Source organism: Heterocephalus glaber, unplaced genomic scaffold, assembly GCF_053883595.1.
Source record: "Heterocephalus glaber isolate CG9 unplaced genomic scaffold, H.glaber_assembly_v1.0 deba00001781, whole genome shotgun sequence".
Classification (NCBI taxonomy): Eukaryota; Metazoa; Chordata; class Mammalia; order Rodentia; family Bathyergidae; genus Heterocephalus; species Heterocephalus glaber.
Window position 1 is genome coordinate 306,137 of NW_028258467.1, and position 137,145 is coordinate 443,281.

At 48.1% G+C, this 137,145-nt stretch overlaps 9 protein-coding genes, 1 non-coding gene and 2 pseudogenes across 31 annotated transcripts in view; 6 read left to right on the plus strand and 6 right to left on the minus strand.

Annotated features, from left to right (window-relative positions):
* Positions 1–6,281: 6,281 nt before the first annotated feature.
* Aifm3 (AIF family member 3) lies at positions 6,282–21,056 on the plus strand. Of its 4 annotated transcripts, none has more exons than XM_087202857.1 (21): positions 6,282–6,415; positions 8,271–8,401; positions 9,278–9,318; positions 13,426–13,639; positions 13,884–13,993; positions 14,222–14,331; positions 14,428–14,472; positions 14,664–14,760; positions 14,844–14,956; positions 15,274–15,360; positions 15,777–15,868; positions 15,954–16,084; positions 16,198–16,313; positions 16,417–16,488; positions 16,578–16,641; positions 17,176–17,252; positions 17,353–17,470; positions 18,695–18,793; positions 19,070–19,145; positions 19,733–19,837; positions 20,687–21,056. In XM_087202857.1, the coding sequence occupies exons 3-21, from the start codon at positions 9,288–9,290 to the stop codon at positions 20,724–20,726; spliced, it is 1,797 nt and encodes a 598-aa protein (XP_087058983.1). In that variant the 5' UTR covers positions 6,282–6,415; positions 8,271–8,401; positions 9,278–9,287; the 3' UTR covers positions 20,727–21,056. The 4 variants fall into 4 exon arrangements, with proteins under 4 accessions (XP_087058983.1, XP_087058982.1, XP_087058981.1 ...); XM_087202856.1 differs by lacking the exon at positions 6,282–6,415 and adding an exon at positions 9,154–9,186; XM_087202855.1 differs by lacking the exon at positions 6,282–6,415 and having other exon boundaries at positions 9,154–9,318; positions 14,428–14,502.
* A 970-nt stretch (positions 21,057–22,026) lies between these two features.
* Positions 22,027–39,554, plus strand: Lztr1 (leucine zipper like post translational regulator 1). 4 transcript variants are annotated; one of them, XM_004874896.3, is made up of 21 exons: positions 22,027–22,304; positions 22,732–22,794; positions 25,776–25,832; positions 28,935–29,014; positions 29,430–29,538; positions 30,340–30,423; positions 31,135–31,192; positions 32,258–32,397; positions 33,356–33,557; positions 33,981–34,136; positions 34,510–34,620; positions 35,202–35,294; positions 35,425–35,520; positions 35,595–35,760; positions 35,996–36,165; positions 36,338–36,494; positions 37,249–37,375; positions 37,466–37,615; positions 38,266–38,371; positions 38,452–38,532; positions 38,754–39,554. In XM_004874896.3, exons 1-21 carry the CDS (start codon positions 22,105–22,107, stop codon positions 38,868–38,870), a joined length of 2,523 nt encoding a protein of 840 aa, XP_004874953.1. In that variant the 5' UTR covers positions 22,027–22,104; the 3' UTR covers positions 38,871–39,554. The 4 variants fall into 4 exon arrangements, with proteins under 4 accessions (XP_004874953.1, XP_087058978.1, XP_087058977.1 ...); XM_087202852.1 differs by having other exon boundaries at positions 37,466–37,511; XM_087202851.1 differs by lacking the exon at positions 35,202–35,294 and having other exon boundaries at positions 22,028–22,304.
* A 1,694-nt stretch (positions 39,555–41,248) lies between these two features.
* Positions 41,249–43,684, minus strand: Thap7 (THAP domain containing 7). 2 transcript variants are annotated; one of them, XM_004874894.4, is made up of 5 exons: positions 43,608–43,684; positions 43,356–43,435; positions 42,781–42,936; positions 42,129–42,269; positions 41,249–41,920 (listed from the first exon to the last, which is right to left on the minus strand). In XM_004874894.4, exons 2-5 carry the CDS (start codon positions 43,433–43,435, stop codon positions 41,368–41,370), a joined length of 930 nt encoding a protein of 309 aa, XP_004874951.1. In that variant the 5' UTR covers positions 43,608–43,684; the 3' UTR covers positions 41,249–41,367. The 2 variants fall into 2 exon arrangements, with proteins under 2 accessions (XP_004874951.1, XP_012924771.1); XM_013069317.3 differs by lacking the exon at positions 42,781–42,936.
* Positions 43,685–43,816: 132 nt separating this feature from the next.
* Positions 43,817–84,416, plus strand: P2rx6 (purinergic receptor P2X 6). 12 transcript variants are annotated; one of them, XM_021252250.2, is made up of 14 exons: positions 43,817–43,987; positions 72,627–72,793; positions 76,385–76,535; positions 78,416–78,487; positions 80,034–80,109; positions 80,229–80,322; positions 80,396–80,476; positions 80,556–80,697; positions 80,777–80,886; positions 82,400–82,456; positions 82,540–82,633; positions 82,731–82,796; positions 82,954–83,031; positions 83,119–83,521. In XM_021252250.2, exons 1-14 carry the CDS (start codon positions 43,859–43,861, stop codon positions 83,200–83,202), a joined length of 1,401 nt encoding a protein of 466 aa, XP_021107909.1. In that variant the 5' UTR covers positions 43,817–43,858; the 3' UTR covers positions 83,203–83,521. The 12 variants fall into 12 exon arrangements, 11 of the variants coding, with proteins under 11 accessions (XP_021107909.1, XP_021107911.1, XP_021107910.1 ...); XM_021252252.2 differs by having other exon boundaries at positions 80,622–80,697; XM_021252251.2 differs by lacking the exon at positions 82,731–82,796.
* LOC147820912 (tubulin alpha-3 chain-like) lies at positions 45,792–55,732 on the minus strand. Its single transcript, XM_021252245.2, has 5 exons — positions 55,715–55,732; positions 51,061–51,283; positions 49,471–49,619; positions 48,369–49,049; positions 45,792–46,202 (listed from the first exon to the last, which is right to left on the minus strand). Exons 1-5 carry the CDS (start codon positions 55,715–55,717, stop codon positions 45,903–45,905), a joined length of 1,356 nt encoding a protein of 451 aa, XP_021107904.2. The 5' UTR covers positions 55,718–55,732; the 3' UTR covers positions 45,792–45,902.
* On the minus strand, positions 56,427–75,372 carry Lrrc74b (leucine rich repeat containing 74B). Its single transcript, XM_087202861.1, is given in 10 exon segments — positions 56,427–60,828; positions 60,830–60,915; positions 63,018–63,113; positions 64,878–64,956; positions 66,766–66,881; positions 67,736–67,845; positions 71,947–72,153; positions 73,073–73,205; positions 73,598–73,740; positions 74,535–75,372. Coding segments are annotated over 10 exon segments (1,185 nt in total). The 5' UTR covers positions 74,683–75,372; the 3' UTR covers positions 56,427–60,761.
* Positions 84,417–85,397: 981 nt separating the features above from the next.
* On the minus strand, positions 85,398–89,542 carry Slc7a4 (solute carrier family 7 member 4). 3 transcript variants are annotated; one of them, XM_004874886.4, is made up of 5 exons: positions 89,050–89,542; positions 87,606–88,634; positions 86,394–87,034; positions 86,023–86,131; positions 85,398–85,921 (listed from the first exon to the last, which is right to left on the minus strand). In XM_004874886.4, the coding sequence occupies exons 1-5, from the start codon at positions 89,507–89,509 to the stop codon at positions 85,737–85,739; spliced, it is 2,424 nt and encodes an 807-aa protein (XP_004874943.2). In that variant the 5' UTR covers positions 89,510–89,542; the 3' UTR covers positions 85,398–85,736. The 3 variants fall into 3 exon arrangements, with proteins under 3 accessions (XP_004874943.2, XP_004874944.1, XP_021107908.1); XM_004874887.4 differs by having other exon boundaries at positions 89,241–89,332; XM_021252249.2 differs by having other exon boundaries at positions 87,606–88,717; positions 89,241–89,318.
* A 3,789-nt stretch (positions 89,543–93,331) lies between these two features.
* LOC147820913 (ribonuclease H1 pseudogene) lies at positions 93,332–94,552 on the plus strand (annotated as a pseudogene).
* Positions 94,553–108,692: 14,140 nt separating this feature from the next.
* LOC101700583 (replication factor C subunit 4 pseudogene) lies at positions 108,693–110,093 on the plus strand (annotated as a pseudogene).
* Positions 110,094–116,754: 6,661 nt separating this feature from the next.
* LOC101710474 (tubulin alpha-3 chain) lies at positions 116,755–127,206 on the plus strand. Its single transcript, XM_087202867.1, has 5 exons — positions 116,755–116,932; positions 121,716–121,938; positions 123,385–123,533; positions 123,955–124,635; positions 126,803–127,206. Exons 1-5 carry the CDS (start codon positions 116,930–116,932, stop codon positions 127,097–127,099), a joined length of 1,353 nt encoding a protein of 450 aa, XP_087058993.1. The 5' UTR covers positions 116,755–116,929; the 3' UTR covers positions 127,100–127,206.
* On the minus strand, positions 119,720–119,826 carry LOC147820914 (U6 spliceosomal RNA). Its single transcript, XR_015448010.1, has one exon. It is a non-coding gene; the product is annotated as a U6 spliceosomal RNA (small nuclear RNA).
* Positions 127,207–127,408: 202 nt separating the features above from the next.
* The window catches only part of Mzt2b (mitotic spindle organizing protein 2B), an 11,420-nt gene continuing 1,683 nt past the window's right edge, over positions 127,409–137,145 (minus strand). Inside the window, exon 3 of one of the 2 annotated variants that reach the window (XM_087202868.1) lies at positions 127,409–129,066. In XM_087202868.1, the coding sequence (XP_087058994.1) occupies positions 128,909–129,066 (158 nt within the window). In that variant the 3' untranslated portion in view covers positions 127,409–128,908. The remainder of the gene's footprint in view (positions 129,067–137,145) is intronic. The other variant, XM_087202869.1, reaches the window with a different exon arrangement.

The following is a 137,145-nucleotide window of genomic DNA, read 5'->3' on the forward strand; positions in this document are numbered from 1 at the left end:
TGCCCGCCACCAAGCACCGCCAATGCTGGAGTTTTGGTTTTTGTTTTTAAATATTATCACGCTTTATTCCTAGTATAATCTTTGTTTTTCCGGTACCGGGGATTGAACTCAGGACCTTTCAAGGCAGCCACGGTGCCACTGAGCTAAATCCCCAGCCCTGTTTGTTTTTTTCTTCTCTGTGACGGGAATTGAACTCAGGACCTTGCACTTGGCAGGCGCGGCGCCACTGAGCTACATCCCCAGCCCTTGAAATTTGTAACAGTTTGTAGCGAAGTTTGAGAGCCACGGCAGTTGAACCCATGCGCTCCGTGCAGCTCCGGCTCGTGCAAGCCCTCGACCAAGAGGCCGGGGTCTGCCTATGCCGCGCGATATCTGAGCAAGGCTGGAGTCCGCGGGGCTCAGACGGTCCAGTGAGAGGAGTAGGCCCGCGGCTGGACCTGGGTCCTGCGCGGGGTTCACACTTCCTGTGGGGGCACTGTTTACCCCTCCCTTTTACCTCGGGAGGAGAGCTGCGGGGCCTCTCGCAGCCGAAGCTGGGGGCCACCGCGTCAAGGCCCTAGTCCCGAGAGCCCTGCTCACAAGCTCCGCGGCCTCACCCCTGGGCCTGAGCCACCCCTGCGCTGCCTCGGTCTCCTACAACTACCTGGGCGCCCTTTGCTCGCGCTCCAGCCTGCTGCTACAGTCGGTCCCCGCCCGGGAAGGTGACATCGCCCGGGAAAGGGGTGCTGCGAAGGGAAGACCGAGGCCCAGGTTGGGTGTGGAGACGGGAGCGATCCGGATCCGCCCGGGGAGGAGGTGGAGGCGCACCCCGCTGTCCTGGTAGCACTGTCCGCGCCGCCGGAGACTCGAGAAAGGGCTCAGCCACATTTCCCGCCCTTCCTCACGGCCCATGGCTCCCAGAGTCCGCGGGGAGGGGGTCGCTTCTGTTCCTGCTGGGCTCCGGGGCCCACAGGCCACAGGGCCGAGGGCGGGGCGGAGCAGGGGAGGGAGGAGGGACCGTGGCGCTGCCCTCCTAGGGCGCTTCCTAAGGCCACCGCGTTCGTCTAGGCTCCAAGTGACCTACGCCCTTCCTCCCGGGAGAGGGCGCTGGAGCTGGAGCTCTGTGCGCCAAGAAGAGCTGGGTCCAAATGGGCTGCGGGGGAGAGGCGTGGAGGGGCTGGCTAGAGTGCAAGCCCAAGGACGACCCCGGCCTCGAAGCCAGGGAGCGCCCTGGAACCTGCTGTTCAGCCTCAGAGGTCCAAAAAGGGAGGACCGGTCCGGGGAAGTCCTTTGGGTGAGTGCTGGGAGCTGCCCAGGGACCAAGTCCCAGAAGGAAGGTGTGGATGTTCGCCTTCTTCCAGGGTGGGCACCAAGAGGAGCAGGGCCCTGGACAGAGCTGCGAAGAGAGGGACACAGACCCTGGTGCCAGCCCTCCCTGGATGGCAGTTCACGGCCCACTTGAGCTCAAAGACCCCCCCCAAGGAATTTGAGGAATTTCACTGAGGTATCAGAGATGGAGGGAAAATATCCAAAGGATGTAATATTGAAAAGATGGAAGCCAGGGCAGTCATATGGGCCTGAAGTTCCAACTACTGGAAAACTGAGGCAGGAGAAGGGCTTGAGCCCAGGAATTTGGGACCAGCCTGAGCAACATAGCCAGACTCATAGGCACGCGCGCGGGCGCGCGGGCGCGCGCACACACACACACACGCACACACACGCACACACACGCACACACACACAAAAGATGAAAGGCCTCTTTCTACCCTCTTGGTTACACTCCCCAGAGTTACCTTTCCTAGTTTATTGTATCTTTCCAGAGTTTTTCTGTTATTCATTACATACAAGTGGATACATCTGTATACATAGTAACCCCCCTTCCTCCCTCTCCCCATGGCCTTCCCACTGAGCTACATCCCCAACCCAATTTTCTAAGTTGAACAGACTGGGTTCAAATTTTGATCCTCCTCCCTCAGCCTCCCAGAGTGCTGAGATTATAGGTATGCATCCAATTTTTTCTCTATATACAGGTAGCATAGACCTTGCTTTATTCTCCCAATCAATTTTAGAGATTGTTATGTACCTCATATCATCTGTGTTTCTTTTCAGTGCTATATAGTATTCCATGGGGTGAATGTACTGTTACTCATTTAATGATCCAGTATGGATGAATATTTAGTTCCTTCCCACTCAGGCACATTAAAATGAGTTCTCCAGAATGTAGTTTCTGAATCAGCGCTCTGGGCAGTTATAATTTTGAGAACTGTTGTCAAATTGCCCTGTGTAGGTATTGACTCAATTTATACTTTTTTTTTTTTTTTTTGGTACCAGAGATCGAACTCGGGTCCTTGCACTTGCACAGCAGGCATCAAAACCACTGAGCTAAATCCCCGGCCCCTCAATTTATACTTTTGAGAGCCGTGTATAAGAAAATATTTAAGCCAGGCACAGTGGGGCATGCTATAACCTCAGCACTCTGGAGACTGAAGCAGATGGATAGAAAATTCAAGCCCAGCCTGGGTGATTTAGTGACTTAGCCAAACCCTGTCTCAAAAAAATAATACAGTAGGGCCGGGGATTTAGCCCAGTGGTTTCATCGCCTGCCTCACAAGCGCAAGGACCCGAGTTCAATCCCCAGTACAAAAAAAAAAAAAATACAGTAGTGTTTAAAAAAAAAGAAAAGAAAAATCTGTATAATGCTATTACAAACCCTCTGTATACACCTTTTCATGCGAGAACAAGAATATTTTACCATTTGGCTGAGGCAGCTTATACTAGCCTATCTAGCACTGACAGCATAGAGATTGTTTATGTTTGGGTTTTTGTTTTTGTGACAGGCTCTCACTAAAGTCCGGGTATTCACATGAACCACCACCCCAGCTCCCAGTCTTTTTTGTTGTTGTATTTAAAGGTGATACTAGAGTTTGAACCAGGGTCTAGACAAACTCTGTCCCACTGATCTACATCCCCAACTCTTTTGTTTTTCATTTGTTTATTTATTTTATTTTCTTGGTACCAGGGGTTGAACACTAAGCTATGTCCTTACCCTGTTTGTTTGTTTGTTTGTTTGCTCGTTTGTCTTTGAGAACTTGTTTGGAGGAAGTGGTCCTCCTCTATTGGGAGTGGTTGTCCTGTTTGATCCAGTGCACAGCTTCACAAGGGGTGCACATGGAGCAGTGAGAGAGGAAGGGGCCACCTACCTAGCCAGCCAGATCAGCCCAATCAACCCCGCCCATCAATAGGATGATAGATGTCACAGCCAGATCGCCCTCACATCCTTTTTTTTTTTTTTTTTTTTTTTTGGTACCAGGGGTCAAACTCGGGACGTTGTGCTTGTAAGGCAGGCGGCAGAACCACTGAGCTAAATCCCGGCGCTCTTTTTCTTTTTCCTTTTTAATGAATTCTTACTAAATTGTCCATGTGAGTAGCTAGGATTATGTGCAGCTGTGGGTACCATTCAACACAGCTCAGATGGTGGTTATGCTGTATCAACTCCTCAACATTTCTTGGGGATCTGCTGGACAGATTTCTGCCTACCTAGAAATCTACTTCAGCCTCCAGTTTTGCATTGAACCAGAACCCCAAAGCCCAAAAGAGGACCCTGCTGACCCTAGGGGGTGCCAGTGTCAACCCCAATATTCTGTATTAAAATCTACCTTTTTTTTTTTGAGACAGGGTTTCCTGTGCAGTCCAGGCTGGTCTCAAACCTCAGATCCTCCTGCCTCAGCCTTCTGAGTACTGGAATTACAGGTGTGCATCATCTAGCCTGATGCCAGCTCTCTCAGCTTGCTTGCTTTTCTTTTTCTTTTCTTTCTTTCTTTTTTTTTAGTACCAGAAATTGAACCCAGGCCTTCACACTGAGCTATATACACAACACTATTTATTTGTTTGTTTCATATTATTTTTGTTGTTGTTATTGCTTGCTTGCTTGCTTGCTTGAGACAGGGTCTTGCTTTGTAGTTTGGGGTGGCCTTAAACTGTGTAGCCCAGGCTGGTCTCAAACTCACAGAGATCCTCCTGCCTCAGCCTCCCAACTGCTGGGATTATAGGCATGAGGCACCACACCCAGCCACAACACTTTTTTATTTTTTATTTTGAGACAAGGTCTTGCTAATTTGGATTCTCCCTGCCTCTGCTTCCTAGAGTGCTAGGATAACAGTTACGTGCCACCTTCCCCAGAGCTAGTTTTTTTTGTTGTTTGGTTGGTTTTGTTTTGTCTTGTTTTTTAAACCTAAAAAGGACCATCCTCCATGCTCTAGTTTGGAGATCCTGCACAGAGGAAAATGACAGAAGGCAGTGGACGTAGGGAGCACAGGGGAAAGCTTGCTGTAAAATAGTGTTGTGCGCAGGCTGGGGATCCCTAGGGATCAGCTCCTCTCCCAGGCTGTAGGCTGATCCTCTTCACACTCACTATTTCTCCAGCCTCAGCAAATCTCACCCTTCCTTTGGGGTCTCCACTGGGTCTGGGGAGGGGCATTCAACCACAGTATGAAAACTCACTGCATTTAACACTGTTAAGGCTGCCAGATCCTATCATAGTTGCAGAATTATCCCCAGGGCAAGATCAGGACCTCAGGCCATCCAGGAGACAGAGCCCTTCTGAGTCCTCCTGGGTTCCCTTGACCACATATGTCATCCTGAAGCATGAGGCCCCTTTATGGGGCAATTTTCCTAGCCTGCCTTTGGGTTTAGCTTTTGTTTTATGATGATCTCTATTTTTGGTACTGGGGATCGAACTCGGGACCTTGCACTTTCGAGGCAGGCAGTGCGTTTTATGATGATCTTGCTGCTTTTGCGCTGTAGGGCAACAGGAAGCTCGAGCCCAATCCCCAGGACCAATGGTACTTTGATGGTCCCACATCAAGGAGTCTCCCCAGGATGGTGACCTGCTCATAGCCCCCACACTGACCTGTCTCTCCAGTTTCATCTCTAGTACCCCAAACTCAACAGCTCCCACTGCACTTCCTGAGTATCCCCAATGTCCTTTGCCTGCCTCTGCCTTGTCAGAGTGTCCTGTTAGCCGTCCTGGAGGGTGGGCACTGCAGTCACCTCCATGTGTCCTGGGGAAGCTGGGACAGAGGGATTCACTGACTGCCAGGTTCACAGAGCAGAACTTTCACTCCAGATTGGAGACCCTGTGGCCTTCACTGAACCTGACAGGTCTCTCCCTCATATTCCCACATCTCCACCTCATACCCCAGCACAGCCAAGCCAGCTGTGGATTCAAGCCAGGATTCAAGTCCCACTGTGCCTGGCCTCTCAGAACCTCAGTTTACTCATCTGTAAAATGGATACCCAAAAAGCTATTGCAAAGAATAAAAGAATAAATGTGTGTGAAGGCAGGGCCACGGTTATTTATGGGTGTTTCTGCACTGAGTGGGGCTGTGGAGGCGGGTGCGGTAGCAGCATGTGGTGAAGCAAAAGCTGGCTTGTTGGAGGCGGAGGGCATCAGGCTTTGGCAGTCACCCGCTCAGCGATGAGGCCTCGCCAATGTGGCGGCAACAGTCAAGCGCAGCAACAACAGGCAGTCATAGAGGACTGACCTGAGTTGCATGTACCTTCCATGCTAGGTCCCACCCCGGCTGCCCTGGATGTGACCCACACAGACCGTGGTGGAGCCTCCCTCCCATCTGTAGAGAACTGGGAGGTGCAGGAGGGCAGTGCTTGCTCCCTCCCACCACCAACAGAGTTGGCGGGCCGTGGCTGCGCTTGGTGATAGATGTAACATCATTCCCTTGGTTGTGAGTAATTCTTTCATTTCCCTCATAGTTACTGCACAGAGATAGATCAGAGGAGATGGGCCTAGTCTGGACAATGAAACAGCCTACAGGGTAAGGAGAGGTTAGTCAGGGAGGGCTTCCTGGACGAAGGAGCACGACATTATGATTTGCAGAGATCCAAGGAGTTCTCCTGGGATAATGACGGGTGAGAAAAAGAAAATAGAATTTTTAAAAGACCTTGGCATGTGTGGGGAGAGAGTTGGGGGGTGGAGCTAGGTGAACAGGGACAGTGAACTCAAGCAGGACTGTGAGGGGTCCAAGGGCGGGCGCGATTTAGATTTTCTTTCTTGGAGAGGTTTCACGCAGAGATTCAACTTCCCCTGCGCAGCCCGGGAATAGTTTGGAGACACAGACCCACCCGCACGTGGCCCAGCTTGGAGTCCCTCGGGGGTCTCAGGGATCCTTGAGGACCCAGACCCGGCCCGGGAGTCCATATCCAGAAGGGCAGTCTCCTCAGGTGCAGCGACTCTGATCTCGACGCCGAGGTCCCCAGTCTGACCCCTAACCCCCCCCCCCCGCCCCCGACCTGCCCGGCCGGCTGGCAGGTTCTGGGCGCCCGGGCTCTCAGGCCGGCCGCAGTGTAGCCCCAGGGCCGGCCCCGCCCCCAGCGCCCGCGGCCCGAGCGGTTTCAGAGCCCAGGCCCGCGCGGAGCCCAGGTGAGCGCCCACCCCGGGGACCCCGGCCCTGGGACCCTGGCTCCTACTCTGCCGCTCGCTCGGGCCACGTCGCTCCAGCGCCCGGGGTCAGCGCGCGCGCTCTTGGATCTCAGACCCCTGGCCCGTGAGTGGGGGGCTAGTGGTCGTCAGCCCCGGCCAAAGAGACAGGCGAGGGGGAGGGGCTGAGGCACCCCTCCTTGCAGACCCCCTCCCGCTGACCCTTCCTCCGGGCTTCCTGCGGAGCCCTCCTGCTGCCAGTCCAGGTCTGCCGGGGGCACCAGGACTAGCCGGTTCCCTGACCGAGGAAGCCACACGTGCAAAAGGCAGGAAGAGTGGACAGAGGCTGGTGCCAGAGCTCCGCGGGAGGGTTGGCAGCGCAGCCCCCCAAACTTGCATTCCGGGGCGAGAAGCTCAGACGCCATCCTCAGGATCCCTGGAAGCCACTGAGTGCCCGGGGGGCGGGGGAGGGGGGGGAAACCCTCCGGGACAAAAAATGGGACCAGGGAGGGGAGAACTGGTTGGGGAGAGGTAGAGGTTCCTGGGGCTCTAGGAGTCCTGGAAGAAAAGTGGTCGCATCTCTGTGAAGTGGGGATAATTCAGTACCTGCCTCTCAGATTGTTGGGGTCCCTGGGAGAGGACACTGGTCCCTGGCTAGTAGTTAGCATTGAGCACTGCTGAACTTTTCAGCACTGGGGCCACTTGAGAGCAAGAGACCCCACTCTGCAAAAAACCTGGGGCTCCCTCCTGCAGTGCCCGGGAAAGACCTTTGCCTTTGAGTTGGAGTGACGAGCCCCAAATTGGCCTGGCACACAAGGGGTAGAAAGAGTGGTCCTCCCAAATCTCCTTCCTCTCCTGGGCAGCTGGGAAGTGAAGGAAGTGGGGGTTAGGGTCTATATGAGGGAGCAGTTTCTGGGGTCTATGGCCCAGCAGGGGAGCCCTGAGGCCAGGCAGGAAGAGGGAGGGTAGGACTGAGCAACAGCTGAAGCCAGGACCCGGTGAGGAGCTCCCTAGTGACTGGGGAGGGGACAGGCGGCCCCTGAGTTTTATAGACATGCTTTGGTAACAAATGGGGGAAGAGCAAAGGCACAACCAAATGGCTTTGGGTGCCTGCTGAGCTGTAACATGTGCCTCTTGGCCAGGTAAGATCAGGGGCCAGGCTGTGGGTGGGCCTTCCCAACCCTTGTCCTTCCTCCTCATCCCCCTGGCTCTTCAGCACCTGTCTCCTGCCATTCCTGGGACCTGGGCTGAACCAAATGGGCCTCAGGCCACCTCGAATTAGACTTTAGGAAGAAATTCCAAGGGAAACAGGCAGATGACAGTGGGGTGGACTGTGGAGAGATCAGTTGTAAACAAAGTAGCTACACTTTTGTCCAAGGCCTTCCAAAGTCCACCTGTAAGCTGCATGTCCCAGAAGGCCCACCCTGTGTCCTTGAAACACCTTGGCTGCAGTATCTTTTCACTGACCAGGTGTCCCATCCCCCAGCAGGTGCCTTGTAGGGCCTTAGGGTGATAGGGTGCCTCCTGGGGCCCTGCCCATCTTAGAACTGAAGAGGAAAGTGGGAAATCACTTGGATACCCCTGTCTGCTGCTTGACCTTGATGAGACCTTGGCCCCTCGGTTGTTCTGTCTGCACCTCAGCATGACCTCAGCACCACCAGGCCAGGGTGGGAGGCTGGGGCGTGGCTGCTGGGCACAGGCTGTGGCAAGGCCGTGTGCCTGGCTTCTCTCCCCGACAACCCCATCGGCGCCAGGCTTGCCGCCTGCTCTTGTTCACCGAGGAGCTGGGTTTCCCTGGGGACCAGTGGACTGGCCTGGCCCCACACACCCCACCCCCAACCCCTCGTTGTTGCCACAGCTTGCACTAGGAGGAGGAGCGGAGGCTGAGCCGCCTCCTGGACCCCTGCCTCTCAGCCCTGCCTCCAAGGCCAGGCAGCCTCTGTCCACAGCTGGACTGTGAGCAAGGAGCAGTGGCTGTCCTCGGAGGAGGTGGGTGTCCAGGGGCCATCCGCCAGGGTGGAGGCTGAGACCAGGGAGAACCCCATGTCCCAGCCATTGTAGGAAAGAAACCCAAGGGCCAGGCAAGCTCTGGCTTGCCCATACTGACCTGGGTTTTAACCCAAGCACAGTGGCCTCCTGAGAAAATGGAGAGAATGGGGCCAGGGATTTAGCTCAGTGGTTCCGATGCACAAGTGAAAGGTCCCAAGTCCAAACCTGATACCAAAAGAAAGAAAGAGAGAGAGAGAGAGAGACAGAGAGAGGGAGGGAGGGAGGAAGGAAGGAAGGAAGGAAGGAAGGAAGGAAGGAAGGAAGGAAGAAAGAAAGAAAGAAAGAAAGAAAGAAAGAAAGAAAGAAAAAAGAAAGAAAGAAAGAAAGAAAGAAAGAGAGGAGGGACTCAGAGCTCTCTCCCAGGCTTTCGGGTTGGGAGAGGGGAAGTGGAGGGCTAGGGACTTGAGGGAGTAGCAGAGCTCAGGGAGGACTAGGATAAGGCAGCTGTGGGAGTGGATAGGGGTGGTCAACACTGGGATCCCCTTATCCCATGCAAAGCTAAGAAGGAGCCTGGGGCGCTGAGCCAGGAGGGCCACAAGGATGATGTGCTTTCCAGGGTCCCCTGCATGCAACAGTTACAGCTCCACTGTAGGTCTCTCCCAGAAACCCCCATAGCCTATCTCTGCCTCTCAGCGTTCCTACCCGAAAACTCCATCAAAGCCTTGTCCTGATGCTCCCAGTTTCCCCTGCAGGTCCTAGAGGCAGCTCCAGCTGGGATGGCCACTGTAAGGGTCGCAGGGGATCCAGCCCCGTGGGAGGCACCCTAGGCCTCCAACAGCCCAACCATCTGTGTTCTGTTTGCCTGCCTGTCCTCAGGACACTCGCCATGGGGGGCTGCTTCTCCAAGCCCAAGCCAGGTACCTCCTCCTCTCTTACTGCCTCTGCCCTCCCTCTCTGCCTCCCTCCTCCATTACCTTCCTCCCCACCCCCTCTGCACTCTGCCAGCCTCTGAAGTAGGTCAGGCTAGACAGGAGCCCGGAATGTTAATGCGCTGCTGGCCAGAGGAGGGTAGGAGGACCTGGAGAAGTCCTCCCAGTTCCCCTCCAGTGGGTGACCCTCTTTATTTGAAGCTTTGGGTGCTGGTAGTGGAAATAACAGCTGGCTCCTTCTTGGGAAGAGGAGAGGATTTCTCCTGTTGCAGGGTTGTGGGGAGGAGCTGTGTCCCCTAGGGGTAGAAGGGAGCTCTTGAGATACCTCCAGCTATTGTGTGACCTCGGTGAGCTTCAGTTTCCCTCCCTGCAGATTGATCCTGCCCACCCTGTCAAAGTTGCTGGGAGAGTGCACTGGGGAGGTCCCTGCCTTCTTTACCTCTTCTGATATGCTTCGAGATCTTAAACTGCCACCTTGGCCTCTCTGAGCATGCTTCCAGTTTTGCACAGGAAATCTGTACTCTGCCTAGCCCAAGTGGCCCCAGCCCCTAGGAACGTTCCAAGATGCTGGGAGAATTCAGCTTTGGTCTCCAGCAGAGAACCATATCTATGGGGCTCTCCCTCTGGCCCCTTTTCCTCTTCCTCCTCATAGCACCTAGGAAGGGAAGGTGTATAGCCATGTTACAGATGGAGAAATTGAGGCCCAGAGAGGCTTCCAGAACCTAGCCTGTGCTCCACTCACCCCTACCCAGGCCACCTTGGCCTGGCCAGCTTGCCCCGGCTCCCCTTACCTGATACCCATGGGCTCCATTACCTTGGAACTTGTGAACCTTTTCTCCTTTTCCTGGGCCTGAGACTTGAGGAAGGGAGGAGAGCTGTGATGCAGGGGATCCACCTGCACTTGCCCATAGAAACTGTGCTCCCTCCCTCCATGGCTTCGCCATGGGTACCCAGGTCTGAGCTAGATCCCACCACCCTTCCTGCTTCAAAGTATGGATTGGGCAAAGGAAGTCTATTGTCTTGGCCCTAGCCTTCCCCTCTCAGAGTGGACAGGAGGGTGCTAGCTGGCCCCATACTGGGTGCCTATGGGACTGCTGAGCTGTCAGGAGGACCTGGGCAGAAATGCCACATGCTGGTTCTTTTAAAGGACCCAAAAGACTGATCTGCCTTGAAACACCCAGCCCCAGGACTTCTGCTGTGCGGTTAGCCATTCCTATCACGAAAAAGGCAGTGCTAAGAACTTTAGGCCTGAATCCAGCTCTGCTCCTTCCTGGCTGTATGGCCTAAGGCAGGTGATCACACCTCTCTAATCCTCATGTTTGCATGTATAAAATGGTGTGATTACCAGTAATACCAGCACTCTGGGAGGCTGAGGCAGGAAAATTGCAAGCCTGGTCAACTTAGTGACTTAGTTAGACCCTTTCTCAGAATATAAAATTTAAAAAGACTGAATAAAAAAGAGATGTAGCTCAGTGCAAAGGCCCTGGGTTCAATCCCCAGTACCAGTAGCAGGGTGTGTGTGTGGGTGTGTGTGGGGGGGTGTGTGTGTGCTACTTAATGACTTTCCCTCTTTGCTGCCAGGAGGCTCACAGCTAATTGATAAAACACTATTACCAGGTTGGGAGTGTGGCTTAGCAGTAGAGCATGTGCTTAGTGTGTGAAAGGCCCTGGGTTCAATCCCCAGCACCCAAAACTAACAAATGACCCAAAAAACACTACTACCCAATTCCATCTACTGAGCTTCTACTCTGGGTTATATATTGTCTCCTTTAACATTCATTATCACCAGTTAGACACAATTCCTTTTTGCGGGGGTCTGGGGAGCAAGTGCTGGGAATGAACCCAAGGTCTTGGGCATTCTCTGCACATCCCCTAGCACTGAGCTGCACTCCCAGCCTGCTCTCTCCATTTTGTTTTTGGGTTTGTTTGGGTTTTTTTGGTACGGGGGATTGAACTCTGGTCCTTGCACTTTTGAGGCAGGAAGAAGAACCACTAAGCTAAGTGCCCGGCCCTCTCTCCATTTTTTTGATTAAAGCATCTTGAGGCCCATAGGGGCTAAGGTAGGGTCTCATGGGCAGCTGGGAATCAAGGACTTGGGGTTGATATAGTTTGTGGATAAGCAAAAACCCTCCCTTTCATCCACCTTTCTGCTCCTGCTCCTGACTTAATGGTTTTCTGTTAGATTGCATCAGTCAGTGTGCCTTGGAACCTTTTGGAAGGAGGTGGTGGATGAAAACAGCCCGGCTTGGCCATCATCTGGTACCCCGCCAAGCTGTTCTGTGGGCCCCTACAGTGCTCATTGCTGATCTCAGCTGAGTCCAAAGTATTTTCCTTTTTAATTCTTCCAAAACCATTATAACACTATTAGCCTCAGCTAGAGGCTGGGACACACAGATGGGGAGGGGTCTGGCCAGGGTTGGGGAGTAGCTCTGCATGAGAGGAGGGACATGTAGGGGCCCTGCAGCCAGGAGAGGACACAGCAGGGCAGTGTATGGGTGAATGGATAGCAGTTAACAGAAGCTCAAGGTCCTGAAGGATGGCAGCTCAGGCCAAGCAGACGGCACAGACAGAGGCCAGGAGGTGTGACTCAGCAGCCATGCAGGTTCTTGGGTTCTTTGTTCCTAGAGTATCCAGTCTGAGGTGGAGGGGCTGAGAGGTAAAGTCAGTGAAGGCCTGGAGGCTCCTGTGCCTTGAGAATCAAGAGGCACCCCCTGCCACCGCAGGGGCCCATGCTGTGCCAGGGACTTAGCTGCCCCCTCTTCAGTTTCCTCTCTGCTGCAGCAGCCAGGGAAGCTGGATTATCACTGCTTAAAATTGTTTATTGTTCCCTTCTAATTAGAAAAATACCCCAGGCACATCATAGGGAATTTGGAAAATGTGGAAAAGTATAAAGAAGAAAATGACAACCCAAGCAGAGTGGTGCAAGCCTGTAATTCCAGCACTCTGGGAGGCTGAGGCAGGAGGATTGCAAGGTCAAGCCTAGTTAAGTGAGACCTTGTCTTTAAAAAGTGTGTATGGGGAGGAGGGTGCTGGAGATGTAGCTCAGTGAGAAGGCTCTAGCTTAATCTCTAGTACTTTGGGTGGGGGGAGGGAAGGGAAGATAAAATGACAATTCCCACTACAGGCTGTGGGGGGCCTTGCACCCTTTTTGCTGTCCACATGGTCCCTCAGAATGGGTTTCATTCATAGGACCCCAGACACCTGCACATAAAGACACCAAAAAACCAAGGTTCATTAAATAATGAATGAATCTCAAAAGTGGTGGGAATAGTTATTTTTCTTTTGGGAGTGAGGTACTTTGAGACAGGGTCTCATTATGTATCCCAGGCTGGCCTCAAGCTCACAGCGATTTCCTACCTCAGCCTCCTGAGTGCTAGGATCATGTGTGCTACCATGCCCTTCAAGAACAGCTATTTTGGGGCTGGGGATTTAGCTCAGTGGTTCGGCTGTCTGCCTCGCAATCACAACGTCCCGAGTTCGATCCCTGGTACCAAAAACAAAACAAAGCAAGAATAGCTATTTTGCCGCCTGCCCGCAAGCACAAGGACCCGAGTTTGATCTCCGGTACCAAAAAAAAAAAAAAAGAAGAATAGCTATTTTAAGAAGTGACATTATGTTGTGTCCTTTTTTTTTTTTTTCCTTTTTTTGGTGCTGAGGGCCTTGCACATGCTATACAAGTGTTCTACCTTTGAGCTACATAACAGCCCTGTGTACATGTTTTTCATGTTTTGTTGTTGTTGTTGTTGTTGTTTGTTTTTGTTTTTGATACCAGAGATTGAACCCAGAGCCTTTGTACTAAGCTACATCTCTAGCACTTTTTCTTTTTTCTTTTGAGACAGGGTCTGGCTAAGTTGCCCAGGCTGGACTTGAACTTTGCAGTCATTCTGTCTCAGCCTCCCTTAGCGCTGGGATTACAAGCATGTGCCATTGTGCAGCTTCTTCTGCCTCTTTGTAGAGGGTGTAGAGGGCTTTCTGGGGAGGGGGCAGGGCAGGGCTGAGCACCCTAGTGCTCAGAGGGAATGGTCTCTGCCCCCAGCTTGTGGGATGGGAGGAGATGGGCCAAGCTGGGGGCTCATGCCATGGTCCTGCCCACAGTGGAGCTCAAGATTGAGGTGGTGCTGCCGGAGAAGGAGCGCGGCAAGGATGAGCTGTCTGCCAGTGGGAAGGGCAGCCCCCGGGCCTACCAGGGCAATGGCACAGCCCGCCACTTCCACACCGAGGAGTGCCTGCCAGCCCCTCACTCCTACCCTGGCCCTCAGGACTGCGTGGAGGCTGCTGTCTGCCATGTCAAGGACCTAGAGAATGGCCAGTGGGTTCTGGGCTGGGAAGGAGGATCAGAGGGTGGGGGGTAGGAGGGGCGGCACAGCAGAGGCTGTAGAGGAAGAGGTGAACCAGGGAGGGGGTCTGGAAGGGGCTAGGCATGGCCAAGGGGTCATGCCCTTTGTGGTTTCTATGGGTTTGGGCCTACTCTTCAGAAGGCTGGACTCTGGGAAGAGGTATCTTAGGCTGATGTGGCTTGTCCAGCTTGACCTCTGGGTGCTGCCCCTCTCCAGGATGCGGGAAGTGGAGCTGGGCTGGGGGAAGGTGTTGCTGCTGAAGGACAATGGGGAATTTCACGCCCTGGGCCACAAGTGCCCACACTACGGAGCACCTCTGGTGAAAGGTAAGATATCAGAGTACACATGGGGCTGGGGGCAGGACTTCCCTGGAGAGAGCTTGGCCACGGCACCATCCATCCCCCAGGTCAACTTGACTCATCCCTTGGTCCCAGAGTCCTCATGTATTAGTGGGATCTCCTGGGCTGTGGAGAGGACCAGGAAGTGCTGGGACACACAGGTCCTTGGGGAGGAGCCCCTGCTGGAGGCTTTAGCCTAGCACCACCCTCTTCCAGGCGTGCTGTCCCGAGGCCGGGTACGCTGCCCCTGGCATGGTGCCTGCTTCAACATCAGTACTGGGGACCTGGAGGACTTCCCAGGCCTGGACAGTCTGCACAAGTTCCAGGTGGGGCTGAGAGTATTGTGTAGCTTGAGCCTAGGAGTATAGAGTCAGGGGCTAGAGTAGCCCAGATTCTGGTCTTGAGCAACACTGCCCTTGCAGGTGAAGATTGAGAAGGAGAAGGTGTATGTCCGCGCCAGCAAGCAGGTGAAGGAGTTGTTCAGGGCTCAGGCACAGGTGGGGAGGGCATGTTGGTGTGGTGGAAGGGAGCCTGGCATATGTGGCGGGGGAGCAGAGTAAGGGGCTGCACGGTGGGGATAAGGCTGGCCGAAGCTTCAGGACCCAGCCTGCTGGGATCATCCCAGCTGCCGGCTGCCTTCCACCCTCCTTCCACTCAGGCCCTGCAGCTGCAGCGAAGGACCAAGGTGATGGCCAAGTGTATCTCTCCAAGTGCTGGGCACAGTGGCAGTACGAATGTGCTCATTGTGGGTGCAGGTTGGTGCTAGGGTCCTGAGGGTTAGTGTGGGGGTTAGAGGGTAGGAGAGAAGTGGTTCCTGGCCCACAACCCCTCCCTTCAGGTGCTGCCGGCCTGGTGTGTGCAGAGACACTGCGGCAGGAAGGCTTCTCAGACCGGATCGTCTTGTGTACGTTGGACCGACATCTCCCCTATGACCGGCCGAAGCTTAGCAAGGTGGGGGATGAGGCAAGGGGGGGAACTGGGAGGGTACAGTCAGTCCAGGGAAAAGCCTGGATCCTGATCCCTCTGGGTCCCTGTCGGGCCACTTGGAACCTTGATTATCATCTCTTAGAGGGGAGGTCTGGCCAACTCCCTTTTCTGCTTGTATCAGGCCCATTTGTGGTACCCTTTAAAGATCCAGGTTTGTTGAGTTCTATCCTCCAGCCCCCATTGACCCAGGGCTGGGCTAACCCTCCCTGGGCTCTGTGTCCTCTTCTGTAAAATGGAACTGTGGCTGCATGGCCCTATCTCAAATTGGCTGTGTCCTGCAGTCTCTGGATGCACAGTCTGAGCAGCTGGCCCTGAGGCCCAAGGAGTTCTTCCGGGCCTATGGCATCGAGGTGCTCACTGAGGCTCAGGTATGAGCTTATGGGTGGGAAACAGGCCAGGGAAAATGTTAATGGGCCCCTTGAAGGGCAAAGCCATGTGGGCCCTTGGGATTGTGTGTGGGGGTTGCTCTGCCCTTTCCACCCCACTGCCCATCCCTGGGAGGCAGCACTGGGCCTTCCTTCTGACAAGGTTGTGGATATATTCAGAGCCCCATGGTGTAGGGAGATAGGCAATCTCATCAGGGCTGGGACAGGAGAGCCAGGTGGCATCTGGGTGCATAGATAGGGCTTTGAAGAGCAGGTGATGTCTGAAGTTTAAAGAAGGAAGCTCCCATGGGAACTGCTCAGAAATCTGGCTGGGCTCTGGGCATAGTGTAGGATCTGGAAATGGGTGGCAAGGCCCAGATGCATGCCTAGGCCCACACTTTGCCCTGTGGGGATTGCAGGTGGTCACAGTGGATGTGAGAAACAAGAAGGTCGTGTTCAAGGATGGCTTCAAGCTGGAGTACAGCAAGCTATTGCTGGCCCCTGGGAGCAGGTAGGAAGGTGTCTCCTGCCCTCCCTGGACATTGGGTGGGGTGCCATTAGGATGAGAGGGCCTCACTGATGCTACCCTGTCTCAGTCCTAAAACCCTGAGTTGCAAAGGAAAAGAAGTGGAGAATGTGTTCACCATCCGCACTCCCGAGGATGCCAACCGTGTGGTGAGGCTGGCCAGGGGCCGAAACGCAGTCATTGTGGGAGCCGGCTTCCTGGGTGAGCAAGGAGGGCAGTGGGGTTGGTGATCAAGCTGTTGTGGCCAGTCCCAGGGTGTGCCAGGCCTGGTAGTTGCAGAGTATCAGCCTTGACACACTTGCCCACCACCCCAGGGATGGAGGTGGCTGCTTATCTGACTGAGAAAGCCCATTCGGTGTCTGTGGTAGAGCTGGAAGAGACACCCTTCAGGAGATTCCTGGGGGAGCGTGTGGGTCGTGCCCTCATGAAGGTGAGCCTGCCCCAGCCCCCAGCACTCCTCAGATCCTGGGGTGTCCAGCCTAGCTCCTAGCTGGTCCCTTATCCACTGCCCATCCACCAATCTGCCTGGACAGATGTTTGAGAACAACCAAGTGAAGTTCTACATGCAGACAGAGGTGTCAGAGCTGCGGGCCCAGGAGGGAAAGGTGGGCCCCTCTCCCTCCCTGCTGCTTTCTGTCCTCTCTGCTTATGCCCAGGAGTTGGGTCCTTCTGATCACCCTCCCATTCTCTACAGCTGAAGGAAGTTGTGCTGAAGAGCAGCAAGGTTGTGCGGGCTGATGTCTGCGTGGTAGGCATTGGTGAGTGGGTGGGTAAATGAGAAGAGGCATCTGCACATGCTCAGAAGTGACCTTGCTTTAATCTTTTCCCCTCCCAGAGTCTCAGTTTCCACATACATAAAATGGGGACTCCAGCAATATCCACTTTACAGGGTCATTGGGAAATGTGTACCCAGTTTAGCCCACTACTGCCCTGCCATGTGTGGCCTGCAGGATACAGACAAGCCTCTAACTGGTGCCTACGCCAGTTAAGTGGCAGTTTGAGGTTCTAGGACAAAGCCAGGAGGTGGCTGCACAGGGGTTGGAGAGACATGGGACACTGACCCCCACCTGGGGGCTTCATGGAGCCCTTCTTGTAGGAGGCAATACCTGAGACTTGAGGAGAGGCATGGGACTTGAGGGAGGTCCAGACAGAGAGAAAAGGAGGTGTGAAGGCCCCAGCATGGGAAGCCGGGAGACAGTGTAGAGCAGGTACAGAAGGTGAAGAGTATAGGGCATGGAGAGCACTGAGGCAGAAGGCCCAGGATGTGGATGTGGTGGCTTCTGTCCTGTTAGGTGCGGTGCCCGCCACAGGTTTCCTGAGGCAGAGCGGCATTGGTCTGGATTCTCGAGGCTTCATTCCTGTCAACAAGGTGCGGCTGGGTGGGGCAGGCAAGGTGCTGGGCTGGAGGTGGCTCATGGTCCATGTCAGCTCCCTGTTCCACCCATGGAGACTTGGCCTTCTCCCCACAGATGATGCAGACCAATGTCCCAGGCGTGTTTGCAGCTGGTGATGCTGTCACCTTTCCCCTTGCCTGGAGGAACAACCGGAAAGTGAACATCCCACACTGGCAGATGGCTCATGCCCAGGGTACGCCAGCTCTAAGGCAGGTTCAGAGAGGAGGATATCCTAGGGTCTCAGGCTTCCCCAGCCATGTCTCAATTGCTGGTCTGGGATCCTGGATGCTATGTTAGGCATTCAAGGCCCTGTAGTGGCCAGTCTGGTCAGCCTCATTCAGGTGATCAAGCCAGTGCACATGGTGAGGCCTTTGGCTCATCTCTGGAGATGGAGACCTTTCTCTAGTACCCACTGAATACCCCCCTTAGCCAGGCACAATCCCCCAATCCCAGTTGTTTTTCCATTAGTCTCACCTTTTCTTTTATCCACAAGACAGATTCCTCAGAATTCCTAATTAACCTGTGCAGTCACCCTGAAGAAGGATTTAGTAGGCCAGCTTCCTATGCAGTGCTTCTGTTTCCCTTGAGCCACTTGACTGTCTCTGTGAACTCACTTGCCTCATACAGTCCCCTGGAGGCAACTATTTAGCCTGGGCTCAGGTAGACCATTGTGCTTTCTGTGGAACAGCTTTCCCTCCCTGTATTTGGTGGCCACCAAGCTTCCCAAGCCTCACCCACTGTACCTGGTATGGACTCCTAACCAGCTGGTGACAGTAAGTTAGCCGCCTCAGCACCTCATAGAAAGGACCACCAGACTCCCAGCTCGGGACACCACCACCCCCACCACCACGCACACACGTACACACTACCACATTTCCTTTCCTCTGCCTTGGCCATTATCTGAAGATCTGAAATCCCACTCCTGGTGCCATTTTCAGTCCAAGTCCATTTCTGTCCTAGTGTAAAGTTGCAGCTAGCTGGCAAAGAACCAAAGTTACTTCTCAGTGAGGTACAAGGAGGATTCAGGATTTAACTGTATATCCAATTATGGGGTCTAGCGGGGCCTTACAGGCACTGAGAAGCCACCAGTTCTCATGGGGCGCTGCATGTGGTTGTCATTTCTGCTTCCCTGGCCCTTGTGCTGCATTCTCCTCTCTCTTCAGATCTGATGTCTCAGATTAGTTCTCTGTATGCACAGCTAAAATGGTGAGGCAGAGAACTGCCCAACCCCAACAATCATTCAGATTTTCAGAGGAGCAATCCCATAGATGAGCTGTGGGCTGAGCAACAATGCACCTCTGGATCTCCAGAGAGTCCAGGAATAGCTACACCTGGCAGAGGTCCCTAGAACAATGAGGTAGGCAGTGTGGGGGTGGTGAGGGCCAGGGTTGGGGCTCTCACTGTCTGGGTCCCACAGGGCGCGTGGTGGCCCAGAACATGCTGGCGCAGGAGGCGGAGATCAGCACAGTGCCCTACCTGTGGACTGCCATGTTTGGAAAGAGCCTGCGCTATGCAGGTAACTCACAGCCTCTCAGGGGACTGGGCCTGGAGTACTTGGGTGGGGCTTAGTGGCTGGGGGCCTGTCCTGAAGGACCTTAGGGGCAGGGCTATGATTGCACTAGGAAGAAGCAGTTAAGAACTCATTTGGGGTCCAGATAGGGATGATCTAAAAGAAATATGGAAGCAGGGAGAGTGTCCAGAGAGAAGTTAGGAGGGCGTAGCATGGGGAGCCTGTGAAGTTTCCAGCCCTTCTGCATCTCATCTGGGCACCACCCCCCTGCCTTGCCCACAGGCTACGGAGAAGGCTTCGACGACGTCATCATCCAGGGGGATCTGGAGGAGCTGAAGTTTGTGGCTTTTTACACCAAGTGAGAATGGCAGGGTGTGGGGGAGGGGGAGGGCGAATAGGACCTTGGTGATTAAGGCAGACTCAATGCAGAAAAGCTCTGGTCCTGAGGAGAGGGCTTTGCCAAAAGGTGGGCCAAGTGCAAAGGCAGCTGGCAGGAGGGAAGGTGAGGAGGTGGCAGTAATAACTGCCATGCACGGGGTTGGTGGAGACAGTGTATCTTCTGAATAGCTTTTTTTTTTTTTTTTTTTTTGGTACCGGGGCTCGAACTTGGGTCCTTGCGCTTGCGCAGCGGGCAGCGAGACCACTGAGCTAAATCCCCAGCCCCTGAATAGCTTTTTGAAGTGGGTGTTGATGCCCTGCTTTTACAATGACAAAAGTCACATCAGTAGAGATGGGTGATGCCAAGACAGGCCCAGCCAGAATTCTGCTGAGAGCTAGAGCTACCAAGCTGAAGCCTGTGCTGGGACAGAGGGCTGAGTGCTCAGGGCATTTCTGTTGCTCTGGGCAAAATCTTTCCCTGAGCCTGAGGTGGGCAGGAGTGTGTCAGGGTCTTCAAGAAAGGATGCCAATGGGCAGTCTTTAGGCTCAGCTACCCTATCTCTACAGAGGCGACGAGGTGATTGCCGTGGCTAGCATGAACTGTGATCCCATCGTATCCAAGGTGGCTGAGGTGCTGGCCTCTGGCCGTGCCATCCGGAAGCGGGAGGTGGAGTGAGTGTGGGTGTGGGAGGCTTTGGGTGGCGGAGGAAGTCCCCTGAAGGATTGGCTGAAGCTGACATGCCAGCCAGCCACTCCACAGTCCTCCAAGGCCCACTCTTCTCCTCACTCTTGATTCCCATCAATCTAAAGTTTCCAGGGCTGCAGGGCAGTGTGGAGCATGGATTGTAGTCTGGGAGAACTTGTGATATGTGCTCATAGGGGACAGAAGGGAAAGGGCTGTGTGTCCCAAGGTAGGGCCAGTGCTGGGGGGAGAAGTCAAGGCCCACTGCTTGGATGATCACTAGGCCTGGATACCTCATGGAAGTCGTGCTAATCCTGGCAGAAACAAATGGGGAGACACACCTACTGATGCCCCTGGGTATACTTGCTCAGAGATGTTGGGGTAGTTGAGAGATCCCCCGAGGCTCGAATTGTTTACAGAGAGCTCTGAGGGATTGGGGAAACCCCAAAAGCCACTGGGGGACTGGAGCCACGGGGCAGGGGTAGGCCTTTAGTTGGAAATAATGAAGGACCAAGAATAAATATTATGAATGACATTCTCTTTCCCTGGCCTTCTCTGCTTTTCTCTCTTGCCTTCACAAAGGCTGTTTATGCTACACAGCAAGTATGTGTGTTTTCTGTCCTTCCTGTTCTGTTCTGAGCCTTTCACACCTCAGCCCAGAGCCTCTACCCAATGATCTACCCCTCTCCCCCGCCAGCCCAAGTATATTTTCCGGCTGGGCACCAGGATCTGACACAGAGCAAACACCCTGCTTGTTTTTAAAAATCAAATGTTTATGGTGCCCAGAGTGGGGAACCTGCTCTCTTCTGTCCTAATTGCTCCTCCTCTCATTCCTGCAGGACTGGCGACATGTCTTGGCTCACTGGGAAAGGATCCTGAGCTCATATGGAGTGAACTTGGGCATGCACACTGGGACACCAGGGACAGAGGCCAACCCCTGGGGGCAGGTGCCAATATCCAACTTCCCAGGATTCCCCAAGGCAGAACTGGAGCTCTCCCAGTGCTTGCCTTTGGCTGCCTGGCTCTCTGGAAAGGCCTCTGCTACCTCCACAAGATATTCACCCCACAAGGCCTCAGCTGCCACTGACAGCTGACACTGGCGGTGTGACAGGCCCTGCCTCTTTTTCCTCTATTGGGATTGGTCCCCTGGAGGACACTGCAACATGTTAGACATTATTTTAAAATTAAAATGCACACATTTGAAAATCACTGTGACTCCCAGTATAATTGGGAACAACATGAGGGAAAAAATAGATCACAGGGAAAAGAGGTACAAACAATTAAGTTTTGCCTGTGAGTGCACAGAGGAGGTAGAAATTGATTCCTTCTTCCCCACAAGGTTGAAGAAGGGCCAGGGATTTAGCTCGGAGGTTTCGCTGCTTGCTGTGCAAGCACAAGGACCCGAGTTCAATCCCCGGTAACAAAAAAAAAAAGAAAAGAAGGCTTCTCCAGTGTTTTTGTATCTTGATTTTGAAGGAAAAGTACTAAAGTACTCCAGGTAAAAGGGACTACACACGCAAAGGGCTTGAGACAGGAAATGCTTCTTCAAAGGTCAGATATAACTAATGCTTGACAATCTTCCAGCATCTACTTAGGGCTGTAGGTGCTGTGTTCTGAAACAGACCCATGCCTTTTCTAGCAGCTTAAGCTTTCTGAATCCTCATTTGGCAGGTGAAGAAGCAAAGGCTCTGCTATTAATTAGGAATGAGAACAAAAGTTCCATGCTAAGCTGCCTCCCAGCCAATAAGAACACCCAGGAGAGAGGGGAGACCTGGGAAGGCCAGGGATGTGGGAACAAAGAGGGGATAGTTGAGTCGCCTGCCATCCCTCCACCTGGGATCCTGGGAGAGGCAGATGTTGCAGATGGGACCCACGCGCAACTACAGGGGGAGCCGGGGACTCCATGGCAGTGGCCGTTGAGGGTCGGCTGGCGGCGTGAGCCTGGCAGAAGCCAAGGAAGCGCAGTCCCAGATGGTTTGGGGTCCAGACGGCTTTACTGCCCGCGGAAGCCGTGCCCCTCTACTACCCGGAATGTTATACGATTACAGCAAAGATGGCCACTAGGCCCAGAGTTGGACGGCGGTGTCGCCAGGGGCGCTAGTCTTGTCCGGATGTGCTGGCTGCTGAACCTGGGGCGCTGGCCGGAAGTGCTTCGACATCGGCGCAGGGCTTGCCGGGAAATGTGGTCCCTCGGGGCGGCCGCGGGCGGTGGCCGCGAGTCCTGCAGACCGGGCGGCCAATCGGGCGTGGGCCCGGGATGGCCGGGCCAGGTGGCTCCGGGGCCCCGATCGGGGCCGGGGCCCTGGCAGGTGGGGCGCGCTCCAAGGTAGCTCCCAGCGTGGACTTTGACCATAGCTGCTCAGACAGTGTCGAGTACCTGACGCTCAACTTCGGGCCCTTTGAAACAGTGCATCGCTGGCGACGCCTCCCGCCCTGCGACGAGTTCGTGGGTGCCCGGTACGGCGGGGTTCAGGGGATCCTGAGGGGACGTGAAGTGTGGGGGAGTGATCTGAGAAGGTCCCAAGGTGGGAGGTCTAGGGGCGAGGCCCGGGCATAGTGGCCTAGTGTGGGAACTGCTAATAGGCTGGTGGTGTCCAGGGCAAAGGAGGAAATTCTTTGGAGTCCCAGAGCCGGGTGACCCTGGGCAGGATGCTAGAGCTGTTGCGTTTCGGAGCCTTCAGCTGGGGTCCCATGAACTGCGGCGGGATAGTCTCAGGCATACCCACCTACAGGAGGTGTGGTGGAATTTAAGAGTCTGCGTAGATCTTGTCAACTGACAAATGTTATCGAACTTCCGTGGCAGCCCCCATGTGTAGTCCCATTCCTTGGGTGCCATCTAGTTGGAGCCTGGCTTCACCACCTTCTACCCCTTCTTTCTTTCTAGGCGAAGCAAGCACACAGTGGTGGCCTATAAAGATGCCATCTATGTATTTGGAGGCGATAACGGGTGAGTGTATCAAGGTGTTTGGACTAGGTAGGGAGAAGTATTGTCTGAACTGGGACTGTGAAACTCTTTATCTTTCCAGATGTTAGCTAAGCACTCTAAGCCTCAGTTACCCCATTTGTGAGGCCTCCTACACTTACCTCCCAGGTCTTGGGAAAGATTAAATGAGATCCTGTCCTCAAGGTACTCAGTGCAGCATTCATTGGGTCGCATATACTCAGCATATGGAAATATCCCTCTTATTTTGAGTGAGTGGGTACAACCTTGAAAGAAGCATATCCACTTTTACTGCCTGCCCTACTAGGCACTTTTCTTTCCCTACACCACCCTCTGGGCCTTGTCCACATGCTTCCTTTGCAGCTCAAAGGTATGGAGGACACAGTTTTATTTATTATGTGCACTTCTCACTTTTTGTGAGGGTTTTCTTTCATTGCTACAAACTCCTAGCAAATAACCTTCCTGGAGATGACTGTTTTCTGTGGATAGGCAAGAACTATCACCAGTTAAGTTGTGGTTGATTTCCCTGTGCTGAAGGTAGAGTGATTGCACATGACCGAAACTGCCTACAAATCCCAGCCCCACCTCTCACCCCAAAGCCCTAGAACCTGCTTTAAAGCCCATGAAAAGTACTGTCACATCAGTCCTGCAGGGCTCTCTAGGGGAGCCAACTTAGGGGTGGTGGGGTATTTAGAACAATACCAGGACCTGCAGACTAGGCAAAAGGGCCTCCTTGGCCATCATCCCCTGGCATCCAGCATGTCTCCTTCATTAGTCTCCTGCTGCCCAGAAGCAGTGAGAGGGATCCATTTACAAATGCAAGTCAGACCACTTTCTTTCTCAGCTCATAACCCTGTGATACATCCCCCCCCTTTCTGAATAAAAGCCCGAGTCCTCATAATAGTCCATGAGGCCTATATACTTGTTCTCTCTTTGTTTTTCTGTTCCTCCCACCCTCTCACTGTGCTGGGCCACACTGGCTGCCTTGCTGCATTTGGCTTGTTCCAAGTGCCCTCTTGCTCAGCTGTCTGTATTGATTGTTTTCTTCTCCCCATACTTCCTACCTCTCTTACACTGCATTGTAAGGCCTTCCCCCGCCCACCCTCCTTACTTCTTAACACCTGCACTTGTTTCTGAAGCTTATAGATGCTGGTTATGATCTGTCTCCTCTGCCAAGGCAAGGCGTACGTTCCTTTTGCTCCTGCATCCAACACCCAGACAACTCAATAAATGTTGAGGGGTAAGGAAGAAGTGTCTACCCATAGATGTTTACTGGCGCCTTCACGAGAATCTCCCAAACCAGAAAAGCCACTGGTGTCTGCATGGGACAGTGGGTGATAGATAGGGGACCTCTGTCCTCAGATGCATTTTGTAACAGGTAGTTTGTATGACAGAAATGGTTTTGCTACAGTGTATCAAAAGATTCATGTATTGGGGCAGCCTCCATTCTACAGATTAGAATGAGAGCTCTCTGGACAAGAGCAACAGTGGGAAGCTGGGTGTGCTAGTAGTGCATGCCTGTAATCCCTCCCAGCACTTGGGAGGCTGAGGCAGGAGGACTGCCCCAAGTTCAAAGCCACTGTGGACTACACAGCAAGACCCTGTCACAAAACAAAACAATACAAAACAGAAAAAAATGAAACAGTGGGGTTTGGAAGGTGGGAAGGAAACAGAGCCATAAAAAAAAGCTGATTGGTTAACCTTAGGCAACTTTAGGTTACTTTATTCAAAGGGTTAAAACAGAGGGGATTTCCTTTTAACACAGACTCGGGTAGACTGGACTCTCCTATTTGTAGGAAAAACTGATCTATTTGGGGATTTGCTTCCTTAGACTTTCAGTGTATGAGACATTTGTCTTGAATGACTTCACTTTGATTTGGTCTGAGCTTTTGGGGCCTGGAGCAGAAGTTCACTCCAAACAGTGGCCTCCCATACTTTTGTTTAACAAATAAAACACAGTATACAAATTTTTCTCAGTCTAGTTGTAATTTTGTAAAGACTAAATAGAAAGATGGCTTCCTGGAACAGGTGAGTTGGGAGTAATGAATGAGGAAGGGGAAAGATTAATCCTAACAGCAGCTTTGCAGACTATATGATCTCAGACACAACCTTTTATTTTCTAGGCCATTTCCTCCTCTGTAAAATGGAGTAGGCAGGGAGCACCTTGCTGATGTATACTGAGAAAGATAGGCCAGGGGCACCAGGCACAGACATGGTCTGACACATGTGCTGGGCTCCAGGTGTTTGTTCTCTTCCTTCACATGAGCAAGGGATAGATGGTAACATGCCACTCCTGAAAGGTAGTACAGTGGCAAGTGGACTTGTTTCCCATTTTATTCTGTCTTTAATGCAGTTTGTACATTGCTTTTGCAATCAATAGAGATAGCAGGAAGATCAGTGAGAAGCAGCAGGCCCTTCCCTGACATGTGGGCTGGTACCTCATTATGATGGAGCAGCCTCAGAGAAGGAGGTTGAGATGCAGAAGTGGGAATTTTAGAGGCTAGGGTGACATGTGAGTGTTAACTCTGGCCTTTGAACCATTTCACGTCTTCATGTCAGCTTTTAAATGGGCTCCTGGTGGCTGTGATTATGCTTGGGTCCTGACCCCAGTAAGGTTGACTTTGGTTGTTGGAATCATTTTTTTTTTGGTACTGGGGATCAAACTCAGGACCTTGTGCTTGCAAGGCAGGTGGCAGAACCACTGAGCTACATCCCCACCCCTCAGTTGACTTTGCTTGTATGGCAGCCCCAGTGCCCATATCCCATATCAAGGGAGCTTCCTTGGTGGTCACCACTCTTGTCCCTTTGGTCATTGGCAAGTTGCCTGGCTCTAGCCAGGTGCCAGGTGTCAGGGAGCCAGCCCAAAATGGTTCTTTCTGCTGTTTCCTCCCTGGGGTGCATGCAGTGCCCATCTCCAGAGTTCTGGAATGGCAACACATTGCAGAGCACACCTGGTCATTGCCACCCTCTCTCTGGCTGCCTTTCAGGAAGACGATGCTCAATGACCTCCTGCGGTTCGATGTGAAGGATTGCTCCTGGTGCAGGTGGGCAGCCCCTGTGTTCTACGACCCTGTCCTTTCTCCTGGGACACCGAGGCTCTGTGCTGGGCCTAGGTGGCCCACAGAGTCATGAAGAAGCATCAAGGAGGAGATAACTGGAGCCCTGGGTCTGGTCGCTTTCCTCCATCTCCTAGGTTTCTGTTGCAGCCACATCTATGGTTGATTATTCCGAATCCTGCTAATTAAGGAGATCTGTTTGGTTCAGTTGTAGGTCCCAAAATTCTGCCCCAGAGAGCCCTTCAATCACCAGTCCTTCTCCTGGGCCAGAGGCTGCCTATGGGATCTGACATAGGGCAAGGGTGGGCATTAGTAATGAGTTCTCCCAGAATTCACTCTGCTGGTGCTGGCTGCTGCCCAGGGCCTGGTAGCAGTGCCTCTTTTCCTCATGGGATCCATCCAGGAGAACCCCCACAGGCAGTGGGTCCCATGTAAACTCCATGACCTCACACAGCAGATCACAGCTGAGGGACTGATGGAGATCCTGGGATCAGGAGATTCTGGGCTTCCTGAGCTCCACCATCTGCTCACATAGGAACACAGACCCACTAAGACCACTGTGGTCTGTGGCCCATCCCCTTGGTCCCCTGAAGGGGTGGGGTCTTATCATTCCTCTTCGACACAGGAGGGTGTCAGGGCTCAGGAGATCATGTTACTGCCCAGGACCCTCAGTCAGGAAGGGCAGTTCCACATGATGTCATCCATCATCTTTCCAGGAGCCCTGGTGGCCCTGGGATGGCTGTGGAAGTTGGTGTCATTTCCTCACACACTTGGTTTTATAATGCAGCTAATTGTTCCCTATGTTAATTTTTTATTTTTTAATTTTTTTGTGGTGCCTTGTGTCTGTTAGGCAAGTACTGTATATCTAAGGTATATCTGAAGTCCTTGGTTAATTTTATGCTCTGTTTTGGTTTTTGGTACCAGGGATCGAACTCTGGACCTTGCACTTGCGAGACAGGCGGCGAAACCACTGAGCTAAATCCCTGGCCCCTCCTTGGTTAATTTTAGAAGTCACTTTAAAGACTACAGTTCTTGATCAAAACTTGCTAAAGTAGTGTGGTGTGGTGACACATGCATGTAATCCCACCACTCAAGGAGGCTGAGGCAGAAGGATTACAAATTCCAGCCCGGCCTCGGGAGATTACTGAGATTGTCTCAAAATAAAAATACATAGGGAGGGCCGGGGATTTAGCTCAATGGTTTCGCTGCCTGCTGCACAAGCACAAGGACCCGAGTTCGTTCCCCAGTACCAAAAAAAACCCAAACAAGGGCCAGGGATTTAGCTCAGTGGTTTTGTTGCCTGCTGCACAAGCCCAAGGACCCGAGTTTGATCTCCGGTACCAAAAAAACCCCCCAAAACCCCAAACAAACAAAAATATGTAGGGAGAGGGCTTGAGGGGGAGATGGGATGAAATAAACTAAAATTTATTTTAAAAAATAACAAAAGGAGTGGGAATATAGCTCAGTGCAAAGGCAGTGGGTTCAACCCCAGTACTTACCTCACCCAGGGAAAAAAAAGCTAAAATAGCCAGTTGTAAGGCAACTATCTGTAATCTCAGCTACTGGGAAGGCTGAGGCAGGAGGAGCACAAGTTCAAGACCAGCCTGGACCACTCAGTGAGACCTTGTCTTGAAATGAAATGTTTTATTTATTTATTTATTTATTTATTTATTTATTTATTGCAGTACTAGGGATCGAACTCAGGACCTTATGCTTTTGAGGCAGGCATGGTGCCACTGAGCTAATGCCTGGCCCTTCCAAATGAAATGTTTTGAAAGAGCTGAGGGATGTAGCTTAGTGGTAGAGTGCTTTCATAGCATATACCAGGCCCTGGGTTCAATCTCCAGTACTGAAAAAAACCCCTTTTACTCAAGCATTAAACTTGGACTGGGTGTAGAGGTGCATATCTATAATTCCAGCAATTCAAAGTCTGAGACAGAATGAGTTTGAGGCCAGCCTGGGCTACATCGAGAAAGCCTGTCTCAAGAAACCAAAACAAACACACAACAACAAAAAGCCCTAGAGATGAGCAGCTCTGTGGTAAGAGGTGTAAATGGGTTTTTAATTTAGTAAGTAAAATGTAGACACCCCATGCTACAGAATACTGCCCAGATGCTGAGAATTATCCTACACAGAGATGATCTTAGAGTGGTTTGAGGACCTCCTAGTGAAATTATTTGGTTGAAAAAGCAAATTACAAAATATCCACCACATGATTCCCTTCCTTCCTTCCTTCCTTCCTTCCTTCCTTCCTTCCTTCCTTCTTTCTCTCTCTCTCTTTCTTTCTTTCTCTTTCTTTCTTTTTTCTTTCTTTCTTTCTTTCCTCCTCCTCCTCCTTTTTTTTTTTTGAGACAGAGTCCTGCTGTGTAGCCCAGGCTGGTCTTGAACTCATTATGTAGTCCAGGCCAGCCTCAAATGGCAATCCTCCTGCCTCAGCCTTCTGAGTGCTAGGATTACAGGTTTGCCTCACCACACCTCACTATTTCAATTCCATTATAAAACATTTCCCAGCAGCATAGATATGCCTAAGAGGTGTGGAGGGAGGACCTCCAGGTGTTCACAGTGGTTTTGTTGGCAGCGAAATAAAAATTTTTAGTGCTTCTTGTTTTGTTTTCTCCTTATTGGTAATGTTTTTAAAGTTTCTATAAGGAGAGAGGTCACCTCTGAAATAATAAAAAGAAGCTGGATACCATGGCGTGCACCTGAAATCCCTGAAGTCAGCAGGCCGAGGAGGGAGAATCACTTGAACTCACTAGTTCAAGGCCAGGCTGGGCAGCATAGCAAGACCCTGTCTCAAAAAATAATAATATGAGCATGGTGCAGTGGCATATACCTATAATCGCAGACACTAGGGAAGCTGGGAGGAGGATCGCAAGTTCAACCCCATCCTGGGAAACTTAGCAAGACCCTATCTCAGAATAAGATAAAAAGGTCTGGGGACATAGCTCAGTGGTAGAACACTTGGCTAGCAAAGGTTTAGTCCTCCAAAAAGGGGAGGAGGGAGACGTGAGGATGGCAGGGGCTATTGTGTGGGGATGTGGACTTTCTAGCTGACCTCTGCTGACATGAACTACCCTATGCCTACCCCAGGGCCTTTACCACTGGCACCCCACCAGCCCCCCGCTACCACCACTCAGCTGTTGTCTACGGGAGCAGCATGTTTGTCTTTGGTAAGCAGCCTCCTGCCATCTGCCCCCTCTTGGGACCATGGATGCCCTGACTTCCCACAGCCTCCTCCCATCATGGGTCTTCTCATATCTTGTGCCTGTCAGGAGCTCTGTCCTGCCCCTCACCTCTGTCCATTGGACAGGCCTGAGTTCCTGGATTGAGTGAGGGACCCCTTTCCCTAACTTCCCTAAGCTCTCAGGGTTGGTTTGTCTGCTTGTGACAGCTGGGGCGGAATCTGTCCTGCTCACTGTGTCCCTGGAGCCCTGCACAGAGACCACAAGGAGTTGGTGCCTCAGAGGTTTACAGATGGAGCCTTGGTTTGTATGTTTAAATGGGGCGAGATTGTGCCTCAGCTCCCAGGCTGTGAAGGCTTCAGCAATGCCGTGGGTGTGACACTTTTACTCTCTCTTTACTCAGGGGGCTACACTGGAGACATTTATTCCAATTCTAACTTGAAGAATAAAAATGACCTGTTTGAATACAAGTTTGCAACTGGCCAGTGGACAGAGTGGAAAATTGAAGGACGGTGAGAGACTTTGCTGAGACCTGTGGGGCCAAGAGGGGTCTGAGTGGCAGCTGGCCTGAGGCTGGGAGAGGCCTGAAGCAGTCAGCAAGTGGGGAGCCAGGAGTGGGTACTGACTCCCAGTTGCTCCCAGCCTGCTCCCAGCTCTAGATTCCCGTTTTTCAGAAGAGACCTGGACATGCTGCTTTGTGAGCACCTTCTTGGATATTTTGGTGGCAGCTGGGAAAGGATGCTGTGCTTGTGTGGACATCAGAATTTCTTTTTTGATGGGGTAGGGGTTGAACCCAGAGCCTTGGACATGTTAGGCAAACACTACCACGGAACTTTATTGCCAGCCTTACATTTGAATTTCCTTGTTTTGTTTTGTTTTTCCTTTTGGATTTTTGAGGACAAAGAATTGAGCCCAGTGGTTTTACACTGAGCCACATCTCCAGCCATTTTATGTATGTATGTATTTATTTGTTTGTTTATTTTATTTTCAGACAGGATCTTTCTAAGTCACTAAGTTGCTCAAGCTACACTCTAACTTGCTATCTTCCTGCCTCAGCCTCCCAGAGTGCTGGGGTTATAGCATGTACCACCATGCCTACATCTGAATTTTTTATCCAGCTACATTCCAGAGCTCACAAACTGCCTCTGGTGCCACTGCTTGTTCCTGGTGCACCAGCAGTGGCTCTTAGAGCCCCAGTGTGAGGTAGATGTGGCCCAAGTACCCCAGTTGTGGAATCTATCCCACCATGTGAGGCTCTGAGCTCCCACCTGACCTGGGTAACCTCTCTCCTCGTTTCTTCCTTTGTACTCTAGCTTACCAGTTGCCAGGTCAGCCCATGGGGCCACAGTATACAGTGACAAGCTATGGATCTTTGCTGGGTATGATGGCAATGCAAGGTAGGTGGTGACCCAGCCTATGCACCTCACCTCTGAATGTACTTGAGTACAGAGCAAGCTTTCCTGGCATTTGAGGGCTCAGGCTGCAAAAGTCTGGCCTGGTGGATTTTGATGCACTGCTGAATTTGGGCATATGGAGGTGAGTGGATCTCTCTCTGAGTGGATCCCCCAGCCACTCCTATAGCCCCTTGAATTACTGAGATGGAAATACTTGGAACCACAGGGAAGAGGGATGCTGAAGGGCCCAGAGAGTGGGAAGGGGGCAGCATCCAGGCTCAGACCTAGCCCTGGCTTTCTTCCTGTGTCACAGGTATTTTTTCCTTATTTTAGAAAATTAATCTCTCTGTATTTTCTGATTACAAAAGTAGCATGTGGTTAGTTCAATTTTAGCATCACAGAAACTCCTAGTAACATAGTAGTAATAGTTTCTATAATATCCATGGTCCCTCCCATCCTGGGGGACAGCTCAGTAAGGAGCTCGCCCTGCCCCTTTGCCTCAGATATTGTGCATGAGGCTACTGGTTCCTGTCTGGGCTGGCTAGGGACTGGCATAGCTGGCATTGGTGCACTGAGACCTCATGGCTGCACAATAGTTGCCTAACTCACATGGCAGATAGTTCTTCCCTGGAGACATCTGCCCTAGCCAGGTCCAGTCCAGGCCCACCCTCACAGCCAGACCCAAAGCATCCTGACCCCTCTGTCCTAATGTAGGTTGAATGACATGTGGACGATTGGCCTCCAGGACCGGGAGCTCACATGCTGGGAAGAGGTGAGGGTCACAGGAAACTGGGGTGCTGGGGGAGGGGCGCCAACAGGCAGGGGAGGGTGGTGGCAGAGTCTTCTGTCTTTCCTTCACCAAAGCTTAGCCTCACTCTCCTCTCCGCCCAGCCCACAACCAGTTCTAGCAGTGTTTGCACAGTGACTAAAGATTCCAAGCCCTGGGGCTGCAGGTGCATGCAAGTCAACGGTGGAGCACTTGCCCAAGTGCAAAGCCCTGGGTTCCACCCTAGCACTGCGTGCCCTGTGTACATCTGCATGTGCACACAAATATACACACACAAACCGGTCCCTGGATGGCCAGAGTGCTGCATGGGACTAATATGCTTTTGGTCAAATCTACCCTTATTTAAACATATCAAGGGCCACCTGCTGTCCAATGTCCTACTTCTGGAATTTGCTACTCTTGTAGAAATGTATGATTAGGCCCTGATTATTGATTGATTGATTGATTGTGACAGGGTCTTACTACATAGTTAGGCTGGCCTTAAATGAACTATGTAGCACAGGCTGGCCTCAAACATGGGAGTTCTCATGCCTCAGCCTCCCAAGTGCTGAGATTACAGGCATGCACCACTATACCTGGCAGTCCCTGATAATTTAACCCTCATGATTTTGACCCCAGCTAGTCAAAAGTGAACCCACATAAGTGGGTGAGATAGGGCTATAAACTGTTTGCCAAAAAAATTATTCTATGAACCCTCATTCACAAAAGAGATTTCAAGAATAAAAATTCCTTCTCTGAGTGTATAGAAATGTGAGTCCATCTGGGCATGGTAGTACATGCCCGTAATCCCAGCACTCTGGGAGACTGAGACAAGAGGAACACAAGTTGGAGCCCAACGAGGGAAACATAGCAACTTAGTGAGACCCTGTCTCAAAAAATAAAAAGGTTCAGCATGTATCTCATTGTGAAGCCCCTGGATTCAATCCCCAGAAAGCGCATGCGCACACACACACACGCGCGCGCGCGCACACACACACACACACACACACACACACACACACAGAGGTCCTGTAAGAGCCCTGGACTGAGCTGCTTCCACCACCACCCCAGGTGGCCCAGAGTGGTGAGATCCCACCGTCTTGCTGCAACTTCCCTGTGGCTGTGTGCCGGGACAAGATGTTTGTGTTCTCAGGGCAGAGTGGAGCCAAGATAACCAACAATCTCTTCCAGTTTGAGTTCAAGGACAAGACGTGAGTGCCCTGGCCAGGGAGGGGCACAGTGAATGCCCATGTTTGTGTCTGGCAGCCATGGCAGCCCATCTTTCTAAGCTCTTACACAAAGCAAGAACATCCATCCTTGAGCAGGGTATGGCTGCAGCTCAGCAAAGATGGCCCTGGTCAGGGTCCCCAGTTGGCCTTCTTTCTGAGGGTGCAGGACAGTCTTGATGAGTGCCACCCATAGCAAATATGGCCGGTACAGATCTCATGATAGCAGAAGATGAGAGGTACACAAGCCCTCTCCAGTCTTGGCTGCTGGCTGCATTTAACCCCTGTACTTGGGCTGGCCTCTGATCCTGGGAGTGAACGCAGAAGAGGGAAAAGGGCTATGGAGGGGGCTCATGCATCCCTACAGGTCAGGGATCCATGTGGAGAAGGACCAATCAACCTGGGCAGAGGGAGCCTTCTTGGGTGATAAACAGATGGTATAGCAAGGATCTGTTTTGGTTCTGCAACTAACTTGATAAGAGAGGAGATTTGCTGGAAGGTGCTGGGAAGCCCTTGGAGGGTGGAAGGTGGAAGGTGCTGTAGGAGCAGCATCAGAGTTTGGGGCCCAGGCAGTTTCCAGGTGGGATCTCAGCTGCCTGGGTGGCATAAATACAGCAACCTGCAGTCCCCTGTGTATGTCTGCACAACTCCATTTCCCCAGAGAAAGTGGATTGCCCAGAGGCCAGATCTACCCTTCCCACCCTGTCAGTGCTGTCTGGGTGAATAGTAGGGCTGGGGCTGGACCCCCTGGTGGACTGCATGGAGCCAGGCATGGCTAGTGGCACAGCTAAACTTGTCAAGGGACATGGGCACATATATGCCAGCACTTCCTTTGGACCCTCGTCTGGTTACCAGAGGGTCACAAGGGGACTTCACAGGGAGACCTGTTGTGTGGAGACCACTGCCCTCACCCTAGCTCTAGTTCACTATCATGTGTCCCCAGGTGGACACGCATCCCCACTGAGCATTTGCTCCGGGGCTCCCCGCCACCCCCCCAGCGGCGCTATGGGCACACCATGGTGGCCTTTGACCGCCACCTCTATGTGTTCGGGGGTGCAGCTGACAACACATTGCCCAATGAGCTGCATTGCTATGATGTGGACTTCCAGACCTGGGAGGTTGTCCAGCCAAGCTCTGACAGTGAGGTGAGTGTTGCCAGGTCATGGGGTGGAAATCCCAGGGGACTCTTAATTCACCAGCTGCATGCCAATGGCTCCCACCTGCTCTCACAGCTTCAGGGCCTTCCAGGGCTCCAAACAGCCAAGAGGAGCAAGGCCAGGATGCGTAGGCTCCCAGCCCTGGATTCCCAGGCCCCCAACCCTCTAGACCTTTCTTCCTATAGCCTGCAGGTTTTCAGTGATCCTCACCCATCCTATCTACTGTGCCCATTGTCCTGCAAATCTCCTGGGAAGCCCTCTGAGGTCTCTGGCCAGGCTCCCCCCAACAGGTCTAGTTCTGTAGGTCTTCCCTCCTCCTCAACACACAGCACTCTCTGGCAGGGACAATGGCCTCTCAGCCTGCCCAACCCTTGCTTACTGGTCATACTCCTGCACATCTCTCCCCACCAGATCAGTGGGGCTGAAGTGCCTGAGCGAGCTTCCACTTCTGAGGAGGCACCCAGTCTGACCTCTGAGGAGCGGGCTGGCTTCAAGAAGTCCCGAGATGTATTTGGCCTGGACTTTGGTACCACCTCAGCCAAGCAGCCCACCCAGCCGGCCTCAGAGGTAAGGGCCAGGGGCCCTCATTAAGGCTTCATTACCCTGTGAAGCATCCCACAGCCACCCCTTGCAGGAAGGCCCATGATCAACCCCTTTCACAGATGGGGATAACGAGGCCCCAAAAAGTGCTTGCTCATGGTCATCTAGCAAAGGAGACACAGGCCCCAGAGCTCACACCCTGCTGCACTCACTCATGTGGGCCTGGCTCCAACTGTGTCTGGCTGCACCCAAAAAACCCTCTCCCCTCAGGGACTGGGTTCTGTGGTCCCTCCATGGCCATCTGGAGTCATGTCCTTATCCACAGCCTGGCCATGGGCAGCTTTACTGTGGGAGACCTTGCCCCACCCCATCTGCCCTGCCTACTTGTCACCTTCCCCAGCTGCCCAGCGGGAGGCTCTTCCACGCGGCTGCTGTCATCTCTGATGCCATGTACATCTTCGGGGGTACCGTGGACAACAACATCCGAAGTGGGGAGATGTACAGGTTCCAGGTGTGCAGCTCATTGGCCCCAGTGATAAGGAACTGAGGCCCACTCTGTGGTGGTAGGCTTGTCCAAGGGTGCTTGTTGGTGAGCCTGTTGGGATGGAAACTTCCTGGGAAGTTTGGTGGGAGATAAGGTTGAGGGCAGGCTGAGCTGACACTTAGGAGTTGGGGACCCTCAGTGCAGAGTAGGGAGGCATGGGGTCTCACAGCAGAGTTGGTGGAGTGAGCCAGGTCAGATGTAACAGTGGCTTCCCTTGGCAGCTCCTTTCCAGGCCTGGAGGAGCAAGTGGTCAGTCAGGGGCCCATGGGGACAGTGAGTCAGGGTCAATTCCTTGGAAGACACGGGGATGTCCTGGTAGAACCAGTAGGAGTACCTGGGTCCAGGTATAGAATGGAGACATCACAGCTCCACCAAAGCATGAAAGTCCAACTGAAGGCAAGAGTAGCAGTGAGAGTCCCCAGCTAGTGTGAGCTGGTGGGTGGGTACAGCCATCAAGGCCCAGAGCAGGCCGTGCCTGTGGGCTGGAAGGTGGCTGCTGCTTCTCAGCCAGGACTGGCCTGCATGTGACACTAGAGTTTCCCTCACAGTTCTCCTGTTACCCCAAGTGCACACTACATGAGGACTATGGGCGGCTGTGGGAGAGCCGCCAGTTCTGTGATGTAGAGTTTGTACTGGGTGAGGTGAGTGGCCTTCCTCATGCCCATCCCCACTTGCTGTGCCTGCCCTCAAAGGTTATGCCCTGGCTACCTGGCCTCTGTCCCTTTGGGCAAGGGGCTAGTGCCCTTTACCCACATATTGTTCTTTGTGCAGAAGGAGGAGTGTGTTCAGGGCCACGTGGCCATTGTCACTGCACGGAGCCGCTGGCTCCGCAGGAAGATCGTGCAGGCACGGGAGCGGCTGGCCCAGGTAAGGTCCCCAGACTGGGCAGCTGTGTCCATTGTCCTTTGGGGTGCCTTTGAGCTCTCTTCTTCTCCCCACAGAAGCTGGAGGAAGACGCAGCCCCAGCTCCCAGGGAAGCCTCTGGTGGAGCTGTGAGTGGGACAAGGCCACCCCTGCTGCACGTGTCCATTCGAGAGGCTGAGGCCAGGCCCTTTGAGGTGCTCATGCAGTTCCTCTACACCGACAAGATTAAGTACCCTCGGAAAGGTGTGCCTGGGGTGTGGGTACATAGGAACAGGGCCGGGGTGAGCAGCAGGGCCAAGAGGTGGATGTGGCTAGGCCTGCCTTACAGACAGGGATTCTGAGGCTCAGAGGCCCTTGATCACCTGTGATCACAGCCACCATATGGTCCAGACCCATACCCATCTATAGAGGAAGTCCTGGGCCCCGCTCCAGGCCCTTCCCTCCTGGGTCCCTGAGGCTCAGGGCCTCTTGGGTGCAGGCCACGTGGAGGATGTGCTGCTCATCATGGATGTGTACAAGCTGGCGCTGAGCTTCCAGATGTGCCGCTTGGAGCAGCTGTGTCGGCAGTATATCGAGGCCTCTGTGGACCTGCAGAATGTGCTAGTTGTGTGCGAGAGTGCCGCCAGGCTGCAGCTAGGCCAGCTCAAGGTGCGGGCCAGGGTTGGCACTGCAGCTGGGAGCACCTGACAGCTTGGGCCCTCTTGGGTGGGGTGGGGCATGCTCAGGCTGGGTGCCCACTCTGCTCCCCTGGCAAGCCCCTCCTTGCTCATCCCTGGTTGTGGCCTGATCCTGCTTGCCTGCCCGGGCCTGTCTGTCCCAGGAACACTGCCTGAACTTCGTGGTGAAGGAGTCCCACTTCAACCAGGTGATCATGATGAAGGAGTTTGAGCGCCTCTCATCCCCACTGATTGTGGAGATTGTGCGGCGGAAGCAGCAGCCACCCCCTCGTACCCCCTCGGACCAGCCTGTGGACATTGGTAGGAAACTCCTGTTCCTCTGCCCTGGGGGTGGAAGGGATGGTGTTCATCATGGTAGGAGTCTTGGGAGCCATGGAGGATTAGCCAGGGCTTTGGGGCAGGGGTTGCCCTGTGGCCTGTGTGGTCCTGGCAGGAATGGGTAGAGGCAGGTAGACTTCCTCAAGGACCCCCAACCCACAGAACTTTCCACAGCAGGCTGTGAGGAGCTTGGATCCCCTGAGCCCATTTCTGAGGATGGACATGGGCATCTCTTTCTGGCTGGGCATCAGATCTGATGGTTCAGAATCAAGGATAAGCTGCTGAGCTTCTCAGGGACAGTGAGGATGTCCTATCTTCTGGTGCCTTCTTGTCCTGTTTGGAAAGGACACCATAGGCTCTTTCATTCACCCAACTCTCCTTGGGGCCTGTGATGACCCCATTTTGTGACATCTGGAGACACCACAGGCCACACAGTGGGTTCACAGGGAACCCTAGCATGGAGGCTAGGAGGGCAGTGGGTGGAAGAGCAGACATTGGGGCCAGCAGTCCTGAGGGCCATGTAGGGACTGTGGTGCTCCAGTTGGCCTGGGGTGCTGAAGGGAGAAAACAGACTGGTGGCACCACTATCCCAGGGAACCCTTGTAGGGCAGTGACGTGGGCAGAGGTGCAGAGAGGGCAGTGCCTGTGGGGTCTCAAGGCCACAAAGCAGCCCCTTTGCTCAGGGTCTGCTGGGGAATGTGGGAAGCACTTGCTCAGGGTCCCTCCACACCCCCAGGCACATCTCTGATCCAGGATATGAAGGCATACCTGGAAGGTGCAGGTGCAGAGTTCTGTGACATCACACTGCTGCTGGATGGGCACCCACGGCCAGCCCACAAGGCTATCCTGGCTGCCCGCTCTAGGTGGGTTGAGGACCTATGTGTGTTGGGGGGCAGGGCTCACATGGTGGCTTCCTTCTGCTCAGAACTGGCTGTCTGCCACTCTGTCTACAGCTACTTTGAAGCCATGTTCCGGTCCTTCATGCCTGAGGATGGGCAGGTAAACATCTCCATTGGGGAGATGGTCCCCAGCAGGCAGGCTTTCCAGTCCATGCTGCGCTACATCTACTATGGCGAGGTCAACATGCCCCCCGAGGACTCCCTGTATCCTCGTACCGTAAGGGTGGCTAATCTGGTCCCAGACTCTGCCAACTGCAGACTCTCTGCCACTCAGCTAAAGACAGAGGAGGACCATCCTCTGCAGTGAATAAAGGCCCCTGGGCCAGCATCACTTCTGGGTCACCATTGAGGGGTTGCAGTCTCTCCCTCAAGATGGGCTTGGTGCTTGGCTGCCCTATTTTGGCCTGTGGTCTTGGCCAAATTCTGGAGAATTTCCCAGTGCCCAGTACTGTGTCTGGTGTTCTCCAAAGGCTCTAAAGCATGTGGGCAGCTGGCAGAGATAGGTCAGCAGCCAGAAGGAATAGGTGAGTTCTTGACCCTCATAGCTACAGAATAATGGGGTCAGTCATTTCTCTAAGTGACAGGAGAGCAGATGTGGAGTTATTCCTTGTACTTCACTTCAGCAGAGTTTGACTGTGAGGTGCCATGGAGAAATTCTTCGGCTGTACTATGGGAATGACGGGATTTGTGATTTTCTTTGGATTTTGAATGGAGCTTTTCTGCCCCTAGGTGCTTCAGAACATCCAGTGTCTGGGCATGGGTCCCTGGCAACTCTCAGGGGCAGGCTGGGGAAGGGGCAGCTAGAAGGGGAAATCAGGGTTCCTTTGGCCATCTGCTCCTTAACTAACCCTTAGCTACCTATTCGCGGCCCCCTACTACTATGGCTTCTACAACAACCGGCTGCAGGCGTACTGCAAGCAGAACCTGGAGATGAACGTGACCGTGCAGAACGTGTTGCAGGTAGTGCTTGTGGTACCGGCGGGTCATGGCTCCCTCTGCTGAGGGTGGGTCAGGGTGCCTCAAAGTCCCTGCCATTTCAGATTCTGGAGGCGGCCGACAAGACACAGGCACTGGACATGAAGCGACACTGCCTGCACATCATTGTGCACCAGTTTACCAAGGTCAGGCCACCCACCCCTATTGCTCATGGCCCCAGCTCTCCCTGTCAGGAACTGTGGGAGGATGGGAGTCAGAGGTCCTGGGCTGGGCCAAGCTAAGCCTCCCATCCACTGGTCCTTGCTCACCTTCATCTGCAGAGACAGTATGAGTCCTGTCCAGGTTGGGCTTCCAGAGGACTCAGCAGCCCACCGTGGCTCTTATGTGAATCTTGTTTATTGTGCAGGTTTCCAAGCTGCCCACACTCCGGTTGCTGAGCCAGCAGTTGCTGCTGGACATCATAGACTCCTTGGCCTCCCACATCTCTGACAAGCAGTGTGCAGAGCTGGGCGCTGACATCTGAGGGCCTCCTCCATGGAGAATGCTGCTGCCTGTCTGCTTGGCCCACTGCAAAGACTGCCCTATCCATGACCCTGCCAATAGTGGTCACACCTGTGGAGCCCAAAGGCGAGGGTACTCAGAGCCTCTGAAGGGAACTGGGGGAGTGTGGGGACCAAGCACCTCATTTCATTGAGGACACGGGGTGGAGAGTAAAGCCACCTCTCTTCTCTTCCTGGTGAGGAAGCCAGGGGTCAGTGACTAGGACATCACAGGAGACATACCCTGACCACCATCCAGAAGTGGCTTTAGGAAGTTCAGTCTTGCTCCTGGGGTCTGGGTGCTTTGTGGGGAAGGGGCGTGGCAGTTATTGTGGCACTTGGCAGTCCATCTAGGCTGCACCCTAACCCCACCCTGTCTCCAAAGTCTGTTATGGGCCCGTCCTCCCAGCAGGAGCTTGTGAACGGGGACTAGTGGTGTACATCTGGTCTGCCCTGAAGATGAATTCTGGAGCGATGAGCCCTGAGGTCTACGCCCAGCACACAGGGCAGTCATGCTGGGCTGTGCCTAGGTTGGTTACACCTGACTTCCAGAGGGACTGCAGGCTCCCAGCCCACTCACATGCATATCTGGAGCAGACAGAAGTCAGCAGAGAGGCCCAAGTATTCACTGTCATAGATATGCCTCCATTAAAGCCACAGCAATGCTACCTATATGCCTCACTGGCATAGTCTCCACTACTCCCCTCTGGCCCTGAGCCTGTCTGCCTGCCTGCAGTGGAGGACCAGCTGTGCACCCCAATGGTCCGGTAGACCCTGAACATGGATCAGCCAATCCCATCCATGCTGTCCATAATTCCTGATGCCTGTTGCCACGTAGTAACAAAGGGGAGGGCATATGGGAAATATCCAGGCTGAACCCTCGAGAGCCCTGGAGTAGTATCTGCCCTGCCCCACTCCTGTGCATCTGTTAGGTCCTGAGAAAGGGTTTGCTCTGCTGCCTACACTGGAGATGACAGCCCAAAGCCTCCTCCCATCACCCTAGGTTAGGCCCTGTGTGAATCTATATTGATATGGGAGGCATAGTTCTTTCTGAGAACAGGAAGAACTCATTTTGTCCTGTTTGCCAGGAAACCAGAGCTCACCTTGGGGAAATTACTGGCTCTTTTCCGGGCCTTAGGGCACTTTTCCTTCCTGCTTCTGCTTCATGCAAATATGACCCTACCATGACTGCAGTGTGGGCCCTAAGGTAGCTGCACACAAGTAGCTGGGGAGCCATGGGTGACAGGCTGGGTACCTTTAGCCAAAGGTAGCAGATCCATTAGGCAGGCCGGGCCACCCAGCCGTCTAGCAAGCAGTCTGGTGAAAAGATGAGCTGTAAAGTGAGGGAGATGTGGAACAGGAGCTGCACTGAGGGACAGTCCCTGTGAGGAAGCAGGCAGCTATGGTTACTGGAAAGGGGCTGTGGGATTGGAGATGTGCCACAATAGGGTGAGCAGCCAGGGTGTGATTTCCACAGTGTTATCACACAATCACCCACCCAGATATCCTGGATAGTAACATCATCTAAACAACTCTCCTGGAGGGACCAGCTTGGAAGCCTCAGGAACAATCTGCAAACCCTGCTCTCTGCTGACCCTCATCACTAGCTTCTCTACGATCTCTTTTGGACATGATATAAATAAATTCTCACACACCAAAGGCCCTAAAAACCAAATTTGAGAACACTTCTAAATTCTGGGACTAGATCAGTAGTGCTCCTTCGGCTGTGTGGCCAGGGACCAGAATGGGGTGTTTGAACCCAGCTATTTACTTTGGTCACATCCACTGTGAAGTCTTCTAGGTTCCCATAAATTGAACAAAACAAAACAAAAAAAACACTGAGGCCAGGCCCTTCATTCCTGTCTCCAGGACTTACCCACCTGTTCCCATACTTCTAGGAACTAAAATTTTTCTTGGTGACATTACCACCTGCTGAGCATAGCATCCCCAGAAGGTTGATGACTCATTATTGTCCCTTTTCCTGACAGGTCCAATCATGAGTGGTACAGGGAGGGGGTTGGCCTGCCAGGAAGATGGAACCTGTGCCTCTGCATAAAAAGTCTGGAATGGATTTTATGAGTGGCCTCAGAAGGCTTAAATTAAGCCTGTTGCAGGAGCCAGGGACAGGGCTCCTAGCATTGTCTCCTGGTTCCTACCATTCTATCCCATGAGAACCCTGTGGGACCCAGAGCTGCACACAGAAGGGGTGGCTGTCTGTGCAGCACTGAGAGGTGGCTAAGAAGTAGGCTCTTGGCTCTTCAGCTGAGTTTATAGACTTCAAGGTCTCACCTCTGTAGGGGCTGCAGCCATTGTTTTTTGGGGGGGACAAGCCTGGCATCCCTCGCTGAGCCAGACAGCAGGGTGTCCTTCTAGAATCCTTTATTATGGCATCTGGTGGGTGTGCTAGATGCAGTTCAGATCAGGTCCCTCACCAGGTGGATTGTGAGGAAGAGGTCACAGCCTTGATAGGTGGTCCCTCCCTCAGGCCATGCTGTTGCTCAGTTGCATGGCGAAGTCTTGTACATGCTCCTTTAGAGTCTGTCGGGCATCGGCCTGTGCCCGCTTCTCTCGTGCCCGCTCCTGCTGCAGCTTGGTCAGCCGCAGCCGCAGGCGCTGTTCTCGCCGTTTGCATGCCTGCAGCTGGCGCTGGGCCTTGTCCAGGGCATCGAGGGCCGCTTCAGCCCTCCGCTTCCACAGCAGGGCACTACCCACCTGGTAGCTGTGTTCATTCTGGATGTAGGCTCCAGCAGGTGGTGGCAGGCGCAACATGTAGGCTGAGGGGGAGACAGGCCGTGGCTCAAGAGGGGAGGGCTGCCGCTCGGGTGAGGGCTGGGTACTACAACCTGCTTCATCTGCTTGGGCACCTAGGGAGCCCAGAAGGTCTGAGAAGGGGCTGCTAAGGCTAGGCTCCAGCCTCCCAGCTGGGGAGGCAGGCAAAGTGGCAGGTGCTGAGGCCTCTTCCACAGGAAAGCAGGTGACATCAGCAGGAGGAGGTGGAGAAAATGGAGTTGTTGGCCCTTGGCCTTCAGAGCAACTGGAGGGAAGAGGGAAAGAGACTGACAGGCCAGTCTTAAGCACTAGACTCACTTCATGAGCCCAGCTGATTTCGTCAACATCTGAGCCCCTGCCACAGGGTCTGTACACTAAGAACCCCATCCAGCAAGGCTGCTGGCAGACACCCTAAACCCCAGTCCCTCAGCCTTGGAATGGGAGTGGGGCACCCCTCCACCCACAACACATACCGCTTCCTGCATCGCCGGAGCCGGCTGACATCATGGGGACCAGGTGGATAACTGTGCCCCTTGGTCTTGGTTGTCCGGCGTAACTTGGAGAAAGACTCAAATATGGTAGGCACTGCCCCTTCCTTCAGCCTGTGATACCCACTGTGGGGAAAAGCAGCCTGGATGAGATGGAGAACAATTGCTGCCACCCTGGGCCACTCTGCCGTTGGCAACCCAGCATGGGTTCCCCAGTACTAGGGCTGTGGGAAGCTAGAAGGCAAAACTGCAAACAAGTCTGGAGAATGCCAAGTTAGTCCACTAAGCTTCTCCCTGAAGGCCTCCCCAAAGTTGAGGTGCATAGAAAAGCTCCCCCAGCAGGGCTGGGCTGACAAGGCAAAAGAATAAGCTTACTGGGACAACTAGTACCGAACACCCCCCTGGAAACACTAGTTTTTCTTGTGCAACCGGCAGTTAACCTGGGAATGGGTTTTATTGTACAGAACTGGGAAAAAGAAAACAGCACCCTTGGAACCAGGTTTGGCTGTCTGTCGGGCAGACTATTCTCATGCCATCTGCTCAAGGACGTCCTCATCAGGAGGTACAGCTGCCCCAATCTGCTGCCTGGAGTGATGCCCCACGCCCTGCCCCAATGCTGGCCAGCAAGGAGGCCCACCTGATTCCCACCAGCTCAAAGCAGTTCTCTTCGAAGTGTTTGGAGCAGAAGTAGATGTACTCAGAGGCCGGGTCCCACAGGCCCTGGCCGCTGGGGTCCAGCCGTTGACAATTGGCCAGCCATAAGCCGCGCCTCGGGTTGTCCTTCTTGGGAAGTCTGTAGAGCCACAAACCCGTGAGCACCAGGCTGCCACAGCCCTGGGATCATGCTGCCCAAGCTCCCTAGGCAAGAAAAGCCAGGCTGGCACACGCCTGAAGGAGACCTCCCTGCGACCCTGCCTGTTATGCTCCACTCGCCTAGACACAGGGGAAGAATCTCAGGCCTAGAGAAAGCAGCGTTATAAAGCACATAAAAATGTGAGAGCAGCAACTCTAAGCCTGGTAGGCGTCCGATCCTCCTTTTCTGGACAGAATTTAGTCCCAACGGGACCGTCTCGTTCACCCTCCCAATTTCAAGTTCAAGGATAGTTTGGCTGACTACCGCGGGCAGCAAAACCAAAGGCGCGGCCCAAAGCCGCGGGCAACACTAGCGCATGCGCAAGGGAGCCTCGCGAACCAGCACGCACGCGCGCTGACCTGTGGAAGGAAATGCCCCGGTTGCGCGTCTCCCGCGTATCTCGTGTGCAGCAGCCGGCGGCGGAGCAGTGACGCGGCATCTGAGGAAGGAGCGGGAGGGTAGGTCGCGGGCAGCTGTCCCGGCCCAGAGTGGCCTCTTGCCTTCAGCTGTTACTCCCTCCCGGGGCCCTTGGCCCGTAGGATCACCCGTGACCTGATCTCAACCCAACCCCCTCCCAGCCCGTTCTTTTAACTCCCGCCATCGGCACTCACGGTCTCGCCATTGCTGCGCCGCTGAAATCTCGCGAGGGGTGGAGCGCGGCGGAAGTTGGTACTATAGAGACGCGAACCTGCGGCGCTCTGCCCAGGAGGCGGGAACGGAAGAGGGCCTAGTTGGTTGCTACCGGAAGCGGTGGGTGCGTAGTGCTTCTCTGTCTAGCCAGCACTTTGGAGTTCTCTGGCTGTGGTCTGTGTGGGTTCCTCCACTTTTCAAGACTAATTTGTCAAAGGCTCATTCTTCCTAAATGTTCCAGTACGCCTGGAGCAGCCTCAACGGGACGTGGGGGTCCATGATGGTGCCCCTGGTGTCTCAAATCGACACCCGGCTCTGGGAGGGCCTTCGACCGAAGAAACAGTGCCGCCAAGAAAACGGGGTAAGGACTTTTGTAAAAAAAAGAATCTAGCAAAAACCTGCGCTCAGAATTTCCTCCGAGCTAGAGGGTGAGGCGCACACCTGTAATCCCAGCTACTCCAGAGGTGAAGGCATGAGGATCGTCACGGTCGAGGCCAACCCGGGCAATTTAGTTGACACCTTGTCTCATAAAATAAGGGCTGCAGATGTACCTCAGTGGTAGAGCGCTCATGGGTTCAATCCTCTGTACCAGGAAAAACGAAAAAAACCCTTCTCTTCCTATCAGACCAGTCAGCAGTCTCCTACTACACTTGTGATGTCCAAGAGGTTCTTTTGTAACTGCAGGAATTTGTTAACAGTGGAAGCAAATTAAGGATGTCCGTGAAAATGGAGTGTCAGGAACTGGGTTTGCACAACTCTTGCATACAGATGAAGGGGGAGCGCACCCACCCTCTTCCCCCTCTGGTGAAAACAGCCATATAATCCCAGTTTGGGCCGGAGGTTTAGCTCAGTGGCTCCCCCGCCTGGCTTGCAAGGTCCCAAATTCAATCCCCGGTACCAAAAAAAAAAAAAACAGAACAAAGCAAAATAAACCCAGCCTAACACACTCAAGGTAGTGTGTTCATCCTAACATCACACAATTTAAACAGGAAACAAATCACATTTCGGTACCAGTCAGGTATGGCCCAGAGGACTTAATACTGAAATTAAAAGATGTGACTGAAAAATACTATAAATGTTTAAATTTTAAAAATTTTATTACAGTAGAAGACACACTGTTGTTAATCCTGAAAATACTCCCCCTTGCTTCAAACACTCACCTTACCGTTGCCAACTTCTCAAGCAGTTCTGGAAGTCCTTGTCTTAACAGCTACCTCCATGTCCTGAATCAATTCAAAATGGTTTACCTAGAGCTAAGAGTAGTCCCCACACCTGTAATCCCAGCATTTGGGAGGCTGAAGCAGAAGGATCACCTTGACCAGGATCTGTCTCAAAAAATCAAAAACAAAAATACGGTTTACCTTGCATTCATTTTGACTTTGGAGAAGAGCCACAAGTCCAGTGGTGCCAGATCCAGTGAGTTAGGTGGATGAGGACATGCCATGTTTTTATGAAACTGCCTTTCTGTTGAATGGCTTTTGGCAGCAGCATTCACCATGATTTGATCACACATAAAGACGAGGAGTTCCAGAATTGCTTCATAAAGTGGGAAGAATGATATGCTAACTGTGTTCAAAGTTAGGGGGAATATTCTGAGGGGAATTATTAATGGCTCCTTTACTGCAATAATTAAAAAAAAAAATATATATATATATATATATGTGGGGTAGGGTCTCACTGTGTAGTTCAGGCTAGCCCTGAATTTCAGGCAGTCCTCCTGCCTCAACCTCCTGAGTGTTGGAAATACAGGTGTGTGCCACGATGCCCAGTTTTAAACTATATTTTGATCACACCTCATAAAGCATCTTTTCCTCATTTCTTCACCTAATCTTTTAGAAGTCTTTCTGAGAGTAATGCAGTATCTAAAGATACAAACATACTGAATAATTTCTTAGGATAATTTTTCTTAGGGCCTTTGCACTGAGCTACACCCCTAGCCCTTTTTTTTTTTTTTTTTTTTCCCCCAGCCCTTTTTGAGACAGGGTCTCAGTCACTAAATTGCATGGCCTGGGCTTCAACTTGTAATTCTCCCACCTTAGCCTCCCAGGGTGGTGGAATCACAAGTATATGCCACCATGCCCAGCTAAATGGCTATTTTCCCTTCTAAAAATCTACTTGGAAAAGGCAGGTGACTAAATGGGGGAATTGTATAACAGTACAGCACACAGTATGAAAAATGAATGCTTTAATAAAGGAATTTTAATAAGTAAATACATACTGTAATGATGTAGTGTATATGGGCAGCAAATAAAGGAAGAGTTGCCAGCTGCTTGCTCCTATTCAGTATTCTTCCCCTCTTCAGCTTCTGCTTCCACGGAATCCACACCCACCTCTTCGTAATCCTTCTCCAGCGCTGCCAGGTCCTCCCGGGCCTCAGAGAACTCCCCTTCCTCCATGCCTTCTCCCACATACCAGTGCACAAAGGCCCGCTTGGCATACATGAGATCGAACCTGTGGTCCAGACGGGCCCAGGCCTCAGCAATGGCAGTGGTGTTGCTCAGCATGCACACGGCCTGCTGCACCTTGGCCAGGTCTTCCCCGGGGACCACAGTGGGGGGCTGGTAGTTAATGCCCACCTGCCAGAGGAAAAGATACAGTGAAGATTATAATCACCTTAGAAATGACAACTTTATTAGCTGGGCATAGTGGCACATGCCTGTATTCCCAGCACTCAGGAGGCTGAGGCTCAGGCAGGAGGACTGCTGAGAGTTTCAAGCCATCATGAGCTACATAGAGTTCAAGGGTAGCCTGAACTGTATAGAGACGTTGTCTCAGGGAAAAAAAAAAGAAATGACAGTATATTTACAAATTGGAGAGGGGCTCGAGGGGGGAGATGGGATAAAATAAAATTTATTTAAAAAACACAAATTGAAAAAAAACCCCAAAAAATAAAAATTGGAGCTGTGGACCCAGATCTACTATAAAAAACACTATAAAAACTGTTACTGCTGGGCATGGTAGGGGATGCTTATAATCCTAGCACTCAGGAGGCTGAGGCAGGAGGATCACAGAATTCAAGGCCAGCCTAGGCTACATGGTGAGTTCAAGGTAATTTATAACTACACGGAGACCCTGTCTCCAAAACCAAAAAAAACAAACAACTTTTTGGCATGATCTATCAACATTTAATACCCTTTGACACTTAATTTCACTTTTTAATTCACCCACACAGAGCACAAAACAGTACATATAAAGATTTTTATGTACTTAGTAGAATCACTTATTTTTGGTACTGGGGATTGAACTCCGGACCTTGTGCTTGCAAGGCAGGCAGCGGAACCACTGAGCTAAATCCCCAGCACAAGAATCACTTTTTATAATAGCAAACCTGAAAAGGCTGTTTAATGGCGAAACAGTTAAATTGTTACACATCTATACAGTAAAACACAAGGAAAAAATGAGAACCCTGGAATATATAATATGTTCAAAATATGTTATATAACTAGCAAAAATAAAAGTGAGTTCAATTTTTTGTTTTTGTGTAAAAATCCTATTGTTGATGTTGACTGTCAATTAGAGTAAGCAATGCCCAACTACATTGGCTCAGCATACTTTGGGTGTGGAACACCCAACCATAAGGAGGATTATGATCAAAATGTTATAAAAGGGAAATAAAGACCGAAGGATTGTTTCTGTCTTCCTCAGAGGAGCTCTACTCTTGGCTTTCACTTTGGATGTTATCTCCTGGCTTCTGCTGCAGACCCTTTAGCCTTTCAGCCTACTGATATGGACTTGCATGGGACACTATACAGAACTCCAGGCCTTCCACTGGATCCTTGGGATCCCTAGTGCACAGAAAGACCTTTACACTCTTTCCACCTGACTCTGTGGGCGGCCGGGCCATCGTGAGCCAATCTGTAAATTATATATTTGCATATCTTGCAGTAAATGTTTCTCAGGTAAACACTGACCGATACACCCATCCAGTAGCAACTAGAACCTTAGACAATGGGGAGAACATTATGCTGGAGCTGGAGGAAGATCAACACCTGGGAAGGAGCTGAGGCAGTGATGTCTCCCTGCCTTTCTGAAACAGATGCCATTAGGACCATCCACCACACAGGGTGCAGAGACCATGGAGGGGCACGTTTCTAATCCCAGTACTTAGGCCGAGGCAGGAGGTTATCCATGAGTTCAAGCCTAACCTGGGTTACACAGCCAGAGACACAAATCTCAAAAACAAATCTACCAAATGAAAAGCACCATGTATTTGGAAGCCAAATCATGTCAGGCTCCAAGACTTACTGTAATTTCCAGGCTAACTGGCTCTTCATACCTGTGTTCTTCAACATTGTATCCTGGTTTAATAGTCCTTGTCCACAATGGTTTTCTTCTTACACTAAGCTACGGACCTAATATTTGTAAGCTCTGATGAGTTTCTAGAGATTATGGGGATTTGCAAATTCCAGGGATATTCCAGATAGAAAATGACATAAGAAAGCCACAAGGCCTCACACGATGCTAGGCAAGTGCTCTACCACCAGCCTCAGTCTTCTAAAGTTTCAGATGCTGATAACACTACCCCTAGAATTTGAAAGGGTAGTTTAGGGGAAAAGGGATACATAACATATATGGGAAACCTTAAGGGATTTAGCAAATTAATTACTACGTATATTTTCTTTGCACCATAGATAACATGAAGTGTCATTCTCCCCAAAGGATGTGGCCCCTCAGGGACAGCATGATTCTGTAGGTCTGCTGTTCGCTGACAGGCACAATGACTAGACTTCACCCAGTCCTACCTTAAAGCCAGTCGGGCACCAGTCCACAAACTGGATGGTGCGCTTGGTCTTGATGGTGGCGATGGCAGCATTGACATCTTTTGGAACCACATCTCCCCTATAGAGCATGCAGCAGGCCATGTACTTGCCACGGCGGGGATCACACTTGACCATCTGATTGGCTGGCTCGAAGCAGGCATTGGTGATCTCGGCCACTGACAGCTGCTCGTGGTAGGCCTTCTCGGCAGAGATGACAGGCGCATAGGTAGCCAGGGGGAAGTGGATGCGGGGGTACGGCACCAGGTTGGTCTGGAATTCTGTCAAGTCCACATTCAGGGCCCCATCGAAGTGCAGGGAGGCCGTGATGGAGGACACGATCTGCCCAATCAGACGATTCAGGTTGGTGTAGGTGGGGCGCTCGATGTCCAGGTTGCGCCGACAGATGTCATAGATGGCTTCGTTGTCAACCATGAAGGCACGGTCCGAGTGTTCCAGGGTAGTGTGCGTGGTCAAGATGGAGTTGTAGGGCTCCACGACAGCAGTGGACACCTGGGGGGCTGGATAAATGGCAAATTCCAGCTTGGACTTCTTGCCGTAGTCCACCGAGAGCCGCTCCATGAGCAGAGACGCGAACCCAGAGCCGGTGCCGCCTCCAAAGCTGTGGAAGATGAGGAAGCCCTGCAGGCCTGTGCACAGATCTGCCTGCGAGAAACCAGACAACATGAGCCAAGGCTTGCGGAGGCCACAATGCCAACCCCAACAGCCCAGGCTCACTTCTCTCTGCCTCTGCAAGGTGATGTGGACTCAAACATCCATAACTAACACATGTTACATGTGCAAGCAAAGAAAGCCAGACAGTGAAGATCTGTGGGAGCTCTGCAACAGGCACGACACAGCAAGACCTCTGCAGACTCAGTCGGGACTCCTCACTCAGTTGTCTAAGATCTGCCAGAGAGTCTGACCCCTTCATAGCCTAAGGCAGTGATGGCAAACCTTTCAGAGCTTTCAATGATAAACAGCCAGCTGGGCTGCGGCACGAGTGCCATAGGTTCGCTACCACTGGCCTAAGCCCTACCCTCCCATCTGGAGCCATATCCACATGATGCCATCTCAGTGATCTTACCAGTTTGCGGATTCGGTCCAGGACCAGGTCCACGATCTCCTTGCCAATGGTGTAATGGCCTCTGGCGTAATTATTGGCTGCATCTTCCTTCCCTGTGATCATCTGCTCTGGGTGGAAGAGCTGCCTGTAGGTCCCCGTGCGCACTTCATCTACAAAGAGACCATGTGAGCTGTGAGCCTTTCGGGGCTGCTTTACTCACCACAGGGGACACACTCAAAGGTGGTGCTACTCTACAAATGCACATGCTATTCATGCCTTGACTATTACAAACTGTCTCTGTGAGCTGGGCGTGGTGCTGCGGGCCTGTAATAGCAGCACTTGGGAGTCTGAGGCAGGAGGACCATGGAGAATTTGAGGCCAGCCTTGGCTACATACTGAGTTCAAGGCCAGCTTGAACAAGTGAGACCCTGTCCTCCCCCCAAAAAAGTCTCTGCAGAGCACAAATGCAATTGATGGCTCCAAGAACTCACAGTATTAATGCCAGCAGGATCATTTTGCACTGATGGAAAGAAAGCGCTCGCATACCCACACAGGTGATTCTACAGGCGGCTAGCTCTTTCTTACCTACAGCTACGTCAAAGAAAATAATTTAGAAGTCATGAGCCACACTCCTGTAATCCAAGTACTCTGGGCAGCTGAGGCAGCAGGATCACAAGACAAACCGAGCCTGAGTGATGTACCAAGTTAGCGAGACCCTGTCTCAAAAATTTTAAAAAGGGCTGGGGATGTAGCTCAGTGAAAGGCCCTGGGTTCAATCACCAGTGTTGTAACCAAACATAAAACCTAAAACTCCCTTGCAAACACCAGGTGAGTGTGACTGTGTGATTTTGCTGGGACAGGCTCATCACAACACCCAAATGGCTTGGGTCTTGCAGGCTATAAGGTGACATCTGTATCTCTTGAAGGATACTAAAAACTCTCTTCCCTCTCCCCCCTCCCTCTTTCCTCCCTGCCTCCCTCCTCCTCTTCCTCTCCCACCTTCTCCTTGTCACTCTGTTTCTCATGGGTAGTTCTGAATACACGGTCTTCACACTGAACTACATCACCAGTAGGTTTTATTTGTTTGTTTGTTTTGAGACAGGATTTCACTAAGTTGTTGGAAACCCCAAGCTGGGGTCAAATTTCACATCCTCCTGCCTCATCTTTTCCACCTCTTGTAATTACTTTGGGGTTCTAATCATGAGGAACCAAATAAATATTCTTAGTTTCATGTCTAAGAGCAGGTCCAGACTCGTGCACCAGCATGAGAACCTCCACAGCATTTAAGGAGGGAACCAAGGCCTGTGCTCACTGCACACAGGGTCTATACAGAAACCACCTGACCTGGGCAGGGCCAGCCAGAAGGACTCTCTCCATAGCCCATCCTCCTGCTGGCAAAGCAGCTTTTCCCTGTCGGTCAAGGTTTCCTGAGCCCCAGAGTCAAGAACCTTCAGTCACAAACCTTTCAGCTTCTCACCCCACAGTGTCATGAGCGCAGGCTTATAAATCCTGTGCTTCTTGCTGAGGGATTCAAGGAGACCACCACGTGGGGCTTTTGCAAGGTTCTCCCACCCTCCCTGGAAAGCCTCCATCCAGGGCCCGAGCACCTACCTACCACCGTGGGCTCCAGGTCCACAAACACTGCTCTGGGCACGTGCTTGCCAGCCCCAGTCTCGCTGAAGAACGTGTTGAAGGAGTCGTCCCCACCACCAGTGGTTTTGTCACTAGGCATCTGACCATCAGGCTGGATTCCATGTTCAAGGCAGTACAATTCCCAGCAGGCATTGCCGATCTGGACACCTGCCTGCCCCACATGGATAGAGATACACTCCCTCTGGGAACCAGAACATCAATGTGAAACCCATTCGTCCTCAAAGCCATACAAACTATACAAAATGCAAATGAGACCTGTTGTCATAAATCAGCACTTACAAAATATTTGGTTTCCTGAGCCTCCAGTGATCATTTTATATCAGAACACCTGCCTATCCAACATGAGTACAGACATACTTGAACTAGGAACAGAAATACAGTCCTTCCTATTCCCAGCAATTCACATATTTAAAAATTACCTCTGCCTATATTCCTAGCACTCTGAGAGGCTGAGGGAGGAGGACTGCGATTTGTAGTCCAGCCTGGGAAACTTAGCGAGACCCAGTCGCAAAAGATAAAAGAAAGAAAGGGGCTTTGTATAAAGCCCTGGGTTCAATAACCAGTACAGAAAAAATATAAATCAAGCATAGTTGTTTCTTCCCAAGGACCAGATTTAATAATATTGTGTCCTAAGCAATGGCTTAGAAAATCAGACAAAATATGAAGTCAGAGTTTTCACAGACTGTGTGACAGGGAGTACAAGACAGTGATTCCTCAGAGCTGGGAAACAAAGTAAACCAAGGATCACCCCAGATAGCTCACGAGTTTCCAGGCTAGCACAGAGAGAGAAGAAAGGCAAACACAGCCCAGGGATCTCCCTCAATTGAGGAGAGAGGCTGGTGTTCAGGGAGGCCAATGCAGCTAGAAACCACAGGGCAGAGTGCACAAGACAGAGCTGCATGCACAGAGCTCTGCAAATCAGCAGAGTCCACCTGTGTCTACAGCTGAGTCCCACCAGCACATGTGGTGTGGGAGAGAGCTGCTGAGACCAGGGAGGGGCAGGCTGGGCACTGCTGGGGCTCACCTTGCACTGGGGACAGCTCATGTGTCCCTCAATCATGGTGGAAAGACCCTATGACTCTCAGAACCCCTCAGTAGTGGGACCAGATGAGACCTATACTAAAGGCTGCTCTGAAACCACATAAGAAAGCAGAAAAGCAAACCTCCAAAGGATCAAATTGGCTCCTGGCAAATTAATCACATGTCTAGAAGTGCCCAAAAATATTTAAAGGAATGCTGCCAAATGTATAACCCAGTAATGTAAAATTCATAATGTGTGGTATCCAATCTGAACCTCTCAGGTACTAAAAAGAAAGGAGGGCCAGGGATTTAGCTCAGTGGTTCTGGCACCTGCCTCACAAGCGCAAGGTCCCAAGTTCGATCCCCGGTACCAAAATAAATAAATAATAGAAAGAAGGAAAGAAAATATGACTATAATGAAGAAATTAGGCCATCAATAAAAACCCAGAAATGACATGGATGATACAACTAGTGAATTATGAAATTAAAATCATATACTTATATATTTAGTAAATTCAAGAGAAAAATATGAATGAGACATGTTTCATATTAAAAACACTTGGGCTTTGGTTGTATCTCAGTGGTAAAATATTTGAATAAACGAAAGAACTGATCATTAAAGAAAACATTGTGTGAAATGAAAAATTTATGAGTGTCATCAATAGCATATCATACACTGAAGAAGACTTGAGACTGATGAAAAAGTTCTGGAAATAGTGGTCATGGTTTATAGTTACTTTATGTCATTGAACTGTATACTTGAATATAAGTAGAATAGAAAATTCATGTCACGTGTGGTTTTTGTTTCAATTGCAGGGCTAGGCAGTGAACCTAGGTTATTCCACATCATAGGCTTTACTACTAAGCTATATTCCCAGGAGTTTTTTGTATTTTTAAAATTTATTTTGAGACAGGATTTGTCTCCTACCTCAGCCTTCTGGGTCAAAAGTTGGGGCAGCTGTGGTGGTACATGTCAGTTATCACAGATTCTCTGGAAGCCTAGCATAAAGAAGGCTGATAATGTAGCTCAGGGCAAAGGCCCTGGGTTTACTTCCTAATACCACACAAAAAACAAGGCAGTGGGTTTAGAGCAATGGTAGAGCACTTTGTTAGTATGCACAAGGCCCTAGGTTCAATCATAGCAAAAAAAATTTATTTTGAGGAGCTTGAGCCTATGCTATGTCAGTAAGAGAAGCCTCAAAACAAATTTTTACAGAGGTAGAATTCCAAGGTTAATCTGGGTTGTTATAGAATTATACCTTTTTTTCCCATTTATTTATTATTTAAGGGGGACTGGGGATCTAGCTCAGTGATTTCACTGCCTGCCTTGCAAGCGCAAGGTCCCAAGTTCAATCCCTAGTACCAAAAAAAAGATATTAGTTATTCATTATTTATTGCAGTGCTAAGAACTAAACCCAGGGCCTCACCTATGCTAGGTAAGTAAGTGCTCTACCACTAAGGTACCTCCCCTCCTTTTAAAAAATTTATTAGACAGGCCAGGGATTTAGCTCAGTGGCACTGCACCTGCCTCCCAAGCACAAAGTCTTGAATTCAATCCCCGGTACCCCCCCAAAAAAGATTATTAGAAAAAATAAAATAAAAAAATTTATTAGTATATGCTCGTGATACATAATGAATATATTTATCCTGGGGAATTGGAACATAAACATATAGCATGTTGATCCTTTTCCCTTCCCCTTCTCTTCTTCCATCTCCCCCAATTCCCATGCCTATGTTCACAAATTCTAGCTCACTGTTTCCTATTATCTTTCTTTTATTTTGCTCTTTATTTATGCTTTGGGAATCATAGACTTTTTGTAAAGTTTGAAAGCCACTGACTTTATAAGTTTTCGTTTGAAGAGAAAATTGAGGCTGAAATGATTGGCTGTTCACTCAGCTAACTGGACACAAGTGAATTGGAAGCTGGTCATGGTAGTATATCCCTGTAATCCCAGCACTCTGGGAGGCTGAGGCAGGAAGATCCAAAATTCAAGCCTAGTGTGCACAACTCAGAGAGACCATCTGTCCAAATAAAAAATGGGCGGGTAATGCAGTAATGCAGATCAGTAGGAGAAGGGCCTGGGTTCAATCCCTACTAGGAAAGAGAGAGAGAGAGAGAGAGGGAAGGAGAGAGAGAGAGGCACAGGGAGAGAGGCAGAGAGACAGACAGAGAGAGAGAGAGGGAACCCCATGTAAATTCCCATGAAACAATGTTTTTGGCCTCTCTCCACATAAGACTGGTTTGTTTTGTTTTGTTTTGTTTTTGGTACTGGGGGTCAAACTCAGGTCCTTGCGCTTGCACAGCAGGTGGCGAAACCACTGAGATAAATCTCTGGCCCTACATAAGACTGTTTTTATACAACTTTTATGAGATGTACAAAATGACAGGCATGTTAGATTGTTCCTATTAGTGTGTAGACTATTAATTTATTGATTCAACAATTACCTAGCCATTATCTATGAGCTGAGGATATAAAAAAGGAACAAAGTAAAGCAGAAGCCTACCCTCAGGGGGAGAACAGTTTTTATTTATTGGTTATGGAAAGGAATCTGAAAATATCTATGAGATTATCACATTCATTTCTAGAATCCTACATACAGCTACATCCACTCACAGATTGCTAGCTGCAGGTATCCATGTAAAGGACCAGACACCACTAATGAATTTTGGTGAAACAAGACAGGGTGAATAACCCAGGGTAAGGTGCAGGGACCCACAGGAATACTATGAAGCTGCAAATAATGCAGATTTTTATGCGCATAAGAAGGCTACCAGACTCTCTCTCTTTTTTTTTTTTTTTTTTTTTTGGTACGGAGGATCAAACTCGGGACCTTGCACTTGCGAGGCAGGTGGCAGAACCACTGAGCTAAATGCCCAGGCCTCTCTCTCTCTCTTTTTTTTTTTGGTACCGGGGATCGAACTTGAGACCTTGCGCTTGCGAGGCAGGCGCCGGAACCACTGAGCTAAATCCCCGGCCCCCTCTCTCTCTTTTTGAAACAGGGTCTTGCTTTGTAGTACAGACTGGCCTCGAACTCGAGGCAATCTTCCTGCTTCAGCCTCCCATGTGCTGGGATTATAGTTGCGCGCCACCACATCTGGCTCCTCTTACTTTCTCCTCTCTCCCTCCTTTCTTTTCCTTCTTCTCTGCCTCCCTTCCCCTCCTTCCCTCCTCCTTTTCTTCAAGAGGGTCTCACTATGTTTTCAGCTGGCCCCTAATACCTGGCCCAAGCTACCTTCCAGCACCAGCCCCTGAGCAGGTGGCCCAGGAAGCCCTGCAGGACTTTTTCTACAGTGGAAAGCAAGATCCAAGAGTGTATAATGTGAGCTATCTTTGGGGGAAAAAAAAGGACAGAGAGAATAAACATACCTATTACCTTTCAATTGGTCTTCTTTCAAAAAATTAGAAGTATAAAATAAGAGCAACAACAAAATACTGTAATGCACCTAAAGGAAGCCGTTACATTTCCCAATATGCACCATCTTCCACTATCCTTATATCAAGACCCACGGCCACATCACTGCCCCGACCCACGCTGGGTCCCCACATCCTGCCGCCCCTGCCCACCATCCCATGCCCTTTGCATGTCTCACCATGACGGTTCTGGCGGGACCACGAGGCTCTCCCTCTTCTCTTGCCCTCCCAGTGCGCACAACTGTCCGATACCACGCAATATACCGCGTCCTGATTGGCTCATCATCCACGTGACTGCCATTGGCTCTAACAGCTTGAGGACAGGCCCCACGCCAAAACCCCAATCGTGATTGCCCACTTCCACTGGTGACATGACTCCTTCTGATTGGTTGTCATTTTGGCGGGAAGAAGTGACCCAGAAGGAACTTTCTAGATGGTGCTGACTGCAACAAGTGGGGCTTGGCCTCTAGAATTCCCGCTGATCAGCTGCACAAGAATGGCCATGGGACCAAGAAGGAGCCACATTATAGTTTTTTATGCTACGTGAATGCTCTATGTGCTCAATCTCACTACTGAGCTTTAGAGGTTGTAGGGTGTTATGAGGGTCACTATGAAAGGATGTTTGGAACTTTCGCACATGCAACGATATGCAAGGGTTCTAGGCAATCCTTTATGGTGCTGATGTTTGCATAGCCAGCTGCTAAGATTTTAAGCTCCTAGGTAACCTGACTCGTGCATGATTGTGAGGTGTGGACCACTCGATACAGTTCCAGAGGCGGGACTGACAAACAGCAGGGAACAAGTTTAATTCTGCCTTCCCGGAGACTTTGAGACTTTTTTTTTTTTTTTTTTTTTTTTTTTGAGACAGGGTCTCTCCTTGTAGTTGAGGCTGGGTGTAGTTGAGGCTGGTCTTGAACTCACTATGTAGCCCAGGCTGGCCTTGAACACAAGGCGATCCTCCTGCCTCAGCCTCCCAATTGCTGGGATTACAGACCTGGGGCACTACATCCGGCTGAGACTTCTGAGTGGGAGCTCCTGAAGGAAGACTCTCAAGATGTTTCCTGGCAGCAGAGAGGGCTGGATGGAGTGGGCAGAGCAGGAGAGGACTGAGAGCTGGAAGGTTCCACAGGGTACACGGACCATGGTGAAGACCGTGATGCTGGAGGGGCTCGGTGGGGCTGGAGTGACTGTGGCCAGACCAAGGAGTTTGGCTTTTCTTGGGGGGAAGAGGGGGATGCAGGAGACCCCATACATGGATGGCTGTTGCAGGAGGCCAACCAGTTACCTATTACCCACACATACCTCAATGAAAGGACAGGTAGGGTTTCCAAGGTTCCTGGGAAGGGGGCTGATGCCCTGGGTTCACTCCCCCAGACCCATAGGATCTGCCTCCCCCACGCCCACATTATTGCTGCAGATCTATGGGAGACTCTATTTTTGTCCTTACAGCATGCAAAACTCTTCCATCCTCAGGGTCCTGGCTGAGCCAGAGAATTAACAAATGAATCATCAAGGGTAAAGCACACAAGTTTGTTTAATACAAGTTTTACCTGGCATAGAAGCCCTCATAAAGAAATGAAGGGTTAAAGAAGGTAGAGTCCATTACTTATGCAGTAATCTCCTTCTATCCAAGGTTTCACTTTCCATGGTTTAAGTTACTTCTAGTCAACTGTGGTCTGAAAATGTTACATAAAAAATTCCAGTTTGGCATAGTGGTTCATGCTTTAATCCCAGTACTCAGGAGGCTGAGGCAAGAGGATCACCATGAGTTTGAGGACAGGCTGGGCTACACAGTGAGTTCAAAGCCAGCCTTATCTACACAGTGAGACCCTTTCTCAAAAAATAACACAAAACAGTGGTTCTGCCACCTGCCTTGCAAGCACAAGGTCCCAAGTTTGATCCCTAGTACCAAAAAAATAACAAATAAATAAAACAAAACAATTCCAAAGAAGAGCAAATCTAAGTATATTGGCCATTATCTCATTAAAGTAGTTTTTGGTCATGAGAATAGTTCAGTCCAGCTAAGTACTTGATTCTAATTGTAGGAGGTGATGTTACAGGCAGACTTCCAACTAAGGTTAGCCTCTATGTGGTGTGAAAAAAACAAGTATTTAATGAGAGATATTTTAATGGCAATAAAAGAAAAACAAAGATTAATGGCGAAAGCCAATATAAATCCAATTTTTAGTATAAATTATCACCAAGTGAGAAGGTTTAGACTTGAAGGGTTTTTTTTTTTTTGGTACTGGGGATCAAACCTTGTGCTTGCCAGGCAGGCACAGTGCCACTGAGCTAAATCCTCGCCCAAGATTTGAAGCATTTTTGAAGCAGGATGTGACAATGTTGATAAATTTCCTAGTTTGTAGTTTGAATGTTTCTGGTGATGTCATTGGTAAACTTTTCAAGTGGTTTATATAATAATGGGCCTTAAGTATGTTCATGTATGACCTGTTATGATTTCTCTGAAGTTTGTGTGAATTTGTCGAGCTTTAGCTTGTGAAAATTCAGGAAAATGGAAGTCTTAATTTTGTTTTTTGTTTTGGCTGAGATGGGTTCTTGTCATGCTGCCCAAGCTGGTCTACAACTCCTGGGCTTAAATGATCCTTTTCCTATACCTCCTAAACAGGGATGCATCATAGCGCCAGGCTGGGCTGATGGGCCCAGGATTTAGCTCAGTGGTTCCAGCACCTGCCTTGCAAGTGCAAAGTCCACAGTTTGATCCCTGGTACCAAAAAAAAAGTATATACACTGAGTTGCACATCATCATAATCAATTTTAGAACAGTTTCGCCATCTCCAAACAAAACCTGTATCATTGGCTGCCAATCCCTAATTGATCACTAGGCCACTTATAACCTGCTTTCCGCCCCTCTAGATTTGCCTATTCTGGATATTTCATATAAAAGGAATCATAGGGCTGGGGATTTAGCTCAGTGTTTTCGCCGCCTGCTGCGCAAGCATAAGGACCCTAATTCGATCCCCGGTACCAAAAAAAATAAAATAAAATAAAAAATAAAAAGAATCATAAAATATGTAGCCTTGTACTGGTTCTATTCATATAATATTCTTTCTTTCTTTTTTGTTTGTTTTTGTTTTTTTGGTACCAGAGATCAAACTTGGGAACTTACGCTTTTGAGGCAGGTGGCAGAACCATTGAGCTAAATGCCCAGGCCGATTTTTTTTTTTTTTTTTTTGAGACAAGGTCTTTTCATGTAGTTCAGTTTGATCTTGAACTCACTATGTACCCCAGGCTGGCCTTGAACTTGCAGTAATCCTCCTGCCTCAGCCTCCCCAGTCCTGGGACTATGGGTGTGCACCACCATGCCCGGCATCATGTATTATATTTTCAGGGTTTATTTTATTTTATTTTTATTATTTTTTATTTTTTTGGTGCTGGGGATCGAACTTGGGACCTTGCGCTTGCAAGGCAGGTGCCAGAACCACTGAGCTAAATCCCCAGCCCCATTTTCAGGGGTTTTTTTTGTTTTGTTTTGGTAACGAGGATCAAACTCAGGACCTTGCGCTTTCGAGGCAGGTGGCAGCACCACTGAGCTAAATCCCTGGCCCAGTATTATATTTTCAAATTTGATCCATGTATCAGTACTTTTCCTTTTAAAAAACAGCAATAGCAATAGCAGGTGTAGTGGCGCATCCCTGTAAGCCCAGCACTCTGGAGGCTGAGGCAGGAGATTGCCATGAGTTCGAGGCCAGCCTAAATTAGAGTGTGACTCTATCTCAAAAAAAAAATTAGAAAAATAAAAAATAAAAAAATAAAAAACCAGCATTATTGGGATATAATTTATATACTCAAAATTTTCTCATTTACAGTTCTATGTACGTCAGTTATTTTTAGTATATTCATAGTTGTACAACTACCACCATAATCAATATTAGGACATTTTATTGTCCTATATTTCATCCCTTTTATTGTTGAGTAATATTCCATTGTTTGGATATACCACATTGTACTTATCCACTAGTGAGCATCTACTTTTAGGCTATTATGAGTAATGCTGCTATGAACATTTGTGTACATCCTTTAAGATAGATATATGGTTTCATTTCTCTTTACTATATATCTAGGGATGAAAGTACTGGGTAATATGATAAATCTGTGATTAACTTTTTTTTTTGGTACTGGGGATCAAACTCAGGTCCTTGCGCTTGTGAGGCAGGCACCAGAACCACTGAGCTAAATCCCCAGCCCCTGTGATTTAACTTTTTGAGATTGTACTAGACAAACCACATGATATTTTTATTTTGATGTTCTTGCTTAACATTAATCATGTGTATTTTCATGAATTGTTCAATGTTCTTTGAGTATGTGACTTTTATTTTTTTAAATTTTTTTAATTTTTGGTACCGGGGATCGAACTCGGGTCCTTGTGCTTGCGAGGCAGGCGGCGGAACCACTGAGCTAAATCCCTGGCCCGAGTATGTGACTTTTAATACTGGCAGAATTCAGACTGGGGCCGGGGATGTAGCTCAGTGGCATTGCACCTGCGTGGCATGCGAAAGGTCCTAAGTTTCCTTGATACGGGGAAAAAAAGAATTCACATGGGACATGGTGGTGCACCTCTGAAATCCCAGCGCTTGGGAGCCTGAGCTAGGAGGATCACTGCAAGTTTGAGGTCAGCTTGTGCTACATAATGAGTTCTAGGCCAGCATGAACTACATAGCAATACCCTATCTCCAAACAAAACGAAACAAAACAAATAAGCAAAAACTACTGGCAGAATTCAGTCTTGGTTTTTGAACATTTAAATTACTTCCAGTTCTCATTGCTATAAACAGCATTTCAGGGCACATTTTCAGGCATCCGTCTTTTCACGAATCTCTGCTTATTTCTTTAGAGCAGATTAATCAAAGGATTGGATCAAAGGGCACAGGTAGTTTTAAGGCTCAGTGCATAACAATAAATTGCCTTCCAAAGAGAGTTGTGACAGTTTTCATCCTTGCAGGAAGAGTTTGAGGATGCCAGGTGTACAACTCCTTATATTTTGTCTATGAAGATCACCAGACCATGAACCTCAGGAGGGAGACGTCTTTGACCCTGCATCCAGCTCATTGTGTAGGATTTGTATTATGTGAGTAAGTGGTGGCAAGTAAAGGTCTAGATCATTGCAGGGGCTGTGAGGCAGAGAGGAAGACACATGTGCCATGAGTTAGATGGCCCCATGTGGTAGCTGAAACTTACTGGAGGAAATAAGGAAGCCACAGTCCAAAGTCATTTAGGTGCAGGTGTGGGTGGGTACTGTCTGAAGACCAGCAGCAACTCCTTTATACTCCACTCTGTGAGCACGCTTCTTTATGCACAGGCCTGGAAGAATTACCTTCACTGAGCTAGCAAGGTCATCAAACTCTCTGTTTACCTCAATATCCTAAGGAAAAACCAATTACAAGGCAGTGTGTGAATACTTTCTGAGAAGTTGATTATTTTTACTTGCACACACAATCTTGAAGCCCCTTTGGGCAGTTTCCCTCCTGGGCATGACAATCTCATACTACCTAAACTATTAGAATAGAGAAGAAACAGAAGTTAAAGGAGAGCTTTTAGGGGATGCTCTATTTCTTGATTTGGGGGCTCGTTACATAGGTATATGCTATTTACAATCTAACCTTAATCTATGTGCACTTTTTAGCATAGTAATTAAATTAATAAAAAATTTAAAACAAAGGGGTTTGGAGAAGAGAAATAGAACTGATTGACTCTCTGAAAGCCCTTTCTAATATCTCATCCTATTTTTCAAGTAATTTAATTATTATTATTTGAGATGGGGATCTCATTATGCAGCCCATGCTGGCCTTGAACTCCTGGACTCAAGTAATCCTCCTGCTTCAGCTACCTGAGTAGGTGGGACTACAGGTGTGCACCACCATGCCTTGCTGTCATCCTGTTTTCATAATGCCCCTGGGAGGTGTTTGTCAGACCCGTTTCCCATATAGACAAGGCTGAACCCTATGAAGTGTTTTACTTGAACTATAAGTATTCATAGGCATATGCTTCAAAAGCTAAGGACAGCATCTGGACTAGTCAGCTCAGACTAATGATTAACATTTAAGGGATAGAAAGTAGAACATTAGATCCAGGATACAAGTGGTGATTCTCTGGTTCAGAATCTTGTGCAGTATCCCACATTAATGGACCCAGGATTTGGTCTCAGGTCAGAAGTGACTCCAAAGCCCCAGGTATTTCCATTATACTAGAGGCCTTGGCTAATGACCATACATTGTACTAAATAAGCATGTACTTTTTGTTTTGTTTTTGAGGCAGGGTCTTGCTTTGTAGCCCAGGCTAGCCTTGAACTCACTGCAATCCTCCTGCCTCAGCCTCCCAAGTGCTGGGATTACAGGTGTGCACCACCACACCCCACATACCACCCCCCTCTTTAGAACAACAGCATCCAGTGCTGACAAGCATTTTCAAAGCAGAAGAGATATGGTCAAGGCATGCTACTTGCTGGCTTTACCATTAGCTATTTCAAAATCTGAAAGACGTGGGATACATCTCTAGAAAGCCTATGACTCAAGTCTGGGTTGAAATAAGTCAAAATTTAGCTTGACTTTTCTTTTAATAATAAATATTTTTGGTGTTTGGGGTTGTAGCTTAGTGATAGAGTGCTTGCCTACATGGGTGAAGCCCTGTGTTATATCCTAAGCACCACACACATACAAAAAATTCTAATTTTTTTTTTTTTTGGTACCGGGATCGAACTCGGGTCCTTGCGCTTGCGCAGCAGGCGGCAAAACCACTGAGCTAAATCCCTGGGCCAAAACTTCTAATTTTTAAGAATTTTAAATTTTAAATTTTAAAATTCTCTCAGCTCAGTGTGGTGATGCATGCCTGTAATCTCAGTACTTGGGAGGCTGAGGCAGGAGGATTGCCTCAAGTTCAAGTCCAACCTGGGCTACACAGTGAGTTTAAGACTGATCTGAACTACATAGCAAGACCCTATCTCAAAAAACAAAACAAAAATTATCTCCTTAGTGATTAATTGCCTTAGAAAAGAGTGACTTTTTCTATATTAAAAAGGCAACATTGAATGAAAAGGAGTCCTAACCTCCCTCACAGTCACACACATGAATCTCCCAGAGTCAGAATCTACCTTCAGGCAGTAAAGGTCAGGGCATGGAGCAGGAGGGGAAGGCAGCTTGCAAGTGCTGAACCCGAAGATCCAAACATAAGTGGACAGAGAGCATCAAGCCCTTAACCTCCACCTCTTCTCCTTCAACCAATTAAGGGCCCACGCAGGGACCCAAGGTGAGAGAGACCATAACGAAGCCGCCAACCTAGAGTGGAAGCAGAGCTGAAGCTTTCTCACAATCTACATTCAGGCCTGGGTTGGAACTCTGACCCTGCCACATGGTATACCTGGGCAGGACACTTTATTTCTCCAATCCCCAATCTGCCTCTCAAATGGAGATGATAGTAGCTCACAGGGCTGTTGGAGGATCAGAGATAAGGCTTATAAAAAGCTCTTACGGAGAAATCCAGCAGTTCTAAGGCAGATGCTGGATTGTCCCGGACAGACTTGAGGAGACCAAAGCAGCCTTCACTCTGCATGGGATTCCTGGATACCTAAGAATGACACATACACAGAGAACTGAGAGAAGCCAAGGCCAGGTAAGTTGGAGAACAACTTTCAAGGGAAGATGGACTCCTCATCTCTGAGGACATGACTAGGTCAGCCTCACTACCTCAGCTGAGCAAGTGGCTTCACAGGACAGAGGATCCTGGGTGAGGCTACTGGGTTGAGGAAGAGAGGAAGGGAGTGGGTACTGACTGGGCACCCACCCTATTCTTGACTCAGTGCTAAGTACCAGATACAGACACAGAACATACCTGGCCCTAAAGAATTTAACCACTAGAGGGAAGGAAAAAGAAGGAAACATCAAACTCAAACTCACTGTAATAAATTCAATGAAAGTGTGCACCAACCCCAGCTTGGAGGAAAGGTTGGACAGTAAAACCCCCGAACTAAGCTTTATAGGTGAGGATGGCAGAGTTGACCATTTCAGCAAGAGCAACAGGAGCAAAAGCAGAGGTGGAAAACAGTAAACTGAGTGTGTGTGTGTGTGTGTGTGTGTGTGTGTGTGAATTCCTAGAATTCTGAGTGAGAGTGATGAGCTTGGAAGAGGGGAGGTTGGCTAAGCCCAGATCCCCCATCATGTGCTATGAGTAATGAACTATGAAGCTTGGGTTTATGAGAAGTGACAGGTTTAAAGCAGGAATGCCAGGGGCACATTTCCAGTTTAGAAAGACCGTCAGGTGGCAGCTGGGAAGGAAGGACTAGGGCTGGGGAAACTAGGAAGTCAACAAATCCTGGAAGACAGACAGTGAGAAAAAAGAGAAATCAGCAGCCTAAGCGGTCGGTAGCAGGTGAGAGACCTCGGAGGGAAGATATGGGGAAGGGAAAGATGGATTAGGCTTCTGACTTGGTTCTCCCCACTGAGAGGCAGCTCTCAGAAGGAGGTAATATATAAATAAATAAATAAATAAATAAATAAATAAATAAATAAATAAATGTTGGAAAATTTAATTTAAAAATAAGAAAAAAATTTTTAAAGGAGGAGATGGTGCATTTAAGTTGGACTGTCAGAGTTCCTTGTGATTTGGGGACCATCCAGCAGATGGCTCAAAATGTGAATCCAAGCTTGAGAGAGGTCTGGGTTCCTGCAGTGGGGGTGGAGGGTAATGAGAGAAGCACTGGGGATGCTGGGGTTGGGAAGCTGAGGGTCAGGCAGAGCCAGATGCCAACCCCACCCAGGCATGTGTTGTTGGTGCAGCAGTCCTCCGGCACCTCCTCCACCCTTGCCTGGCTTCCTCCCTTCTCCGTGGCCTGCTCTCAGCCCTGCCTGCTCAGTCTCCCTCTGTTCCACAATTCTAAGGAAAGTATTTAGTGCTGGTACACAGGCCTCAGTAGGTCTGGTCAGTGGCCATCCACTATGCCTGGGCTGACTCTGAGTTCCACCAAGGCCAGAGGAAAAAGCAGGGGAGAAGACAAAGGCAACACTAGAGGTGCTCTGGCCCCTTCAGCAGAACATCACCCTCACAGGAGGAGAAGGAAGGACAGCAAGGAGTTGTGGGGCAGCTACTGACTGGGAGGGAAAGGTAGAGAAAGGAGGAGTCTGGAGCTGGGTATGGGCTAGGCCAGAGTGAAGGGCAAGTGGAGGAAGGGGTCACAAGAGGAAGCTGGGAAGCCCCTCCCAGAGACTCCCATCAGGGTTGTGGGACCTGTGTGCACTGCTGCCCATCCACTGGCCCTGAGGTGGGGGACAAACCTATGTAGACAGGCATAGGGCAGTTATGTGCTGGGACCTCCCCCACCAGCTCAACACTCACCACAAGAATCCTCAGTGTCTGGTTGACCCGGAGCCCCAGTCCCAGGCTCAGTGCTCCCGCTGCAGAGATGCGGTTGTTGCTGCAACACAAAAGACATGCATCATACTGAAATACAGAATCAATCCAGGTGTCAAAAACAGATGAAAATGTGGCATACATATACAATGGAGTAGTATCCAACCATAAAGAAGGATAAAATCCTGTCATTTACATGGAGGATGTTATGTTAAGTGAAATAAGCCAAGCACAGAAAGACAAGACAAGCATATTTTGGGGATGGAGTATAGCTCAGTGGTAGAGGGCTTGCCTAGCATGCACAAAGCCCGAGTTTAATCCCTACCCAATACCCCCCAAACAAAATCACTGCATATTCTCTCTCATATGTGAAAATGAAAGCTAAAAAGAACAGCAACAATAAAACTAAAACTAGAATAGTGATTACTAGAGACTGGAAAGGGAATGGGGAGAGGAAAGCTAGAAAAAGGTTGAATTTGATTAGTGCATGTTGCATGAAGAAGATATCACACCAAACCCCACTAACATATACAATTAATTTGTATTAATTTAAAAAAGACGTATGCATCTTGCAGCCTTTCAAACATTTGTTCAGGGCTGATTGCCCCCAAGGTCCTTGCTGCAGCTGCTGTTTCATCCTACAAATTGAATTTCACATACCATCTTTCTACTCATGCCTATATGTAAAAGATAGATACAGGAGATCACCCAGTGAACACACCTAGAGTGTGCCTCACCCTGGTGAGGCCCAGCTGCTACTCCCTGGCCCTTTAAAACTCAGCAGGTGCTCCCACATGCTCTCCCCAGATGGCACCTCATGGCTATCACCATGACAACATCTGTTCTAGAAAAATCACTCAGCTCCCTGTCTACATCCTTTCTTCCTCCTCCTCCTTCTGTTGGACCCAAACCTCAGGCCTCAGCTCTGGGCCACTTTGCCTCCAGAGCCAGTCCCATTTCTCTCTGACTTCTTACACCCAGCTTATCATCTCTTAAGGCTATCTCTAGCCTTGGCTATTCCCATGGGGAGGAAAGGTGGGCTGGACTGAATGGGGTCTCCCAGCCTACAGGGACAGCCCCCTGGGGAGGGCTCAGCTATAGCAATCCATTATCTACCTGGTCCAGACCTCTTTTCTTTTCAGTGTTTGCCCCTACCCTATTACCTACTAAGGTCCAAGTCCCTGCCTGGCCTGGAGAAGCACCCCACACAGAGCAGGCTCCCAGCAGCCTGAGAAAAATGAAAGGTCACATGGGGTACCCCTCCTGTACCAGGCCCCATGAAGATGCTTTATACACATCTATGATCCCCAGCCACCTACCTGCACCATAGGAATGATAAATTTCAACATATAAGTGATGATCTTTTTTTTCCCCCTGGTACTGGGGATTGAACCCAGGACCTCTTCTGCACTGAGCTACAGCCCCAGCCCATTTTTATTTATTTATTTATTTATTTATTTATTTATTTATTTATTTATTTATTGTACCAGGGATCAAACTCAGGACCTTGCACTTGTGAAGGGAAGAGAAACATTATTCTTTTTTTTTTTTTTTTTTTTTTTTTTTTTTTGCGGTACCAGGGATTGAACTCAGGACCTCATGCTTGTGAGGTGAGTGCAGTGCCACTGAGCTGAATCCCCAGCCCCCATTTTAAAATCTTGAGATAGGGTCTCACCTCCAGAGTGCTGGGATTACAGGTGTAAACCACCATGCCTGGCCATAAGTGATAATTTTACGTGAGAAGGATGGAGCTGAGTGCTCTGGATGTTGCTCAAGCCCCATCTGGGGAAATTGTGGTAGGTCCAGAAATCAAATGGAATAGCAGTAAGATTGTGGTACCCTTGTCTCTGGGCAGGGCAGCCCTGTGCTTCACCTCATGTTGAGTTCCTCCAACACATTGTTGGCCTTCAGGGCCTCAGCCACAGCCAAGGCTCCAAGGTCTCCAAAACCATTGTAAGAGATGTCCAGGACTTTCAGGAAGATGTTTGCCTAGAGGAAAAAGAATGAAGCCATGGGACCACATCTGATGGTGGAGAAAGCCAGGAGCCACAGCCTCAGAGCCCAACAGAGTCCATCAGAGGAAGATGGATTTGGGTGTGAATGATCTCAGAAACCAGGCAGCAGCAGGCCACAAACACAGTGATCAAATCCACAGCCATGTGGGAGTTTCTCAAGGATAAGGGACCTTGAGACACAGTGCAGCCCTAGGGGCCAGGGGCCAGAGAAGGCTGCTGGATGCAACCTTTCTCAGGAACTGTGATGGGGAGAAGGGTGCAGGCTCTGACAAGACTCAACCTGACTGCCACCTCATGAGGCAGGACCCTCATGTCAGTCCCTGTTTAAGTGGACAAGGTAGTAGCTGTTTTCCCTTAGGGGGACCACACAAAGTCAGCTGGGATTGGAGACGTTGAAGATGCTGGTGACACTTTGGTAGGCCCTGAGTTGCCTGTTCCTAAAATTATGATTCATAACATGCAAGGGAGCAGGTTGAATGTTTGAGAAGGTGTGCTGGCACCCAGGGGTGAAGGGTGTCATCTCAGGACAGCAGGTGTGTGTATGTCAACAGTAAGCACACCAGAAGCATAGATGTCTCTGCCAGATGATTGTCTGTGATGTCTGGAAAAGGTGCTTGACATTTAGCTGTGGACCCTTCAGTAAATGACATGAGGGTGTACCTAGTGGACCTAGTTATTAAATGAGGCCAAGAAAATAAAAGTAACCTAAAGAAATATCCTTTAATCTCTGCTTAAAAGATCCAAGGTTCATTTCTGAAGAATGGCAAAGACAAGAAGCTGGCACCCAGAGGACCTGCCCCAGGGGCTGACTTGGTAGGGGTCTCATACCTCCAATCCCCTGGCAAATGCTACAGCTCCTGGGCCTCTGAGGTGATTCCAGCTCATGTTAAGTTCTGTGAGTCCTGGGTTTTCTGCCAGTGCTGGTCCAAGGGTTTCTCCTTCAAGACACCAAGAGAGACCTTCTTACTCTGTTCATTCCTTCAAAGATGGATACTGGTGTTACTGTGCCAGAGTCTCTGCTGGGCAGGAGGATCACAGGGATGAATTTAACATGAGCCTGCTCTGCCCTCAAGAAACTCATATTTAATGGGGAAGATGCAAATACAAATTATGGGATATGAGTTATTATAAACTACAAACAGGGAGGGGTAGGAACAGAGTGGTGGCCTTAGTGCGGTCAGGGAAGCAAGGACAGAGATAACTTTGAACTAAGAAATCCATCATTCATGTTCATATACATATGGACAGTAGACACAGGAAAGAAAAGATGTGCAGACATGTGTGGAAACACACTCAGGTCTGGAGAAGGAGGAAACAGGAGCAATGAGATAGGGCACTTCTTGAGAGAGGGCAAGAAGCCTTGAATGCTAAGCCAAAGGAGCTCAGGCACTGCCCTATAGGAGACTGAAGAATCAGGGAAGGCTTTATGCACTTTTTTTTTTGGTACCGGGGATCGAACTCGGATCCTTGTGCTTTTGAGGCAGGTGGTGGAATCACTGAGCTAAATCCTGGGCCCCAGGGAAGGCTTTAGAAGTGACAAGCTGGGATTAGTATTTCAGCAAGATTTCTAGTGGCTGGAAGACATTGGCAGAGACAGTAGCTGGTTGACTCAGTGAAGGGCTTATGCTATAGTTTAGGTCAGAGGTGAAAAGACTGACACAGCTATGGTGGAGAGGAGGCAAGGGTAGCAAGAAAGGAAGGGGGTGGTGTGGGAATCCCTGCGATATATTTAGCATGGAAAATGGGGAAGAATCCCACTCCCAAGCCTTCTCCCCATTCTGTCACTTCTGGACCAGCCTGACCTTCCACTTCTCCAGAGCTCCAGCATTAACATGCCTTCCAGCTGACCCTACACTTTGGAACTTGGAACTCGATTCTTCACCTGGCTAACAGCTCCTTGTCCTTCTAATCTGGGTTCTCAGATCAGGAAGCCTTGCCTGCTTGGTCAATGCCCCTTCTAAATTCTAGCCATTAGGTCTCTCTCTGCCTGGCTGGTCTCTGCCACCAGACTAGGAGTCTCCCAAAGATTGGATTTGAACTCTCTCCAAGATCCTAACACCTAGAACAAGTCTAGTAAGGCTGGTCTGGAGAAATACACAGAAGAAAAATGAATGGACTAACTGATCAGAGCGCTCAGCCTGCCTACTCCCCTGGCTAGCACACGCTGCAGCAGACACATCTAGCACCTCGGAGAGTTCCCTGCGTAGCCCTGAAGATTTCTGGCACTGCCTCTCTCAGACCCCGACTCAGTACACAGTGCTGGATTTGATGTCCCCCAGGTTGTCAGATAGGTACTTCCTCCTTCTCAGACATTTCTGGGACTAAAAAGGGAGGGAATGGTTCCCCACTTCCTGGATCATCTCTTTTGTTTGCTGAATAGCTGGAAGGTGAGGAAGTTTTCTTTGACGTGTCTCTAACTGCCAATCCTTGGTCTCTGACTCCCGCTGTTATCCTGTAAGCTAGGCGCTACTAGTGGGATTGGTCAGGTGAGAGGTCTAAGACCCGAAATCCTTTACCCCTCAAGGGAGTCACACACCCTCCGGACCCACTTAGAGAAACAAAATGGCCTGGTTGAATCTGTCCTTTTACTAGGTCCCACACTGGCCCCCTTGTGTATACTGTGTGTTTGCCCACTGTTGTAGGGCCTTTGATTCCAGCTGCTCCATTCTGGCTGCCTCTTTGGCACTTGCCCATTGCTAGTTTTTTTTGTTTTGTTTTGTTTTTTAGACAGGGTCATGGCTAAGCTGCTAAATTTCCCAGGTTGGGCTTGATCTTGTTTCTCCTGCCTCAGCTTCGCAGGGTGCTGGGACTACAGGCATGCACCATTCTCAGCTTTATACTTGGTATTTTAAGTGTCTCTCAGAGGTTCCTGTTTTAGAGGCTTGCTTCCTGGGGTGTGCAACTGGAAAGTGGTGAAGTCTTTAGCTGGTGCTTAGTGGGAGGTTTTTAAGTTGTTGACTGGGTGATGTGCCCTGGAAGGGGATCGTGGGACTCCATCATCCCCTCTTTGTTCCCCAGCCATGAATTAATCAGTTTTCCTCTGCCACATGCTCCAGCCTTGCCACAGGCCCAAAATGATGGAGCAAATCTATCATGGAATCCAAAAACATAAGCCGAACTATCCCTTTTCTAAGTTAATCACCTTAGGTTTTTATTATACTACCAGAAAGCTGACTAACACACACTCTAACCATGAAGTCTTAAAGAGACACCAATACTTAGTTCATCAAAGTCTGAAATGAGCCTCTCCTTTAATTTCATTGGCTTTCCACATTAATTTCCCCAGAAGGCATACTAGCTCTGGTAGTTAAACTCCAGGGCCAATTTTCACTGGCCAAGGCTGGTGCCATCTCAATTACTCTAAGTGGCTTGAGACCCACCAAAAATTCAAAAACTTTCCAGATCAGACAGTTCTCCTGGGGCACCCACTAAAATGAACATGTATGTGCATTCCCCCCAAGAATTTGGTCCATCAGGTCCAGAGCCCAAGAATCTATCTCTATACCCAGGATATAATCCTCCTCCTCTTCTTCTTCCTCCTCCTCTTCCTTCTCCTCCTCCTCCTCCTCTCTTTTTGTGGTACTGGGGATTTAACCCAGGACTTTGCACACCCTAGGCAAGTAGTCTAACACTGAGTTATATCCTAGCCCTTCCTATATTTTGAGACAGTCTTGCTAATTTGCCCAGCCTGGTCTTGAACTTGTGATCCTCCAGTCTCAGACTTCTGAGTAGTTAAGATTACAGGCATGTTCCACCATGCCTGGCTCTTGGTTTTTTTTGTTTGTTTTTTGTTTTGTTTTCGTACCGAGGATCGAACTCAGGTCCTTGGGCTTGCGCAGCAGGCCGCGAAACCACTGAGGTAAATCCCCGGCCCTGTTTTTTGTTTGTTTTTGAGACAAGGTCTCGCTATGTAGTTCAGGCTGGCCTTGAGTTCACCATGTAGCCCAGGCTGGCCTCAAACTAATGGCAATCCTCCTGCCTCAGCCTCCTGAGTACTGGGATTACAGGCATGTGCCATCAAGCCTAGCCTGGCTCTTGTTTTTAAAGACAAAGATCTCACTATGTTGCTCAGGCAGACTTTGAACTACTAGGCTCAAGCAATCCTCTTGCCACAGCCCCTCAAATAGCTGGGACTACAGTGAACACCATTATACTCATCTTTTAGGTGACTGTTATAATTGACTGGAGAATTTAGGGACACACACATGTGGAAGTTTATATTCCTGACAAAGCAGAAAACCTATGCCAAGGCCTTAGGGCATGAAAGGCAGTGATGAGATCGAAGTATCCCACCATGTCTTTCACAGCTCTTGGGATAAAATCATCATACCTTTACCATGATCTTCATCTCAGCAGCCGCCTCTTGTCTCCACATGCTATAGACTGGTCACTATCCTCTGGATCATTATCCAGTCATGCTGGCTATTGTCATATTTGGGAAACAGGCCTGCACACTCACTGTTCCTCTCCTTGAAATTCCCTCACTCTGGTCATGCCATAGCTGATTCCTTCCCAGCCTGCACATTTCAGCTTAAATGTCATTTTCTCATAGAGGCCTTCCCAGCCACCTTTCTAAAGCAAGAGGTCTCCCATTCTTTTCTAGAACCATATCCTGTTTGTTTTTTACACCAATATTTACTGGGAATTATCTTGTTAACATGTGCTTCTTGAGGTCAGGGACTCTATTTTATTAGCAGCTAGATTTTTTTTTTTTGGTACTGGGGATCGAACTCAGGACCTTCTGCTTGCAAGGCAGGTGACAGAACCACTGAGCTAAATCCCTGCCCCTTAGCAGCTAGATTTGTAGAGGCTAAATTGGTGTCAACCAGGTATAGCCATGGGCCATGAGATACTTGAATGAATTAAGAGTTTGGTGTGGCTCAGCTGGGAGGGGTATGAGCCAAAGTGGGTGTAGGAGCAGAAACTAGGGCACAGATGTTCTCTGGCAGATGCTTATTGTAGTCCTTCTACTCCCCCTCCCCTGCCACCACAGGAAGATGAACTTATCATGTTCCATGGCAGTCCAGACTAAGTGTTACCTGCTTGGTCATTTAGCTGGTTATAGCTGAGGTCCAGGGATTTCAGGCCTGTATGGACCAGCAGAAGATCAGCAAGGTACTTGGCTGCCTGCTCCTCCAGGCTGTTCCCTGCCAGCTGCATCTTCTGCACTGCTTGGTTCACTCTGAGGGCGGCACAGAGAGCCTGGACCCCTGCTGCTCCAAGCTGGTTCTCTGACAGGTCTACATCTGGGGGACAGCACCACTCCTTGGTCAGTGGGATCTAAAGCCAGGCACCTCCCTCCACCACCTTTCTCCATCCCCTAAACTTCCAGACTGGAGGCAGAGGAAGGCCTTTGCAGTTGGACTGTCTTGGGATTACATGGTAGCAGTTCTGCTACCCATTGGTTGATGCCCTTGGACCCCTGGCTTCAACCTTCTTGCACCTCCATGAACTTCTCTGACAAGGGTTAAAACCACCTACCTTGTGGAGCTGTGGTGGAGGGGCAGCCACCCCATTGGTGCCTGGTGTCTGGCAGCGATATGATCCACCCATAGAAGCCTTCTCTGCCCTCTTGCCAGGGACTGGCAATACTAGCCCAGGAGGCCATGCAGGGAGCACTTATATGGACCAAATACTCTCTGACCACTTCACATGTGCAATTTCATTTAATTCTCACCACAACCCCAAAAGCTAAGTGGTATTCCTGGATCCATTTCAGGGATTGGAAACAATCTCAGCAAGGTTGGGTTGCTTGCCCAGGTCAGTCTACTCTTCAGTGGCAGAGCTGCCATTTGGATCCAGCCTCAACAAACTCTCATGGTGTCCTCCCATCCCACTGTCCAGCCTGTCTCTTTGTGAAGAAAGACTCTCCCAAACTGAATTCAGGTACTAAATTTTACATGCATGCATGTGTGTGTATGTACTGGTCAGCAGAGGAGGGAAGTGAACAGATGTGTCAGGTTAGGAAAAGAGCAGAATCCAGCACTGGGTGGATCCACAATGGGTCTAACTCCAGCCCCATGTGCCCCAGCCCATGGAGAGGACCTCCCCCATCTCCCAGCAATACCAGTAGGCTCCAAATGAGAAGGCCTGGCTTGGGGTAAGCACATCCCTGGGGATAAGGAAGACTCCAGCACTCTCACTTGCCCCAGGTTCAGCACCTACCAGAGATGCTCCTGTTTTTGCTCAGGACATCTGCCAGGGCCTCTGCGCCAGCTCTACAGAGCCCATTGTCCCGAAGACCCAGTCGCTTGATGTAGGGATTGGAGGTCAACGTGGAAGCCAGAGCCAGGGCTCCCTGGGACAGAGCAGAGGGGCCTGAGGGTTTTGATCTTTCCCAGGGCTGAGGAGCCTGACACATCTGGCCACTTCCCTGGCTTGTGCTCCCAGGGCTCAGCCCATTCATGTACTCACCAACTGGAAAGGCTTCCCTATCCCACATTCCCAAGTGGACACCTGCATCTCCTAGGCTCTATCCAGAGCTCACCTCCCGGTGCTTTCTGTGGCCTTCCAGCATACTAGGAGCCTACAGGCTTCCCAACCCTTACGTTGATCTCTGTCACAGCCTTTATCCTACCTACCAGATGTGGAGAAGGGAATGCTGGCACAGAAAATAGCTAACTGTGAGTGGGATGGACTCAAGGAGAGACATTCCCATGGCCACTATCCCCAGTGTCTCCCTACAGGTACCTGGGGCCCCAGGCCACGATGCTGCAGGTTCAACTCTGGAGCATTCTCTTGGCGCAGAAAGCAGGAGGCAGGCACAACATTAAGGGCCTGGCAAAATCCCAGGTAGAGGGTATCCTTGACCATTTCTCCAAGTCCATGGATCCCTGGGAGGAGACAAGGAAACAAATGCAGACCCCTTTACTGGCATGCTCTCTGCTTCTTCCCCTCTCTGCTTCTTCCCCTTCTTCTGACCTCTGCTACTATTTAGCTTCTTTCTCCTCTATAGGCATTTCTTCCTATGCTATTGGGACTATTCCTACATTATTACAGATGAGGATATCAAGGCTCAAAGCAGGTAAATCCCTTTTCTAGTCACACAGGTAGTCAGAGTCAAAGTTGGGACACTGCCTGTCTGATGCCAAAGTGCATGATGTGTCCCCTGCCCCTCCATCACAGATCACAATTTTTTGTGGTTTTTAGAGGCAAAGTCTCACTATGTAGTTTAGGCTGGCTTTGAACATACAGCGATTCTCCTGCCTCAGCTTCCTGAGTGCTGGGATTATAGGCTTGTGCTACCACACCTGGTCCGTGATCATCATGTTTTATGAACACTTTATGGGAGCAAAACCTGAAACAATTCTAAATTCTATACATCCAGTAGCTTGGATTTTCCTGAAGATTAGGAAAACCCAGGCCTGAATCCATCTCAGGATAGGACACCTCTTCCTACACAATTTGTCAGGGGTTTGTGTTTAAAAGGCGTTCTGAAGGGTGTTCTTAATTATGGAACCTCTGATGCCTACCGGAAGGGTAGGTACCGGAACTGAAGGGGCCACTGGCTGCTCTAAAGGTGGCCCACGAAAGAGCGTGCTTCCATGGAGCCCACGCCCCTTCCCTCCAACCCCCCCCTCCCATCCCTCAAGATGAGGAGTCAAGCCTGGCCCCCTACTGGGGGCACCTTCTGTCTCCAGGTCAGAGTCCGAATCTGCATCAGAGCCCTTCTCGACCTCCGCGACCTCTGCAAAATGCCCAGCGGCCGCCTTCGCCTCTTCCTCCTGTTCATTTTCCGCAGAGTTCTCGAAAGGATCCTCCATAGTTACGCCCATTTCGCAGTCACCTACACTGAACCCAAGGCCGCGCGCCGCCACATTTCGGACGCTGCCTGGAGATGTGGGCGGACCCTCCTTCCTGGATGACCAATACAATATGGCATACAGACAACAAGTGTTCGCCGTAGCCCATAGCTGCGGGCTTCACGTTACGGTCTCCCGGGCAACCCCGTGTTGATGGTTGCCGCAGAAACTGAGCCTGGACTGCGCTGACCTTGAGCCAACTGCTCGCCCACACTGTTAAGAGTGCGTGCCACTGGCCCTGCACAGGGCTGGCGCCTAGCGGGGGTTCGTTTTTCCTGTTCCCTTGTGAGTTTCCAGCGACGCACCACTTTCAAGGATTGGGAAACACTCAGAGGGTGGGGCACGGCTCTAGGAAGTTCTGGGGAACCTGCAGAGTCAGGTCACCTTGCTCTCTGCAACTGTATATTCTCACTGGAGTTCAGTTCTCTCTCATGCTCTGGTCTTTGTGATGCTGCTGTCTTCATCAGGAACTTCTCTCCCCAGCTTCCTTTGCTGCACTTCAGAATCGGCAAATGTTAACTCAGAAGCCATTTCTTCGTGCACTTTTCTTTGGGCTCTTCTCTGGGGTCCCGCTGCCCCCACACAGGCCTCTCACAGTACTTGAAACACTTGTCATTCCCTGCTACAAGGAAGTGCAGCCAGAAGGTAGGGTGCGGGGCTGCTCCTCTGTGTCCAGGGTTCATCGGAGAGATTTTGGATAGGATTCGAGCCCCAAGGCAGCTGAAGCTTGGGATTGAGCCCAGGGCTGGGGTGTGGAGGCTGGGCCCTGCCCTGAGTGGAAGTGTCCCTTTAACAAGGGCTGGCCTGGCTTAGTCGGGTGCTGCTTTGCCTCCTGTTTCTGCTGTGGTTGCAGCTGTTGTGCTGACTCATGCACCAGCAGCCAGCAGGAGCAGGAGCATGGGCTCCTCAGGAGCTGTGGGGCTCTGGGGGCTTCTGGATTACAAGACAGAGAAGTATGTGATGACCAGGAACTGGCGAGTTGGAGCCTTGCAAAGGCTGTTGCAGCTTGGAGTTGTGACCTATGTGGTGGGGTAAGAGAACAGCTCTTGGCAAGACTGGTCAGAGTGATCATGATTGGTCCTACTGGGCTGAGGGTTGAGAGTTTAGGTTTTTACAGACCAGGCTGATGCTGGTGGTGGGCTGTCAGGTAGTGACAGGGTGGGGGTAGACAGAAAGATCTTTGTCCATTCAGAGGGCAGTGGTATACATAAACAAGCTGTGTGCTTGTGTTTCTCTGTGCTGACCTGCCTCCTTTCCAAGGCCTTGTCCCCAGCCCTGTGTTGGGCTCTGGGCAAAGAGGAGGATCAGCCCCACTCCTACCAGAGGAGGTACCCTAGTGGGGCAGGAAGCAGTCGTTTCTGACATTCTTGAGAGTTGGATCATTGAGGCCCCCCAGAGAGACCACCAGTTCTAGCTGGGGGTCTGAGGAGTCTTGAAGAAGAGAGCAGAGTCTAGTAGGACAGGGGTGTTGGTTGGTGAAAGTGGTTATTGTGGGCATTTCTGATTGCAGATGCTGGCTCTTGGATGCCCAGCTGGCCTCTGGCCTGTTCTAGCCTCTGCCAGGCTGGGAGCACCGGGCATGCGAGGAGGAAGCTGATCTTATAGAGGCCAGCCTGCTCTTCCACTACTCACTTGGTGCCACAATCTCAACACACTATCCATCATCCCTCTCCAGGTGGGCCCTCCTTGCCAAAAAAGGTTACCAGGAACAGGACCTGGACCCCCAGATTTCTGTCATCACCAAACTCAAAGGAGTTTCCGTGACTCAGATCAAGGAGTTGGGGAACCGGCTGTGGGATGTGGCTGACTTCGTGAAGCCACCACAGGTGGGTCCCTGGTGCTGCTGCAGGGAACATGCAACTTTCACTGGCTGACAGGTCTGACACCAGCCTTGGAGCAAATGTGTGAGAGAGGAGTGCAATGCCAGAAGGCACCTGAAGGGGCTTAGGAAGGGCCTCAAAGAAGAGTGGTGCCTGGACAGGGTTTTGAGGAATGTATAGGAGGTTTCCAGGTGGATAAGGGAACAGGAAGCCAGGCCAGAGGAAATTCTTTTTTGGGGGAGGAAAGATATTAATCCATTTCTAATGGGGGAGCCCCCATGACCTAATTATCTCTCTCTTTTTTATTTATTTTTGGTACCAGGGATAGAACTTGGGTACTTGCGCTTGCAGAGCAGGCAGCGGAACCACTGAGCTAAATCCCCAGCCCAAGAGGAAATTCTTTTTAAAAGGCCATATTCAGGCTAGTCATGGTGGCTCATGCCTGTAATCTCAGCACTCAGGAGGGTGAGTCAGGAGGACTGCTACCAGTTTAAGGCCATCCTGAACTACATAGCAAAACCCTGTCTCAAAAAAACAAGAATAGTCAATTAATTAATTAAAATGCCACATCTGGAAAGGATTGGGATGTCTAGGACTCAAGGGTTGAGACTGAAGCTGGGGTGGGAGGGGAGGAAGGATCTGGGGTCTGAACTTCCTGAATCTCCCTCTTACCTGGGGAACCATTATCAAGTGCTCCTCTTCTGCTCTTTCAGGCTGCATGTCTCTTCTCCCTCCACCCAGCTGGCCTCAGCCCCAATCTCCATCTCTGTTCTGCTGATCCCCAGATTGTAGCCCCAGTGACCGCCTGCCTAGAGAGGAGCTGCTTTCCAGATGCACACCCAACCTGTCCAAGGAGAAATCATCTCTCTTTCCTGGAGTCCTGGCTTCTTGTCCAGTGAGGGCTGTGACATTCATCAGTGCCAAAGCCAGAACCAGGACCCAGCTTTGATCCCTTTTTGTCCATCTCAACATTTTTTACTGCAGCTCCTGTTGTGAACTCCTTGATTCCTCTCCCTTGTTCCCTTCCCTAAAGTGCACATCACACAGCAGCCAGGCTGAGCTTTTATACTTGACTTCATCAGAGCCCACCAGCCCCTGCTCTCTGCCCTTGGAAGTCTCTTCTTCCATGATGGTTGCCATCAAGTCTCTCCATTTCCTAACTTCACTGCCACATTTCACTGTCCTCTGCCAGCCCTCATCTTCCCACCTCCAAATACATAGTGCTGTCATAAGCAGCACTTTTGAATGTCTTCAGCCACTCATTGACCCCATATAGAGCTTACTGTGTGTTTCCCCAGCCCCTGCTGTGCCAGTGCGTCTGTGCATGTGATGAGGGGTCCACATGGCCTCAACTTGACTCTGGCTCTTTGGTGCCTGAGACAGGAGGATCTTGGAAAACTATGGTTGAGTGAATGAGAATGAATGTGAGAATTAACTTGTGTCAAAGATGAACATGTACATGAGGGACCCAGGGCCAGAAACCACATGGGCACAGTAGCCCATACCTGTAACCCAAGCTGTTTGGGAGAAGGAGGCAGGAGGACTGCAAGTTCAAGGCCAACCTGGGTAACTAAAATTTTTTTAAAGGGCTTGGGATGTGGTTCAGTTCACCTTGGGTTCAATCTCAGGAAGGAAGAGAGGACCAGAAACCCAACCACTTCCACCTGCCTCACTAGACACATTTTCCTAAGAGACAAGAATTGGTGACAAGTTGAGGCCAAGAACAAACAGTTCCCTCATAAACCAAGCTTCTGGGAGGCTCTGGGTTTTACAGAACTGACAAAACCAAAAACAAACAACAACGACCAAAAAACCCCTGGCAATCGGTTTCTGGCCTCTTCAGTTGAAGGAGCCAGCAGGGACTAACCTTGAGACTTACCTCCTAGGGAGAGAATGTGTTCTTCTTGGTGACCAATTTCCTTGTGACACCAGCTCAAGTTCAGGGCAGATGCCCAGAGGTAAGTTTGCCTGGGAGCCTCTCAGTGGCTTCATACTTCCTTCAGCAGCCTGGCTCACCAGCCCTGTCTCCCTCCTTCACAGGTGGCCGAAGGCTCAATATGTGCTTTATGTATACCAGGCATGGGGCTAAATCCTTCTGTACAGAATTTAGTCTTTACATAGACCCTTTCTCAGAAGGAATTATGATTCCCACTGAAGAGGAGATGACTGGGGCTCAGCAAAGTTGAGAAACTTGCCCAAGGCCTCCAGGCCCGTGGGTGACAGCACCCAGACCTCAGTTTCCTTGAGGTGTACGATCCTCATCTTCGTTCCAGCTTGGGCTACTGTCCAGGTTGTTGGTGTGACACCTGGAGCAGGGCTCAGGTGGGCTCTAATAGCAAGAGGCAAGAAGGTGGAAGATCACCTTCTCTTCTCTGTGCCCAGCCTCTATTAGTGTGTGGAGGTAGCTTCCAGTTTTGAGGGCAAACAGCACACTCTTGCTTATGACTATGCTTATGTTTATGTTGAAGTAAAGATTTGGACCAGAGTAGAAAGGGGGTCGCCTAAGATCTCAGGGGCCCAAGAGCCCTGCTAAGGAAAGAAGAAAGGAAGGCAGAAGGAAGCCAGAGATGGGCACACAAAGGGGCACTCTACCTCTTGTGTATTGGAATGGAGCACTCGGGCTAGTGGGTAGAGGCAGAGGCCTCATCGGTGGTCACCATGGGGTCTATGACCAGGTTAGCCTGAGGAAAAGGGAGATTCTTAGACACAAGTGAAGACAGCAGAGCAGGGGGCTCCACTCTGTCCTCCTCTGTCTTCTGCCCACTAATCATAGTCCTATCCCTCACCAAGTCCCACATCTCATTCTGGCTTTCCAGAGTCCCTGAGCCCTTCTCAGACTCCTGGTGCTGTGTTCCTCTGGCTGCCCATGAACTGAGTGCCGTGGCAGTGGCATGTCTGTGACAGTTTCCGAAGCTGTAGATTGCCTTCTTTTCCAGGGTCTGGGGTCCCTACAAAGCTTGCCCACCTTTCCCTCCTAGGCATCCCCCATAGTGTTTGACTCTGTACAGACATGAAAAGAGCAAGCAGGAAGGAACTAACCTGTGGTTCTGCACCAAGTCTGTGGGATGCTACTTCCCTACCTCAGTCACAGGCTGCTGTGACTTAGGGTCCTGCTTTTTACTGGACATGCCCTCTAGCCTCTCTGCCCTGGCATGCCAGATATCATGAACTTACCTGGGCAAAGTCCCTTCCCCTTTCCTGTTCCATTGTCTGAATTGGAGCTGAGGAGCCAGACCTCAATGAATCCTCTTTCTCTTCTGCCCCCATCAGAGGAAACTCTCAAGAGCAAAGGGGTCTCACTCTGCCCTGGCAATACAGCACTATATCCCATCTGACCACCCCACTGACCACCTCCATTGTTTGCACCCTCCAGCTTCCAAGCTTCTAAACCTGGGTACCCTGGTGGCTAAGTGGGAGCAGGGTGTCTTTGTAGACTGTAGGGCTGAGTCCCAGAGGGGCGGCACCCCTGGGCTACTGGTGACTGGGGTCTCTTGTCTACCTCAGCACCCCTCTGTCCTACTGGCTAACTGCTGGACTGACGAGGACTGCCCTGAAGGGGAGACAGGAACACACAGCCATGGTAACTGTGAGCAGGGCTGGGACCCTGCATCTCTCTGTTCTGCCAATAAGCCCCTGCCCCGCACCCTCCCCGGGCCCTTTGGGGATCTAAGGGCCTAGAGTTCATCTTCTGTTTTCAAGGCATAAAAACAGGTCAGTGTGTGGTGTTCAACGGCACCCACAGGACCTGTGAGATCCAGAGCTGGTGCCCAGTGGAGAATGGCGCTGTGTCCACGTAAGTCTCCTTTCAGTCCCAGGGCAGGGCCCTGAATTGGGCAAAATTCTGGCAGTGTACCCTCCACCTGCAGGAGGCCCCTGCTGATCCAGGCTGAGAACTTCACGCTGCTCATTAAAAACACCGTCACCTTCAGCAAGTTCAACTTCTCCAAGTAAGCAAGGCAGGTCCTGGCTGACACTAGGCCCTCCAGGCCCTCCCGATGATCTAATCCTCACTCTTGCCTCTCCCAGAACCAATTCCTTAGACACGTGGGATGCTTCCTATTTCAAGCAGTGTCGCTATGATCCACTCTCCAGCCCCTACTGCCCAGTGTTCCGAATTGGGGACCTTGTGACTGCAGCTGGAGGGGACTTCGAGGACCTGGCACTGATGGTAGGTCCTTGAAGAAAAGGGTTCCTGAAGAGATCAGGTCTTGGGCCCATCGGTGGAACATGAGATGTGTTGTGTGCAGGGTGGCGCTGTGAGCATCCGAGTCCATTGGGATTGCGATCTGGATACTGGGGGCTCTGACTGCTGGCCACACTACTCCTTCCAGATGGAGGAGAGGAGCTACAACTTCAGGTGTGACCCCTACTGCTTCCTTGCTGTTCCTGGGCCAGTGTCCTCCCTTGCCCATTTCCCTGTGGTTGCCAAGACAGATCATACCTGGGTCCTGGCCCTGTGGATGGTCCCTGGAATGTGGCCTGGGGATTCTGGGTGCAAGAGGAAGTTTTCTTAGTCCCTTGTCCTCCCCGTCCATCTGTCCCCACCCCTTGTCTAGTGCAGACTCCCCACTTCCAGACTCTGGGGTGGCCCCTTCCCTACCCCACCCTGCCTTCAGCATCTCCCCATCAGGGCATAGAGGCTTTAATGTTTACTTTCTGCTTATAGTTTTATCTAAAACTTTTCCCAAAAGTCTATAAAAAATTCAAAGAAAGCCAGGTATGGTGGCACAGGCCTATAATCCCAGCACTTTGGGAGTCTGAGGCAGTAGGATGACAAGTTTCAGCCCATTCTAGGAAATAGTGACTTAATAAGACCTTGTCTCATAAAAACAAAACACAACAAAGAGGAGGGGCTGGGGATGTACTTCAGTGTGAAGACCCTGGGTTCAATCCCCAGTACCTCAAAAACTATGAATGAATGGAAGAATGAATGAATGAATGAATGAATAAAAGATTAGTACCATGAACATCCATATGCCCATGCTCTTGCCTGGGTTAATTCATTGTTATTGTTTTGCATTTGGCCTCCTTTGCTTTCTCTCTTCCTGTCTAGAGTGAGATGGATATATGTAGATTGCAAATAGAACAGTTATGGGCTGGGGTGGACCTCAGTGATAGAGCACTTGCCCACATTCACACAATCCTGTGTTCAATCTCCCACACCAAAAACAACAAACTGTCTGAAAGTAAGTGGCAGGTATGAGACACTCACTCTTCTTAACACTGTCCTGAGATAAGGATCTTTTCCATTTGACCACCATCCTAATCATACACCTGAAAGATTAACATTAGCAGATTAAACCTAATATTTATATTGTCTCACCTATGCCAATTATGGTTCTAAATCTTTGTATTTTTCCAATCCAGGATGCACTAAAAGATCTTAAATTGGATTTACTGTCTTGTCTTTTAAGTCTCCTATGAACATCTTGGAAAGTTCCCACCTACTGTCACCTTGTCATACACACATGAACCAAGTGTGCATATGTGGCTGCCATCAGGCCTGGGGATGATGTAGGGATAGCTTCCTGTATCCTGCCAAATCTGGCTTTCCTCTTTCCCTAGCTGTTTGGAAGCTTGTGGTGCTGACTCCCTGTCCTCATTGCTTCTCCCACCTATGGCCCTTGGCTAGCCTTGCTCCCTCAGTGTGGACCTCCTTTAGGAAACCAACCATATGTGCTTTCTTCCCCATTTCTGGGGGAGTGAATTCTTGCCTTGAGGCTCTCATAACATTCCACCTGCTCTCACCTCCATCCTGACGTCCTCCTTTCATCCCTTGCTGCTGCTATCTATGTCCCACTGTCCCCTCAGTAGGCGGGAAGCTTCCTTGAATCAGGTCCCAGTGTGCTTTTTCCTTATGTTCTTACCAGCTACCCAGGGCCAAGACCCAGGACTCAGGCTGGGGTAGGGGTTTATGGAGTCAATGGGTAAGTAAGACTGAGGCCTGGGAAAACCATCCCAGCCCAAGAAGGGCATTATAGGCCCCCAAAGCCCTCTCTCCTTCCCCCAGGACAGCCAGCCACTGGTGGGAGTCCCCAGGTATGGAAGCTCGCAGCATGCTCAAGCTCTACGGGATCCGCTTTAACGTCCTTGTCACTGGGCAGGTAGGGATCAGGCCAGGGGAGAAGGTTACAGATAGATGGGCGTGGAGGAAGTGTATGGTGACAGTCATGGCTGAAAGGCTCATCCCAGCTCTCTCAGGCAGGGATGTTCAGGCTCATCCCCACGGCCATCACAGTGGGGACCGGAGCAGCTTGGCTGGATGTGGTGAGTCCGATCACCCTCAGCTCCCTCTGGCTGCAGCAAGTGATTCCCCGTCTGCCAGAGCCCCCTATGACGGCACATTGTGTCTTGGAGTGAGAGCTGGGGAGGTGGGAGGTGAGCAGCTTGAAGGTGGGACATGGGTTGACCCTGCCTCTTCCAGGTCACCTTCCTCTGTGATCTGCTGCTGCTATATGTGGATAGAGAAGCCCATTTCTACTGGAGGACAAAGTATGAGGAGGTGAGTTGAAAATCTGCCTAGGCACTGGGTTTTGCCACAGTTTGGAAGATTTCAGCCAGATCCCTAACCTGCTGTCTTTGTCTGCAGGCAAAAGCCCCAAAGGTGACTAGGGACCTTTCACGGACCAAGCCAACTGTCACACCCACAAGTCCAGCTGTCCAGATGCCTTAGATGGTGGCACCACCTGCCCCCACAGTCACTGCTTCTGGGTGCCAGACATCAATCTGAGCTCTTGTCTGGGTTCCAGCACCCACTTACCTGCCTATTCCTAAGGCCTATAGCCACTCCCTGTTTGTTGGGGTTTGGGGAATTGGGATGGGAAAGGGTAGGGGTCCTGGCTTAGGAATCTCAAAGATGGAGCCCCAGATGGACTGCAGTAGGAGTTGGAGGGAGAACTCTGCCCTTAAACTTCCAGGAAGATTGTCCAGCCTGGGTCCAGCCTTGGTGAAGTGCTACCTGGGAATCCATAAAAACCAGTTTTGTTTATGGAGATGTGTGTGGCACATGAGCTATGGAGGTGAGGGAGTGGGGGGATCTGATTGCATCACAGGTACAGTGCTCAGCCTGTGAGTGCCTCCCCTTCCTTTGTGGCAGCCCTTGGCTGTTATAAACAGCTGAGACAGGGAGGAGACAGTGGTGGGGCTGAGTTGGTGGTCTTGAATCTTTTGGGGCCTTCTCTATACTTCCTTGTAGTCCCCCCAGCCCACACCCCTGGAAACTGACCACTAGGTTTCCCGAGAGCCCCAGGAGTGGAAAGGCCATGCACCTGGAATTTACTGCCTTCTAAGTCATACCTAGGAACCTCTCTGGCCAGCTGCCCAACCTAGCCAGAGGCATCTGCACTGCAGAGGCCCTAATCTTAACCTTAGGGAGAGTACAGTGGCTGCAAGGAATGTCTCTAATAAAGGACATTGAGGTTCCCTTGAAGGTTGGCCAGGTTCTGGTCCTGGAATCCTCCTGGGTCTTAGGTCCTACCTGATAGAAATTTCAACTATATCCTGGGACCCACAGTAGGATGGGAGGGACAAGGCCATAGGAGCCAAGCCCTCTCTTGGTTCCAGGGTGGGGCATGGATTTGGGAGTACCCACCCCATGGAAGAAGTGAGAGGCTGGTTTCTCATGGTGACCAGGGGCATGGTGGGAAGGGCCAGGGCTTGGGCTGAAACTGGGCTAGCATCTGGAATCATCTGGAACCCACAGCATCAGTAAATCCTTTGGGGTCCTCGGTGCCTCCCTAGGGCCTCAGTGTCCAGAGAAGGTGGTCTCCAAAAGGCTAGGGTGGAAAGGCATGGCCCAAAAGGCCTGGCTACTGGAGGTGGGTCACATTGTCCTTGGGGCTCAGAGAAACCTGATGTCACTGCTGGCATAAAAGCTTGCCAAAGCCAGCAGCTTTCTGTGTACTCCTTACAGGGAGGAGGGAAGAAGTGACCAGAGTGGACACAGCACAGCCATGAGGACCCAGTTCAGGGAGAATGCAGCTTGGGCCTAGGGCAGTGGTGGTGAACCTATGGCACACATGCTGTACTGGGCACACAGTCTACTCTGGCACGAAAGTCAAGTAACCCTAATATTGCCCCAGCAGCCAAGCATTAGATGACAGTGCACACAGGGCCAGTGTTGGCACTTTGCAATAAATAAATGGGTTTTGAGTTGCAGTTTGGGTACTCCATCTCTAAAAGGTTCGCCATCACTGGCCTAGGGCTTCTCCAGGAATTCTCTCCTCCCTGTTTGGGCAATACTAAGTGGGCCGGAAGGCAGTAGGGGCAGGCTCAGGCAATTATGCCCTCATGCACATCTATATATGAGTCATGTATGCACCATCTCAGCCTTTACCTCAAATCCTGGCAGAGTGCGCAGAGAGAGACAAGAAAGTGATGTGTAGCCCAGGCTTGAGTTTGTTAACAGGTGTCACCTCAGTCTGGACATGGGTGTGGACCCCCAGGGTAGCTGTGTGAGCCATGCAGACATGTGGCCAATGGTGTGTGTTGGGGGGGGTGTCATGTGCCTGTGTGCAGATGTGGCTCAGTGTCTCTGGGGTAGGCTTCAGGCACACGCTGTCTCTCTGGAAGCCCACTGCCTTTTCCAGGCAACCTTCTCAGGGTCCAGGCTCTGCTCCTTTGATCTACTTGACAAGGACATGTAGGGAGCCTGCCCTGACACCCACCATGGACCCCTCCCTCTTCATCAGGTGCATGTAGCTCTCCTCTGAGCTAGTCAGAAGGCACTGTCCTGAGGGAAGGGCCTGGACCCAGGACTGGCCATGTGGGTGGTCCCAGAGCTACCTTTGGAGAAATTCAGCATCTTTGCTGCATCCTGTTCCTGGGGGATAGATGAGGACTCAGTGTCACAAAGAATGCCACAGTGGACATGGTGGTTGCCGATATGGCTGGCCAAGCAGTTATTATTATGGATCTCTGGGGCTAGAACCTCTTTGCTGCCCAGCCTACCCCACCTGCCCGTTAGCTGGAGTTGGTCATAAATAGGAAGGTGCTGAGCAGAGTCCACTGTATTGATGCTGACTGAGGTCTATTCCCTGAAGACCAGAAGCTCAGTACCTGGGATAGAGTCCTAACATCCTGAGAACCTCCTAGCCTGGGCAGGCTGTAAACCTGTTGCCCTGGATAGAAGCAGCTCCCAGCTCCTCTGGCCTCTCAAGGATGTAGGGGAGGGCAGGGCAAAAACAACATGGCTCACAGACTTGCCAGCTACTCCATGCTGTCAGGCCCCTGGGCTGGTGCCTGGCTTGCCGGCTGCATGGGCTGCACAGGCTGCACTGTCTCTTCCAGGCTGCCGCTGGGGAATACCACATATCGTGTGGTGTTCAGCTCTGGTGACTCCTCCTGGTTCTCCTTGCTGTGCCTGATGCCATAGCCGAAATACACGGCAAGTCCTGCAGGGGTGGTAATGAGCCTGAGGGGCAGGTTCCAGCCTTGCCTGCCCTCTTGCCTCCCCCTTGCACACACTCAAGCTCCCAGCCTGGCCCCTACTCACCAATCAGCAGCCAGATGGCAAAGCGCAGCCAGGTCAGGTAGCTCAGCTTTAACATGAGGCAGATATTGAGGAGGATGCTCAGAGCTGGAGTCAGGGGCACCAGGGGGATCTGAGGGTGCAAGGGAAAGGCTGAGCTGGGCTGCAGGAAAGAGCTGCCAGCCCAGGGCCTGACTTTACAAAAATTCCACAGAGCCTCTATTTGTCTCTGGAGCTGTTGAAGACAGCTCCCTCACCATGCAGAAAGACAGATGGGGGTGAGAATGGATGGACAGGTCTCCCCATGGACCCTTGTTTGTTATGGGATGGAAGAAAAGGAAGGGGCAAAGGGCACTGGCTGCGCTGAGAGTGAACAGGGTTTGCTAGGAAGGTACCTGGAAAGTGTCTTGCCGGTGCTGTTGCTGGTGAGCTCCCAGGACCAGGAGGCTGAGCAGAAATACCATACCACTGATTAGGAGCAGCAGGATGTAGCCCCACTGTGGGAGGTACAGGGGTGAGTCTCCAAAGACCAGCACGCAGCCCAGCATGATAGCTGAGCCCACCAGGATGCCAAGTGCCCAAGCCACAGCAGTTCCAGGGCTGAGCCCTCCCAGGAAGCCCAGGTAGGGCCTCAGGGATGGTCGAAGCTGTCCAGGCTCAGGGATTGAGGCCTGCACAGCACCCACTAGCTGTATGTGGTCTGAGAAGGAGTCATACTTCTTGGCTGTGAGGTCAGGGCTGGCTGGGCCTGGGGAGCTGGGTGGAGATGACTTCTGGAAGCGCAGCACAATGATGCTGGCAGCCACAAAGGTATAGGCCAGCAGGGTGCCGATGGACAGAAACTGGACCAGTGCCTCTAGGTCCAACAGCAGTGCCAGGAGAGCCATGAGGACCCCGAACACCAGAATGCCCATCACAGGCACCTGTGTTCGGGGGTGCACATGGGCAAACACCTGGAAGAAGAGCCCATCGGTGGCCATGGCATAGACGATGCGCGGCAGGGAGAAGAGGTTGCTGAGGAGGACGGTATTCATGGCTGCAGCAAAGGGTAGTGGAACTGTGAGCATGGTAAATAAGCCCAGCAGGGGCTGCTGGTGGGGCTGGGGTGTGGCTGGCCCCTTGGAGACATGGGCATGAGTTTGTCGGGGGTCTCGGTATGAGTGTGTGTGGGGGTACTGGATTGTCACTTGACCACCCAGGAATGGGGCATTCCAGTTTAGGTCACAGACCCATTGGGGAATCTGATGAAGCTGAGTCCCACTGTCTAGGAAAGGACCTGTAAGTACATGGCTAGAACTGATTTCTATGTACAAGTGGGGTGGGGATGGGGGTGGGGGTGGGGCCCTCCCTAACAAGCCTAGGTAGAGAGTCTTAAAAATTAGCACTTTCTGGGCCGGGGATTTAGCTCAGTGGTTCTGGCACTTGTGCAAGTGCAAGGTTCCAAGTTCGATCCCTGGCACCGCCCCGCCCCCCCAAAATTAGCACTTTCCTGGGCCCATTATGTAACTGGTAAAACTGAGGACTGGATGGAGATGTGTTCTCTGAGAGGCTCAGGGAAGGGCCACAATGCACTGTTCTCTCCCACCCTGCCTGGAAGGGCCTCTTACCACAGATGGAGCCAGCTGCCACGATGAAGCCAGCCCAGCTGTAGCCCCGCCGGTAGAAAGCATCAGCAAGTGCAGAATCAGGGTCCAGGCTGTGCCAGGGCACCATGAGGGTTAGCACAGTAGAGACAAGGATATAGGCACTGGCTGCCAGACCAAGGGAGATTGCAATGGCCATGGGCACGGCCTGCCGGGGATTCTGGGCCTCCTCACTGGAAGCAGCAATGACATCAAAGCCCACAAAGGCATAGAAGCAGGTAGCAGTGCCCGCCATGATGCCAGAGAAGCCAAAGGGGGCAAAGCCACCCTCCTCAGCACTCCAGTTGTGAGGGCGGGCCAGGATGAAGCCCAGGATGATGATGAAGAGGATGACAATCAGGCTGATAGCTGAGAAGGTGTGGTTGAGCCAGGAGGAGACTCGGGCTCCACAGGAGACAAAGGTGGAAGCCACGAGCAGGATGCCGGCAGCCAAGAAATCTGGATATTGGGCCAGGAAGGGCACCTGCCAGACACCCACTTGAGACTCAGTGAGGTTTCGAATGCTGTGGCTAAAGATGGCATCCAGATAGCCACTCCAGGCACGGGCCACTGCGGCACCCCCAATGAGGTATTCCAGGAGCACATTCCAGCCTATGAGGAAGGCCCACACCTCCCCCATGGACACATAGGTGAATAGGTATGCAGAACCCGTGCGGGGCACTCGTGCTCCAAATTCTGCATAGCACAGGGCTGCCAACAGGGAGGCCACAGCGGCCACACCGAAGGACATGAGCACGGCAGGCCCAGCCATGTCCTTGGCCACAGTGCCTGTGAGCACATACAGGCCTGAGCCCACCATGCCACCCACACCCAGCAGGGTTAGGTCCAGTGTGGACAGGCAGCGCCGCAGAGATGTCTCCATGCTGGACTCCTCTAGTGGCTTCAGCCGGTTCAGTTTCTGGCAGAAACGTGCCAGGCTGGCAGCAGTGGGCAGTCCCCAGGCCATGACAGGAGGCTCAGAGCACCAAGCCAGCAGCTGGAACTTCCTAGGGCCTGACAGAGGGGAATGACAGGCTGATGGTTCTGGCCAGCTTCAGTCCCATCCTGACTCTTCTCTTTGTCTCCTCCTGGGGACCCTGGACACCCATAAAGAGGGCCTGCTGTAGGGCTGGACTGGGGCAGGAGGTTACAGGGAGGCATGGCGGTCCTGTATGCTTTCAGGGCAGCCAGCTAGGTGGCTCTGAGGGTGGGAAGAAGGCAGCCCCAGGAAGCAAGAGAGGCTGGTAACAGCTCAGTGGTCTAGGATCCAAGAAAAAGGTGAAATGCGGGGAGGCTTCCCGGGAACTGGGCCAGGCCTGGAGGACCCGGAACAGGACAGACTCTGCAGCTCGGGGCGTGGCCAAAAAGGCCACCTGGCCTGGAAGGGTAGCAATCACCCCCCTGCTGCCAGGCGGGAGTCTCAGCTCACCTGGTCTCAAGGCAGGGGCTCCCGGGCCCCGAGCCTCGGATCTGGAGCCAAGACCTGCGCACCTCCCCGTGCACCCACACACCGCCGCCGCCGCCCGAGCAAGCTCCGCTGTGTCCCTGTCCCCAGCTACCCGAGTCTCAGGCTGTTCTTTGAGCCGGATCCCGTCCCCCACCAGACCCGCTGCGACCCACCTGCTGTCGCCACTGCAGCAGCCACGATTCTGAGCGCTGTGGCCGCCCCGCCCGCCAGCTAGCGCCGCCTGCGCGCAGCGCCTGCTCCCTCCCTCAAGGCGTTGGATCCCGCACCGGCTGCGCAGTTTCCATCGCGTGGGGATCCTTCGCAAGGTTCTACGAAGGTTTCCACCCACTGCCACACACCCAGCTAATCCACCTTGCACAAACCTCTCAGGTTGAGACGGGAGCTTAATGTGGCCTAGGGTAGCCCCATCATTGACACTCATTCACAGTTCCACTGCAGCACATACCCTCCTTGATCCCCACCCCAACACATGTACCCCACCCAGCTAGGCGCCACCCAGGCCCTCAATACAGGATGAGTGAGGTCTGTGGGTATCCAGCACAGTGAGGGTATGGGTCTGGTTGAGTGGTGCTGGGCATTCTGGACTTCTCAACTACAATGGGGTGTCAGGAAGCCACCCTCACACACTGGCAAGAGAGTGCAGCCTTTTGGAAGTTTTCTGTGAATTGGCAGAATTCACACTGGCTGCCCTGAGCCTGCAACTACAAGATAATGTCCTGTAAGGAGGCAAACAGCTTCCTGAGACAAACAACAGTCTTCCAATGGGGGGGGGGTGTGTGTGCCTAGTGCCCCTCAGATGCTTAGAGACACTTGGCAGGCCTTAAAGGACCCTAGGGGGACCCCAAGATTAACTCCCCACTCAAGAGAGCCATGTGTACTGAGTACTTCATGGCTGTCCTGTCCCCATATCCACAAGGAGGCCCATGTCCCACTACAGGACCATCACAGATTCCCCTCAGGTTCATTTATTTCTGAGGCAGAGGGTGCCATTTTTCCTCCTCTTCTCACTTTGAAAGTGAAAACGTTGGTGTGATAAGATGTTAACTTATTCATAGCAAATTGATAACAAGCAAGCCAAGCAGAATCAAAATATACTCCCCTCATAACTTTCTATGTGTTTCCAGGTCTATAGCTGAGTTGTGGAATTAGATTTTAGGGGCACTTGAAGCTGGGGGGTGGGGTGGGGGGCTGGTGACAGGATAATGGACTCCCAGACAAGATGGTGCCACATGGAACACTCTACTATAGCCACTCCCTTTAGTCTCTTCTAATATTTGGCTGATAATTGTCATGTGGAACTTCTAAAATGGGCTCTCACTTCCTGTGGAGATGGCATATCTCTTACTCCACCCCTGTGCTGCCTAAGTATAGCTAAACAGATGTCTCTAGTCCTGCAATGCCTCCACAAAAAGTCTAGAAAAATGCATTTCTGATCAAGGAACTTGAACAGTTTTGTAATGGGAGTTCCTCCAAGGCCTTACCTTAGAAATTATATGCAGTATTTTGGAGCTCTGACTTATTATTTGGCCAGAGAAGGGATCTCACTACACTCCTAGTCACTGGCACCAATGTACTAATGAACAACTGTGGTTGTGACATAGTCATGACATAGAGGACACTATAGGAATGAGGATGGGCAGACTCCTGGGCCCTTAGCTTGTTACTCACTGAAAACATGATTTGTGTTTTCTTCTGAGACAAGGACTTAAAAGTCACTTCTGCAAACAAAACAAAACAAAACAAATACAACAACAAAAAACTCTTTGGGAAGGGAAATGGGAAAAAAAAACAAGAACCAAGATATATCATGTACAGGTACAGATTCCCAATGATGGATGTGATCATAATGTATACCTAAAATGTACCAATAAACTTACGGGATTAAAAAAAACTTCATTTGGGCTTACAGATATCTGCTCAATAGGATGCTAAAAACAGAACAAAGCTTGACCTCCATTTTGTATCCTTCTTGTTTTGTTTCTGGAATCCACTACTACTAACTGTAAGAGTTTATTGCTTTTTTTTTTTTACCACTAACTGTAAGAGTTTATTAGTATGTATGGATATATAATAATCACATTCACCTTGGAGAATTGTCATGTACACATAAATCTTAATCATTTTTACTTCCCCTTCCCCTCTCTACCCTCTCATCTCCAGCCATCCCCAAATCCTTATTGGTCAAATCCCTTCTCAGTTCTGGATGTAGAAAAGTTGGGAAAACAAGATTGATTCACCCTGAATTTAATTTTTAAAATACATTTATTTATTTATTTATTTATTTTTGAGACTCATTCTCACTATGTAGGCCAGGCTGACCTTGAATTCTCAGTGATCCTCCTGCCTCAGCCTCCCAAGTGCTGGGATTATAGGTGTGGACCACCACACCTGGCACCCTAAATTTATATTAATCTCATCTTCCTTCAAAACTGAGGATACCAAGATAATGGATTTACAGGGATATTCAACTAGCTGAAAGTTCCAGTCATTGTCCTGAACCTGTGATCATCTGGATTCCAAGAAAAGTAGAGTTCCACAACACTGAAACCACCATACACAATCATTTCCTGGGAATGGTATGGCCATGAAAATTCCTCTTATGGCAACCAAATTGCCCCTCAAGTCATGAGGATTCAACTTGAGCTATAAACCAGGATTGAGATACTAATCAACTAGACCCTGGCCCACCTCAGCTTCTCTTTAAATACTGGCTTCCAGCCAGGCATGGTGAAATTTGGGAGGGTGAGGCAAGAGAATTGCTGCAGATTTGAGGCCAGGTTGGGCCACATACTGAGTTCAAGGCCAGTCTGAATTACATAGCAGACTTTGTCTCAAAAAACAGAACAAAACAAAACAAAATTGGCCTCCTATGTTGGGTGTGGTGGCTCATGCCTATAATCCTAGGACTCAGGAGGCTGTGGCAGGAAGATCACTGGAAGTTTGAGGCCAGCCTGGCCTACATAGTGAGTTCAAGGCCAGCCTCAACTACATGGCGAGACCCTGTCTCAAAAAACAAAAATAAAAACCAAAATGAAACAAACAAACAAAAATTGACCTCCTGATCTGGGTACTCTAATTCCCAGCACCCTGGGAGGCTGAGGGAGGAGGATTGCAAGTTTGAGCCCAGCCCAGGCAATTTAACAACTTAGTTAGACTCTGTCTCAAAAATAAAAGTGGGTGGGTGGAGAGCCTGGGGATGTAGCTCAGTGCAAAAGCCCTGGGTTCAATTTCCAGTACAGGGGTGAAAAAAAGAAAGAATGAGAATAGGGAAGGGTGGAGGGCATGAAGGGAGGGCTAGGAATGGGGAAAAAATAAGAACCAAGATGCATTATGTAAAGGTACAATTCCCAATGAGAAATGTAATTGTGTTGTGTACCTAAAATGTACCAATAAAAGAATTAAAAAAAAAAAAGAAGAAAGAATGAGAGAAGGAAGGAAAGAAGGGAGGGAGGGAGGGAGAGAGGGAGGGAGGGGAAGAGAAATCCAGACTGGAAAGAAGTGAAACTATCCATAGTCTAGCATGAAGTCTGAGTCCAAAATGTGGTCTGTGTAGAAGTGAGTGATGCTTATATCCTCCCTCTGTCCTGCAGAGTTATCCTGGCTGCCATGCACTAAGCTGCAGCTGTTGCAGGGGTGGGATATTCTATGCCTAGTGGAGGAGTTGTAGGACCTGGGTGTTCCTTAATTGGAATCAGTGCAGTGCACAGGTGAACTGGTTTCCAGCTGCCAGATTTAAGAAGTTTGACATAGAAGATGAAGCCTGGACCTTTTTCAGGAACTCTGTGAGCCCACATAGTTCAGAGGGGTAGAAAAATATACAAGAATCATAGGTGAAAGCCAGCAAATGGCTCTGGGAGCCTCCCCCTTTTCCTGTTAAATGTCTGTTTTTCTTTTCTCTTTTCTTTTCTTTCTTTTTTTTTTTTTTTTTTTTTTTTTTTTTTGAGAAAGGGTCTTGCTATGTAGTTCAGGCTGGCCTTAATTCACTATGTAGTGTAGGCTGGCCTTGAACTCATGGTGATACCTCTGCCTCAGCCTTCCAAGTGCTGGAATTAAAGACATGTGCTACCACACCTGGGTAAATGTCTGTTTTTATTTTATTTTTTATTTTTGGTACCGGGAATTGAACTCGATCGAGTCTTTGCGCTTGTGAAGCAGGCGGCGAAAGCACTGAGCTAAATCCCTGGCTCTATACTTCTTAATTTTTATTAGTATATGCTTATTGTACATAATGATTACATTCACCATGGAGAGCGGGTACATGTACACATCTTAATTCTTTTTAATTCCCCTTCCCGTCTCCTCCCTCCATATTTTGGTCCCCTTCCCATTTGCAAAAGATCCATCTCTGTTTCCTACTATCTATCTTTTATTTTGCTTTTTAAATTATTTATACTTTCGGTTTCTCATATAAGAGAAACCATGTGATATTTCAGTTTGTGTGTCTGATTTATTTCATGAAGATGCAAGCACAGAGCTGAGTGCAAAGCACATGAGACAGAACAGAATAAGCCCCTTCCATTAGCAAGGGCACATTTGGTTATATGAGGGACTCTTGCCAACTACACCGATGCTTGCTGCTCCCGTAGCAGGTGGGATAGCAGGCAGGAACAAGAATCAGTGTTTAGTGGGGGCCAGGCTACACTTCAAAAGTAGGCATTAGATTTCCCTGGTGATAGACGGAGTAGAAATCTATGCAGCCTGCAAAGCCATTGAACCAGCAAAGGCTCAGAACATCACTAAATTGGTTCTACACATGGACAGCATAGTTACTATAATGGGATTACAAGCTGGATCCTGAACTGGAAAAGAATGGGTAGAGAACAAGTACAGGTAAAGAAGTTATCAACACGGAGGACTGTGGAGTTGGAGAGGCTCACTCTGGGCATGGACATTCAGTGGATGCATATTCTGGGCCATCTGGGATTCATGGGCAATGAAGAAGCCAACAGATTGTCAAGAGGAGGTGCTAAGCAGTCTGAAGACTGAGAAAAGTCACTGAGGACTCGGAAATTTGAGTGGGTGGCTGTTGTTACTTTTACTCGAAAGTATAGGCAGTAAGGCCCCAGCATGGATGCTGCAGAAGATGGACAGACATAGCTTTCCAGCTGAGACTCCAAGGCCCCATGGTATCCTATGACACAGCTTGATAAAAAGTACTTAAATGAATCAGAAGGTGAACATCTTTTTTGTTGTTGTTGTTGTTGTTTTTTGGTACCAGGGATCGAACTTGGGACCTTGTGCTTTCAAGGCAGGTGGCAGCACCACTGAGATAAATCCCCGGCCCAACGTGAACATCTTTAAGATTTGGTAATTCTGTGAGGTTTCAACATTATGCTTATTATTAAGTTTGATAGTATTCTCTTTTGTTACAGTGTAGCCAAAATGGTTGAGCTTTTACCTAAAGAGGAATTAATAAAAATAAAACATTGGAGCTGGGTGTGGTGGTGCATACCTATAATCTCAGCACTCTGGGAGCCTAAGGCTGGAGGATCACAAGTTTGACCCCAGCATGGGCAATTTAGCAAGACACTGTCTCCTAAATAAATAAATAGGAGTAGGGAAGAGGGTCAGTGCAAAGGCCCTGGGTTCAATACCCAGTCCTGCAAAAATAAATAAAACATTGATAAAAAGACACAGGCAAATTTAGAAGTACTCTGAAAGAGTTCATTTGACTTCCAATTTGTAATACTGAGTCTCCTGCCATGCAGATGAATCATGCCTGTGAACACATCAGAGAAGAGGCAGCCTGCTGCTCAGCTGCTACTCACAGGGAGAATGTGAGCCAGGTCTCAGCCTGCTGGGCTGGGTGCCTGTGTAGAAGACAGAGCAGGCATGCAGGAAACTTTGGCCTTGGAGGAAGGACAGTGAGAACTTTTAAATACCAAGATGCATAAGTAAATAAATTCTTTAACATTTTGGGGCTCTTTTTCTTAAAAGTACTGCGCAAGGTTAAGACAAATATTTGACATAATTTATTTTTAAATGTTTTTGCCATAAAATAAAAACATTGAGAAAAAACTATTAGTTACAGATGACATGATGTTACATATGGAAAACCCTAGGAATCTACACAAAGAAAGACAAATATATCAGAACTAATAAATTCAGCAAAGGTGCTGGATACAAGATCAAGGTATGTAAAAAAATCAATTATATTTCTATACACTAGCAATGAACTTTTCTGAAAAGAAATAAAGAAACAGGCCTGGTGGAACACCCTTGTAATCCCAGCACTCTGGAAGGCTGAGGCAGGAGGATTGCAAGATTGAGCCCAGGCTGGGCAACTTAAGGAGACCCTGTCTCAAAATAAAAAATGAAAAGGGCTGGGAATGTAGCTCAGTGCAGAAAACAAAAAACAAAAAACAAGAAAGAAAATTATGTTCATGTAACATTAAAAAGAATAAGGTATTTGGAATATATTTATAAAAATACTTAGAATAAATTTAACAAAAGAAATATAAAATATGTACATTGAAAGGTATTAACATTCTTTTTTTTTGTTTTGTTTTGTACCAGGGATCAAACTCTGGACCTTTCGCTTGCGAAGGAGGTGGTGGAACCACTGAGCTAAATCCCCAGCCTGAAAGCTACTAACATTCTTAAGTTAAAGATGGTCTATAAAATGGAAAGACATCCTATATTTATAGACTGGAGGTTTCTTTCTTTAACTTCGTGTGTGTGTGTGTGTGTGTGTGTGTGCGCGTGCATGTGTGTGGTGTGGACATCAAATCCAGGGCCTCACATATAGAAGTCAAAGGCTCTACCACTGAGCTCAAGCCCCTGTCCAACCAGAAGACTCTATTGTTAAAATGTCAATACTCTCCAAATTCATATACACATGCAAAGGACACAGAATAGCCAAAATAATTTTGTTAAAACAAGATTGGGCCTGGCATAGTGGTGCACACCTGTAATCCCAGCACTCAGGAGGCTGAGGCAGGAGGATCACTGTGAGTTTGAGGCTATCCTGGACTACACAGTGAATTCAAGGCCAGCCTGGACTATATAGTGAAACACTGTCTTAAAAAAAAGGAAGATTCACAATTCCTGATTTCTAAATGGACCACAAGGCTATATTAATCAAGTCTGTGGTACCACATACAGATAGAAATTAATGAAATCAAATTGAAAGTCCAGAAATAAACCCTTAAAAAAAAAAGATAATATGAAATTTACATCCCCTGGGCTGGGGATTTAGCCCAGTCGCTTTGTCACCTGCTGCGCAAGCGCAAGGACTTGAGTTCAATCTCCAGTACAAAAAAAAAAAAAAAAGATAATAACAGAAATAAACCCTTACATTTATGGCCAATTATTTTTTTAAAAATAGACTTTATTTATCAGAGAAGTTTTAGATTCGCAGCAATATCAAGCAAAAGTAGACAATTCCCACGTACTCTGCCCCCAGATGTGCAGTCTGTCCTCCTCTTGATATCCAGCACCACAGTAGTTAGCACATTTGTTACAATGAATGAACCTACACTGAGATATCATGATTGCTCAAAATCCATATAGTAAGTATGTGGATTCACTTTTGGTGTTGGGTATGATGAGTTCTGAAAAACTTAAAATGACATGGATACACAGAACAGTTTCACTGCTCTGCAAATCTTCTGTACTATACTTATTAATCCTTCTCCCCACCCCCGTCGCTGAAAACCACTTTTTTTATTGTCTCCATAGTTTTGCCTTTCCTAAAATGTCATATACTACAGTTGAAATTACATAACAGATAGACTTTTCAGATTGGCTTTTTTCCCCACTTAGTAATATGTAGTTAAGGTTCTTTCTTGTCTTTTTATGAAAGAATAATATTCAACTATTATCATTAAGTTCTTTCACAAAAGGAACAATATTCCATTGTTTGAATATATTACCATTTATTTATCTATTCACCTACTGAAGAACATCTCTGGTTGTTTCTAAGTTTTGGCAATTATAAAAAATGCTGCTATAAACATCCATATACATGTTTTTGTGTGTACACAAATTTTCAACTCATTTGGGTAAATACCAAGTAGCATGATTGCTGGGTTATATGGTAAGAATGTTTAATTTTATAAGAAACTGCCAAATTGTCTCCCAAAGTAGCTGTATATTGTTGCATTCCCACCAGCCACAAATTCCCATTCCTGTTGCTCTACATCCTTGCCAACAATTGCAATTGGCAGTATTTTGGATTTTGGCCATTCTAGTAGAGGTATGGTAGCATCTCCCATCCAAATATTAACCAGGCCCAACCCTGCTTAGCTTCCAAGATCAGGCGCGTTCAGGGTGGTATGGTCGTAGACTGGTAGCATCTCATTTTTGTTCCATTTTGTATTTTTCTAATGACGTGGTGTTGAGCATCTTCTTATATGTTTATTTGCCATCTGTGTATCTTCATTGGTGAGATATTTATTCAGATCTTTAGCTCATTTTTTCCCCTTCAATTTGATGCTGCATGCCTGTAATTTCAGGACTCTGGGAGGCTGAGGCTGAAGTTCAAATCCAGCCTGAGGAACTTAGTGACCTAGCAAAACTCATCTCAAAATAAAAAAATAAAAAGAGATGGGGATGTAACTCAGTGTAAAAGCTCTGGGTTCAACCTTCAATGCCACACAGAAAAAATAATAATAATTTTTCATGTATTTTGAATAACAGTCCTTAATAAGAGAAGAATTTGAAAGTATTTTTTTCTCAGTCTGTGGCTTGTCTTCCTATTCTCTTGATGGCCAACTTGTTTGTTTTCACCATGTTTCACCATGTAGTTCAGGCTGTCCTTGAACTCAGTATATAACCCAGGCTGGCCTTGAACTCACAGGAATCCTCCTGCCTCAGCCTCTCAAGTATTGGGAGTACAGGCCTGTGCCACAACACCAGCTATGGCCCATTGATTTTTTTTGGGGGGGGGGGTACCGGGGATCGAACTCAGGTCCTTGAGCTTGCGCAGCAGGCGGCAAAACCACTGAGTTAAATCCCCAGCCCAGCCCATTGATTTTTGACAAGAGTACCAAAAGAATTTCAGAGGAAAGAATAATCTCTTCAACAAACTATGCTCAAACAACTAGCATTCCCATATGGGTGAATGAAGTTGGACCCCTACCTCCTACAAAATACAAAAATTAACTCAAAATAAATCTAAGAAGCCAAGTGCATTCCTATAATCCAAGCATTCAAGAGACTAAGGCAGGAAGATTATTGTGAATTCAAGACCAGCCTGAACTACATAGTGAGACTCTGTCTCAAAAAATCAAAAATCAAAACAAACAAAATCAATCCAAGACCTAAATATAAGAGATAAAACTATAAAACTCTTGGAAGAAAACATGGGGTTAAATTATATGATCTTGGTCTAGGCAGTGATTTCTTAAATATGATGCCAAAAGTTCAAGCAACCAAAAATTATATAGTTAAACTGGATTTTATCTAAATAGAAACCTTTTATCTTTCCTAAAGAGCTTAAGTCATCATACTACAGCAATATTTGCATACCAATGTTTATAGCAGCACAATGTGTAATAGCTAAATCCTGGAAGCAGCCTGTATACTCATCAACAGATGACTGGATAAATAAAATGTGGTAGAGGGCGCCGAGTTTTATGGCTGCCAGTTGGTTGCGCTAGTGCGATTAATTAATTGCCTAGCTACCACTGATGAAGATGTGTCGAAGTAACTGCTGAAACTCCCTTTTATTGACCAGAGACCGTCTATTTGTTGCACTTATTTTTGCTTTCCTTACCGCTTTGAGCTTTACTGTAACGGGCGAGAAACTCGGAAAATAAAATGAACGTGATGTAGTTTTGAATATGATTTTTTGAGAAAATTAAAGTGCCAGAGTCAAAGCCAGAATGGCATCCAGAGAGAGGCTCTTTGAACTTTGAATGCTTTATTGTACAGAGAAAGATCCCGATTACCTGAAGCTGTGGTTGGACAATTTTGTTCCAAGCTATGAGCGATTCTTAGATGTTGATTTTGAAAAACTGCCTACCAGGGTAGATGATGTGCCTCCAGGAATATCTCTACTTCCTGATAATATTCTGCAGGTTCTGAGGATCCAGCTGTTACACTGTGTTCAGAAAATGGCAGATGGGTTAGAGGTACAACAACAAGCCTTGTCAGTTCTTCATTATTCTTTGCAGAAAATATTCCTTTGAACGAAGAAGACCTAAAAATTTTGAACAACCCAATATCAACCAATGAAATTGAAAATATAATTAAAAACTTATCAACTAAAAAAGCCCAGGGCCTGATGGCTTCACTGCTGAATTCCACAAGACATTTAGAGAGGAACTGCTGCCACTACTGTTTAAACTCTTCAATGAAATTGAAAGGGAAGCAATACTCCCAAATTCATTCCTGGAAGCAAGCATCACCTTGATCCCCAAAGCAGAGAAAGACCCAACTGAAAAAGAGAACTATAGGCCAATCTCACTAATGAACATAGAGGCAAAAATCCTTAATAAGATAATGGCAAACAGATTGCAGAAGATCATCAAGAAGATCATACACCCTGATCAAGTGGGATTCATCCCAGGGATGCAGGGATGGTTCAATACACGAAAATCAATCAATGTAATACACTATATCAATAGAGCCAAGGACAAAAACCATATGATTATCTCCATAGATGCAGAAAAAGCATTTGACAAAATCCAACATGCATTTATGATAAAAACCCTACAAAAATTGGAATAGATGGTCTCTACCTCAAACTGATAGAAGCCATCTATGAAAAACCAACAGCCAATATCATACTAAATGGTCAGAAACTGAAATCCTTCACACTAAAATCAGGAACAAGACAAGGATGTCCACTATCACCACTCTTGTTCAATATAGTTCTGGAAACATTAGCCACGGCAATTAGACAAGAGAAAGAAATAAAAGGAATAAAGATAGGAAATGAAGAAGTCAAATTGTCATTATTTGCAGATAACATGATACTCTATATAGAAGACCCCAAGAACTCCACCAAAAGTCTTCTAGACTTAATAACCAAATTCAGTCAAGTAGCTGGTTACAAGGTCAACACACAAAAATCAATAGCTTTCCTCTACACCAACGACAGACTCACTGAGAGAGAAACAGGGCAAATAATTCCTTTCACAAAAGCATCCAAAAAACTGAAATACCTAGGAATCATCCTAACGAAAGAAATCAAAGACCTCTTCTCTGAAAACTATGGCACTCTGAAAAGAGAGATTGAAGATGATATCAGAAAATGGACAGACATCCCCTGCTCCTGGGTAGGAAGGATTAATATAGTGAAAATGATCATACTTCCAAAACTGCTATATAGATTTAATGCAATTCCAATTGAGATCCCAGCAGCATACTTCATAGACCTCGAGAAAACAATCCAAAAATTCATTTGGAACAAGAAGAGACCCAGAATAGCAAAAGCAACTCTAGGTAACAGAGACATGGCAGGGGGTATCACAATCCCTAACCTGCAACTATACTACAAAGCTACTGTGATAAAAACAGCATGATACTGGCAAAGAAACAGACTTGAGAACCAGTGGAACGGATTGGAGGATGCAGAAGCAACGCCAGACACACTCAGCTATCTCATCTTCGATAAAGGAGCCAGGCACCCTCACTGGAGGAAAGATAGCCTCTTTAATAAATGGTGCTGGAAAAATTGGGCTTCAACTTACCAGAGATTAAAACTAGACCTGTATCTCTCACCATGCACTAAACTAAAATCAAAATGGATTAATGATGTAAGTATTAAAATGGAAACTCCGAACCAGTTGGAACAGAGGTTAGGTAGAACCCTTGAAGACATCGGTGTAGGAGGGGATTTTGTGAACAAAACCTCAGTTGCCCGTGAACTAGCACAAACAATCAACAAGTGGGATCTCTTCTTATTGAGGGGCTTCTGCACAGCAAGGGAAACCACCGGCAGTGTGAGGAGACGGCCCACAATGTGGGAAAAAATCTTCACCTGGTCTTCCTCAGACAAAGGTCTACTATCTCGAATCTATGGAGAACTTAAAAAGATCGGACCTCCCAAATTTAAAGACCCAATCCAAACATGGGCATCTGAAATGAACAGACATTTCTCACACAAAGAAGTAGAAATAGCAAATAAATACATGAATAAATATTCAACATCACTGGTCATTCGAGAGATACAAGTGAGAACAACGCTGAGATTCCACTTCACTCCAGAAAGAATGGCTGCTATCATGAAATCAACCAATAACAAATGCTGGTGGGGCTGTAGGGAAGGAGGAGCCCTGCTCCACTGCTGGTGGGAGTGTAGACTGGTGCAACCACTGTGGAGATCAGTATGGAGATGCCTCGGAGAACTGGGACTGGAGGTCCCATTTGACCCCGCTGTTCCACTGCTGGAGATCTTCCCCAAAGAATTAAAAGAATCATACCACAGTGATATATGTGCGCCCATGTTCATAGCAGCACAGTTTGTAATAGCTAAAACTTGGAAACAGCCCAAATGCCCATCAACTGAAGACTGGATCAAGAAAATGTGGTTTTTAAAAATAAAATGGAGTACTACTCAGCCATAAAAAATGAGAAATTAGAGACATTTATAGCTAAGTGGATGCACATTGAGGCAATACTCTTAAGTGAAATAAATAGGACACACATGAATAAATACCGAATAGTTTCTCTGGTGTGAGAAACTGAAAGTGTAAATAAGGACTAAATGTATAATAGGTAATGTGAAATAGGAAGAAAAGGGGCAAAGGGGAAGGAAGTGGGAGGGCTAGGGGAAAGGTTAGAAGGGAATGGGATTAATAAGAGAAAATGGAAAAATAGGAACAAAATCTTTGTAAATAGAGAGGACTGGAGGGATTGAAGGGAGGGCTGGGCAAGGATGAAAAATAAGAACCAAGAGAGACTATGTAAAGGTGCAAATTTCCAATGATGAAGGTCATTATATTGTATACCTAAAATGTACCAATGATTAGAATGAATAATCGATAATGTAAAATAGGAAGAAAAGGTCCAAAGGGGTAGGGGTAGTGGGAGGGGCAGGGGAAAGGAAAGAAGGGAAAGGAAAAAATGCTGAGAAATGGAAAAAATGGAAATAAAGTCTTTGTAAATAGGGAAGGGTGGAGGGCGTGAAGGGAGGGCTAGGAATGGGGAAAAAATAAGAACCAAGATGCATTATGTAAAGGTACAATTCCCAATGAGAAATGTGATTGTGTTGTATACCTACAATGTACCAATAAAAGAATTTAATTTAAAAAAAAATAAAATAAAATGTGGTATCTATATATAATGGAATACTACTTGGCTATAAAGAATGACAAATTTGAGGCAATTTGAGGAAATGCTATTTGTAACTATTTGAGGAAAACAGGTGTACCTGGAAAACATAATCCTGAGTGAAATAAATCAGACACACAAGCATGAATACTGTATGGTATCTCTCATTTGAGTGAGCCACGGTACAAATAAAGAAAATGATAAAAGATGGATAGAAAGGTACAAGGGGACAGATCTCACCCAATAGGGAAATGGACCAAGAGAATAAAGAAAGGGGGAAGGGGGAGGAGAAGGGAAAATAAGAGGAATAAAGATGTGGCATGTACAGGAACCTAATAATTCTAATCAATGTAAGCATTATAAGCCATAACATGTTTCTTTTTATTTTTATTTTTGGTACTGGGGATTAAACTCAGGTCCTTGCACTTGAGCAGCAGGAAACCACTGAGCTAAATCCCTGGCCCTTAAGCCATAACATGTGCTAAGACAAACAGTATCAACAAATACGAAAAAGGTGGTTGGGAAACCAGAGGAGGAAGGGGGAGAGTGAGAGAAGGCGAAGGGGATAAAAAATAAACAAGCCGTAATATGTAAATGTAACCACTCCCCAAGATGACTGTAAACTGCATGAATTACAAACATGAACAATAAAATACAATAAAATGGAAAAAAAATAGAAACCTTTTGTGCTTCAAAGGACATCATTGAGAAAGTGAAAATGCTTAGCCTATATAAGGCCTTAATCCAACAGTCCCTAACTGCCGGCCTCAAAAAAATGAAAGGTGAAAAGAGAATCCACAGAATGGGAGAAAATATTGGCAAACTCCATATCTGATAGGGGATGATATTCAAACTATACAGAGAACTCTTACAACTAAGCAACAAAAAGATAAACAATGCAATTTAAAAACGGGCAAAGGAACTATTCAACATGGAGGTGGAGGTGGATAAGCTGGAACTGATGCTACAGAAAGCTGACTCTGATCTGGATTACATTCAGAACAGGCTGGAATATGAAAACAAGTCTAATTGTCCTGATTCAGTAGGTGAGCTGTCAAAGAAGAAAAAACTGTGTCAAAGCAGTTAAAATCTTACATGCTACACTCATGAAGAAATGGAATTGCAAAAGAGAACTCTAATGAAGAAAAGATTAATTCCAGAGAAATACAGGAAGATGTCTTGTTAACAGTTCATGAGTAGAGGTGAGGGCCTGGTAAAGGAGGAAAAAGAGGTTTGGTTTGAGTGACAGGGTAGTGGTGCATGTCCTAAGAGGAGAATTAAGAAGGGTAGATATTATATTAATAAAATTCAACCAGAAGATGGAGTAAAAATAAAAAGATTTCAATATATATATACATACACTTAGTTTTGTTATTTTAGGTAAGGATATCCCTTAATAGTAATATGCATCTATTTTCTTTTTGTACTGTTGGGATAATAGAAGTTCTGGCCTATCATGAAAGAATGTTTTCACACACACACAAAAAATAAATATTTTTTTTTCCGTTACCAGGAATCAAACTCAGGACCTTGCACTTGCCAGGCAGGCATGGCACCACTGAGCTACATCCCTGGCCCTGAAAAAGAAATAATTTTTAAAAATGGGCAAAGGATCTGAAAAAAACATTTCTCCAAAGAAAATATACAAATGTACAGTAAACACAGAGAAAAGTCCTTTACATTGTTAGCCATTAGGAAAATACAAATCACCTGCTGTGAGATTCCACTTCACACTACAGGATGACTATAGTAAAAAACCCAGACAATAACAAGAGTTGAAAAGGATATGTTGATAGGAATGCATGATGGTGTAGCTGTCACTGTAAAGCCAGGCCCTGACACTGCAAAAAAACCAGCCCTTGTTCTCCTCAGTTCTTTGTACCTTTGATGAAAGAATTCAGTCAAGATACATAGGAGGCCATGAAGAATTATAGGTGGAGCTTATTGCAGAGTAGATATATAGATATTCACACCTTCAAGAGAGAAGGCAGGGCCAGGGATTGAGCTCAGTGGTTCTGGCACCTGGCTTGCAAGCGCAAAGTCCGGAGTTCGATCCCTGGTACCAAAAAAAAAAAGAGAGAAGGCAGGTAGTGTCACATAAGCCTTTGCATCCCAGTCTGAGTTTGGATATCTTTTTATGCACAGAAGAGTTACTCCTGGGGCTTAGGGAATTATGACGATTATGCTGTTTATCAATCAATATTCTTGGAGGTTACTTTGGAATTGTTTTCCTGGTTCTTTTTAGATGGTCAGTATTCCTTCAGGGGGCTTAATCATGTAGGAAACTTAGGAAAGAAATGTACAAAAGATAAAACTCTAATTTAAATCAAGTCTCAGCCCAAGGCATAAGATTTTTATTTTATTGTTTTCCAGTACCAGGAATCAAACTCAGGACCTGTGCTTGCCAGGCTGGCGTGGTGCCACTGAGCTACATCCCTGACCCTCAAGGCATAGGATTTTTAGAGAATGTTCTCCTTTCTGATATCATTGGGCTGCAGGCTATGACTGTATGCCTTGTTCTAGAAATAGAGACCCTGTTTCTTTGGGTCTGAGACTTAATAAATGATTAAAATATATTATAGACATAAATACATAAAATTTATTATAGATCTTTCTTTCTTTCATTTGTTTTGGTACCGGGGATCGAACTCAGTACCTTGCACTTGTGAGGCAGGCGGTGGGACCACTGAGCTAAATCCCCGGCCCTGTTTCTTTATTTATAACTAGCAAAGCTTGTTATTTTGGACCCCCTTTGTTCCTCAGGCCTGCTAATGTCTAACTACTTGCCTAACATAGCTGGTTTGGAAAATAATAGAGCAGTTCCTTACACTTAATCTTAGCTAAAAGGCAGAGAAACAATAGAGCAGTTCCATAAAATGCTAAACATTAACTTTCTGTATGGTCTGGTGTGGTGGCACATGCCTGTAATCCCAGCACTCTAGAAGCTGAAGCAGGAGCATCACAAATTTGAGCCCAGTCTGGGCAATTTAGTGACTTGGTGAGACACTGCCTCAAAATTTAAGGACAGAGATATAGTTTAGTGTGAAGACCTTGAGTTCAATCTTCAGCATCAATAAAACAAAACAAAACAAACAAACCCCAAACACCAGTTTCTGGATCTCCTGCCGATTGTCCTCTCTGTCATCCTATCCCCCCTCCTCAGAGCTTGTTATTCTCAAGGCAAAAGCCAGCTCAAACTCCAGTACTCAAAGTCCCCCAGCATGTTGGCCCATATTACCTTTACAAACTTTTCCCCATTACCCTTCACCAGGAACTGGCTTTCAAGACCCTTTTTTTTTTTTTTTTTCTATTCTCCAGTCCGGACAACAGCAATCATGTCTGTCCCCTGTGTTCTATCCCTTACCAGGTGTACCTCCTGCTCCCATTTCCTTCTAGCTTCTCTGCCAAAGGTTACCCTACACCCACTAGATCAACCTCTGTAGGAGGAATCCCACTTCTCGTTTTCCAAACATCTCTTCTTGGAAAACCTAGTTGGCTGCCTGACTTTCTAACATCCAGACCACAACCTTTGTAATCTGCTGGAGCAAGGGAGGAGTGAGTAGCTGAAAAGTTGGCCCCACTGAGTACATAGCAGTTGCATGGGATGGAAAGGTCTCAAACTCAGATCACCCTTGCCTCATTTGTCCTAGCAGTGTTTAGACAGGAGAAGAAATCTGCTTTGTACACCTGTATTTTTTTAAAGTATTTTTTCAGCTATTTCCTCTTTTCTTCATAGTGAGAATTGAACCTATGGGATCATCCACAATAGATAACTGCTCTGCCACTGAACTACACTCCTAGTCCTTCTTTTAGCTATTTCTTTTCCCTTCCTTCCTTCCTTAGTACTGGATACAGAACCGAAGGCCTCATACATGCTAAGCAAGTGCTCTGCCACTGACTACACCTTCACCTCTCCTTTAGCTATTTCTTGTAGTCTCTATATTTGGCTCATTTTTGGTCCTTCTCTATGAAAATTCCAGTTCTTTCAGGTTAGAATGAGTGAGAGAAAGGGCACTTTCCTTATATGGCATGAATGAGTTAAAAAATATTCTGTTAAAAGCACTTGAAAAAATAGCAGGTGCAGAATGAACTTCATGTTTTTTCTTAAAAGCAGATCAAATTCTGATCCTTAAGGCTGAGAAGTTGAGATGAGTATTTATACAGAATTTTAAATAACTTTTTTTTTGGAACCGAGAATTGAACTCAGGGACTCCTGCTTGCCAGGCAGACAATGTACCGCTGAGATACATTCCCCACCTAAAATAACTCATCATCTAAGCCTCCCACATAATTTAGTTGCTTCTTCTCACTATTCTTTGTCCAATTCAGTATTTAAGTAAATGTTTCATATCCTTATGAGACCTCCTGTGTCATGTAAAATTGGTATCAAATAATTTTGTATGCTCTTCTCCTGTTAATGTGTCTTACTGTCAGTTTAATTCTTAGTCCAAACTGGGACCTCCCTAAGAGGTTGGAAGTGGACTTTTGCTGTTCCTACAGTTTCTGGTGAGGGAGATACAATCCTAAAAGGCTGGGATGCCCCCATTTGCTCTGGGCCTTTGTATGGGATTCTGAGAGAACTGATGAAAGCCAGAAGCAGTAGGAATTCTTATGAAAGTCAGCACTACTATATTTCTGTCTGAAGTGCCTGATTACAGAGGCACCCACTCTCACAATCTCCTTGTTTCTTCCTTTCTGAATTCAGATTGTCAAGAGAAAAATATTTGTAAGAATTAATTCTTTGACTTTTTGCTCTTGTGAATCTGGTTCTGAGTACCCATTGCTTATTGATCCATAGCTTCCCAGGAATAGTCAGCATTTTCCCTGTCTCTGTCTTTTGTGTGGTTTATCATAAGGAAAAGATAAGTTTCTCCTTCAGCCTTGCCTTATGTCTTGAGGGCCTGGCTTTGTGACCAGCACAGTTAGTCTTTCTATAGCAGGAGGGTGCAGCTAGTTAGGCAGGCAGCAGGAAGCTAGCCAGCTGGAATTAGAAACACATGCCTCTTTGTCTGAAGGGGTCAGCTCTCTCAGTGGAATTTGTTTTAATTATCTCAACCTTCCTTGTCTTGCTAACAATGAGGTTCTTTCTTTCTGAGGCTATCTTGGAAGAGATTTTGGATCCTAAAGGTAATTGCATCTTTTGCAGCTTTGTTGGGACACACTTCTTGTATCCATGGTTAGTTAAATCACATGAGGTCTCTTGGTTTTAAGCCATTAAAAAGGTTTATTGGCCTTGAGTCACAAGTAAGGATTGAAGACATGGGCTTTTATATGTAAAAGGCTTTAGGGGCAGGGATATAGCTCAGTGGTGCCATGTCTGCCTGGCAAGTGCAAGGTCCTAAGTTTGATCCCCAGTACTGGGAGGAAAAGTAAATAAATAAATAAATCTAAAAGGCTTTTTCCTGTTGGGAATCAACTCAGGGCCTTGTGCATGCCAGGAAAATGCTCTACCACTGAGCTATATCCCCAGCCCAAAGTAACTGTCAGAGCATTCTTATCCTGAAGTATGTCTTATTGTTACCTATAGAAAGATCAAGCTAGGTACGGTGGCACATTCCCCTAATCCCAGTGTTAGGCAGGTGGTTAGATATTAGCAGGACTGAGGGACATAGGGAGGTCCAAAATAGTACTCTTTTCTGGTTATAGTTAAATAAAGAAACACAGTCCTCAATGTATAATCATTTATTAGGATGCCAGGTACGGTGGCACATACCTGTAATCCCAGGCTGAGGCAGAAGGATCACAGTGAGTTTGAGGCCAGCCTAGAATACATAGTGAGACCCTGTCTCAAAAATAATCATTTATTAGGTCTCAGATCCAAAACCACAAGATCTCTATTTGTAGAACAAGGCATACATTATTCTTGGTTGCCATAGTCTATGGCCCAATGATATCAGGAAAGAAAACATTCTTTAGAGACCCTCTTGCCTGGGCCTAGGACCTGATTTCGATTAGAACTTTTTCTTTCATAAATTTGTTTTCTAAATTTCTTACATGATTAAAGGCCCCTGAGGGAACACCGAGAATTAGAAAAACATTTGGCTATTTCAAAGTAACCTTTTAAAAACCCCCAATAAGCATCATAATCATCTAAGTTCCCCGAACCACAGGAGTAACTCTTGTGCATATAAAAAGATATCCAGGCCCTGGCGGGCCCGGCTAGGGGGAAATTTGGCCCGCTGGTCTCGGCTGTGTCTGTGAGTCTCCTGGTTTGTAATTCCAGCACTGGGGGACGGAATTGAGACTTCTCGACCACCTTGTCGTTTCCCCATCCCGAAGCTCTGGAAATGAGTTGTTGACGCACTCACCATGGCTACCAGCGGCTGAAAGGCCCAGGTTGCACAGGTCCCACTCGGGAAGCCAGTTTGCAGGGTGAAGTAATCATGCAGGCATTTCTAAAAGGAACACTGATCAGTACAAAACCACTGTCAACCAAGAATCAAGATGTTGCTGCCACTGCAGGAAGCAGTGGAGAGAACAAGAAAGTCAAACCTGTTCCATGGGTGGAAAAATACTGCCCAAAATGTGTGGATGAAGTTGCTTTTCAAGAAGTAGTAGTTGCAGTGTTGAAAAAATCTTTAGAAGGAGCTGACCTTCCTAATCTCTTGTTTTATGGGCCACCTGGAACTGGAAAGACATCTACTATTTTGGCAGCAGCTCGAGAACTCTTTGGGCCTGAACTGTTTCGATCAAGAGTTTTTGAGTTAAATGCATCTGATGAACGTGGAATACAAGTAGTTCGAGAGAAAGTGAAAAAGTTTGCTCAGTTAGCTATATCAGGAAGTCGTTCAGATGGGAAGCCATGTCCTTCTTTTAAGACTGTGATTTTGGATGAAGCAGACTCTATGACCTCGGTTGCTCAGGTAGCTCTAAGACACACCATGGAGAAGGAGTTGAAAACCACACGATTCTACCTCATCTGTAACTGTCAGTCAAATAATTGAACCAGTGCCCTCTAGATGTTCAAAGTTCCACTTCAAGCCTCTCTGAGATAAAATTCAACAGCAACGGTTATTAGACATTGCTGAGAAGGAAAATGTCAAAATTAGCAATTAGGGAATAGCTTATTTTGTTAAAGTGTCAGAAGGAGACTTAAGGAAAGCCATTACATTTATTCAAAGTGTTACTCAATTAACAGGCAGAAAGGAAGTCATGGAAAAAGTGATCACAGACATTGATGCGGTAATACTCGCTGAGACAATTGATGGAATATTTGCTGCATGTCAGAGTGGCTCTTTTGACAAACTGGAAGCTGTTGTGAAGAACTTAATCAGTGAAGGTCATGCAGCAACTCAGCTTGTAAATCAACTTCATGATGCAATTGTAGAGAATGATAACCTTTCTGATAAACAGAAGTCTATTATGACACAGAAACTTGTTGAAGCTGATAAATGCTTAGCAGATGGTGCTGATGAACACCTGCAATTGATAAGCCTTTGTATAACTGTGATGCAGCAACCAACTCAGAATTGTTAAGTCTGAAAACTGACCAAAAGCTCACAAGAAATGCTTTGTAAAATACAGGTTGTGAAAACAAAAATGACCAAACCAAAAAAAAAAAAAAGATATCCAAACATTCACAGGGGTGTAGATGCCTACTGACACTGCCTACTTTATTGCTTGCAGGTATGAGTCTCTAGATAGCTACTCTACAATAAATTCTACCTATACATCTGTATGGCCACCTATGGTCTTGACTGAATTCTTTCATCAAAGGCACATAAAACTGAGGAAAGCCAGGGACCAGTTCTTCATGGTGTCAGGACCCAGTTTCCTGGTGACACCAGCACTTAGGAAGTTGAGGCAGGAGAATCTCAAATTTAAGCCCAACCTGGGCAACTTAATGAGACCCTGTCTCAAAATTTTAAAATGGGCTAAGGATGTAGCTCAGCGAGATAGCACTGGGTTCAATCTCCAATACAAAGAAAGAAAGGAAGGAAGGAAGATATCCAATTAGCTGGGTGCAGTGGTGCTTGCCTGTAATCTCAGCTACTCACATGGCAAGAGAGAAGCAAGTTTGAGGCTAGCCTGGGCAAGTTAGTGAGATTTTTTCTTAAAATAAATAATAGGAATGTCTGAAGGTGTAGCACAGCACTCCGTGGGTTCAATTTCCAGTAATGCAAAAATAAATAAATAAATAAAATAAACAAATAAAGCACACAAAGGCCATAACAGTTAGCTTCAGGGATTCCCTTAGCAAGATTAAAGAACAGAAATCAGATATAGAACTAAATTTAGTCTCCACTTGTCACAAATTCTTCTCTGATACCTGTATACTCCCCCTTAACTTTTTTTTTTTTTGGCGGTACCAGAGATTGAACTCAGGACCTTGTGCTTACAAGGCAGGTGCAGTGCCACTGAGCTACATATCCAGCCCTCCCCTTTACTTTTGATTTCCTGTCCCTGGCCTCCTAGACCTTTTGGATCTCTAGGGCCCTTAATTAAACCTTTCCTTATGAAAATCCTATCTCATTTCTTTAGCAAATTCCTCTCTCTCTCTCTTCTTGTAGTAGTGGGGATTGAACTCAGGACCTCTAGGTGGTAGGCAGGTGGTCTACTCAGCCCCTTTAACTTCCTTTTCTGAACAAAATTTTCAGAAAGAGTGTCAGCCTGACTTCCAGGCCCAAAATACACAGGTTACTTATGTAGATACTGACAGCCAGAAAATAAACCGGACAGGGACTCTGGGAACATCCAAGCAAGTTTGCTTTGTTGCATCTTACATCTTCTACTACTTCCTGGAGCTCTGTAATCAGGCTTTTTTTTGGTCTTGTTTTGGTTTTGGTACCAGGGATCAAACTCAGGACCTTGCACTTGCGAGGTAGGCGGTGAAACCACTGAGCTAAAACCCCAGCCCTATTTTGTTTTTTTGAGACAAGGTCTTTTTTTTTTCTTCTTTTGGTACTGGGGATTGCGCTTGTGCAGCAGGCGGCAAAACCACTGAGCTAAATCCCCGGCCCTGAGACAAGGTCTTGCTATGTGTATAGTTCAGGCTGGCCTTAAATTCACTATGTAGCCAGGGCTGGCCCTGAACTCACAGCGATCCTCCTGCCTCAGCCTCCCAAGTGCTGGGATCACAGGTGTGCACCACTGCACCTGGTTGTGATCAGACTTAATCAGCTCTAGTTCTTCCCATATTTTGGGCCTGACCACAAAAATATTTATTGGAGTGTTGTTTTAATTTAGAATCTTTAAGATGAAGAGCATTCCTTTGATGATGGAGATGCAAGATAGACATACAGATTTTATTACTATCAGGTCATGGGGGATATATGGTATGGTCACCAGATAGGGTCCCAAGGAGGTCTTTTCAAAATGGAGAAGGAAGGGCCAAGGACTTGGCTCAGTGTTTCCGCTGCCTGCCCCACAAGCGCAAGGACCCGAGTTCAATCCCCAGTACCAAAAAAAAAAAAAAAAAAAAAGGAGAAGAGAACCTCAACTCACTCCCAAACACAAGCACTTGAACTCCTTTCTGATATGTATTCATTTCAGGATTGTCAGTGAGAGGCATAGGCAACTTTATTAAGCACAATCAAATACACACTCAGAAAGGAATTTGGCAAGTCAAATATCGCATAGTTTCTCTTATATGAGAAACCTCAAATATAAATAAAGAGCAAAATAAAAAATAGATGATAGGAAATAGCAAGACAGATCTTTTGCATAATGGAAAGGAACCAAAAGAGGGAGGGAGGGGGGAGGATGAGGAGGGGAAAGAGATGAAAAACAAAAAGACCTAAGATGTCTTATGCATATGTACCAATTCTCCAAACAGAATGGGATCATTATATACTACAAACATGGTGTTTTTTAAGTTTTTTAAAAAGAAAGAATGTGGGTACTTGGTGAGGCAAATCTAGGGTGTTTATGTTGTCTATAGAGATGTTTATGTAGTCAAGACAGATGATCTATATGTATTCCTAGTGTCTGTCAGGTTACCCACTAGTGGACTATATTAAAATGCAAACTATTTGCATATGTTTAAAGTTTAAGCTGGCCATGGTCAGGGATTTAGCTCAGTAGTTCTGTCGCCTCCCTTGCAACCACAAGGTCCCAAGTTTGATTCCCGGTACTCCCTAAAAAATAATAAAATAAAATAAAATGCCTAGACAACATAAAATTATAACAATTCACTATAACTGCCCCACACCTGGGGAAAAATTTTAAAGATCCTAAAACTATACATCTCTGAGAATAAACAAATATGCACAAAGCTCCTTCTTGAAGAAAACACACATTCTTTTCCAGTTACTGGAAAATGTGTTACTATGTTTTTAAAACTTAATAGCTGAAAAAAAACCTTAATAGCTGGGTGTGGTGGCGCACACCTGTGATCCCAGCACTCAAGAGGCTGAGGCAGGAGGATTTCCAGGCCTGCCTGAGCTATGTAGTAAGACCCCTAAAAAAAAAATCTGGGGAAGGAACTAAAACAACCCTTATACCTGCTCTGGGGGAAGAAAAAAAAGAAAAAAGGGAAGGAAAAGAGGACCAAAAACTGGACATTTAACTTTTTTTTTTTGCTATGTAGCCCAGGCTGGCCTTGAACTCTCAGTGATCCTCTTGCCTCAGTCTTCTGAGTGCTGGGAGTATAGGTATGTGCCACCACATACACACACACACACACACACACACACACACACACGCACGCAAGCGCACACACACACACTCACACATATACACAAATTTCCAGCAAAATTAACCAAGTGACTAGCTTTGTTCAATGTCTCATGAAGTTGTCATAATTTAAACATAATTGTCAAAGTAAATTGTTAAGATAAACTTACATAAATGGAAATGGAATAAAAATTTTAAAATGAATTTTTCAATAATAATTCTGTTTTTAGTTTTTTTCTGGACATGGAGTCTTGCAATAGTCCACACAACTCCTGCCAACTTGATTCTGTTTTATAAAATATGTCTTAATTAAAAATAATAGGCCTGGGGATTTAGCTCAGTGGTTCTACCGCCTGCCTTGCACGGGAAGGTCCCAAGTTCGATCCCTGGTACCAAAAAAAAAAGTAATAATAATTTACAGCTGGGAACAGTGCTGCATGCCTGTAATCTCAGGTATTCAAGAGGCTAAGGGTGGGAGGATCACAAGTTTGAGACCAATCTGGGCAATTTAGAACAACTCTGTTTCAAAATAAAACAAAACAATAAATAAATAAAAAACGTTGAGGCTGGCCCGGGGATTTAGCTCAGTGGTTCTGCTGCCTGCCTCGAAAGTACAAGGTCCTGTGTTTGATCCCCAGTACCAAAAAAAAAAAAAAAAATGTTGAGGCTAAAGCTCAATACTCTCTGTCTGGGTTTAATCTTTAGCACTAAAAAAAAAAAAAAAGTTTCCAAAATCTTTGCAGCAACTTAAAACCTTAAATTTATATTAGGCTAAATTAGATTATAGATATTTGTTGAATATCTAGATCATTTTTCAAATAAGATGTAATACATTAACATTAGTTGCTAAACATAAGGTTAAACTTATCTACTTCTAGCTTATTACAAAGGAACAAAAGGAGGTCTGCTAATAAACATGTCCTTGCCAGGTGTGGTGGCATATACCTGTAATCCCAGCACTTAGGAGGCTGAGGAAGGAAGATCACTGCCAGTTTGAGGCCAGCCTGGGCTACATAGTGAATTCAATGGTAGCCTGAAAAAGAGAGCAAGATCCTGTTTCAAAAAAAAGAAAAAAGAAAAAAAGAGAGAAATTATATGATCAATCACTATTCTTGCTGTACTTATATAATCAGGGCAAATATAATGAAACTACACTTATTTTACAAATAAATTAGTCTTATTTTAATTATCTTTGATGAAAAATGAAATTACTATGGAGGAAAATTCTATGTTTCAAAAAAAACCCATACAAATATATATATATATATATAAAAATACATTGAAAGTGGGTGTCACCAGGGATTTAGCTCAGTGGCACTGGGCCTGCCTCAAAAGCAAAAGATCCTGAGTTCAATCCCTGGTACCACACACACAAAAAAAGAGGGTGTCAAACAGTGCCATGTTCAGTGACTTTAAGCTTCTTCCTCTTTATAAACTAACACCTGCACTTTTGTACATTCCATGAATAATTGACATTTCCAAGTTTTCTTCCACCCTCTTGACTTAGAATCACTAAAATAGAAAACTACTGGGCGAGGGATATACAAGGTCAGCGCTAGTGTGTCTGGGACCTAGGTTTGAACACAGCACTGTAAAAAACAAAACAAAAACCTAAAACTACCAGCTAGGCACAGTGGTGCACTCTTACAGTCCCAGATACTCAGGAGACTGAGAAAGAAAGATCAGTGGAGACCAGCCTGGGCAAATCAGTCACTTAACAAGACCTTGTCTCAAAATAAAAACATAAAAATAAAATGACTGAGGATGTAGTTCAATACAAGCCCTGGGTTTGATAGCTGGTACCACGAACACCCTCAAAAGTAAGACTTTCATTTTCCTAAATTCCTAACAAGCTAAAGCTGGACAACTTGACATAAACTTCAGAGAAATAACCACAACAAGTCATGTTTGAACATCCTTCATGCCCATTACTATATAAGCCACTTGAACAGTTTACCAGGACACACAATGACATCATCAGAGACATCCAAAGTACAAACTGGGAAATTTACCAACAATGTCCCTGCCTCACCTCCAACTAATAATGTTTCAAATCTAAATGTTCTCAATTGACTGTACTCTGGAATCAAAACTGGGTTGATATTGGCTCTAAGCACTAGTTTGCTTTTCTTTTGTTTCCATAAAATCTCTCTCATTAAATACTTTGTTTTCACACCCTATTGAAGCCCAACTTAGATGGGATCCCACCTATAACATCACCTTCTACAATGAGAATTAAGTAGTTAACTGTACTGAACTATTCTCATGACCAAATGACCAATATACACAGATTTGCTCTTCTCTGGAATTTTCTATGTAACATTTTCAGACTACAATTGAATGCAACCATGGAGGAAGCCATAGATAAATGGGGATTACTGTGTAGGTAACTCACTGTAACACTTACTTTTGGGGGGAGGGTGGTTTGAAACAGGGTCTCACTGTTTAGTTCAAGCTGGCCTTGCACTCACTATGTAGCCTAAGCTAGCCTCAAATTCCCATCTTAGCCACCCAAGGGCTGGGACTTCAGGTGTGTGCCACCATACTCAGTTCTAACTTCTTCTTTAACCCTTCATTTCTTATGAGGGTTTCTATGCCAGGTAAAACTTGTATTAAACAAACTTGTGTGCTTTACCCTTGATGATTCATTTGTTAATTCTCTGGCTCAGCCAGGACCCTGAGGATGGAAGAGTTTTGCATGCTGTAAGGACAAAAATAGAGTCTCCCATAGGTCTGCAGCAATAATGTGGGCGTCGGGGAGGCAGATCCTATGGGTCTGGGGGAGTGAACCCAGGGCATCAGCCCCCTTTCCAGGAACCTTGGAAACCCTACCTGTCCTTTCACTGAGGTATGTGTGGATAATAGGTAACTGATTGGCTTCCTGCAACAGCCATGTATGGGGTCTCCTGCATCCCCCTCTTCCCCCCAAGAAAAGCCAAACTCCTGGTCTGGCCACAGTCACTCCAGCCCCATCGAGCCCCTCCAGTATCACAGTCTTTTTTTTTGGTACCGGGGATCGAACTTGGGTCCCTGTGCTTGCACAGCAGGCAGAGAAACCACTGAGCTAAATCCCCGGCCCTGAGTATCACAGTCTTTACCATGGTCCATGTACCTTGCAGAACCTTCCAGCTCATTCCTCTCCTGCTCTGCCCACTCCATCCAGCCCTCTCTGCTGCCTGGAAACATCTTGAGTCTTCCTTCAGGAGCTCCCACTCAGAAGTTTCAGCCGGGTGTGGTGGTGCAGGCCTGTAATCCCAGGAGTTGGGAGGCTGAGGCAGGAGGATCGCCTCGTGTTCAAGGCCAGCCTGGGCTATGTAGTGAGTTCAAGACCAGGCTCAACTACACGGAGAGACCCTGTCTCAAAAAAAAAAAAAGTCTCAAAGTCTCCGGGAAGGCAGAATTAAACTTGTTCCCTGCTGTTTGTCAGTCCCGCCTCTGGAACTGTATCGAGTGGTCCACACCTCACAATCATGCACGAGTCAGGTTACCTAGGAGCTTAAAATCTTAGCAGCTGGCTATGCAAACATCAGCACCATAAAGGATTGCCTAGAACCCTTGCATATTGTTCGTTGCATGTGCGAAAGTTCCAAACGTCCTTTCATAGTGACCCTCATAACACCCTGTAAAGCTCAGTAGTGAGATTGAGCACGTATGTCGTTCAGGCGGCACAAGCAACAGCAAAGTGTCCATGGCCCCTAAGCACGGCTTTTTCTTGTTTCCAGGCTCAGTCCCCACACTTCCAGTCAACAGAGTCTGGAAAATTCCTTCTGGGTCACCATGTCCCGCTAAAATGACAACCAATCAGAAGGATCACTTCTCTAGTGGAAAATGGCCTATAACGATTGGGATTTTAGCCTGGGGACCGCCCTAAAGCTGTTGGAACCAATGGTAGTTGCGCAGGTGATGAGCCAATGAAGACGCGGCATACTGCGTGGCGGCCGGTCGTTGACCACGCTGTGTGTGCTTGAGAGGAGGCAGGAGCTGTGTGCAGGCGACAGGAAGCGTCATGGTGAGCCATGAACAATGGGCTTGGGACAGTGGGGACGGACCCAGTGTGGGCCCTGGGACATTGGCGAAGGTGTGGGGGTCATGGCAAACGCCCGTAGGGTCTTGTAGTAAAACGATGGTGGAAATAGTACATAGTGGAGGACGGGGGGGGGGCGGGGGGGGGAAGGCGGGATTTAGCTCAGTGGCACCGCACCTGCCTCACAAGTGCAGGGTCCTGAGTTCGAACCCTGGTACCAAAAAAAAAAAAAAGAGAGAGAGGAAAAAACCCCCAATATAAAAAGCCGGGGAGGGCCGGGGATTTAGCTCAGTGTTTCCGCCGCCTCCCTCGCAAGCTCGAGGACCCGAGTTCGATCCCTGGTACCACAAAAAAAAAAAAAAAGCCGGGGATTTAGCTCGGTGGTTCCACCACCTGCCTCACAGACACGAGGACCCAAGTTCGATCTTCGGTACGAAAAAAAAAAAAAAAAGTACGTGGAAAATCTCACCACCTCTATTAGGTGCAGTTTTTTTGTTTGTTTTTGTTTTTTTGAGACAGAGCCTTGGTAGGTAGCTCGGGGGCTGGCTGGCCTCTAACTCGAGGTAGTCCTGCTGCACCTCCCAAGTACTGGTAGCACAGGCTTGTACCACCACACCCGGCTAGGTGTGTTTTATTGTTGCTGATTATACTTCCAGGATGTTTTTTTTTTATTTTAAGCAAGACCAATCAAACGGTAATAGGTATATTTATTCTCTCTGCCGTTTTTTTGCCTGAAAGGTAGCTCATATATACTCTTGCATCTTGTTTTTCATTGTAAAAAGAAGTCCTGCTGGGTTCCCTGGTGAGTGCCTCTAGTCCACCTGCTCAGGGGCCTGGTGCTGGAAGGTTGCTTGGGCCAGGAGTTAGGAGCCAGCTGAAAACAGCGGACTTTGTTTAAAAAAAAGAAAAGAAAAGAGAAAGGTGTAGTAACCTCGTTATACATAGATCCACATTCTCTGCAGCCACATAGTATTCCAGTGGGTGCCTGCACCTTACTGTACTTTATTCAACCTTTCTTTTGCTTAACTGGTCCTAGGGTGGTTTATAATCGTTTACATGGAAACCAGCAGTGAGTAGTAACCTGTTTGCTGGTGTTAGGTGTATGTGTGGGATTCTAGAAATGGATGTCTGTGATTTTGTAGATATTGTCAGATTGCTTTCCATCACCAATAAATGAGGATTCTTGTTCTCCTGCTGAAGGATAGGCTTTTGCCTTTAATTTGTTCCTTTTTTATATCTTTAGCTCATACATGCCTTCTAGGTAATTGTTGAATCAATACATTAACAGTCTACATATCAGTGGAACCAACCTAACACCTCTGTCTTTGTATCAACTAAGTGGCATATGTAAGTGGCATAAAGACAGTTTTATGTGGAGAGAGGGCAGAAAGACCCTTTTACAGGACTTCACATGGTCCAGTTCACATTTCTCTCTCTCTCTCTTTTTTTTTGTGGTACCAGGGATCAAACTCAGGACCTTGCACTTGTGAGGCAAGCACAGTGCCACTGAGCTAAATCCCTGCCCCTTACTTTGGTTTTTTTGAGACAGGATCTCACTGTATAGTTCATGCTGTCCTTGAACTCACTACGGTATGTATCCCAGGGTGGCCTTGAACTTCCATCATCCTCCTGCCTCAGCTTCCTGAGTGCTGGGATTATAGGTGTGTGGCACCACACCCAGCTCCATTTTTTGTTGTTCATTTTGAGACATGGTCTCTCCAAGCTATATAGGCAGAGCTTGCCCTTGTAGTCCTCCTACTTTAGCCTTCCAGAGTTCTGGGATTATAATCATGGGCCACTACATCCAGCCTCCAGTTCAAGTTTCAATTGTACTCAGTTAACTAAGGTGAAGAGGTAGACAATTTAACCTTAATTTCCTCTTGAAACTGAAATTAATAAAGTTGGGAACTTCTAAAATTTATAAAATGTATTGTGACTCTATAACAACTCAGACTAACCTTAGTGTTTTCCCTCTGTGAAAGTTGGTTTTGAGACTTCTTTTACTGGTAAAACATAGAATTAAGCACCTCAAAAACATTTTTTCTGGGCCAGAGATTTACCTTAGTGGTTCTGCCGCCTGCCTCGCAAGCACAAGGTCCCAAGTTTGATCCCCGGTAACAAAACAAAATTTTTTCTTTTGTGATTTTGCAGTGGAACTCAGGGCCTTGTGCATGCTAGGCAAGTATTCCTCCACTACTGTAAGTTTTCTTTCCTTTTTTTTTTTTTTTTTTTGGTGGTACTAGGGAGTGAACCTAGGACCTTTGCACTGAGCTGCATTCACAACCCTTTTTATACTCAGGCTCCAGAGTAGCTGTGATTAGGCAAGCACCATCACAACTGCCCCAGTTTTTCAGCCAGCAGGTTGAGGCAGGGAACTCATAAATTGGAAGCCAGCCTGGACAGCTTATAGGAACCTGTCTCAAAATTAAAAAAAAAAAAAGTGCTGGGAATGTAGCTCAGAACACTTGTCTAGGATGTGCAAGGCCCTGGATTCATTACCCAGCCCACAAAAGAAAAAGAAAAAAATGAATGTGACATAAAATTTTCCACTTAACTCATTTTGAGGTATACAATTCAGTGACATTAAATAAAGATATTATATAACCATTACCACTATTTCCAGAATTTTTCATTAACTTCAGTTCTTTTCTTTAATGTGCAATATATTAATTCCATTCATTATATTTTTCCCTAGAAAATGTATTTTTTAAATTCACTATTTTATCAGAGCCTCAGGTTGCCTGCCAGTGAAGATTAGGAAAAAGAGAAGGCAAAAGTATGCAGCACTTCACGAATTTTTGTCTCATCCTTGCATGAGGGCCATGCTAATCTTCTCTGTATCGTTCCAGTCTTAGTATATGTGCTGCTGAAGTGAGCACTAGAAAAATATTTATTTTTTTAATGATACAATTTTATTTAGGTCTTTTTTTTTTTTGGTACTGGGGATTAAACTCAGGACCTTGCACTTGGGAGGCAGGCAGCAACACGACTGAGCTAAATCCCTAGGTCTTTTTATTTTTATTTTATTTTTATTTTTTTGGTACTGGGGATTGAACTCCAGTCCTTGCACTTGCGAGGCAAGCAGCAGAACCACTGAACAAAATCCCCAGCCCCTCCTAGGTCTTTTCATATTAAACATGTTTCTTACAGTCATTTTTTTTTTTTCTTTTCTTTTTTTTTTTTTTTTGGTACCAGGGATGAAACTCGGGCCCTTGTGCTTGCAAGGCAGGTGGCAGAACCACTGAGATAAATCCCTGGCCCTATACTCATTTTTTCTACTACTATCCTGAACCTATAGGTACGTAATAGTTAATGTCCTGGTTGACCAGTTAAATCATCTATGTCATTTCTGGGTTAGTTTTTATTGGTGGCCTTATTTCTTCATTATAGTCATATTTTCCTTCCTTCTTTCTTTTTATTATTGAACCAGGTTTTTTTTGTTGTTGTTGTTTTCTTTTTGGTACCAGGGATTGAACTTAGGTCTTTGGACTTATGAGGCAGGCAGCGAACCCACTGAGCTAAATCCTCGGCCCTTCTTTTTATTATTTATTTATTTATTTATTTTGGTACCAGGATCAAACTTGAAACTTTGTGCTTGTAAAGCAGAACCACTGAGCTAAATCCCTGGCCCTCCTTTCTTTTTAATACCTGAGAGGTTCAGATTGGATACCACACATTATGAATTTTATATTACTGGGTTATACATTTGGCAGCATTCCTTTAAATATTTTTGGGCACTTCTAGACATGTGATTAATTTGCCAGGAGCCAGTTTGATCCTTTGGAGGGTTACTATTCTGCTTTCTTACGTGGGTTCAGGAAAGGCTTTAGTATGGGTCTGATTTGGTCCCACTACTGAGGGGTTCTGAGAGTCATAGGGTCTTTCCACCATGATTGAGGGACACATGAGCTGTCCCCAGTCCAAGGTGAGCCCCAGCAGTGCCCAGCCTGCCCCTCCCTGGTCTCAGCAGCTCTCTCCCACACCACATGTGCTGGTGGGACTCAGCTGTAGACACAGGTGGACTCTGCTGATTTGCAGAGCTCTGTGCACGCTGCTGTGTCTTGTGCGCGCTGCCCTGTGGTTTCTAGCTGCATTGGCCTCCCTGAACACCAGCCTCTCTCCTCAATTGAGGGAGATCCCTGGGCTGTGTTTGCCTTTCTTCTCTCTCTGTGCTAGCCTGGAAACTCGTGAGCTATCTGGGGTGATCCTTGGTTTACTTTGTTTCCCAGCTCTGAGGAATCACTGTCTTGTACTCCCTGTCACACAGTCTGTGAAAACCCTGACTTCATATTTTGTCTGATTTTCTAAGCCATTGCTTAGGACACAATATTATTAAATCTGGTCCTTGGGAAGAAACAACTATGCTTGATTTATATTTTTTCTGTACTGGTTATTGAACCCAGGGCTTTATACAAAGCCCCTTTCTTTCTTTTATCTTTTGCGACTGGGTCTCGCTAAGTTTCCCAGGCTGGACTACAAATCGCAGTCCTCCTCCCTCAGCCTCTCAGAGTGCTAGGAATATAGGCAGAGGTAATTTTTAAATATGTGAATTGCTGGGAATAGGAAGGACTGTATTTCTGTTCCTAGTTCAAGTATGTCTGTACTCATGTTGGATAGGCAGGTGTTCTGATATAAAATGATCACTGGAGGCTCAGGAAACCAAATATTTTGTAAGTGCTGATTTATGACAACAGGTCTCATTTGCATTTTGTATAGTTTGTATGGCTTTGAGGACAAATGGGTTTCACATTGATGTTCTGGTTCCCAGAGGGAGTGTATCTCTATCCACGTGGGGCAGGCAGGTGTCCAGATCGGCAATGCCTGCTGGGAATTGTACTGCCTTGAACATGGAATCCAGCCTGATGGTCAGATGCCTAGTGACAAAACCACTGGTGGTGGGGACGACTCCTTCAACACGTTCTTCAGCGAGACTGGGGCTGGCAAGCACGTGCCCAGAGCAGTGTTTGTGGACCTGGAGCCCACGGTGGTAGGTAGGTGCTCGGGCCCTGGATGGAGGCTTTCCAGGGAGGGTGGGAGAACCTTGCAAAAGCCCCACGTGGTGGTCTCCTTGAATCCCTCAGCAAGAAGCACAGGATTTATAAGCCTGCGCTCATGACACTGTGGGGTGAGAAGCTGAAAGGTTTGTGACTGAAGGTTCTTGACTCTGGGGCTCAGGAAACCTTGACCGACAGGGAAAAGCTGCTTTGCCAGCAGGAGGATGGGCTATGGAGAGAGTCCTTCTGGCTGGCCCTGCCCAGGTCAGGTGGTTTCTGTATAGACCCTGTGTGCAGTGAGCACAGGCCTTGGTTCCCTCCTTAAATGCTGTGGAGGTTCTCATGCTGGTGCACGAGTCTGGACCTGCTCTTAGACATGAAACTAAGAATATTTATTTGGTTCCTCATGATTAGAACCCCAAAGTAATTACAAGAGGTGGAAAAGATGAGGCAGGAGGATGTGAAATTTGACCCCAGCTTGGGGTTTCCAACAACTTAGTGAAATCCTGTCTCAAAACAAACAAACAAATAAAACCTACTGGTGATGTAGTTCAGTGTGAAGACCGTGTGTTCAGAACTACCCAAGAGAAACAGAGTGACAAGGAGAAGGTGGGAGAGGAAGAGGAAGAGGAGGAGGGAGGCAGGGAGGAAAGAGGGAGAGGGGAGAGGGAAGAGAGTTTTTAGTATCCTTCAAGAGATACAGATGTCACCTTATAGCCTGCAAGACCCAAGCCATTTGGGTGTTGTGATGAGCCTGTCCCAGCAAAATCACACAGTCACACTCACCTGGTGTTTGCAAGGGAGTTTTAGGTTTTATGTTTGGTTACAACACTGGTGATTGAACCCAGGGCCTTTCACTGAGCTACATCCCCAGCCCTTTTTAAAATTTTTGAGACAGGATCTCGCTAACTTGGTACATCACTCAGGCTCGGTTTGTCCTGTGATCCTGCTGCCTCAGCTGCCCACAGTACTTGGATTACAGGAGTGTGGCTCATGACTTCTAAATTATTTTCTTTGACGTAGCTGTAGGTAAGAAAGAGCTAGCCGCCTGTAGAATCACCTGTGTGGGTATGCGAGCGCTTTCTTTCCATCAGTGCAAAATGATCCTGCTGGCATTAACACTGTGAGTTCTTGGAGCCATCAATTGCATTTGTGCTCTGCAGAGATTTTTTGGGGGGAGGACAGGGTCTCACTTGTTCAAGCTGGCCTTGAACTCAGTATGTAGCCAAGGCTGACCTCAAATTCTCCATGGTCCTCCTGCCTCAGACTCCCAAGTGCTGCTATTACAGGCCCGCAGCACCACGCCCAGCTCACAGAGACAGTTTGTAATAGTCAAGGCATGAATAGCATGTGCATTTGTAGAGTAGCACCACCTTTGAGTGTGTCCCCTGTGGTGAGTAAAGCAGCCCCGAAAGGCTCACAGCTCACATGGTCTCTTTGTAGATGAAGTGCGCACGGGGACCTACAGGCAGCTCTTCCACCCAGAGCAGCTGATCACAGGGAAGGAAGATGCAGCCAATAATTACGCCAGAGGCCATTACACCATTGGCAAGGAGATCGTGGACCTGGTCCTGGACCGAATCCGCAAACTGGTAAGATCACTGAGACGGCATCATGTGGATATGGCTCCAGATGGGAGGGTAGGGCTTAGGCCAGTGGTAGCGAACCTATGGCACTCGTGCCGCAGCCCAGCTGGCTGTTTATCATTGAAAGCTCTGAAAGGTTTGCCATCACTGCCTTAGGCTATGAAGGGGTCAGACTCTCTGGCAGATCTTAGACAACTGAGTGAGGAGTCCCGACTGAGTCTGCAGAGGTCTTGCTGTGTCGTGCCTGTTGCAGAGCTCCCACAGATCTTCACTGTCTGGCTTTCTTTGCTTGCACATGTAACATGTGTTAGTTATGGATGTTTGAGTCCACATCACCTTGCAGAGGCAGAGAGAAGTGAGCCTGGGCTGTTGGGGTTGGCATTGTGGCCTCCGCAAGCCTTGGCTCATGTTGTCTGGTTTCTCACAGGCAGATCTGTGCACAGGCCTGCAGGGCTTCCTCATCTTCCACAGCTTTGGAGGCGGCACCGGCTCTGGGTTCGCGTCTCTGCTCATGGAGCGGCTCTCGGTGGACTACGGCAAGAAGTCCAAGCTGGAATTTGCCATTTATCCAGCCCCCCAGGTGTCCACTGCTGTCGTGGAGCCCTACAACTCCATCTTGACCACGCACACTACCCTGGAACACTCGGACTGTGCCTTCATGGTTGACAACGAAGCCATCTATGACATCTGTCGGCGCAACCTGGACATCGAGCGCCCCACCTACACCAACCTGAATCGTCTGATTGGGCAGATCGTGTCCTCCATCACGGCCTCCCTGCGCTTCGATGGGGCCCTGAATGTGGACTTGACAGAATTCCAGACCAACCTGGTGCCGTACCCCCGCATCCACTTCCCCCTGGCTACCTATGCGCCTGTCATCTCTGCTGAGAAGGCCTACCACGAGCAGCTGTCAGTGGCCGAGATCACCAATGCCTGCTTCGAGCCAGCCAATCAGATGGTCAAGTGTGATCCCCGCCGTGGCAAGTACATGGCCTGCTGCATGCTCTATAGGGGAGATGTGGTTCCAAAAGATGTCAATGCTGCCATCGCCACCATCAAGACCAAGCGCACCATCCAGTTTGTGGACTGGTGCCCGACTGGCTTTAAGGTAGGACTGGGTGAAGTCTAGTCATTGTGCCTGTCAGCGAACAGCAGACCTGCAGAATCATGCTGTCCCTGAGGGGCCACATCCTTTGGGGAGAATGACACTTCATGTTATCTATGGTGCAAAGAAAATATACGTAGTAATTAATTTGCTAAATCCCTTAAGGTTTCCCATATATGTTATGTATCCCTTTTTCCCTAAACTACCCTTTCAAATTCTAGGGGTAGTGTTATCAGCATCTGAAACTTTAGAAGACTGAGGCTGGTGGTAGAGCACTTGCCTAGCATCGTGTGAGGCCTTGTGGCTTTCTTATGTCATTTTCTATCTGGAATATCCCTGGAATTTGCAAATCCCCATAATCTCTAGAAACTCGTCACAGCTTACAAATATTAGGTCTGTAGCTTAGTGTAAGAAGAAAACCATTGCGGACAAGGGCTATTAACCCAGGATACAAAGTTGAAGAACACAGGTATGAAGAGCCAGTTAGCCTGGAAATTACAGTAAGTCTTGGAGCCTGACATGATTTGGCTTCCAAATACATGGTGCTTTTCATTTGGTAGATTTGTTTTTGAGATTTGTGTCTCTGGCTGTGTAACCCAGGTTGGGCTTGAACTTACGGATAACCTCCTGCCTCGGCCTAAGTACTGGGATTAGAAACGTGCCCCTCCATGGTCTCTGCACCCTGTGTGGTGGATGGTCCTAATGGCATCTGTTTCAGAAAGGCAGGGAGACATCACTGCCTCAGCTCCTTCCCAGGTGTTGATCTTCCTCCAGCTCCAGCATAATGTTCTCCCCATTGTCTAAGGTTCTAGTTGTTACTGGATGGGTGTATCGGTCAGTGTTTACCTGAGAAACATTTACTGCAAGATATGCAAATATATAATTTACAGATTGGCTCACGATGGCCCGGCCGCCCACAGAGTCAGGTGGAAAGAGTGTAAAGGTCTTTCTGTGCACTAGGGATCCCAAGGATCCAGTGGAAGGCCTGGAGTTCTGTATAGTGTCCCATGCAAGTCCATATCAGTAGGCTGAAAGGCTAAAGGGTCTGCAGCAGAAGCCAGGAGATAACATCCAAAGTGAAAGCCAAGAGTAGAGCTCCTCTGAGGAAGACAGAAACAATCCTTCGGTCTTTATTTCCCTTTTATAACATTTTGATCATAATCCTCCTTATGGTTGGGTGTTCCACACCCAAAGTATGCTGAGCCAATGTAGTTGGGCATTGCTTACTCTAATTGACAGTCAACATCAACAATAGGATTTTTACACAAAAACAAAAAATTGAACTCACTTTTATTTTTGCTAGTTATACAACATATTTTGAACATATTATATATTCCAGGGTTCTCATTTTTTCCTTGTGTTTTACTGTATAGATGTGTAACAATTTAACTGTTTCGCCATTAAACAGCCTTTTCAGGTTTGCTATTATAAAAAGTGATTCTTGTGCTGGGGATTTAGCTCAGTGGTTCCGCTGCCTGCCTTGCAAGCACAAGGTCCGGAGTTCAATCCCCAGTACCAAAAATAAGTGATTCTACTAAGTACATAAAAATCTTTATATGTACTGTTTTGTGCTCTGTGTGGGTGAATTAAAAAGTGAAATTAAGAGTCAAAGGGTATTAAATGTTGATAGATCATGCCAAAAAGTTGTTTGTTTTTTTTGGTTTTGGAGACAGGGTCTCCGTGTAGTTATAAATTACCTTGAACTCACCATGTAGCCTAGGCTGGCCTTGAATTCTGTGATCCTCCTGCCTCAGCCTCCTGAGTGCTAGGATTATAAGCATCCCCTACCATGCCCAGCAGTAACAGTTTTTATAGTGTTTTTTATAGTAGATCTGGGTCCACAGCTCCAATTTTTATTTTTTGGGGTTTTTTTTCAATTTGTGTTTTTTAAATAAATTTTATTTTATCCCATCTCCCCCCTCGAGCCCCTCTCCAATTTGTAAATATACTGTCATTTCTTTTTCTTTTTCCCTGAGACAACGTCTCTATACAGTTCAGGCTACCCTTGAACTCTATGTAGCTCATGATGGCTTGAAACTCTCAGCAGTCCTCCTGCCTGAGCCTCAGCCTCCTGAGTGCTGGGAATACAGGCATGTGCCACTATGCCCAGCTAATAAAGTTGTCATTTCTAAGGTGATTATAATCTTCACTGTATCTTTTCCTCTGGCAGGTGGGCATTAACTACCAGCCCCCCACTGTGGTCCCTGGGGGAGACCTGGCCAAGGTGCAGCGGGCCGTGTGCATGCTGAGCAACACCACTGCCATTGCTGAGGCCTGGGCCCGCCTGGACCACAAGTTCGATCTCATGTATGCCAAGCGGGCCTTTGTGCACTGGTACGTGGGAGAAGGCATGGAGGAAGGGGAGTTCTCTGAGGCCCGGGAGGACCTGGCAGCGCTGGAGAAGGATTACGAAGAGGTGGGTGTGGATTCCGTGGAAGCAGAAGCTGAAGAAGGGGAAGAATACTGAATAGGAGCGAGCAGCTGGCAGACAATCCTGTCTTCCACTGTCTTCTGCTACCCTGTAGCATGGCTGTCTTCAGGTTATTTACAATTAAAATTTCTGTGTAAATCCTTGTCTGTGTTGTGCTGCTCGTCTGCTCACAGGGGTGGACATGATCACAGAGCTATGTGGAAAGCTGGTCTGGGCTCGTCTGCTCCATGGGAGTGAGCCTTGGGTACAGCACTACTGTAATGTTTAAGAAACCACTGCTGAAGGTGAGTTGACCTGAGGGCAGTATTTCAAATCCAGAGTTTCAAAGCACAAACATTTGCCAACTTCTAAGAGAACTAAGGGTTTTTTCCATTGACTTTATTATTTGGAGGGCTTCTCCATTGATAATGTGCTTACTAAAGTATTAGAGCTAGAGATGGAGGGTTTAAATCTGAGGTCTGTGGGTAGGGAATGTCCACAAAATCCCTAAAATGGTGGGTCAAATGTGAAAAGTCAGTGGTTGTGCAGGTCTGCAGTCCTAGCACTGAGAAACGAGGCAGGAGGTTTCCACGTGTGTCCAGCCTGAGCAATTTATTCACTTAGCAAGACCCTGTCTTAATCAGTCAATCAAGGCCTGAGGATGTAGTATTTTGTGGTACTAGAGATTAAATTCAGGGCCATTTCTGTCTGCCCCATCTTTGGCAGTATTGGAGATTGACCTCAGGGCCCTCACACTGAGCTTCATATCCAGCCCTTTTAGAGACAGGGTCTTGCTGTGCTGCCCATGCTAGCTAGAGCTTGCAGGCATCCTGGTGCTGGGATTACAAGAGTATGCCAGTGCACCTGGCTTCCATCCCTTTTCCTTTTTTTTCTTCCTTTCTCTCTTTTTCTTTCTTTCATGCATTCATATATTTATTTAGACAGGGCCTTGTTATGTAGTTCAGGCCAGCCTTAAACTATTTAGGTCAGGCTGGCCTCAAATTCAGTGATCCTCCTGCCTCAGCCTCCCAAGGGCTATGATTACAGGTGTGCATACTGTTCAGCTTCCCAGCCCCTTTTTAGTTATTTATTTTGAGATAGAGTCTCACTAAGTTACTAAGTTATCAGGCTGGGCTTGAACTTGGAATCCTTCTGCTTTAGCCTGGAAAGGGTTATCATGACCCACAGAAGGTCATGGTATACCCACATTAACCTTACTGTGCATAGTCATTTGGAGACTGTTTGCCTTCCATGCTCACCCACTGCCATCCCTGCCCACCAATACTTTGAACAGTCCAGGTAGGGAACACTACACTTTTCACTTCAAGGGAGTCTTTTTCACCTGTTTCGAAAAGATTGGCAGTGTCCATTCTCTCTTAGACCCAAAACTAGGGTCAAGAAGGCAGTTACTGGTTTTGGTTCCTTGGTTTGGGTATAACAAAACCAGGACCAGTGCACAGAACTCATAAATCTTTGTACTTTTTTTCCTTTGCAATAGTGGGGGTTGAATCCGAGGACTCACACATGCTAAGCAAGTGCTCTACCACTTAGCTACTTAGTTCTCTAGCTTTTTTTATTGTCTGAGATAGGGTCTTGCTCAGTTGCCCGGGCTGGCCTCAAATTTGCAGTCCTGCCTTAATCACTTAAGCAGCTGGAATAACAGGCATGTGCCATGCCCTGCAATCTTTGTGTTTTAATACATCTAGAAAGTGACAGAGAACATCTGATCCAGACCATCACCTTTCTGGAAAGCTTTTCTTTTTGGGAAAGTTTTAACAGAAAAACTCTGTTGAAAAAAGAAACAAGAAACTCTGTTGAGAGAATGGTGGTGCCCAGCAGGTTGGCAAGACAGTCTCTGCTCCTATACTACGTGCTGCTCCGAGAGGTGCTCTTCCCAGGGCCACCCCCTTTGGGCAGCCTGGTGGTACTGGGCTGGTGGGGCATCCTCTGGCTTGATCCTTCTCGGCTGCTGCGTTCTGCCAATGTGGGTGCTCCACTGAGAGAAGGTCCGCCTCTGTTTCTCCCTGAGAAGACAGAACAAGTGTTAGGAACCTGGGCAAACTATTATTTCAACACACCATATTTGTGTTCCTTAAATGTTTATATCTATGTTAAGTAGCTCTGTTACAGCCAGTGACCCCACATCAGCCTAGGGTCCTGGGGCTGAAAACTGCCTAAATCAGCACATTCCAGAGAAAGCCCTTGAAAGTGCAGATGCTTTCTAGGTGTCTCATGGCTGGAGCAGGAATGCCTTGAAAGGGCACACACTATGGATCCACTGAGGGGAAGGCAAGCCTGGTTGGTCTACTGCCCTGAACAACCTATGTAATCTGCCTGTCCCTAAGCAGATAGCAGGAGGAACTTGTTACCTCTCCTCTCCAATGCATGTTAACTGAACTAGCTACCACTCCTGCCTTGATCAGACTCTGACAGGAAGTAGAGCAACTGTTAAGGACAGAAGACAGGTGTCTGATTTTGAGAGCTCTTTCTGAACAATATTTTTTCCCTGCTTCTAGAGTATTCTTCAAACATAGTGCTCAAGCCTCTTGCTCTTGGGTTTAGCTACTGATTCCAGAGGCTTTAATGATTGAAACTGTCTACTAGATAGTAACCCTGATTAAACCCATTAGCTCATATATTCCTTGATCTGTGCTTCGCTTACTCTTATCTTTTTTGTGAAGATAGCCAGAAAGATCTGCAGCCACACTTGGACAAAACCAAGAATGTTGAGAGCATCTGTAAGACAAAGGACCCTACAGCAACAACACATGTCCAGGAGCAGGACTGCCCATGGCCTCATTCCCTCCCACACAGCCAGTCTCCTGTCAGGCCTGGCATGGTCTACCCTAAAGCTCTGAGCAGGGCATGTGTCCCCTCCTTGACCCATGGTGCAGAGTTCTTCAAGGCCCCCAGCTTGTTTTTTCCTTGTCCTCAGAAACAGTGCCTTGACTTCTCTGTGGCCTAACCAGCTGTATTTTCTCCTATAGACCTTGGACATTCTCAGACACTGATCAACTTACTTAGGTTGTTGCCTAAAATTAAAATGTTTAATATGAAATATTAAACACTTGGAAACTAGCCCTGGCCAAAGCCAAGTTCCTTGACCAGCCAAATTCCTTGAACTTCATATAAATATATGCTGACCCCCTCCCTGGGACATGCCTAGGAAACCTCTTCCTTTAGTCTCTCCAGGTCATACTACAGCCCTCCTTTGAGTTCCCTAATAAATATTTCAAAATCTCAGCTGGCCTTTCCCCAGGATGGTTTGGGGCCATCCCTTACAGGAACTTGCCTGCTGCCGCTTCTAGGGCAACTCTAGCCTTGGGTGTGGCCCTTTGACAACAGTTCTTCCCTGGCCTCTTCATCAGTGTTAGTTAAATATTGCAAAAGGGATTGCAAGTTCTTGAAGCAAAGATGCAAAAATGTCTGAAAGAGTGGCCATTTCCATTTCACCATTTGTCACATCCATCAAGTGAGCAGAGGCACATGTATCTGAAACACAGGCAACTCTGGCCCCTCCAGGGGTTCTTCTGACATACTTTCTATGCTCTCCATTCCTGACCAGGAATCTTCCCCAGATTCTTCCAGGGATAGGATGGCCTTCAGGAAGATTTCTGGGAGAATAATTTCTGGGATTTTTGTTGCTGTTTGGTATGGGGAAGATTAACATGGTGCAATGTTCAGAATGTTAGCAGCTCATCCCACCTTCAGTTTTCCGCTGCTTTACCAGTTGTGATGACACACCTGCAATTCCACCACTTGGGGAGCCCAAGGCAGGAGGATCACAAGTTCAAGGCCAGTTTGGTGAGACTGTGTCTCAAAAATGTGCTGAGGGGCCAGGGATTTAATTCAGTGGTTTCGCCACCTGCTGTGAAGCGCAAGGACCTGAGTTTGATCCCCAGTACCAAAAAAAAAAAAAAAAGGCTGGGTATACAGCTCAGTACAAAGACCCTAGGTTCAATCCCCAGTAAGGGGGGGGGGAATCCCTTGCCTCACCTACCTGGGCTTCACATTCAAGTGTCGTATATGATAGATTCACTAAAGACATGGTAATGGTCTGCCATAGTTGAGGAATGGGGGGGACAAGAACATGTGATGGGGTGACATTGGGTCCAGTCAACATCCATTCCCTTTGGTACAAACAGCCACAATTCTGGTCTCCAATGATGACTAGCGGGTATGAGTCCCATCTCTGCTGGGTGGACATAACCTGCCACCTTGCGGCCATCTCCATCAACATGCCACGGTTCCTCTGTAGGCTGGGCCAGGTATGTGAGCATACCTGCTGTTCACAGCAGTGACCCAGTCCTGGCGCCCACCAGTTAACAGTGAGGGGCATTTTCTGATGGAGGCAGAAATAAGGCCCAGGTGTGGGTCATGTCTGGCTCACACCCCACCCCACCCCCTGCCCCAGCAAGTGGCAAGGGCAGATCTTATAAGTGGGGGGCTTGACTCTAAAGCCAGCTTTGTTTCAGCCTGCCACACATACCTGGGAGTTTTTTTCCTCCTGCTCAGGACACTGACTAGATCCCTCTGAAAACTGAAGGATGACAGGGTAGTAGAAAAGAGCAAATAGTGCTCTCATTTTAAAATCTGACAGGGTTGCTAGGTGTGATGGTACATACTTATAATCCTAGCACTCTTGGAAGCTCAGGCTAGAGGATCACATGCTCTAGCCCAGCCTAGCAACTTAGTGAGACCCTGTCTCAAAAAATAAAAAAGGGCTAAATTCAAAGACCCAATTCAAAAATGGGCATCTGAAATGAACAGACATTTCTCAAAGAAGCAGCAAATATATGAAAAAATGTTCAACATCACTAGTCATTCGAGAGATGCAGATGAAAACAACACTGAGATTCCACCTCACCCCAGAAAGAATGCCTGCTATCAAGAAATCAACCAATAACAAATGCTGGCGGGGTTGTGGGGAGAAAGGAACCCTTCTCCATTGTTGGTGGGAGTGCAGACTGGTGCAACCACTGTGGAAATCAGTATGGAGATACCTCAAAGAACTAGGGCTAGAGGTCCCATTTGACCCAGCTATTCCCCTGCTGGGTATCTTCCCCAAAGAATTAAAAGAATCATACCAAAGCGATATATATGTGCACCCATGTTTATAGAGGCATAGTTTGTAATAGCTAAAGCTTGGAAACAGCCCAAGTGCCCATCAACTGGAAACTGGATAAAGAAGATGTGGTTTTTAAATAAAATGGAGTACTACTCAGCCATAAAAAATAAGAAACTAGAGACATTTATAGCTAAATGGATGCATATTGAGGCCATACTCTTTTAAGTGAAATAAATAGGACACACATGTAAATACTGAATCGTTTCTCTAGTGTGAGAAACTGAAAGTGTAAATAAGGATTAAAATGATTAAAATGAATAATTGAGGGCTGGGGATTTAGCTCAGTGGTTTTGCTGCCTGCTGCACAAGCAAGGACCCGAGTTCGATCCCCGATACCAAAAAAAATAATTGATAATTTGAAATAGGAAAAGGTCCAAAGGTGTGGGGGTGGTGGGAGGGAAAGGGGAAAGGAAAAGGAAAGAAGGGAAAGGAAAAATTATGAGAAAAGAAAACAAAACCTATGTAAATAGGGAAGGGTGAAGGGGGTGAAAGGCGCACAGGTAATGGGGAAAAAAATAAGAAGCAAGATACATCATGTACAAGTACAAGCACCCAATGATAAATGTAAACGTATTGTATACCTAAAATGTACCAATAAAAGAATTTAAAATTTAAAAATGTAAAAAAAATTTATAAGGGCTGAAGATGGAGCTCAGTGTGAAAGCCAGGGGTTCAGTCAATCCCCGGTACTGCAAAACAAAACAGAAAATTGACAGAGCTAATAAACTCAATGTAAACCAACATAACTCTGAGCCACAGAAGACATTAAGAAAACAATCTAAGGCTAGGGATGTAGCTCAGTTGTAGAGTGCTTGTCTTGCATGTGTGAGGCCCTGGGTATTATTCTCAGCACTTGAAAAACAGTCTAATAACAAAAGCAGACCCGTTTATCTAGCTCTGTATGATTCTTGGAACCTTTCAGGAATCACATGCTTCCATTGTCAGCTGCAACACTGTCACTTCAGGTCTCTTAATGTTATACATGGACAAGGAGGTCAAGGAGAGGGATTGAGGGGGAATGGGATAAAATAAAATAAAATTTATTAATAAAAAAACAAACAAAAAAGGTCAAGAGTGTGATTCTAGCCCCAAGAAGAATGGTCTGCAGTGACTTCATGGGGAAGCTCAAACTGTACCTCAAGATGGGAAGACCAGCTTTGTCAAGCCCAGCTCCCTTGCAGGAGGGTAGGGGTCAGATGGGGTAGGAGGGTCATGGCAACTGAGGCTCCCAGTCCTGGTTCCAAGAATGCCCTCTCAAAATATCCTGGCTTATTCTCTTCAAAAATGAGTGCTCTTGGCCGAGGATTTAGCTGTGGCAGCATGCCTGGCTTGAAAGCGCAAGGTCCTGAGTTTGATCCCTGGTACACACACACAAAAAGTGCTCCTCACCCTGAAACCTGATCCCTCAGCATTTTGTGATCCCATGAAAGAACAAAACCCTAAAATGTACCAGCCTGTCAGCTACGTGTCATGATTTGGGGAGTCCAAGAAGCTGGGGAGTATGCCAGGGCAGGAACTATTCCACTATTTACCTTTGGAGGGACCTTTCTGAGCCTCAATTCACCATCCCCTGTAAATATGACTGGCTGGTGAGGCAGAGCTGGTGGAGAGTGAGGATGTGTAAAGAACAGTAGTGTAGCCAGGTGTGGTGGCATACCCCTATAGTCCCAGCTACCCAAGAGACTGAGGCAGGTGGATCCCTTAAACTCAGGAGTTTCAAGGTTAGCCTGGGTTACATAACAAGATCCTGTCTAAACAAAAACAAAATAAATTCCCAGTGTGCCCTGCTTCTCTCATCCCTTCCTGTTGGTCCCATTGGGTAGACTTTCTCCTTCTATAGTGGGACCCCCATCTCCTGGTGACACAGACCAGCAGACATTAGCAGGATAAAAACAGAGAAGGGGACAAGGAGAGGTTAAGAATTATGGAGCCTGTAGGAAAACCTGACAGATTCTTCTCCGGGTGCATGCTGCAGGAAGGGTGAGGCCGCATTAGGTCTGTATCACAATGGACGGCAGAGCATAGCAAGCCACCCCAAAACCTTCCCACACATGCAAACTGCCCTGGTGGGTGCCAATCAGTTTCTCAAGCAAAGCACACAGCTACCCCTCAATGCGGGTGGCCAGGAAGGATGGGAAGCCAGGGTAGCCTCAGAAGATCTGTGCTGCCACCAGCCAGTACTGCTGCCCTCTGGCCACACACATGACAGTGGCTAATTAATACTTCAAGAACACATAGAAGCCTGTGGCAAAGATAAATGTGTAGGATGGAGACCCACACAAGTACTCCAACCCAGCCTACACTTCCCAGGTGTCCTTTCATGTGGATGTGCCCAGTGAGCCCTTCCCTGTACATGCATCCAAACACTTGTGCATTTGCACAAAAAAAACACACACACAACCTTTCCTTGGCCTTGTGAGAAAAGTGCCATCATGGAAGTGCTGCAGGAATAGGACTCAAGCCACATATGTAATTTTAGACTTTCTAATAGTCATACTAAAAAGAAATGGGAAATTACTTCAAGCATCTGTTCTGATTAACAAGCCCTCTGTGGGCTCCACATCTACAGGTTCAACAAACTATGGATCAAAAAATATTTGAAAAAAAATTGCACCTGTATTGAACATGTGGAGTGCTTTTCTTGTTATCATTCCTTAAACAATATGACAACTATTTACACAGCACTTACATTAAATACTCTAAGTATTGTAGAGATTATACAGGAAAGCCAGGTGCAGTGGCCCACACCTACTGCCTAAACTACTTGGGAAGCTGAGGTAGGAGAATCACTTGAGCTCAGGAGTTCAGGGCCAGCCTGGGCAACATAATGAGACTCCATCTCTAAGAAAAATCAATACAGCCTGGGAGTGTGGCTTAGTGGTAGAGCACTTGCCTACCAGGTATAAGCCATGGGTTCTATCCTCAGGACCCTAAAGTAAAACAACCTAAAAATCACTTTAAAGTCCTGTTAGGTAATTTACATTTTAAAATGTATAAAATACATTTAAAATGTATTTGCATAAGTTAGTTATATGCAAATACTATATCATTTCATATAAAGAACTTGACGAAGATTTTGCTACTCATGGCAGTTTTGTGTGTGTGTGTGTGTGTGTGTGTGTCCTAGAACCAAACTCTCACAAATACTGAGGGATGACTATTTTATCATTTCAGTATATAGCCAACATATATTCATAAGGTGTTGCATTCATTTTTTGTTCCAGCTCTTCAATGTCCAGTGTGTACTTACACATACAGTGTCCCTCAGCAACACTGGCCATGCATAGCTCATGACTCCTTTACTGGACACCACAGCTGTGTGACATTCACACCTTCTACACACCTAACTTCTCCTTACATGTCTGGAGGGACATCTTCAAAATGCGGTTTCCTTAAACCTAATCAGAATACTGAAATGAATTTAACTTTTCCCCAGTGACTGCAGATCCTCACTGTGACTAATACTACTTTGTGCTTCTGGGTTTTCTGTTTTCCCCTTCTCTGCTGGGCATGAGTCCCTGGAGGCCACTCAGATGGCCCCATTGTGCTTTGCTGTAGACTTCATGTGCTTTTAGACTCGAGCCTGAATAAGGTTCGGACCTATGGCCTGGAGCAACTTTGTACTTGAGTCCTGTGGGAAACCCATGGTCAGCAACTCCAATGGTCCTGAACCCACATCACACTCCCACAACACCAACACTTTGACCATTCCCTTATTTTCTCCACCCTAGATTTTGTCATTTATGGGGTGGCCTGGGGGATGGGTGCTAAAACAGGCCTCAGAGCTCCTTCTGCACCTTATCTGGTGGTTTCTCAGCTGAAGCACACTAGGAGAGTGTAGAAGCCTAACTCTGTGCCGCTCCCCTCTTCCCCTCACAGGGCATTTCCCCAGAGCCTAGGTGTCACCCCAGGGCCAGGGCCTGGGCTATGCTGTAGGACTGGGGCCCTGACATCCAACAACACTGTGGAGGCCATTCCAGGCCTCATGCTTGAGGTTTCCTCCTCACTTCCCTTGAAGCTTCCATTCATTCACATCAGGTCCCCCATCCTCCTAAGCCCTCCATGCCTTGCTTCCATACACCTCCTCACTCTCCACTTTCTCCCTCCCCCACCTGCCAGTGGCCTGGACACAAAAGACACCACTGTCCTGCATCTCTGCCTGGCCTCACTCAGTGCCCCTGTACCCACACCATCTGGCAGAGATGCAGGGGCCCTGTCCCTGGCCCCTCCTATCCCTATTTTGCTTAACCTCTGCTGCTCTGTGTCTGGGCCTCCTGTGTCTGGGCAGGCCACATCTCCCCACTTCTCCACCACTGTCAGTTTATCTAGCCACCTCTAACTACACCCAAGTCATGCCCATCTCATGTTCCCTCTGTGCCTTTGGTGCCAAGGGCTGTGCCGAGCAGCTGGAGTCACTGAGTGAGTATCAACATCCTCTAGAGTAAGGAAACCCTGTTCTCAGTTTCTCCCTACTTTTGAAAACTCACCTGGCAATTTGTCATCTCAGCCTGTAGTCCACCCTCCCATCCTGGGCACCGCCCTGAGGTGGGCAGTGTAGGGAGGGCATGGAGGAGGGAGCAACCTTTCCAGTCCTGAGCTCCCAGTCACAACACACTTAACACATGGAAGGTGCCACAGCCCAGGAATGAAGCAGGAAAGGGGACTCAGTTTGCAAGTGTGACTTATGGAACAAGCACATATCATTCTTATGTGCTGCCAAGAAGGCTGGGGAGAGGCATGGCATCCATTCCATCCTCCAGACCTACCGGCCAGGTAATGGACAGCACCTACGAGGCTGAAGTGCTTCTCACAACTGAGGCTATGTTTCCATTGGTGCCCCATGCTGCCTGTTCCCCAGCCCTCAGCTTGCTGTCCTCCCCCTGGAGTGGGGCCCTTTACATCATGCAAATCTCACCCACTGGAGTTAGTCTTGAACACAGAAGTGTTGGTCCCCTCCTTGACATTAGCTTGACTA

Bases quoted from the DNA above. Each gene is read 5' to 3' on its own strand.
- Aifm3 (XM_087202854.1), top strand. From the start codon at position 9,288: ATGGGGGGCTGCTTCTCCAAGCCCAAGCCAG. The intron at 14,503-14,663 runs GTGGGGAGGGCA...CCTTCCACTCAG, and splicing joins TGTTCAGGGCTCAGGCACAG to GCCCTGCAGCTGCAGCGAAG. The intron at 16,489-16,577 runs GTGGGCCCCTCT...CATTCTCTACAG, and splicing joins TGCGGGCCCAGGAGGGAAAG to CTGAAGGAAGTTGTGCTGAA.
- P2rx6 (XM_021252250.2), top strand. From the start codon at position 43,859: ATGTTCCAGTACGCCTGGAGCAGCCTCAACGGGACGTGGGGGTCCATG. The intron at 43,988-72,626 runs GTAAGGACTTTT...GATCCATTTCAG, and splicing joins AGTGCCGCCAAGAAAACGGG to GGATTGGAAACAATCTCAGC. The intron at 83,032-83,118 runs GTGAGTTGAAAA...CTTTGTCTGCAG, and splicing joins GGAGGACAAAGTATGAGGAG to GCAAAAGCCCCAAAGGTGAC.
- LOC147820912 (XM_021252245.2), bottom strand. The intron at 49,620-51,060 runs GTAGGTGCTCGG...GTCTCTTTGTAG, and splicing joins CCTGGAGCCCACGGTGGTAG to ATGAAGTGCGCACGGGGACC. The intron at 49,050-49,470 runs GTAAGATCACTG...GGTTTCTCGCAG, and splicing joins TGGACCGAATCCGCAAACTG to GCAGATCTGTGCACAGGCCT.
- Slc7a4 (XM_004874886.4), bottom strand. From the start codon at position 89,509: ATGAGTGTCAATGATGGGGCTACCCTAGGCCACATTAAGCTCCCGTCT. The intron at 86,132-86,393 runs GTACCTTCCTAG...TTGCACCCTCAG, and splicing joins ACCGGCAAGACACTTTCCAG to ATCCCCCTGGTGCCCCTGAC. The intron at 85,922-86,022 runs GTGAGTAGGGGC...CCACCCCTGCAG, and splicing joins TGCCATCTGGCTGCTGATTG to GACTTGCCGTGTATTTCGGC.
- Lztr1 (XM_004874896.3), top strand. From the start codon at position 22,105: ATGGCCGGGCCAGGTGGCTCCGGGGCCCCGATCGGGGCCGGGGCCCTG. The intron at 32,398-33,355 runs GTGAGTGCCCTG...ATGTGTCCCCAG, and splicing joins TTTGAGTTCAAGGACAAGAC to GTGGACACGCATCCCCACTG. The intron at 35,295-35,424 runs GTGAGTGGCCTT...TTCTTTGTGCAG, and splicing joins TAGAGTTTGTACTGGGTGAG to AAGGAGGAGTGTGTTCAGGG.
- LOC101710474 (XM_087202867.1), top strand. The intron at 121,939-123,384 runs GTAGGTGCTCGG...GTCTCTTTGTAG, and splicing joins CCTGGAGCCCACGGTGGTAG to ATGAAGTGCGCACGGGGACC. The intron at 123,534-123,954 runs GTAAGATCACTG...GGTTTCTCACAG, and splicing joins TGGACCGAATCCGCAAACTG to GCAGATCTGTGCACAGGCCT.
- Thap7 (XM_004874894.4), bottom strand. From the start codon at position 43,435: ATGCCGCGTCACTGCTCCGCCGCCGGCTGCTGCACACGAGATACGCGG. The intron at 42,270-42,780 runs GTGGGCCTCCTT...TTTTCCCCACAG, and splicing joins TTTGAGCTGGTGGGAATCAG to TGGGTATCACAGGCTGAAGG. The intron at 41,921-42,128 runs GTATGTGTTGTG...TCTTCCCTCCAG, and splicing joins CTCCGGCGATGCAGGAAGCG to TTGCTCTGAAGGCCAAGGGC.